Raw genomic sequence first — 144,179 nt, 5'->3', positions numbered from 1 at the left:
TCTCAACCCCGATAAATGTGTCTTTGGCGTCTCATCAGGAGTTCTTCTAGGCCACATTTTGTCTACACAAGGGATAGCAACAGATCCTGCAAAGATTAAGAAGATTGCTGCCTTGACAGCCCTAACCAACCTTAAACAATTGAGGAGATTCCTTGCCCATGTGGGCTATTATAGAAGATTCATTGCACACTTTGTGACAAAGGCAGCCCCTTTGCATAAAAGCCAATGAAAAGATCCAGAGTTCACATGGACCACTGATTGTGACGAGGCATTCAACACCCTGAAGCAGTGTTTGATTGAAGCACCCATCCTATAGCCTCCTGATTGGACGAAGGAATTCCATGTGTGATGACACCAAAAGAAGCATAAAAACAAGGCACAAAAATGTCCATGCATATATCATAATTTCATCTTTTGTAAAGGGGATAACATTTACATTGTTACAAAATCACCAAAAAGAGATAGAGATAAGAGGGGGCCACATCCACATCCACATACACCATAATAAATAAATGGTATACACAAAAGTGTTACGTGCATGCATTTGTAAAGGGTAGAAATACTCAAAATTAAAGGCCAAAGACCTTATAATATAAAATGTATCAAAGTTTCAAAGAAATAATAAAAATACGAAGGGGTGTGCTTTGTGGGGAAGAGGTGGGGTAGAGTGCACGAGTGGTTATGTGCCTCTTTCCCTTCCCTCTCTTGTCCAATTGCATATTTCCTTTTTGGTGGTGCAAAAAGTTGTACTCTCTCCTCTCTCCTTTGTCTTTTGTGCAAAAATTATTCTTTTCCCTTTTGTTCTTGTATAATGGTTGAAGCTATGGATGAAGATGATGAAGATAACGATTTGGTTCATTATTAAGTGGAAGATTTATGGTTTCTTTTCAGTTTTTGAAATTAATGGCTCAGCCATGTGCATAGATTTTGCACGCTTCTACCTTGGTTTCATGTTTATTTCCTACCGTGGGAGGGTTGCTGTCAATGTGCATATTGATACATCAGTTGAAGGCCTAGGTGCAGTTTTATGCCAAAAGGGCCCCTCTAAGTTAAATCAACATATCTATTATGCAAGTCGAAAAGTAACCGATAGGGAGACAAACTACACAGTGATGGAGCTTGAGTGTTTAGTAATGGTGTTTGCCTTGGAGAAATTTTGACACTATCTATTGTCGATGCATTTCAAATTCTACATGGACCATGAAGCTCTATCCTTCCTAATGAACAAGGCTAATGTGAAGGGAAGAATGATGAGATGGCTCCTTTTGTTTCAAGAGTTCAACTTCGAAGTGGTTATCAAACCCGATCACTCTCATGTCCTGGCTAATTATTTGTTGCAAATCCCTAAAAGCAATGATAAAGAAGAGAAAGATGATCTAGACCTTCTTGATGCTTCCCTTTTTCTAGTCAAAATAGGTGCCCCATGGTACAGAGACATAGCCAACCTCCTAGCAACCCAATAGTATCCCCCTGGCATCTTGAGCTGTGAGAAGAAGAAGCTTGTTAGGTGGTGCTCTATACAAGAAAGGAAAAGACGAGATCTTGTGACGATGTGTTTTAGGAGATGAGATTGGAATCGTGCTGAAAGCATGTCATGATGAGGCCTGTGGTGGCAGGCACTTCGCAGGAGAAGCAACAACCAGAAAGGCCTTAGTTGCAGGATATTGGTGGTCGACCCTCCACAAGGATGCCTATGATTACTACAAATGGTGTGATTCTTCTTAGTGAATGGGAAAGCCTACCAAATCTAGTGCCATGCCCCTATAAACTATTCTTCCCCTAAAGCCATTCAAGAAGTGGAAAATTGAATTCGTGGGCCCCATTGATCCGCCAGTCAAAAGGAAGCAGAATAGATACAACTTGGTCTGTACAAACTACGTAACCAAGTGGTGTCAAGCTAAAGCTCTGAAGCGAGACGATAGTAATAGCATGGCCTTGTTCCTATATGAGAACATTATCACCCATTTTGGTAGTCCCCTAGAGCTTGTAAGTGATCGAGGTACTCACTTCCTTAACAAGATCATAGAAGAGTTGACAGAACTGTACAAGATTCGTCATCGTAAGTCCATACCCTATTGACCTAGAGCCAATGGCCAAGTCAAAGTTACCAATCACATCATTTGCTCAATTCTGACAAGAACGATAGCCGCACATCATCGTGATTGGGATGATTGACTTAAAAAGGCCCTCTGGGCATACAGAACCTCCCATAAGAATGCTACAAGACAAACCTCTTTCCAATTGGTATATGGAACAGAAGCCGTCCTTCTTGTTGAACTCGAGCTACCCTCTCTACATGTGGCAATCAAAGAGCACTTAGGAGATGACAAGTCCCTGCAACACCGTCTCTTGCACTTGGAGCGTCTCGATGAGACTCGCAGGATGGCCCTATAGTGCATGGAAGCCACGCAAGCTCGCAGAAAGGCCTATCATGACAGCTTCATTAAGTAGAAGGAGTTCAAGGAAGGCAACTTAGTCCTTGCTTATGATCCCCGATTTGACAACTTAGTCCTCGCTTATGATCCCCGATTTGACAAGTTTTCAAGCAAGCTTTAACAATGCTAGATGAGCCCTTATAAGGTACTTGCCATCAATTCTAATGGCTTGTTCCAAGTCCAGAAAGTCGATGCTTTAGATGATCCCTTCCTTATTAATGGCTATCGCCTCAAGAAGTATTACCCTCCCTGGGGATCCTAACAATCATCATTAATAGCTTCCTCATTCCTTGTACGACGGTCGATATGTCTTTACCTAATGCTCGTGATAACCTCTTGCTAATCCTGATGATGTGGCTTCGTTCTGTTAGCCCCTTACAGCCACCCTCCCCCCTTCCTTGGCTTCTTTTCCATCTGATGTAGCAGAGGTGGCAAGGTTGGTTCTGATACATGGCGTTCCTGCCATTCTACTCCTCAAAAATATTTTTAAAAAACAAGAGAAAAAAAATAATATATCGGCCATGGGAGAAAAGGACTTTGGTCCCTATCATGCCGACCTATTCTTCGAGAAAAGGTGGAAACACCCTCGGGAGTAGGGAAAAAGAAAATAAAAGAAAAAAACATAAAAATAAAACTATTATGGGAGAAAAGGAAGCAATTCCTTGTCATAACACCCTTGGACAGGAAGCTGGCTATGGAAAAGGTGGTAACACCGTGCAGTTCAGGATCACCGAATCTCTAACCGAACAGAACAATTTTTCGAGCCGCCTCCCTTGGTGCGCTAAATCCTGTAACCTCATTAGTGCTTCTGATTCCTATAACAGACTAAGTTTCCAACATGCAATCCAAGCACCAAACTTGTTGGCTATCTCCCTAGGTATTCCTTTTCATCAACCAATATACATTGACACCATTAAGCCAACGAAGCTGATCTTCATCCACAAACCTAGAGCGATGTGAGTTTTCATTCTAACTGGATGGGGATGTGAGTATGGGTTGCCCTTTGTATTCATCAACAGTGCGAGACAGAGGGTGGGGTGAGTGACTAATCCTTGCTATCCAATTGAGAGGTGAGATGTATGAATGTAACATTATACACACGGGATGGGCCTCTCAACGCACAAAGCACAAAATGATGTCTCCTTAAACACTTATTGAGAGGTGTAGATTGAGGGACGTTACAACACTTGGCATCATGTACGTTCTTGTTTCCCTACACACACACAAGATGGGTCTTTGCCATTACCACATTACACGCCCCCCCTGTTTTGAACACTGCACTACATGGCTCCTTGGCCTTCCTGCTTGCACCTATGCTAGATGGGGTTGGACGCATTAATGCACCATCAACTGTGCACATTGACATACTCTCTCTAAACCATCTCCCTTGCCAATTTCTAAGTCAGGTGTGAGATTGGGTTTCCATCATTATTCAATCGTGTGATGTCCGTGGATGAGCAACTGTTCTTTCCTTCTTCTTTGAGTGATTGTGAGTTGAGTGCAATATTCTTCACCATCGATGATTTCCCACAATTTCCTTAGCACAGCTACCTCCCTGGGTGCTGCTATGTGGTCCCTCCCCCCATGCTGAATGTGTGCTGTGAAGACACTTTGGTACCTCTTGGGGAGTTGAGGTGACACAATACATAACATTGACAATCAACTTCAACCCTCGGCAATATATGGGCCAAGTTTTTCTAACCCTACATCTTCTTTTTCTCAATGACAGCCATATTTTAAGTGTGGGGATGTCTGTGGTTGTGGTTTGATGTGTGGTCTTAGGTCCTTGTTGCTCAGTTCCCCCCCCCTTCCTGGTAAGGTTTTAAGTGTGGGGACGCATCCTTGCGTGTCTAAGTTGCATACCCTTATGTATCTACCATGATTTGCTCATGCACGTATGCCATGTCCTGATTGTACTTTGATGGGGTCCCCTCCCCACCCCCCATTCTCTTTTACCCCGCTCCTGGGATTGTTCTTTTTTCGTTTCCCTTTATCCCTTGTTCTGATGTTTTTCTATGAGAACGCATCCTACATTTGTCAAAATCTACATCCAACCTTATAGCCCTGTTTTTCCCTTTGACCTGGCTACTTTTCCTTTTTACAGCCCCATATTCCGAGCCACGGATCTTGAGTTATTAATTTTTGAAGGATTTTATGTCCCTTTTACGTGTTTCTATGCGAGTGTGCCTTTTTCGCATTAGAACTGCAATTTGATGTGATAGCCCTAACTTACACCTTCCCTTGGAAATTTTTCATTTTTCACTTCCCATCATTCTGATGTACAGGTTGTCCGTTATTAATTTTTTTGTAAATTTGAGTATTTTTTTGTGTGTTTTTTACTATTTTTTCATGTGAACCTGCCTTAATTACCTTCGAATTGAATATTGATTGCATAGCCATGCCTTCGTGCATGATTTTCCCTTTTTTCCAATCTAGTTCTGGCCTACCAATTTTATTTTGTTAATTTTCCCATGTGTTTTTATGATCTTTCTTCTTCTTTTTTTCATGTGAATGTCCCCTAACAACCTCGAACTGCATTTTGACCGGATGAACTTGTTCCCCTCCCTTCCCTTGACATTTTTTCTTTTCATTGCCTCCGTTCTAATGCACTAATTTTTTTATATTAATTTTTGACTCCGTTTATATTTGCATTTTTTCTGTTTTTCCCATGCGAACGCGCCTTACCATCCCCAGAACTACATTCGACCTTGCCTATCCTATTTGACCTCTTCCTCCGGACATTTTTCATGTTCAGTTCGCAAGGTTTTGACCACCGGCTCTTTCCATATTAATTTTTCTTTTCAATTTTGGGTATGTTTTACGTTTTTTTTCACGTGAACAGACCCTACCTCTATCAGAACGGCGTTTTGATGTGATAGCCTTACCCCGCATGTCATTCTATCCACTTTTCCTTCTTTCCACACTTCGTTCTGAGGGACGAATTTTTTGGAATTAATTTTTGTATAATTTCATGCCCCGTTATCACGTGTGTTTGTGCATGCACACCTCCATTTTTATCTTTTAACTCACGTTGATGTGTTTGTCATGTTGTGATTTGCCCGCGCGTGTGCTCAAACACCCTCTCATTCACCGAAACACAAATTTTTTTACCCTTGCCCTGTGCATGTGCATGGGAGGGGGTGCTTTTCTTGGTTTTTCCTCCTTTTATTTTTCAACAAAAAAACAAACACAAAAAAAGAAGCAAAAAACCTTACATGTCCACCCCCCCAATACCCTACCCCATTTCCTACACCCCCCCTAGTTTGCCCTTACCCTACCCCCTAGTCCCTATCCCCCTCTAGCCTCCCCTTCGCCTTCATGACCCCCCTTCCCACCCTCGTGTCCCATCCCACCTCCCCCCCCTTCCCCTAATTGCCCCCTCCCACCTTCCCGCATACTTTCCTCCCCCCCGTGTATTGTCTCCCTCTCCCTCCTCCCCCCACCCGTAGCAATCGCCGCCACCTCCACCACCCTTGGGTCGCTCCACGCGGCCTACCTTCCAATGGCACCTTGTCACTGTTGCGACCTGCCGATGTCAGTTGCTCAACGCCGCCCATCACTGTGCCGATTATCACCATCGTTGGTCCCTCACCACCTCGCTGATTGTCCCCCCTCCACCCCCACCGCCCCACTGATTACACTCCCCGCCATCCCCACCATAACCCTCCAACCCCACCAATAACCCCCTTTCCTACCCCCCATCACCCCCCTTCCTACACCCCCCACTACACCTCCCCTTTAGGCCCCCATTTTCCTCTGCATTCCCACACCGGCCTCAAGCCTCCTTGCTGGCCCCTAATCACGCACTCAGTGTATCTGTTTTTTGTGCTACTTCGCATGCTGGAATTTTCTGCATGTTGGTTGTTGTTGATCACGCACCGTGCATGTGCGGTACGTACGTGTGACGTTCAAGCGATCGTTCACACTCGAGGACGCGTGTATGGTTTCGCCCATGACATGGAGTTGTCATTCACACGCAATTGTTGTTGGGTACCCCACTCTCCTTCCCGACGTTGATTATTTTAATTCGACATATTAACATACGATTAACAAACCTGAAAAATCATTAAAAAGTTGAAAAATTTTTAAAATTCAATGAAAATTCATTAAAATTACAAAAACATTAAAAATCCACAAAAAATCTTGAAATTTCAAAACACTTTCCTTTATGATTTTGAACCTCCTAATAATATTAAATTCTAAAAATCAATAGGCAGATAATTCTTTGGGTTATTTTTAAAAAACCCTAATTATCCCATGAGAAAAATGCTTTAATAATTTGTAAAAAATTAATGTGAAAATTTTTAAAAATTCATAATTTTTTAAATATTTTTGATCTTTGGGTTACCGTTTGGTTTTAAAAAATTGCCAAAAAATACCTAAAAGTAAATAAATAAATAAACAAAAAAAACAAAAACAACACAAATAAAAATATAATGAAAATGTCGTAGACTGAACCAAACCTTAAAAAAAATCGCAACCCATTTATAAAAAAAACACAACAAACTCAAAAACAAACAAACCAACAAATAAATGTCCAATAACTCCCAACATTAGACCAATCCAAATGTTTCCAATTCCAATTCCATTCCCCCCCAAATGTGATAGGGCATTTAAAATTGCATTTTTTCTAAACCCAACACCACCCACAATAATGAAAATAACAATTGATGAAAAACAAACAAACTCAAATTATTATTTTTTAAATAATAATAATATCCCAAACATAATATAGTCATTACATAAGAAAAAAAAATCATACACTCAACCAGCACATGGTACACCCATTTTCTAATTTTTTCATGTCCCTTATTTTTTTTATTTTTTTTCATGGTATTAGTATTTGGTTTTTTCGTACATTACAAGAGGTCGACTGTTATCTAATCGGCCTATTGTTTTCACTTGTGAATTTTTCTGTTCTATGGATTGCTTGGACGAGGACTTGTGCGCTTTAGACCACCTTGCGGGTGTCCACATGTTGCTAGGTTTTTCTCTTTCCCTCCTTCATGTACACATCAACACACAAGTAATTGTAAATAAAATTCACCCGATCATTGCACCCACAAAATCAACACAATGTACTTTCCTAAATTTGTAATTAAAATGAACCCGATCGTTAATTGCAAAAGGAATCCCCACCATTGCACACACACTTTGGCACAATAATCCACCTAATTTCTAAAACACAGTGCACGTGCACATGCACTATTCATGCACAATTAATCTTTGTAATTAAAAATGAACCCCCCCAAAGTCACGCATGCATATGCTTTGTGCCAAAGATCATGTAATTTCTAAACATGAATTGCATTAGTAGAGACCCCCAGTCCAGTCAAGTCAAAATGAGTGGGGATGGGCTACGCAAATGACTCACCTTGCATTAATGGATTAATTTAATAGTAAACCAAGCTTAATTAATCATCTAAAAAATGAATTTAATAGCAATCACCCACTCACTTCACCACACCTTAGGTATACGCCAACGTTTACGGGGATTAGGATTTCTTAATCAAAGATGTCAGTCATATTTGTCTATGTTTATTCTCATAGTTCAAATCAATGATTCTGTTTTGAGTCTAGTTAGTATCTGGGATATGGTGTGTTTGACTTTTTGTTCTTTTGGAGTGCTTGGTCACAGGGTTTCAGGATGCTTGACTATCTGCATTACATGAAGCTTTCGGTCACATGAGTGTATAGGTCATGTCAAATTTTTTTACGTGGGATGTGGATTGCTTGGGGCAGTTTGGTCCAATCCTGTTTGTTCTTCTATTTCTTTTTCCTAATATTTTTCTTAGTGGTGGTTTGTTTGGGTTTTGCATTAATTTTCCTATTTTTCTTGGTTGTGTGTGTGTGGATATCCTATGTAGTCTGAATGGCATCAACCTCTACTCCCCTGATTGTGATCTAGCATGTACAATTGCCGGTGTATGACTATTTCCTTCTCTTGGAAGTGGATTGCATTCGCCATGCTGGTCTTTGTTCACTTGTAGTGCTTAAGTTTATGCCACTGGACAACAAGCTCTGATACTCTTTCATGGTGTCATACAAAAAAACAATTTGGTTTGGTCTTCGCTTCTGCCTATTCACTGCCAATATCAGTGAAACGTTATGTCTGCCTCTTTTTGCTTCCTTTGTACCTAGTGGCAATCAGTTATTGACCACTAATGAGGAGATCCTTTCACCTTTGGTGTCCAAAAATTTTATTACTAGCTCTGGGGTTTCTGTTGCTCAAATCTCCTCTCTGGTGTGGAAGCAACGAATGCCTACGAATGATCTGTGTGTAGGATGACTTTACTCGCTATGCTAAATTGGTGTCACCTTCCCCCTCCTTATGGATTAAGTATAATCAACAAAGGTTTGCCTTGTACATTTCCTTAAGCAATGTGGATTTGGAACCTCCAGAGGATGGGTGGTCAAATCTATAGTCTATAGATTTTCTAAGACCTATCTTTGATAGATTTGTGGATGAGCTAGCTTCACATGGAACCCAATTATTGTCTTTTATGTATCTCATAGGACATCTACACATTCCTGATTAGGAGGATCTGAATGTTTATGTGGGGGATTTGATTTTGCAAGCAATCATGTATGTTCATTTGGTGGAGCTCTTCTTAGAAGAAATCTTGAAGACTTATCATCAACAGATGTCCTGGTGTAGAGGGCATGCTTGGCATTTGCCTTTGGAGGATGATGCTTTAGAACCTCGTTGTTTATGAAGTGTCTTTTATAAGTCTGATATCTAGCCATTGCAAACTCTATTGTTGAGCTATATTGCTGATCATCCATTGTTTACTGATATCTTTTTCTAGGCTCGTAATTTTCGTTGTTCTATTTACCCGTTGGATCCTACTAATCTTCTTTCCTATCTCTCATGTCCTATTGCTTTCCTTTATATGTTTCCCTTATTTCTTCTAGCCCTGATACTATTCCTCTTTTTTGGATCCCCTCATATTCTTGTTTTTACTCTCTATCATTTTATTACTGATCCTACATCGTCTCCTACCCCTTCTGAACTTTCTCCTATAGCTCCTCCTATTCCTTCTATTTTCTCAGTGGAATCCCTTCAAATGTTTTTTGTGAATTCTTTGTCTTGTCCATCTTTCTTATCTCTTCACTTACCTTCATTTATGATTTGCCTTATCCACCTTTGCAATGTTCCCCTCTTATTCCATTACTATCTCCATCTGATTCTATTAACCTTCCTCCCCAGCCAATGCTGGATACACCTGGATATGGCAGTGACATTCTTCGTCAAAGGCAATGGACGTTGCATGATTCTTTGGCATGATTGATGTTTAACTGGCCTCTTATTTTTGGATCCTGAGAGACATCTGCTACATGTTCGACTTCTTATCTTCATTTTTCTCAGGTGCATGTTCAATCATCTGAAGATACTTCCGTACACCTTGTTGCTCACTTTTCTTGGTATCTTGCTTTTATGCATCAGTAGTCTCATTTGAATACTCAAAAGAGTATCCCACAGTTGATCATAAATCCAAATGTGGACGTGGCTGTTGCTCAAATGGATGTCTTATATTACTTTTCATTGGCTTTCCCTACTGGGTTCCTTATTTTGCTAGAAAGGATGTGTTGTTTATAGTTTATCTAGAATGTACCTCAGTATTTTTATAGATGAGAGTAACTCTCTCAAGCATCTCAATCTTATCATGTAGTTTAAAAAGAAATATCTTTGTCCTACTTCGAAGTGAAGCCTTTTCTTGGTTGTATCATATTTTCTTAATGGAAAAACTTTTTCTTTGCTCTCCATTTTTTTGGGGCCATGTGCCATTTAGACTACCTGGCATTGTGTCTGTATGAGTTTTGTGTATGTTCTATGATGTTGAGATATCAAGCTCCACTCGTGATATGCCAGGGTGACCATTGTGCATTTATGTCACCGACTTGTTAGCTATAGATGCGGTTGGTACACCGCCCATGAATAATAGCTAGATGACAGCTATCCTTATCTACTCTAGTTCGTGGCTCAGTTAGAATGCCACCTTAGTTAGTTGAGTTTGCTTTGAGACCCATATATAGGGTTCTTCTATTTCTATGTACTTGAGTTATTTTTGGCTTACACAACTAAGAAAAGGAAAACTGTTTTCAGCCTCCACCTGTGTGTGTATTCCCCCATTGTGCAAGCAAGAAAGCTACAAGTGAGACTCCTTCCTTCTCTCCCACAATCTTGACATGGTATCAGAGCCTGGTTTGTGATAAGGAGCTCAAGAAAGCAAACCAAGTTCGTGGTGTTCTGGTAAGAGGACCAGTGTTTCTTTCATTTTTCGAGTTTGGGAGCAAGTCTCTGCAAGTAGCACAGCCGAAAAGTGCAAGAGTGCATTGTCTCAGATTGAGACGCCCTTCGCGGTGTAGCAAGATGGCAATATATGCTGCGGGCAAGGGCTTTAGCCCTTGGTTGCCCTGTTTTTTTTATTCGAGACCATTTCGGGGCCTGTTTTGGAGGCGGAAGTTTTCCGCACGCACTCAGGAAAAGGCCATGTTTTATGCTGTGCGACCACTGTTCTACATGTCGGTGAAAAGTTACTGTAGAAATTGCATCGTATGCCTATGTGCAGAGACATTGGGAGTTACAGAATCATCCTTGTTGCCTGTTGATGCAAAATCGTCACTAGAAAGTGACCGTGTGGTCAAATACCACTTTCGTCAGTTTTGCAGATTTGCCCTTGTGAGGCTGAAGCTGTGTTTTTTGCAGTGACAGAATTTTTTGCAGTGTTCTGTAATGGCGTCTGATTCTCTTTCACATATTGTCACTGAAAAGCTTGACAAGAACAACTTCCAAGCATGGAAGTTTAGAATGACGAATTTCCTTATGGGAAAAGGATATTGGGAATTTGTTGCAGGAAATGAAGAAGAACCAGTTCTTCCTGATGTTCCCAATCAACAGCAAATGCAGGCATTTAAAGGATGGCATGAGAGAGCCAGAAAAGTTATGTACTCGCTATCTATCAGTATTTTAGACTCTATGATTGTGCATATTCAGGATGCAAGTACGCCAAAGGAGGCATGGGATACTTTGTCAAAAATATACAGCACAAATACGCAAGCCAGAAAAATGCAGCTCAAGCAAGAGTTGCACAATGTGCAAAGAGAAAGTATGAGCATCAATGGCTACCACATGAAGGTGAAGAAGATTACAGATGCACTTGCTTCCATTGGGTCGCCAGTGGAAGATGATGATTTAGTTTCTGTGACCTTGAATGGTCTAGGAAAGGATTATGCACAGTTTCGAACATCCATTTCCATCCGTGAAAGATTTTCTGATTTTGAGAAGTTGATTGCTCTTCTAATTTCTGAGGAGCAAAGAAATGGTGGTGCATCTTCTTCAGGAGGAACTTCAAAAGAAACTGTCTTCTACTCAAATGCTGGAAGAGGTAGAGGCAGAGGTAGAGGAGGCCGATCTGGAGGCCGTGGTAGAAATCAGAATATGCAGCAAACTCAAGAAAATCAGTCCTATGGAGGAGGATGTAGTAACTCTAGAGGCAGGGGGAGCCAAAGAGGTCGTGGTGGATGGCAAAGAAGCCAAAATGCAAACAGCAATGTTGAATGCCACTACTGTGGTAAAATGGGTCATATGGCTAAAGACTGCTATAAAAAGCAGAATGACATCATGAATAGAAAATTACAACAAGGGAATTATGCATCTTCTAGTAGATAGGGTGATGACAGAAATGAGCATTTATTTATGGTGCAGCACATGACCAATTCTGTGACAAGTGCAGAAGAAAGCAAGGATATGTGGTATGTTGACTCATGTGCATCAAACCACATGACAGGTCATGCAGAATGGATGCAGGATGCAAGGAAAATGGAAAAACCAGGATTTGTGGAGACTGGTGATGATACTGCATATCCTATTGTGCAGATTGGAAAATTTCCTTTGTCTATGCAGGATGGGAAAAAGAAATACCTGTCGGATGTATTTCATGTCCCGAATATCACCAAGAACCTGGTTTCTGTTGGTCAAATGGTTGAGCAGGGCTTGCAGGTCAGATTTAATTCTCATGGATGCTTTGTTGAGGATATGAAAAATAAAGGTCGCTTGATAGCAAAAGGAAAGAAAAAGGGCAGAATGTTTACATTGGATGCTGACATGCCTGAATTGAGTGTAGCAATGTTTGCACATGGGACCGGTATAGTTGCAGATATTGATATCTGGCATAAACGCATTGGTCATGTTAATGTACAGCGACTTAAATCAATGCAGGCCCAAAATATTGTTGCAGGATTGCCTAAATTCAAGGTTGCAGAAATGCATAAGGTATGTGAAGCCTATCAGTTTGGAAAATAGGCAAGGAAACCATTTCCTAGACATGTTCAAGAGAATAAGAAGCCATTGGAATTAATCCACTCTGATGTGTGGACTACTAAAGCTGCATCTCTTGGAGGCTGTCATTATTTTGTCACTTTTATTGATGACTATAGCAGAAAAGTTTGGGTGTATTTTATGAAAAAGAAAAGTGAAGTTTTTGGGCATTTCAAAACTCTTAAAGCTATGGTTGAAAAAGAAACAGGCCTGCAAATAAAATGCCTAAGGTCAGATGGAGGGGGAGAGTACCTCTCAAATGAGTTTGCAAGGTTCCTGCAGGAGCATGGCATAAAGCAGCAATATTCATGCAGTCATACCCCACAACAAAATGGAATTGCAGAAAGGAAAAACAGGCATATTGGAGAGGTATCTCGTGCCATGCTCAACGAAAAAGACTTGCCAGATTTTTACTGGGCTGAAGCAGTTGCTACAGCAGTCTACATAATGAACAGGACTCCCATTGCAGCAATACATGGGATGACTCGAGAGGAGAGGTATACTGGTAGGAAACCAGATATTTCTCATTTGAAGATTTTTTATTGCATTGCCTATGTTCATGTGCCAGATGAGTTGAGATCCAAGTTGGATCCAAAAGCTGAGAAGTGCATCTTTATTGGTTACTCTCTGTAGAGCAGAAAGGGTATAGATGCTATAACCCTTCTACTCGTAAGTTTACAGTGAGCAGAGATGTTATTTTTGATGAGATAAGTAGCCGGTATAAACCAGTAAATGTGATTGATGATGTAAATGCACAAAATGGTAATGCTGCATAGAATTCACAGCAGTAGTCATAAAATATTAGTGGACCTGGAGTGTCCTCTAGCAGTGGTACCAAATATTACAAAAAACTTAGTTTCTATTGGTCAAATGTAGAATAGGGATTGCATGTTCGGTTCACATTGATGGTTGTTATGTACAATATCTAAAAAATGACTACAAGTTGATTGCAAAATGAAAAAATGCTAGCAGATTATTTACTCTTTATATAAGTCTACCTAAAATGGATGCTGTCATATTTGTAAAAGGTTTAGGTGTTGTGGCTGATATTGAAATTTAGCATAAGAGAATAGGTAATGTGAATGTGTAACAGCTGAAAGACATGCAGTCAAAGAAGGTTGTGGATGGCTTGTCTAAGTTTAGAGTTGATGGAATGCATAAAGTATGTGAAATATGCCAACTTGAAAAGCAAGCATGTATGCAAGATGCCACCTAAATTGATACATTCTAATGTTGGGGTCTTACAAGGACTACAACTTTGAGTGGTTGCAAGTATCATGTTTCCTTCATTGATGATCATACATGCAAAGTATGGGTTTACATTATGCTTGAGAAAAGTGAGGTGTTTACTCACTTTAAAAGCTTCAAGGCTTTGGTTGAGAAGGAGAGCAAGGTTGCATATTAAATGCCTAAGGTCAGGTGGAGAGGGAGAATATCTCTCCAATGAGTTTTGTTTTGCAGAAAATCATCCTGACATAGCATTTGCAATGGGAGTTGTGACACATTATATGGCTACACTTGGTAGGTGACATTGGGACACCATGAAGGATATCATGAAATACCTTAAAGGAAATGCACATATGTGTATTTACTATGGTAGCTAGGATATAGGTGTTATGGGTTACATTGACTTAGATTATGCCTCATGTAGATAATAGAAAGCCCACCTTTGGGTATGTCTTTATCTATGCTAGAGGTGTTATCTCTTGGATGTCCAAGGTGTAGAAATGCATGGCCTTGTCTATTGCTAAGGTTGAGTACATTGCAATCGAGGCCCTATGGTTAGGCCATCTAGTTGCAGTTCTTGGTATGACTATGACTATGACTATGACCCACCCTAGTGCCAAGTTTCTTACAAATTAATGCATTCTAGGAAGTTTTAAAAATTCATGTAGCTCTTTTAGTTGTGGTGTAAGGGGATATAACTCATAAGAGAGTCATGGATATAGGGGTAGGATTGAGTATTCTTAGCCATACAATGTTGTAGGATTGGGGTAGTCTCCCTATGGATGCTACTTGATTTAGTGTAACACTTGCTAAGGGCATGAAAATTAATCCATCATGAGTGCTAAAGGACTAGCTGATTAAGATAACCAAAGCATAGCTCTTTGTAAACTTCACTATCATGAAGGGCATAGACTCTGACATATTGCTAACAAGGATGACCTTGGATGGGGGAGGCCAGAGTAATAAAAGATTGGGGTAATGGATTAATATTCTCAAGAATAGAATGGAAGTAGTCCAAGTAATAGTGAACATATAGAAGACCTCACCCATCAACATGGATGCCCATCTCTACAATGCTCCAAGGAAAATCACATAGCAAATCCAAGTATAGCCCCCTAACCAAGTATATCCCATGTCCAGAGAAAGGACATGGCTATATATAGGTACTTGCAACAATCAACTTGTCATTCCACAATGATGAGGATGATTGCAAGAAGGCATTTGAGAAAGCGAGACAATAAGACAACAAAAGAAAGTACACCCACAAACATTGACCTATCCCCTGTGCTTCTTTGCATGATGGCTAGAAACTCAAGTAAAAACTCCCTCCTATAACCTACCATGTTCCATCAAAAAAATTAGAGTTGCACGGAATTCTTAAGTATCTAACAAGAATACTAGCCGACAACCCTGCTGCCAATCTAAAACCTCTCAAAGATCTCATGGAAACTTTGAAATGGAAATGGACTATATGCTTGATTTGGACCTCTTATACAATTGGGATCTGCTCAAAGACAATGAAAACCTAGCAATTGATGAGATCAAGCAGAGGATGAGTGGTGTGACTAAGAGAACTCTGATGATAAATATGTAGACTATGACTATGGGAACAAAACAATTGATGATGAAGTATAAACCATTCATTACGACACAAATGGGTGGAGAATTGAGAATATTATTATGGATTCCAAGTCCCAAGAGACCAATGTATTGCAAATTGAGAAAGGATTCATTACAGCAGACTATGATCTACAAAACCTAGAGGTAATGGATTATGAACTGACAAGATTGAATCAGGCTAGATCCCAAACTTCATTCAAAATAGGCATTGAATCTAAACTACGATCATTGGAAAAACTCCATCATCTAGTGAAGGGTGTGAATTTAACTTTGAATTGGAGGTCAACTCTAATAACGACTTGAAATTTCCATGACCTACTAAAACTTGACACACCAAAGGGGAAATTCTAGTCCATCTAAGGTGCAAAAGGTTGAAGGAGGAGAAGAAGTAGTAGTCTAAGGACTTAGAGGCCAAGAGACAAAAGAAACCCCATGATCTACCAAAGCGGTTTAACAAAGTTCAAGAAAGCTGATCAAATAGTGATGTTAGTAGGAGCCAAGAGACAAGGATAGGCCAACAAACTCATTGAGGGACCTTTCAAGGTCAAGGAGGTCAACTTGGCTGGGGAAGGGGACAAGCCCCTGACTTGTGTCCATAACACCCTAATTTTATTTAATAGGCTTTTACCTCCCTCACTAGAGTTGGCACATGATGTGGACATCGATGGGCCACAAGCTTTGCAAAAGCTAGGGTGTCCTTATTGAAAGCTTTTATGATCTTCACATTTGTTAGGGCAAGGTGGATGCGTTAATTATTGCCATACCCTATGTTACATAATTTTTACACGCATTTCATTTATTTATTTTTCTTTCATTTTTATTCATTGTATAATAAGCACTCTAGAGCCATGGTTAGACACAGAACCTCAACTAATAGCCTCCTTGCAAGCTAGGTAGCATTGCAAACCTTCATATAAGGGGAGGGGGTAAGAAGACGGGAAGGGCAATAAGCGAGCTTTTTGAGCGAGCATTTAAGCGAGCTTTTTTGTGCAACCTCCATTTCTTGTTCCGCATATTCCACTTATTCCTCCTATTCTCTTGTACATATATCAAGCACCACTACCATCCCTACTCTCACCACCATCTCCACCATCACCACCTCTACTGCCACCTCCACCACCACCACCACCACCACCGCCACCACCACCACCACCACCACCACCACCGTTGTCACTCCACCATTGTCGGAGGGGTTTTTGTCGAAAGGTCGTATCCACCGGGGATCAGAGATGGAAGAAAGTAGAGACAGGAGATGAAAGAGAAGAAAAAGAATAGACAAGAGGTAATCATGACAAAGACAAAGCACAATGAATCAATATGTATTGGCAGAACCTGAAATCCTTTGTCTGGCACTACTCAGAAGCACTCCCCAGGCATTAGATCTCCTGGAGCTCCTTCGTAGACCAAAAATGTGCATCTAAATAACAGCTCCTTCTCTACTACTCGGAACCCAAATTTGATAGCTCCGTTGGCTTCGGAAGGGGGGTAAAACCCCAAGACACTTGATCAAGCATCTCCCAGATCACTTCTTCTTCTTGTGGTTCAAAGTGTAGTTTTCAACCTCTCAACAGTGATTCCGACGCACGCGATTTTGCCCATCTGTCTTTTTTATGAAAAATCCAATAATTGGATGAAAAATCAACTTGCTTTTTGCATGCCATCCTAATCTAGAAGCTTTTCTAAAATTTTCATTTTTTTACAATAAATAATATAAAAAATTGGCTAAAAGTATCCAAAAATCTAGTATTTTTGGACCATTCATGCCACTCACACTAGTACTAATGACTCAGATTACATTGACTCTCTTGATCAATAAGAAAGTCGAATGATGATGCATTCCATGCTTTTTCACAATGTGTCCACATAACATCATGACACCGCTTCCACCACTACCGTCCCCTCCCATGTTTCTCCCCCCATGTTAATTACCTCAATTACAGGTCTCTCTCTCTATCTATCTATCTATCTATCTATTGATCTCTCTCTATCTTCCATCTTCCACCAATTATTCACTCTCTATTTTCTCTCCTCCCCATCTCTCTCTCTCTCTCTCTCTCTCTCTCTCTCTCTCTCTCTCTCTCTCTCTCTCTCTCTCTCTCTCTCTCGATAACTTCTCGCTTCTCCCTCTCTTATACACCTTCTCTCTCGCTTGCTCTCTCTCTCCTTGTGTCACTCACAAATACGTGTACACCCACACACACACACACACTCTCTCTCTCTCTCCCCTTTTCTCCTTTCTCTCTCTCTCTCTCTCTCTCTCTCTCTCTCTCTCTCTCTCTCTCTCTCTCTCTCTCCCCCCTCTTTCCTTTCCCCCTGTCTCTTTCTTAAATAGAGCAAGTAAATAAAGCAACTAATTAATATTAGATCAAAGAGAACTAGACCAAATAAGCAACTCCTCTTTTTCTCCCCCTCTTACACACACACACACACACACTCTCTCTCTCTCTCTCACACACACACACACACACACACACACACACACACACTCTCTCTCTCTCTCTCTCTCTCTCTCTCTCTCTCTCTCTCTCTCTCTCTCTCTCTCTCTCTCTCTCTCTCTCTCTCTCTCTCTCTCTCTCTCTCTCTCTCTCTCTCCCCCCTCTTAATTTTGCAAGGGTCATCCATCCATTTTTCACAACCCTCTTATTTTTACAAGGGTCAAGGGTTTGCATGAGGTAAATTGTCTTAGACACTTTTAGATATTAATATTAGGATGAAAAGAATATCCACATGCATATATACATTCACGTACCTCTCACTTTTATGTGCATGATTTGATATTAGATCCTGATATATCACTTCCATTATTGTGCACACATATGCGAAACTACATTGCACATGTTTTTGCTACTCTCAATTGAGCATTATTGTGTGGAATTATTACAAGAGGACAGGGTATCAAATAATTTGTTACACTCATTGCAATAATGTACAATATCTATTATTTTTCACTTTGTTCGAATAGTTAATATTGAGACAACAATATTACCTCATTGTTACTCAATCCACTGTGCATATATACATTCACATGCATGCATGTTTCTACACTCCACCCTTCCGTAGATATTTTGCATGTGCTTTGTTTACACATCTTGTAGTATTGCAATTGAGTGAATGCCTATATACAATCTCCCTCACTTGCACATTCCTCTCTCTTTCTCCTCTTCCCTCTCATCCTCATTTCATTGCGTTTGTAAATAAACACAATCTAATAATTCTAAAAGTACATATTCATCATGCACATCAAATATCAATCGAGTTCCATTATGCGGGGGGTAGAATTGGTGATCCCTAACAAAGTCTAGGATTGAACCATAGAAGCACGCCAGCTCGGTCAAGTAGGGAAGCATGTGCTCCAGAAGGATAGTGTCCACGGGGTTTCCCTCAAATAGGGGTGGGCATATAAAGGCATTGGGTGGGTTCATTTGCATCTTCTCCATGCTATCATCCACAAATAGTGTTGTTGTTGGGCGGCCAATCAATGTCGTCAAAACATTTCATGAAAAGGGGCTTTGTGTAACTCCTTCTTCCAGTAGAAGTTGTTGTGGGAGTTGCTCTATACTTTCCTTGTCCATATTAGAATACAAAGGTTGGTGCTTTCTTTGGCAACTTCACACATTCACTTCTAACCAATTAGAGTAGCTCACTTAAGTTTTCTTCCTTCATGTAGATATTTCCTTCGGAAACCTTGCAAGACCTGGCCACAAAATCACCCAATACTTGCCCACTTCTAGGGGCTTCACTGGTAATGATCCCTTTTGCTTTGGCCAAGTAGAAGCACCCCATTTATATCAAACACAATTAATTTTCGAGTTGTGGGAGGTAGCTGTACATGCGCACGTGGAAGGATGAGCACCCATGTATTGGTATGATGAAAAAGAACACTACATTACAATCAAATATCATACAACTTTATGTAAACATGTTACCTTTGCTCTAAGATATCTTCTATATTCAACGAAGTGATATAGACATGCAATCTATCTATTAGAATTTAGCGCTACTGATGCAAAGTCGCCACATTTTGCATTGGAATCTAAAATGGTGTCCCCTTCTTTTGTGTATGTTTGCAAGAATGAGCTCCAAAAAGCCCTGCCACGTTGCATGCCACCTACAGTATTTGGTAGTCATATAACATATTAGAAATCTACTAAATGTTTACAAAACATCTATAGAGTAGTTTAACACTATTGGATCTCATATTGACCTCTCATTGGGGATCCTGATGTATCTCGTACCCACTCATTCACAGTAATGTCATCTTTTGTGAACTCCGAAGGGATGATTCCATTGTAAGAAATATTTGAATGCATGTATGCTAGAATATATAGCACATGTACCTGCATTTAAAGCTTGAAATACTAATTTTAGTAATTGCATTCACTAAACAAAGCCAACAAATGTGATACATAAATAGTATCCACCATGACCATATTATGACTTTAAAACTCTCACCTCTCTACCTCTAATGACACAGTCATGCATCTTGCAGTGAACAACCAGTGCCATGTGTAAGGCCCAACACTTCTTCCTTGACTCCATCCCCGCTGGTGTCCATCCTCCACAACCTGCTCGACAAGCTCTACCATGGAGTGTGTTGTGGCAAGGAAAAGTAATATCCATGTGTCCTTGAGAACACGATCAGCTAGATACATGGCATCAACTGCCTCAGTATGGGAGTTCCATGACAGAATTCCATCCCCCAATCCATGCACGGCACTACCTTCAAGGAGACAAACCACCATGATATCACATGCTGTGTTTGTGGTTTCTTCGTCAACCTTGACTATCTTGTATTGGTTGACCTCCTCCAATGCCTCTACCAATCGAGAGAATGCCTCACTTGGTTGATCATTTCGCAATGCATCTCCAATCTCGAATGGGTAACACAGAACAGTACACCACTCCACCTTCACCATCATAGTGGCATGGGAGACAACAACTTGCAAGGGGTCTTTCATGGGGCTTTCAATGTTGTGGACCTCTGCACATTGGCTCCTCGATTAGTAACATATTCTTCTTACTGAATGTTAATGATAGATAATATTCTTCTTACATGTTTGTTTACCTACATGTGTGGTTGGAACATCTTGCACCATTGTAGCTTCGTGGGAGATGATGTCTTGCAAGGGGACTTCCACGTGACTTTCAAACACCCTCTTGCATGATAAATTTATAATCAGCAACATATTTTTTGTTCAAAATGTTATTGTAGATAGTATTATTGAGACACATTAGCTCACTAGTGTCTGTGTGTGGTGGTGGTTGGCACATCCTCCAGCATTATAGGTTGAAATAAAAAATTGTATCTCCTTCTGCAAAAATACAAACCATTCTTATTAGCATTGTATTGTGGGAAAAAAAAACCACGAGTCACGCTTATTTACCAATAGTAGTAGCTGCCACCTCCCCTAGTATAGCTAGTCTGTGTTCTTGCATTCTTTCCTTCCCTACATACAGGGACACACATCACTATTAACATCATATAATGATAAAATATGTGATAATAACTCCCACTCATCTAGGGGAGCAAGCTCGGTGAGGGAAATGTTTGTCGGATCAAACCTTTTGCAATTCTTTTATCACTCTAAAAAAGGGTGACATGATCTTGTCTTTTGAAATTAGATTTGGCCATGATAGAGGGGCTTACGGTTACTCCTTATAGATATATTTCTTTGTCAATTTCTTGCCAATGAAATACCAATTGAGAGAGAGAGAGAGAGGGGGGGAGAGAGGGGGAGAGGAAGAGATGACATTGGGATAAGAGAGTAAGAGATAAAGAGAGAGAGAGGGAGAGAGAGAGACAGGGAGAGAGAGCGAGAGCGAGAGGGAGAGAGGAGGGAGGAAGGAGGAGATAGGGAGAGGGAGAAAGGTGGGGATAGATTAAGAGAGAAAGTGTATGAGAGAGAGAGAGAGAGAGAGAGAGAGAGAGAGAGAGAGGGGAGGGAGGGGGGAGAGGAAGAGATGACATTGGGATAAGAGAGTAAGAGATAAAGAGAGAGGGAGGGAGAGGGAGAGACATGGAGAGAGAGCGAGAGGGAGAGGGAGAGAGGGGGGAGGAAGGAGGAGATAGGAAGAGGGAGAAAGGTGGGGATAGATTAAGAGAGAAAGTGTATGTGAGAGAGAGAGAGAGAGAGAGAGAGAGAGAGAGAGAGAGAGAGAGAGGAAAAGCATAGAATAGAAAGGTGAGATAGAGTATGTGTGACTGTGTTACAGAGAGGTGTGGAGAGAGAGAGGGAGGAGAGAGATAGAATTGTGCCGAGGGAAGGGGACAGAAAACACAAACTTGAATTGCAAGGGGAGGGGAGTCCTTTTAAAGACAAAGGAGAGAGAGTGAGGGAGGGATATAAAGAGAGAGTCACATATCGAGAGTCCTGGGGGAACGATTCGCAATGTGAAAAGTGGGGGATGGGTCCTTTTATAGGTGAAAAATAGAGAAAATAGGGGAAAGAGATAGAGAATGCGATATGTGTAATTGTTTCTTACTAGAAACCAGCAGCCCCTTATCGAACATTTTTTTTTCAATGACCCATTCTTGGAGAGAGTAAATTTTGGCCCAACTAGATTTGTGGTTTTTTTTTTGCCCAATTAGGGGCTGCTGGCAACCCCTTTTTGGTGAAAAAACAAACCATAGTTTCGAGAATAAACAGCATGGGGAGAAGAGAGAGCATCAGAGTGTTTTTTTTTTCCCAAGAAGGGGCTGTCGTCAGCCCCTTCTTGGGCGAAAAAAAAGATCAACGTATCTACCACAAAACATGACATGGAACATGACATGATCACTTGTTTGTAGAATGGCCCATCTTGAGGACAAAAAGTCATATTCATATCAAGAAAGTATGTACAATGGTAGTGGGAGACATAGCAAGGGACCTTGTCACACAGGTGGAGGGTGGAGCTATCAATGCGCATCAACACGACTCGACACCATGGGGTGAGGGAGCTACAAGATGTACTCCCTCATACACACTCTGCTTTTGTTTCACCCAAGAAGGGGCTACCGACAGCCCCTTCTTGGGCAAAAAAAAAACACTCTATTGCTCTCTCTTCTCCCCATGCTGTTTATTCTAGGAATTGTGGTTTGTTTTTTTGCCAAAAAGGAGTCACCACAATAGCCCCTTATTAGGCGAAGAAAACCCACAAATCCAGTTCGGCGAAAAGTTACTCTTAGCAGGAACGAGTCACCATAAAAAAATTTCGTCCGATAAGGGGCTGCTGGCAACCCCTTTCTGGCAAGAAAAAATCACACATATTACATGTCCTCTCTCTCATCACCCTTTCTCTCTCTCTCTCTCTCCCTATTTTCTCAACTAATTAATTAATATTTACTTAATTAACTTTATGAGAGAAAGAGAGAGATATAATTTTCTAAATAGTAGATCTTTACACTCCTAGAAGCATAATATGAAATAGTCATACAAAGTAGAGGTTTATACACACTTGTTCAAACATTGCTTTATTACTAAAAAAACACACTCATTCAAACATTGCTTTATTCATGTTGTCTTTCTCTCTCATCCCTCTCCCATCTCTCTATTACTCTCTTCCCCCCATGCATTCTTGGATGTGTGGGATTTTTTTCTGTCGAGAAGGGGTCGCTGACAACCCCTTCTTGGGCGGAAAAAAAACCACACTCTGTTGCTCTCTCTTCTTCCCATGCTGTCTATTCTCGAAACTGTGGTTTGTTTTTTTTGCTAAAAAGGGGTCGTCGATAGCCCCTTATTGGGCGAAGAAAAGCCACAAATTCAGTTGGGTGAAAAGTTACCTTTGCTAGGAATGGGTCGCTAGAAAAATTTTTCGACTGATAAGGGGCTACCGATGACCGCTTTCTGGCAAGAAAAAATTACACATCACATGTCCTCTCTCTCATCACCCTTTCTCTCTCTCCCCCCATCTTGGGTATCCTTCAAAGGGAAAAATGTAATAGCTTTTTAGGATTAGAGTAACCCAGTTTTTTATTTATGCTAGAAGGTTTGGACAATCTATTTGGCTACCATTTTTTCTAATAGTTTGAGTAGGTTTGGTAATCCTAGGCCACCCTTTTGTTTATTCTATTCAGTCCTCCAAAGCTACCTTGGGAAGAAGTTTCAATGTTTCATTGTTCCATGATTAGAGAAAATTCCTAGCCAGTTGTTATAGTTATTTAAGTTTCGTAGAAAAACTCATTCACTAAGTTTAGTGTATGATCTTTGAGAGGGTAATCAACATGATACACCAATGGATTGTAATTTTAATTCCAAATTCAATTGAGTGATCTCACACACCTCCCCAAGAACCTTTGGCCCTTTCTTAAAACTCTGATGGTCCCTTTCAGGAAGATATTAGGGAAGAGACCAACAAACATGGTTAATCCTTGATAGTTGCCCCAAGTATTTGATTAATAAGCTCCATGACTTTCTTCTCATATCTAATTTCAAGGGGAATCTGATCACAAAACAACCCCTATCTTACAAGAATTTACTTAATGCATGCTTCAAATGCATGAAGGTGAGATATTTTGCTAGGGATTGTTTGGATTAAAATCAAAGAAGTCTATAGAAACTAAAGAAAAAATGAAACATACTAATGATGGTTTTTATTAAGTAAATAGGAGAGGGAAGAAAGAAAACAATCAAGCTAATCTTATTCAAAATTCCAATAAAAAGAAAACTAATAACAATCAAGCTAACCTTAATAAAAAAAGGCATTATGTTTAAGGGAGGGGAGGGGAGGGGGGGAGGGGACAAAAAGTGTTTTGGGGGAGGGCTAGGAAATTGAGACATCTACTCAAGTCTCAGTTTGCAAACTAACCTAGTGAAAGTATATATTTTGTACACTTATTCAATAAATTGAAATGTCTTTTAGACTAATGTTCTCCTAGCATATGTTGTATGATTTACAATTGGGGTGTATCTATTCATTTTCTAGTAATGATTCCCTAAAAGACTCTTAAATTTAACAAACCTCAAATGTCAATTATCACATGAAGCAAGAAAGTGGCATTGATGTTAGAGATTTCCATAAGGTAATGCTAAACCTAAAGAGCAGTTAAAGTTGACCAATGGCATCCTTGATATGTAGTTTATATCAATTTGTACTACTATTTGGAATGGATGCAAATATAGATATGTTTATATACCAATCCATGCTTATCGAAGAGAACTTACATCTCATATTTGAAAAGAGAAAAACATTGGTTAAAAAATAAAAACATATTATTAAAGCTTGTACAATTGTGATTATTTGTTGTGGTGACAAGAAGGGATATTGATTGGTGAAGGTAAGTATAATTTGATGCTCAATCAATATACTTAATGAGTGAGAGAGAGAGAGAGAGAGAGAGAGAGAGAGAGAGAGAGAGAGAGAGAGAGAGAGAGAGAGAGAGAGAGAGAGAGACCATCTCCTTGATCTCTCATTGTGCATGTCTTTGCTAACTTAACATCATGTTATTGTAATATTAATATTCACATACTATAAAACATAGTTATACTTCTTTGAACTAATCATATGTGTGTACATGTGTGTGTGCACATATTAGGACTTCCAATATACACGCATAAATACATGCACATATATATATGTATATAGATTAATGAGAGAGGGAGAGAGAGAGAGAGATTTTTTGTGACAATAGTTTTTGAATAAGAGAGATATATAGAAACAAGTTCTTAATAAGACACACACAGCTGTGTATGCATGCATATGCACATACACATAGAGAGACAAATCAAGGTATTTGAATAAGAGAGAGATATAGAAACAATTTCTTAATGAGACACACACGTGCATGCATATATGCACACACATGTACATATAGAGAGACAAATCAAGGTGGTAGGTTTATCTAGTATATATTACAAACTAAAGACCTATATTTAAAGATTATTACTCATACACACTCTAATCCACCTTGATTAAGTAATTCATCATTGTTTTGCCTAGTCTTTAAAAGCAAAAATACATTCTAGATACTTTGAAGGTAAAAGGCCTTTGGGCCTGCACACTGTGACCACCCACTCTTTATTCATATATAATATGATAGTATAATAAGGTTGTCAGTTCAGTTGGACAGCACCTACATTGTCTGTGCTCTTCTCTCCCGCATCTTCCTCTTCTCCTTCTCCACTGCCATTGCATCCCCTTCAATTGGTATCAGAGCTTTGGATCAGAGCTTGATTGTGGAGCTTGGCCCGGTATTACTTCAGCCCGGATTGAAGACTTAGAGCTTGGAGCTTCAATGCCATCCATGGCTTCTTCTCCCCGAGGTAAGATTTCATCTCCCGCCTCTCCCCGTCCCTCATAGGCTCTTTGCAGGCGTTCCTTGGCTTCATTGGGCACCTTGTATGCCCCCATTTGCCCCCTTATCCTCAGCATAACTAGCATACCCCACAGTAGCAGCTTACGTTTTTTGCGCTTGTTTCAAAATCTGGCACAAAAATCCTATTTTTTCTCATATCTCGGGCATCCGGAACCCGATTTAGGCAAGGTAAGAGTCTAACTTGGGGTTTTGGCATGCTTCGGATGCAATGGTGATGTCAAATCTACCAAATTTGATCACAATTTTTTTGTAATAGATCTGAGTTGATTTACAACAAGAAAATGTCATGCTCTTAGCTTATGTGATGCTCCCGAGACTTGGTATTTGATGCCCAAATACTTTGGGGATGTTTGCTCAATGTTTTGAGATGCTTTGGGACTTGGTTTGAGCTTCCATAGCTCAATTTATGAAGGGATTTACTGATGTACATTATTTGGGCAGCAAGGTTTTATCAAGGGACAGCTTATGCATAATGCTCTTTATTGACATTTGGGTGTCCTGTTAGATGCATTGATGCTTGGTCATCTTGGTTTATGCCCGGATATGCTATTTGAGAGCTATTGAGCCTTGATTTGGATGTGGACACTTCGTTCTTGGTTGGGATTTATGCTACCTTGGTTGACAGGTTATTTTTCCTCCAGTTTGGTTATGCCTATGGTCTACGAGTGCTCCCAACTACTTAGGATGATATGCCTATGGTCTACGAGTGCTCCCAACTACTCAGGATGATATATTGATGTATTTGGATGATGCCACTTTGATGTTTATGCTCGCGAATGCTTCTTGAGCAAAGAGTAGAGCTCAATTCTTGGTTCACTGTCATTTTCTTTGCAATTGGCATTTCACTTGACAAGGTTTATGCCTCGTGCTACCCATTATGGGATTGATGTCTAATGTGGATGCTTTTGGGTTCGGCTGTAGTATAGCACATGTTTGGGATTGAATAGACTTGCATTTGGGAATTTTGTGGAGGAGTTTGCATTTGGTTGGCTTATCACTTATGTAGCTTGGATGTTATTTGGCCCTTAATGCCTCGATTATAGATCTTGGATTTACTTGGATGCAGATACATGTTTGAGCAGTGCTTGCTCCATTGTCTTGGCAGTTGGTTATTGAGATTTCATCGCTCATTGATGCTTGGTTCTTTGCAAGTTACTCCTTGATCACTAGACTTCTTGACAGTGCTTGGGTTTAGTAGTTATGGCTTTGTTGCTTCTGTATTGCCTCGCTTCTATGTTAGTTGGGTTGCTTTTGCCCATACAGGTCAGAGAGCAGTTGCTCTTGATGCTTACCCGACTATGCACTTTGTCTACTATCATGTACTTTACATAGACACTTATTTGGATGTTGTTGTACAGATACTTGGGCTTCTCCTAGAGCTTGACCATTGCAAGATCTTATGTCACTTACCGGTCTTGCATTGACTTGGATGCTACTATGTGGTCTGATGTACTGCAGAGTCATGTTTGCCATTATGGTTATGGGCTGATTTCATGACTGAATACCATATGCTCTTATGATAGATGTCTTATGCTTTACCATACTGTGGTTGGTTATGTTATGAAGTTGGCTATGACTCTTCTTCATGTGGGAGCTTTTGCATCCTTGGTTGATGCCTTTATGTCCTCCCGTCTATTGAGTTTTCATCAGCCTTTGCAGCATGCTTCTACCACTGTTGTACTTGTGCAGATGATTGTCTTTATGAGCAAGTTCTCTCCATTGGGATAGCCCTCGACTACTTGAGCTCCATGGATGCTATGGATAGCCCTATTCATGATGACTTGGATTTCTTGTCGTCTTCTATAGATTCTTCTTCTACAGATGTATGCTTCCATTGTGGGAAGCTTGGGCATGTTAGAAGAACATGTTTTAGATGGATTAGAGAGTAGCAGAGACAGAGAACGGACTCGACATGAGCAGAGAGTCAGAGATACAGGAGATGCAGCGGGTGTTACCACTGTTACTAGTGGTGAGGTATATGTTGTTACCCATGATGATGCAGTTGAGCATGTACTCGTGTCATCTAGTTTCCCTACAACTTTCTTGCTCAATGATACGGCATACACCTCGGATTGGCTATAGGATTCTATGGCATCTTGTCATGTTACTCCACATAGAGCATGCTTCTCTACTTATAGGGAGTTTGATGGATGCATTTCTTTGGGCCTTGAGCAGACTAATGCTATTTTTGGTATATGGGACATACACCTAGCTTTGCCTAATGGGACTTCTCTTATGCTTAGGGATGTTTTACACGTTCCCATGCTCAGTAAGAGCTTGATTTCTGTCAATCAGTTGCATGATGCATGTTACTCTATTTCTCTTCAGGATAGGTCATGGAAGATCTGTCATGGTTGCTTGGTTTTGGCCAGAGGTTCTAGAGTTGGTTCTCATTAACCATTGCATGTCTCTCATGTGGGAGATTCTATGGTTGCAGTTATCCAGATACATTGGATTCTAGGAAAGAAGAAGGGCAGAATGTTTACGTTGGATGCAGACATGTCTGAATTGAGTGCAGCAATGTTTGCACATGGGACCGGTGTAGTTGCAGATATTGATATCTGGCATAAACGCATTGGTCATGTTAATATACAGCAACTTAAATCAATGCAGGCCCAAAATATTGTTGCAGGATTGCCTAAATTCAAGGTTGTAGAAATGCATAAGGTATGTGAAGCCTGTCAGTTTGGAAAACAGGCAAGGAAACCATTTCCTAGACATGTTCAAGAGAGTAAGAAGCCATTGGAATTAATCCACTCTGATGTGTGGACTACTAAAGTTGCATCTCTTGGAGGCTGTCATTATTTTGTCACTTTTATTGATGACTATAGCAGAAAAGTTTGGGTGTATTTTATGAAAAAGAAAAGTGAAGTTTTTGGGCATTTCAAAACTCTTAAAGCTATGGTTGAAAAAGAAACAGGCCTGCAAATAAAATGCCTAAGGTCAGATGGAGGGGGAGAGTACCTCTCAAATGAGTTTGCAAGGTTCCTGCAGGAGCATGGCATAAAGCAGCAATATTCATGCAGTCATACCCCACAACAAAATGGAATTGCAGAAAGGAAAAACAGGCATATTGGAGAGGTATCTCGTGCCATGCTCAACGAAAAAGACTTGCCAAATTTTTATTGGGCTGAGGCAGTTGCTACAGCAGTCTACATAATGAACATGACTCCCACTGCAGCAATACATGGCATGACTCCAGAGGAGAGGTATACTGGTAGGAAACCAGATATTTCTCATTTGAAAATTTTTGGTTGCATTGCCTATGTACATGTGCCAGATGAGTTGAGATCCAAGTTGGATCCAAAAGCTGAGAAGTGCATCTTTATTGGTTACTCTCTGCAGCAAAAAGGGTATAAATGCTATACCCTTCTACTCGTAAGTTTACAGTGAGCAGAGATGTTGTTTTTGATGAGATGAGTAGCTGGTATAAACCAGTACATGTGATTGATGATGTAGATGCATAAAATGGTAATGTTGCACAGAATTCACATCAGCAGTCACAAAATATTAGTGGACCTGGAGTGTCCTCTAGCAGTGGTTCATATTCTTCACCATGGACAGGCAGATTGAGATCAGGAGAATCTTCTCAAGGCAGTGCAAATAGTGGTATGCAGGTATCACGAAAAGGAAAAGAGAAGGTAGATCAGCCCATGTTTGATGTGAATGCAGGTCACTCTTATGTGGATGGTGAATCCAGTGGCTCAGAACAGAGCATTGATGATGAGTTGGGTATTCCTTCTATTGTTATACCTAGAGTAAGGAAGACCAGGGATGTTTTGAGAGCACCTGGAAGTGAACCTATTTTGCACAGGTCAACCAGAGTTAGGTATCCTGTGGATAGGCTGAAATATGATGGATTTACAGCCATTCACTATGCATATATGGTCAAAGTGATACAGGAACCAGAACCCACTTCTTTTGAGCAAGCCATGGGAAAAGAAAAATGGGAGAAAGCCATGGATGAAGAAATGGATGCCTTGGAAGCAAATGCTACATGGGAATTGGTACCTTTGCCTAAAGGTAAGAATGCAATTGGCTGTAAGTGGGTTTATAAGGTGAAGCACAATGCAGATGGTTCTGTGAACAGATACAAGGCAAGATTAGTAGTCAAGGGGTATGCACAAACATATGGCATTGACTATGAAGAAACATTCAGTCCGGTTGCAAGAATGGCAACCGTAAGAGCAGTCATTGCTATGGCTGCATCAAAAGGATGGTCTTTACATCAGATGGATGTAAAGAATGCCTACTTGCATGGTGATTTGCAAGAAGAGATCTATATGGAGCAGCCACCAGGTTATGTGCATGTTGTTCATCCTAAGTTTGTTTGCAGGTTGAAGAAAGCCTTGTATGGCTTGAAGCAAGCACCTAGAGCATGGTCTGACAAGATAGGACAGTATCTTGTCACTATTGGCTTTCAGATTTCCAAGGCAGATTTCTCACTTTATGTGAGAAAAACAGAGAAAGATATTATGCTACTTGTCATTTATGTTGATGATTTGATTATGACAGGTGACAGTGATGAAGATATCCTTCATGTGAAAATGCTATTGAAGCAGAAGTTTGAGATGAAGGATTTGGGAGAGCTGCATTATTTCTTGGGCATTGAGGTGATTAGATCACCAAGTGGGATACAGCTCTTGCAGAGGCAGTATGGATTGGACATGCTGTCCAAATATGGGATGACAGGCTGTAAACCTATTTCAGTTCCTTTGGAGCAGAATGTGAAGCTGAGCGCAGATGCAGGTGAGCTTCTGGAAGACCCTACTATGTACAGACGCATAGTAGGAAGCTTGATTTATATGACTATTACCAGGCCAGATTTGAGTTATGCTGTTGGATTGGTAAGTCAGTTTATGCAGGCTCCAAGGAAACCGCATTTGGATGCAGCTAGACGCATACTCAGGTACGTAAAGTCCACATTGCAGTATGGACTATTTTATGAGACTGGGGTTCAGATATAGTTGCATGGATACACTGATGCTGATTGGGTGAGACTGGGGTTCAGATACAGTTGCATGGATACACTGATGCTGATTGGGCTGGTAGCATTTCTGATAGACGATCTACCAGTGGATATGTGTTCTCTTTTGGGAGTGCTGCAGTCACTTGGAGCAGTAAGAAACAGCCTACAGTTGCCTTGTTGAGCACAGAGGCTGAGTACAGGGGTGCAGCAATGGCTGCATGTGAGGTAGCTTGGTTGCATAAGCTACTTTATGATATGCATCAGCCTACAGATGGGCCAGTTGTCATTTATTGTGACAACATGAGTAGTATACACTTGGCAAATAACCCAGTCTATCATGCTAGAACAAAGCACATTGAGGTGCATTATCACTATGTGCGGGAGAGGGTTTTACTAGGTCTTATTGATCTAGTTTATGTCAGCACAGAGGATCAGGTAGCTGATATATTCATGAAGGCATTGGGCGCAGAGAAGCTGCGCAAGTTCAAAGACCTGCTTGGTGTGCAGGAATTGGGATTGAGCTCAAGGGGGAGTGTTGAGATATCGAGCTCCACTCGTGATATGCCAGGGTGACCATTGTGCATTTATGTCACCAACGTGTCAGTTGTGCAGATGCGGTTGGTACACCGCTCATGAATAATAGCTAGATGACAGCTATCCTTATCTATTCTAGTTCGTGGCTCAGTTAGTATGCCACCTTAGTTAGTTGAGTTTGGTTTGAGACCCATATATAGGGTTCTTCTATTTCTATGTACTAGAGTTCTTTTGGCTTACACAACTAAGAAGAGGAAAATTGTTTTCAGCCTCCACCTCTGTGTGTATTCCCCCATTGTGCAAGCAAGAAAGCTACAAGTGAGACTCCTTCCTTCTCTCCCACAATCTTGACATTACACCCCATGAGGCATGGAGTGGCATGCAGCCCTCCTATGATTACTTGAGGATGTTTGGCTACCAGGCATCTGTACATATGCCACATGAGCTTATGTCAGGTATATGTATCCTCCTTGGTTATGGAGATGGTGACTCTAAGGCCTATAGATTATGGGATTTGTATGCCCAGTAGGTCATACGCAGTTGTCATGCTATCTTCTATGAGACGCATACACCTCTCAGGTCTCTTGATGAGCGTTCAATATGCCTTATGGCTGATTTTACAGCAGTTATAGTGCCATTCTAGTTTATGCTGAAAATGAGGCACTTATTGGCCCATATGACATAGCTATGCATAACAGTCAGGGTCAGTATCTTGGTAGTCATTTGCTAGACCCTTGCAAGCTCATGAGAGCCATTTTCTTGTATTTTTGTAGGTTGGACAGGCAGCCATATGTTAGTCTTCCGCTTTACTGAGGCCACATGTAGTCTTGAGACACCATTGGACGAGTGTTCAGGATGTTGGCTCTCTTTCAGTGATTGACTCTGGAGAGTTCGACTACTCTCCCCTGTCTTGTATGTGCTACAGTGATACTATGCACGACTCTGATGCTTTATAGTCATGTATTGATGAGTTGTGCTTGCTTCATGAGAAGCATTCTTGGATTGCTCCATTATATGGAGCTGCGGGATCGCTTATCTCCTAGATGTCATGGACTCTAGGATGCTTGACTCTTCTTCTACAGAGGTTCCTAACACTTCTTGCACAGCTCGCTTTCCAATTGGGTGTTGGGTGAGATGTCATGATTCCTCACCTTGTCTTTTTTTTATTTTCTTTGTTTTTATTGCCCAGCCACATTGGCCTTTTAGTGGGAAGTTGTTGGGGAAAAGGCCTATGGGCCTACCCGTGTACACTGTGACATCCCATTCTTTATTCATATATAATATGATAGTGCAATAAGGCTGTCGGTTCAGTTGGACAGCACCTACATTGTGTGTGCTCTTCTCTCCCGCATCTTCCTCTTCTCCTTCTCCACTGTCATTGCATCCCCTTCATCTCCAATGATTTTTAAAAAGATAACTCTTTCTTGTCTCTAATTAATAAAATTTTTAATCTCACCCCCTTCTTTGGCTTCAAAAATTTCTAGCACTCTCTCTTATAATACTACCTTAGACCCTCTCCTACATTAATATCCTTGGATCTTTACACACACACACACACACTCTCTCTCTCTCTCTCTCTCTCTCTCTCTCTCTCTCTCTCTCTCTCTCAATACTACAATATTATCTTTGGGCCTTTCTTACACATTAATAGCTTTGATTTTTTATCAAAACACACACACACACATACAAACACACACACACACACACACTCTCTCTCTCTCTTATGGCTTTAAAAAATTCTAGCAACTCTCTCCTATAATACCACAATACTACCTTTGGACTTATCCTATATCAATAGCTTTGGACCTTTATCAACACATACACACATATTCTCTCTCTCTATGTGTGTGTGTGTGTTTGTATGTGGCTTTAAAAAATTCTTTTAACTTTCTTTTATAATACTACATTTGGGCCTTTCTTACACATTAATAGCTTTGGATCTTTATCAACACACACACTCAGACACTCTCTTTCTCTATGGCTTAAAATAATTATAGCAACTCTGTCATATAATACTACAATACTACCTTTGGGCTTCTCTTATATTAATAACTTTGGGCTTTTATCAAAATACACACACACATTCTCTCTCTCTCTCTCTCCAACTTGAGATCAACTTCCTCTATTTAAAAGTTTTTTGCCCAAGTATAGTTAGATGAAAAAGTCACATTTTGATTATAATTTCAATAGTATAAAACTTTTTAAAATCTTTGATAAGGTCTTTATTTTTCCAAATACACAATGCAAAAGACAAAGTCATTATATATTATGTTAATTATTAGTTTTCTATATTATGAGAAAAAAATGTCCCAAAAGAGAGAATAGTTTTTTGTTCATAAGGTTCAAACATTTCAATATAGTTCATTCAAAAAGTTTCAATCTACTATGTCTCATATTAAAATATATCATAGATATATATAAGTTAAACTTCCTAGCTAGTAATTATTTTTTCTCTTCTCTCTCATAAAAAATTATTTTAAAACTTCCCTCTTCTCTTCTCTTACATAAAAAACTTATATATATATATATATATATATATATATATATATATATATATATATATATATATATATATATATATATATATATATATATATATATATATATATATGTACTCTCTTTCTCTATTGAGTCCTAATGATATGTGAGAGAGAGAGAGAGAGAGAGAGAGAGAATTCTCAATAATCATTCATAATAATCCTTCTTTGGTTGTGGATGCCTCTCCCAAAAGGTGTGTTTGATATGAAAGGTCACTAGAGCCACTACAGTGACTCCTTACAGCTCACTACTGTCACTTCACTCCAGTCTTCTCTTAAGTCTTCAACAACTACTTCTTCCACTTCCTTGAGCTCTTTTGAACTTACATTCACTCCTTTCCAAAGGTAAAGAGAACCAATCAGAACATCATAGATCCTTATGTCTCTATTGAAAATCATCATGAGCTTCCAAAACATAACCAATCTCATCCAAAACACTCTCAAACACTTCCAAAAAATTCAATCATCACTCAACATCCATCAAAAATCAACCATTCAGCCCTAAAAAACAACAAAAATCATCCAAAAAATCAAGTCATTTTAGCATTCAACATATTCCCACACTTAATAAGGGAGCGTTCTCGACCTAAGAAAAAGGGAATACAAGTTCATCAAAGAGCTCAACTTGATCTTCCTTAGCATCTTCAATAAACCACCCAACTACGACCCCAACTTATAACATGTATCTAATAAAGAATACAACGAAAGGAAAACCCTTTATCCATTAACATATCTTATAAACAATAAAAAATCATGACAAATTTGTAAAGAATATAAGAGGTTCTTCCATCCATCAATCAAATAGAATCATGAACCACCATCCATCAACTTCTCGATCGCATCCATCTTCATCTTCAACTCCACATAAGAGGATAATACACCACACTACATACATCATATGTCAAGATTGTGGAAGAGAAGGAAGGAGTCTCACTTGTAGCTTTCTTGCTTGCACAATGGGGGAATACACATACAGGTGGAGGCTGAAAACAGTTTTCCTCTTCTTAGTTGTGTAAGCCAAAAAGAACTCAAGTACATAGAAATAGAAGAACCCTATATATAGGTCTCAAACCAAACTCAACTAACTAATGTGGCATACTAACTGAGCCACAAACTAGAGTAGATAAGGATAGCTGTCATCTAGCTATTATTCACAGGCGGTGTACCAACTGCATCTACAGCTAACAAGTCGGTGACATAAATGCACAACGGTCACCCTGGCATATCACGAGTGGAGCTCGATATCTCAACACTCCCCCTCGAGCTCAATCCCAATTCCTGCACACGAAGCAGGTCTCTGAACTTGCGCAGCTTCTCTGTGCCGCCCAATGCCTTCGTGAATATGTCAGCTACCTGATCCTCTGTGCTGACATAAACTAGATCAATAAGACCTAGTAAAACCCTCTCCCGTACATAGTGATAATGCACCTCATTGTGCTTTGTTCTAGCATGATAGACTGGGTTATTTGCCAAGTGTATACTACTCATGTTGTCACAATAAATGACAACTGGCCCATCTGTAGGGCTGATGCATATCATAAAGTAGCTTATGCAACCAAGCTACCTCATATACAGCCATTGCTACACCCCTGTACTCAGCCTCTGTGCTCGACAAGGCAACTGTAGGCTGTTTCTTGCTACTCCAAGTGACTGCAGCACTCCCAAAGGAGAACACATATCCACTGGTAGATCGTCTATCAGAAATACTACCAACCCAATCAGCATCAATGTATCCATGCAACTGTATCTGAACCCCAGTCTCATAAAATAGTCCATACTGCAATGTGGACTTCACATACCTGAGTATGCATCTAGCCGCATCCAAATGCGGTTTCCTTGGAGCCTACATAAACTGACTTACCAATCCAACAGCATAGCTCAAATCTGGCCTGGTAATAGTCATATAAATCAAACTTCCTACTATGCGTCTGTATATAGTAGGGTCTTCCAGAAGCTCACCTGCATCTGCGCTCAGCTTCACATTCTGCTCCAAAGGAACTGAAATAGGCTTACAGCCTGCCATCCCATATTTGGACAGCATGTCCAATCCATACTGCCTCTGCAAGAGCCGTATCCCACTTGGTGATCTAATCACCTCAATGCCCAAGAAATAACGCAGCTCTCCCAAATCCTTCATCTCAAACTTCTGCTTCAATAGCATTTTCACATGAAAGATATCTTCATCACTATCACCTGTCATAATCAAATCATCAACATAAATGACAAGTAGCATAATACCTTTCTATGTTTTTCTCACATAAAGTGAGAAATCTGCCTTGAAAATCTAGAAGCCAATAGTGACAAGATACTGTCCTATCTTGTCAGACCATGCTCTAGGTGCTTGCTTTAAGCCATACAAGGATTTCTTCAACCTGCAAATAAACTCAGGATAAACAGCATGCACATAACCTGGTGGCTGCTCCATATATACCTCTTCTTGCAAATCACCATGCAAGAAGGCATTCTTTACATCCATCTGATGTAAAGACCATTCCTTTGATGCAGCCATAGCAATGACTGCTCTTACGGTTGCCATCCTTGCAACCGGACTGAATGTTTCTTCATAATCAATGCCATATGTTTGTGCATACCCCTTGACTACTAATCTTACCTTGTATCTGTTCACAGAACCATCTGCATTGTGCTTCACCTTATAAACCCACTTACAACCAATTGCATTCTTATCTTTAGGCAAAGGTACCAATTCCCATGTAGCATTTGCTTCCAAGGCATCCATGGCTTTCTCCCATTTTTCTTTTCCCATGGCTTGCTCAAAAGAAGTGGGTTCTGGTTCTTGTATCACTTTGACCATATAGGCATAGTGAATGGCTGTAAATCCATCATATTTTAGCCTATCCACAGGATACCTAGCTCTGGTAGACCTGCGCAAAGTAGGTTCACTCCCAGATGCTCTGTTCTGAGCCACTGGATTCACCATCCACATAAGAGTGACCTGCATTCACATCAAACATGGGCTGATCTACCTTCTCTTTTTCTTTTCGTGAAACCTGCATACCGCTATCTGCATTATTTTGAGGAGATTCTCCTGATCTCAATCTGCCTGTCCATGGCGAAGAATGTGAACACCTCAACCAAGTACTTACTTTTTCCATTTTGCATACTCAAAGGAACATTTTTAACATGAGTAATGGAATGAGATATATCATCCCTTATCTCCACATAGCCCTAAGACTTTGGACTATGCATCTCTCTAAACCACTCTCCATGAGAAGTCATGTGGTTAGAGGCACTTGCATCTACATACCATACATCATTCTTTGATAAATCATCAACAATCATAGTATTCATAAATTGCTATGTAACAAACAACTATTCACTTCTATCATCATTGTTTCTAGTACTGATGCATAATTACCTTGCTACTTTTTTTATTTCTAATGTCGATCTTCTTTTTTAAGTAATTTTAGAAATGTGGCCTTTCTTATCACAATGCTAGCATTCTCTATTATCACCAAAAAAAAATTCCTATTAGAATCTGCAACTTGTCCTCTTTGGCTCCCTTTCCTCGGGACCATCCTCCTCTATTTTGTTATGCATTATAACCTTAACCATGACCACCACCTTGGACTTTGCCATGACCTCTACCTCTACTAGTAGAGTATAACACCTGTTCAAACTTGTTCTTGTTTTGAGAATAAGAGGAATCCAAGCCAAGGTTCTTCTCCTCAAGTATCAAGATAGAAATCAAGTCAATAAAATCAGGAATATCATTCCTCATATTCATGAATGACTTAGTCCATCTAAACATGCATACATAATATCATCATCATCATCAACTACCATACTATTAGATCCAAGAGCTTTCACAGTACTCTTGATCTTTAAGGCATAATCATTAATGGACATCTTTTCTCTTTTCACTTGATTCAGCTTTGACTTAAGCTGCAACTTTCTAGTCTTTATATTTACTTTGAGAACAACCTTGCCAAATTCTTCAATGCAATAGAGGGGGTTTCAAATTATTGCAAATAGCCCATCGTGCTATCTATGACACTAACAAATAGCCAATATATGACTTTAGTTTATGTCTACTCCCAATATTTCTTAGCCTTTAACTATTCTGCAGTAGTATTTTATGCAGGAACTTTAGGTGCTACTACCATGTCTCATTCAATGTAATTCAAAACACCTTTGCCCTTAAAGAAATTTGCCATCCTAAACATCCATGCAGGATAATTGTTCTTATTAAGCTTTTCATTGACAATCTAGTTGAAGTTGTCAAACATTTTGATAAAACTAAAAACCTTGCAAAACCTCCAATCTGCAAGCAAGTTGATACCAGGTGCACCACAACTAAACATGCAACCTTTTTATTAATTGTACAACAATAACTACAATTTGTGATCTATATGCAAACTCCTTTTGTGTTTGCAACAACCAAGCAAACACCTAAAATCTTATAGATTCAAAATCTATAACTTGCATAGTTGTAAATGACAAACATAGAGAAAAACTATAGTTATCCAAACAGTGCTATCAGGATCACTTGCAAGTCTAAAATGGGGGCTGAAACAACATCATATGCAAAAAATCACAGTGGGAAAGCCCTTAAGGATGAAGTTGTAGTACAATTGGAGACTACAATCTTGTGCGCCTCAAGAGCCTTCAATGTCAAGAATCACATGGTGGGGAAACTTGCTTGAACTATTGCCCCAAACACACATCATACACATAAGAGAAAGCTCACTCAAGAACATAAGAAGAGAGATGGAAGCAAAAATATTTTCTTACTAGTTTTTTCTTCTTCTTCCATATACAATACAATATACACAACGTATATATAAGATACAACATAAAGAAAAGTGGCCTATTAAGTCAAACAATGTATAATTTACTATACTAATCAACTATCGCTATATCTATGCCAGTTATAGGTAGGTGTAACAAGTTAAATATAATAAGCGATAAGTCAGTGGCCATGTGAGGATCATAATGATCACCCACATGCTAAGTGTAGATGTGAGGACCCATCTAGCTAGATGGTCAAATATCAATGTGGGCATGCATTAAGCTTGCCACCTCAACACTCCCCACTCCCCCTTAAGCTCAATTGTATCTTTGCAACTCCAAGTAAGCTTCGAAACTTTCGAAGCTTCTTTGCACCCAATGTTTTTGTGAAAATGTTAGATATTTGATTCTGTGTGGTGACATATACCAAGTCGATCTCTCCTCCAAGTACCTTCTCTCTCACAAAGTAGTAGTGCACCTCAATGTGTTTTGTCCTAGCATGGAACACTAGGTTTCTAACTAGCTATATGCTCCTTATGTTGTCATAGTGAATGACAATTGGACCATCTTCCTACACCTCCAAATCACCTAATAACTTTTGTAGCCATACCACCTCACATGCTACTATAGCAATATCTCTATACTCAACCGTTGTACTCAATAAAGCAACCGTAGATTGCTTTCTCTGTCTGACATGCTACGAGCCCAATCTACATTTGTGTATCCAAACACCTATACATCCTTACTTGCCTCATAAAAAAGTCCATAACATAAAGTGAACTTTACATACCTCAATATGTGTCGAATTGCATCCAAATGAAGCTTTCTAGGCATTTTCATAAGCAGATTGACAAGGCCAATAGCATAGCTTAAGTCTGGTCATGTGATAGTCATGTAGATCAAACTTCCTACCATCCTCCTGACATAGTAGGGTCCTCTATCTCATCCCCAATGTCAACACTTAACTTCAAATTTTTCTCCAATGGTACTAAAAGAGACTTATATGTTTTCATACCATACTTGGATAACATATCCAAGCCATACTGCCTTTGGGATAGCCATATACCATCATCATATCTGATCACCTCAATACCAAGAAAGTATCTCAGTTCACCCAAATCTTTCATCTCAAACTTCTTCTTCAAAAAGTCCATAACTTTTGTAATCCCATTGTCATAATCACATGTAATCATCAAGGCATCCACATAGATGACTATGATAACCAAGCCTTTACATTACATGTGCTCTCTGCACACCTAGTGTCCTAACTGAAGGAATACCAAGCTCATCATACAAACTCTTTGAACCACTAAAATATCCATCAAATCCCAAATGACTAGTAGATGCATTGTTGCCATCCAACACTTTCTTCTTTCCTTTGTCTTTACCTGTAACACTTGTAGATCCACCTGAACATGTAGGGCTACTACTCAGTCTCCCAGACCAATGACTAATTATAGATGTAGTACCAGATGATGTTTCTCGTCTACTAAGGCTCTGTGATTCTTGCTTTTCTTTCTTCACATAGCTCTTATGATCTTTATCATCATCTAATACATCACTAGTAGTCTGTATGCACAACATCAAGTATATTTTTGCTCACATCTTTGTCATGCGAAAAGGGTTGTCTTGCATGCTTACCAAATTAGCATACTTCACATACTTTATGAAATTATGCAACTCTAAAAGTAGACAACGCTATAACCAACCCTTTGGACTACATTAATTTTAGCCTTTGTACATTTGCATGTCCAATACATTTATGCCATATTTCAATGCAACCATAGTTTTTCCTTTAGCATACATAATAGCATTCATTGCAATAATTTTAGCATCTAAAGTGAATATGCAACCGACTCTACTTCCTTTTGCGACCAACATGTACATATAATTAAAGTCTTCTACCAAAAAACATTTGGCATTAAATTGAACCTGCAACCCTTGCTTTACCATTTGGCCAATAGACACTAAATTCTTTGTGATTGATAGCACATGTAATACATCTAATAGAAACTTATTGTTTGGCCATCATGCAAGGATAAGGGAACTATTCCAATGTGTGAAATTAGGTGGTATGAATCATCACTCGTTTGCACATAACCTGGATTTTGTAAGTCTTGCATCTATCAAAGCATTCAACATGACTTTTCATTTGACTAGATGCACGTGAATCAACATACCATACATCATCTTGTGTCCCTTTTCTTGTAACAGTATTCATCATATGTTATATAACAAACAGTCACTCATTTTTATCTTCATTCTGTTGTGAAGATGATTCATAGTTTCCTTACTGCAATTTACCACTACGGATATCATCCTTCTTAGCATAACAATGGGCTAGAATATGATCTATTTTTCCACAATGATAGCAAACAATAGTAGAATTTTCAGAACCTCTTTTCTGCCATCCACCTCTTCCTCTAGAGCTTCTCCTATCTCTAAAGTTTTCATGGCCTCCTGAAATCTACATTTCACCAAATTGTTGATTTAACATGTTTTGTTGGTTATCACCAGCATGTCCCTTACCATGGCCTCTCGAGAACATCTACCACCGTCCCCTTCTTGAACTTAAGTAAGATACTTGGACTTGTTCACATTCTCTTTTTTATGAGTCACCCTACACATTGATATCTTCAGTAATCATGAGAGAGACTAACTCATCAAAATTTGGAAAAGGATTTTGTATATATACAAAAGTGACAAATGATTTTCAAGCCTTCTCATTATTAAAGCCACCCAAAGTAGATGAAACCAAATCATCATCATCATGCATTGCATCAATCACTGTTAAAGCATTTGCAATGCTCCTCACCTTCAAACATACTCATTGATAGACATTTTCCCTTTCTTCAAGGTATTCAACTCTTGCTTGAGTTGAATCTTTTGTGCATTTGTATTTATTGAAAACATATTCTAAAAAATTGTCCAAGTTGTATGTGAAGTTCCATGAAGGGTAGTTGTTCTTGTCCAGCTTCTCAATGATGGGATTTTCACTATTCTCTACCATTATCACAAAAATGATGCAAAACAACAAGCAAGTCTTTTGCAACCTTTTACAATAAGTACACAACAATACAATCAAGCACCCTTTTTTACTAATTATTCAACAATACATGCAATTTGCAACTTGTTTGCTGATAAAACTTATGTTTGCTTCCTAGCAAAACCCTCAAAAATTACAGATTTGAAATTTACAACTTGTGCATCCACTTTTGATCAATACAATTGAAATCACAGTAATACCCTAAAACTATTGTCCACAACCTTGCAGCTCCAAAATGGGACCCAAAACTGCCTCAAATGCCGAAAAAAGAAACTTTTATCTTAAATTGCTGTGAGATTTTATGTGTGAGCAGAGCACAATATAGAAATTTTATTGGTGGATCAAATTTAAGCAACTATAATTTCTACATTGCAAATCCGTCTATCACTCATGCTTTTATCTTGAGACCTGTCGAACGATTTCTCACTTGATTGATTAGTCAAAATCATTTTGCCTTTTATTTATGAGAGAGTTATTGAACGATTCCTCACTTAATTAATTATTCAAAAATTAGGTCACACACTAGGTGACAAGACACGTATTGTGGGACCCATGATCCATACATCACGTAAGATAAAGAGTTTGAAATACATTGGGATAGCGTAGAACATTTTGGTGCTTGTAGAGCTACCCTTGAATAGGCACCTTTGCTAATGTATATCATAACATAGCTAGCAAATCAAACGGAGTCTCCTAGTGATGCTACTGATCTCATACGGTCTTGGAGTTTGGACATCTTGTTAAAGTTGTGGCAATTGCTCTATGAGAACTTGGCATGAGTGTAGGTGGCAAAGCAAACGTAGTAGGAGGATTGTGAGTAGAGTAAGGTGAAAAAAAGCAAGTGGAGTAGGAGTGGAAAAAGCTAGACAATTTGGATCTCATTGAGTGGATTTTAAATACATAACCAAGCATGCATCCAAAGCTGAAAAACCCATCTTATAGGAGGAAATCAAATATAGATCAGCCCACAATGTCCAAAGTCTACAAGGACTATATATGGATAAACCAACTGAGCATATATACATAAGCAAGAGACTCCCCCTATCACTAATAAGCTAAGATCCACCATGAAAATGTTGAAATACTCCCACTAGAACAAAATCTAGAATAGCAAATAGCAATGCAAGCTCAAGTTATAAGTATCATAACATCCATGAACCCAAGAAGCATCAAATGTATATTTGGGAGCATATGCATAACTTAAGTGACCACGCCCATAACTAACAAACCTCCAAAGAAAATAGCCACTTCAATTATGTAAATATACAAGCTCAATATCAAAGCTCTAGGCTCAACATAAGCATATACGTGCATACATAGTAGTGGCAAGCATCAATACAACCATGTGGCATACCCTGAAAGCATGTAGGCATTAAATACAAAAGCATTCACTGTGTATGATTGCTTCCCATAGGATATAACAACAATAAACCTTCAATGTGTTGAGCTACACAAGCTCTAATCAATCCAAGAAGCTTTCTTGAGCATCAATACATCATTTGAGCATCACAAACTTGCCCCATAAGCATCAGTGAAGCATTAAGCAATCGAATTTATGCTACCCCAAACAGTGAACAATTGCCTTCCCTAAATTGTGAATCAATGGCTAACTCGTACCTCTTCAATGAGGGCTTCAAACCAAGCAAAGAGAGCTAGGAGCACGTGCTAGAAGTTTTCCCCCTGCTAAGAGCCAATCAATGGTTGGAGATAAAGTGTGGGCTAGAAATGACTAAAGAATATTAGCTTGACAACATGCGCTATCAACGTGAGTTGTCCAAGAGGGGCTACAAGGTACTTTCAAGCTCAATGAAAACTTGGGGAAGCTGCAACAATCTTAAGAAATGTCCAAATCAAGGCTGAAAGGTATGGAAGTGATCCGAGGAGGGATAGGACTCATGCATATCTCAATGAGTGAGCTTGCATGAAAACTATGAATGAAGCTCTCTTCTAGGTTGACGTAAAGGTTGATGAAGCTCTTCAATGCGAAAAGTGATAGTGATAGGTAGCCGCCACTTGCAATGTACATGTCTGTAGGTAGTAAGTACAAGATAAATATAGGCAACTAGGCATAGGTGTCCTTTAACCCCCAACAATATATAAAGTTTAGAACAAGCATGATATAAGTCGCTTTAGGATCCTATCTCTAATAAGATCACACATAATGGTTACTATGACTACTCCTTTAGATTATTCAAGCATCAATAGGACATGTGACACATACTTGAGCATTCTCTATACCCAAGAAAGTCATTCATGGTCCACATTAAAATCCCTTGGACAAACATACTTCTTTGTCCATCAACATGCTTTCTTATTTCATTTACTAGAGTACTTGACCATAACACTTAAAGCTCCTTAGCTAGATATTGGAGGTAGAGATCCATGTAACTCACCATATACTACTCAGAAATTAACAAATTGAGAATGAGATGTGTCCCTTCTTGGTTGTGACCCATGGAGGAATATTACAATTCACTAAAACCACATGCTAAATGGCGTATGTGTTCATTTGTTGGCCAAAAAGGTTGACCATCCATTGCAAGGCCCTTATCTCAAGTGTTAGGGTTCCTTTCCAAAGTCAAAAGCCACTCTCAATATGTTTCCACACCTTGTAATCCATGAGAAAGCAAAAGAAACCATGAAAGGATCGATTTTAGGCATATAGTCAACATTGTATATTCAACTTTTAGTAGAATGCAATCATTAGGACATGTAGATGCTATCGTAGTCAACATGCAACCATGATAAGACCCTTTTTGCCCCATCACAAGAGTCCATATTGCATTTTTTGCTAAGAGTAAATGATTTTTCAATAACCTAGAACATTCAAAACCTAAACCATGAAACATTATGGCACATACTAACAACTTTGAGCTATGTACCTAAATAAGGTTATCACAGCTGTATCACTCCATCCATAAAGAGTTTACACATTTAGCAATAATATAGATACCTTTGGCCTAGATATTCTTGATCCCTCATAAAGTTGTGTGTTTTTCTTCTTCTTCAAGGCATCAGCACAAGGGTCATTCTCATTGAGTAGATTTTTAATCATTTGATCCATCTCTAGCTCAATTGTATTTATCTCTCACTTGATAGGTTCATGCTCAGCCCCCCTACAAGATACCTCCTCTTATAGCTATCATCTTCAAGCATTTGTGAATGGCTCATCACCTCCACTTACTGCACCTTGCTACCTTCAAACATACCTCACTAGTTGAAATACCCTCACTATTTGAGAAAACTCTTCATCCTATTATTCATGAGCACTTTTGTTTCCATCATTGTTTGATTATCCATAAAGGCTTATACAATGGATAGAATCTTGATTTCACTATCGATGGGTTAGCTTATTGTACGAGTCAATGTAACTAGGAATGTCAAACATTCCATAATGTCATACATACTCTAAGATGATACGATGCTATCATCTAAAAGCCATCTTGCACTTCTTACATGGACAATGTATTCTCCAATTATTAAATCTCTTGTTAGAACATTGGCTTGTAAGCCTTGTTCAAAGTGGACATAGACATACATGTGTCAAATTAGGAAATGCTTATCCTAAGCTTAACTTGTTAACCAAAGACTTTGAGTTTGTAAAGCTATTAAATCTAAGTTTTCTTTGACCTATGCATGTTAAATATAGGGCCATCAAGCTTAGATTATGCATTTCTTTCCTTTTAAGTTCATGTGAGATAATATTTTTTAATGTCTCAGCATAGCATGGAGAAGCCCTTATGTTTATTTAACATATGTCTAGTGCAAACATACTTTAAGCATAGGCAAGGATTTTACTTGCACATGTATTAATGCAACCTAACTTGGATTCTAGCTTGTACTGATTGTATGTATAAACATAGCCTAGTATAGCTCTAAATATGTTGAGGTTCTACCTACTCTAGGTATAAGTCTACTTTTTCTTACAACTATCATAAGCATTAAAAGTATTAATTTCTAATCCTTAAAAGTAAGAACTTTTTCAAGCGATATCCGAATCTTAATTTAAAACTTTTAGATATGAAAACAAACATATTTTTTTAATGCATTGTGCATGGGGGTTGTCTCCCTATCTCTTTTATACCATGGGTTGGGAAGATATATGTACTACACAATCAATGTGCACTAGCATGGCATAAGGCCTACTACCACTATTCAAGTCCTAGATGCACGAGAGAGAGAGAGAGAGAGAGAGAGAGAGAGAGAGAGAATTCAATGGGCACACATGCAAATTTGCATGCATAACAAGGTCTCTCTATCTTGGGGTGAGAGGAAAAGATGGGAGGTGAGTGAAGGGCCATCAAAGATTGAAACAACTACAAGAATGAGTATTCTATGCGCAATGATCATATTTAAGAGTGGTAGTGAGAAAGAGATGAGTGAAGATTTTTTCCAAAATGAGAGGTGGCAAAACAGTAAAAGACATGAAAAGTAAACAAAAAAGTCTTATTTTAATGCATATATACATGACACACTATAATAACTTCATGTTCTTTATGTACAACACAGAGTCTTTTGGAATTGTATACATGACTTTCTTAATTGCATCATCTTAAAAACATGAATGATCTAGCATGCTATTCATTCTAAGAGAAAGCATACATTTCAAGCTTTCACATATGATGTGCTTTAAAAAATGAGTTAGCACAAGGGAATATGCAGGTTAATGAAGACATGAAAGGGGCCTAGGATGTGTTTGTTCCCTTCTTCAAAGATCTAATGGAGTCTAGGCTCATGTGGAGGTTCACATGTACATGATTGGTGTCATTATTTTTCTAGTGCAATGATCGTCTAACCACCACAATTAGTGGAACCATAATCATGCTCTCCTATTGGCATGATCCACCTTGGCAATGATCATATAACCACCACAAGTGGTGGAATCGTAATCATGCTCTCCTATTAGAATAATCCACCTTGGCAAAACAAGGCTACAAAAACCTCGGTTCCTTTCACATGTACCAAAATATCTATTCAAAAGGGAGAAATTATCAAGTATCTCATGTGTATCACTCTTAGCACATTATTGTACTTAGATGGCCACATTGAAATTTATTATATGGTCTTTTATTTTGCAATGAATACCTTTGAACCATGGCATAAGAATGGGCTTCTAAGGGGCTTGCATTTTCCTTTATCTCCTTTTGAAGAAAACTCTAAAAAGAAAACAAGAAGAAAGAAAAAGAAAAACATCAAAGTACCAAGGTAGTTGGTTGCATAGGAAGGAGTTAGAAATGGAAGAGAGAGAAGAGAGAGGTGGCAAGTTGGGAGGAAAGAAAGGGGATGGTCATGTGATGTGCATGGAGGGATGATAAAGAAGGAGACCTAGGAGGATAACTAGAGGAGAGGGCCATAGAGAGAGTTGGGGGGTAGTGAGGATAGACAACAATATGAGGAAGGAGAAGGAAATTAGGAAGAAAAGAAAGAAATGGAAGGGTGGAGATAGAAAGGAACAATTGTTATACAATCGACCCAACATATTGAGCACATAGCCTGTGTGGAGCACTAGTAGTAGGCCATGAGAGAGAACAATAAAATGAAAATGAGAGGAAGATGAAGAAATAAAAGAAGCAATAAAAGGAAGAGAAGAGTGGAAGGACACAAGGTATGATAAGAGAGAGAAGATATTGAAGGCAAGAAGGGCAAGGCACAATGTTTGACTTGGAAAAGGCATTTGAGAAGAGAGGGTGGGCTTGTGGCACTAAAAACAAAGGTAGGTAGGCTTAGAGTTGCATGGATTCGTAGTATTATAATTCTAATTTTAATCCTAATCCTTATCAAGAACTTCTAAAGATATTTACCTGGAAAGAACAATAGTTATATCAAGAACTTTTAACAATAGTAATCCTAAAATGTGTATTTTAATTAACCTTCAAACAATTATTTTGTACCACTTAATATTGAAGATCTATTAAAGACAAAAAGTCATGTGGCATACCTGGCGTAGGCTTGATGAAGACACCAATGTCAAAGGTGTGTTGATTCCCTCCCTTCGCACCCCAAGTTTCCCTCCACTATTATATGCCCTAAAAGAAAGTTTATGGTTAAGCCTAAGTCACACACACACACACACATACTCTCTCTCTCTCTCTCTCTCTCTCTCTCTCTCTCTCTCTCTCTCTCTCATCAAATGACTACCCTAATGATAAGCCAACCGATTGACCTAGATTTAACTCCCTCGCCCTCTCTCACATCTATATCTTTCCGCACAAGAAATGGTAACAAAATAAAATACTTAATTTTAAAAAGTAAAAAAAAGACAGAACTAGGTTGACATGTGAAGCTCACTAAAGGAGTTTAAAATTCTATATGCAGTTCTTGCATGTTTGTTATGTTACAGTTTTACTAATGGTGTTTAGACATGCGTCGTGTTTTGAGGCGAAATACGTTTGTAGATAAGTTTTTGCGTTGTTTAAATACATGGAGGATATCAAAAGGAAAATATGTATGCATTTATAGTTCGAGTCACTGCTCGTGATTTTGAACATTCACATTTCTTTTGGTCGTAGGTGTCATGGCCAAGTGGAAATAAAAACGAAAACACTGCATCTCTCCATGTGATATCTAAGTAAGGTGATGTTTTTGCAAGTAAATCGCCGCTCTAAACGTTTTTTCAACAAAATGGTTATTATTTCGTAATATGATGTATATGAACTTGTGCTAATCGACTCTTTGGAATGCATATCATCGGCTTGGCTCGACTATATTTTCTAGCAAACCATAACATTTTTCATTCTCATGATCTGCTTGGAGTATTGGGTTGAATGGAGAGCTTTCACGATAGAGCTCTATAATCCTTTCAATGGATTGTCTGTTGAGGATGTAAAGCCCTATCCTTGGATGTGGATGTTCTACTATAGCCATGTTCTTCTAGATCAATGGATTATGTAACATGTTGAAAAAAAATGCATCCACAATATCGAACGTAGTCAAGTCAATCATAGTAGATGGCTGTAAAAGCGATCCATCATTCCAAGAGACGAGGGTTATCAAGAAAATGCATCCACAATATCAAACGTAGTCAAGTCAATCCCAGTAGATGGTTGTGAAAGCGATCCATCATTCCAAGAGACGAGGGTTATCAAGAATAGATCGACGATCCAAGGTTCCGTTCGCAATTGCTTGTCATTTTGCAAATTGAGATTAATGTATCAATGATGCTCAATAGTTGAAGTTGTAACAGCTTTGCATTGAGAATTCATTTTTTGTAGTCTAGTAAGACTAACACCATGTATTTGTCTCTCTTTCTTCACAAGACATGATCGACATTCAATTATCATCATGTTAACTTCGTATTGTTAACATACAAATATGAGAATAATACTTAACAAAGCCATTGTAAATTGTATTTCTTTTATAAATGGATCATTCTCTTGCGAGTTCACAACATGATATTGTATATTGACTATATCACAGGATCCGCATATTGTTAGTCTTCCAATAATACTTTCACATTCTGTCACCCAAGATAATTCGAATTTTTTTGTCGTGCCAAGTTACAACAAACAGTTTTAGTTAAGGTTTTCTAAAAGCCATAGTTTTCATTTTTCTAAAAGTCCTAAAGGATGCCTTGTGACTTTGTTTCTTCGTAGCATCCATTGATGTTGATGAGAACAATATGTTTTTACTATAAAACTGCAGTATACTTGTTCACGAAAAAACATGTTATATTTCATAATTTTATTTTTTAATTAAAATTTTATCTTTTCGACGTACAAAAATGATTTTTTTCTTTTTAATAATAAGTTTAATAAAATAAATAAATAATATCAATAAATAATAACAATACTTCAAAAACTTAAAAAAGCTAAATGAAATAAAAAAACATATTATATAACATATTGAAAAGTTGACACAAATCTCTTCATAATTATTAAATAATTGTAAAAGTAGGTGACATTTTCCTCTCCATTCAAAATATTCGATTTTATGTTTTCGATTTTTTCAATACATTCAAAAGTCCGTTACACTTCCGTTTTCGTCATACATTCAAAATATCGTTTTCTTTCATTTTTATTTCATTACTATTTACTAATCCTAAAAAGAATGAATGATGAGATTTGAATCTAACCTTAATAAGCTAAAAACATGAAATACAAAATTGTTTAAACTAATCCTAAAAAGAACATATGACAAAGATTTGAATCTAACATTTTAACTTGCAGACGCGATGATTGAGGAGTAACGTACACGTCTCCACACACTTGCGTATGACCTCTCCTCAAATAAGAGACAAATTTAATAATGAAGAGAATGGCCCATACTACTTAACTCTCCCCCCCTTTTATATAGACTTAAAGCTTCCCAATGTTCAAAGCTTTCCTTCAAGCTTATTAAAGCTTTCATAGTTTACAAATTTAAAAAGCCTAAAAGCTTTCAAATGTTTAAGCTTTTCTTCAATTTTTGGTGTACGCTTATTTTTTTTTCTTTAACCCAAAAAAATAACCAAAAAATTTACAAAACATCACATAGTTGCACCTGTTGTAATCACCACAGACTAGGGAAGGACCAATCTTCCTAGGAAGAGGAGCCTCTTTACCCATCGATATAAAAGTGAAGTTGATTAAGTTGCAATCCTTGTAGTATCTTTCATGTGCATAAATGGTATTGCCGAACGCTAATATTGAATGGCTTTTTGTTACAATTCACACTCCAGTGCAATATGCAAGATACATAGGCAATGGCTTGATGGTGGGCATTACCTTGGATATACCGACATGTTGATGTCTGGTGACAGAGTGTCTCGCAAGCAAACTTCATTGGGCAAAGACATCTGACCTCCTTCCAAGGTTAGAGAAGGTGCATTGGCACATCGTGGGTCGTCCGGACCCTCCCACCATATCAATCTACAAGTGGTGGGTTTCTCTTATCTTGCTTGAGCAAAATGAAGCTCCAAGCATTTTGCATATATTTTATTCAGTAAATTATAGCACATGTAGATATGTAGAAATACAAAGTATCATCAAACATGTTTTCCTTGATAATCATTCACACTTCATTTGTTATGTTTCTTTAATAGGCAATCCCATTGGATTATGGAGTTGGACTGATTGACCAACCAACAAGAGTGTCTAGATTACCATTTTTTTTTACCAGTGGGAATCCCCCAGCACCACAACTTTTGGACAGTTCTCTCCTAACCTGTATGTGGGTTGATTTTCACCATCGTTGCAGCAAATACCACTTGGGACCTTCCCCAAATGATGGTTCTAAACTCCCCATTCTTCGAAACTCCCCTCTCAAAGGCCCATGCAAATTTGAGTTACGTTGCTGTTGAGTTTATATCTCTTTCTCTCATGGTTATTGTGAACACTTCTTGTCCACGAAACACCACACTCCGTTGATGAATGACCATATGAGCTCTGGCTTGGGCTCTACAAAGAGAGATGATTGCCGAGGTTTTCCTTTACAGTGTAGTTGCATGGTCCTCCAAATGTCCAAGTGGTAGATTGTTAAGGATAGCCTCTAGTACTGCAACAGAGAGTTCAACCGTTTGATGGGTTGATATGGAAGCAAGCCTTTATCCAATTCTTTGAGTCAGATGATACTTTCAGTAAACAGGTGAAGGTACCAATTTGCTTAACCCAATTGCTTGCAGAAAAGAGGCAAAAACAATGTCAAAGCTTAAACCCCTAGCCACCATTTTCACTTGTTGGAAATGCCAGCTCACAAGCTATAGCAAGATGATCACTTCCCCATACCTGATCCAAAAATACAGAAGATCAAAGTGTTAAAGTTGAAGTTACATTGCAAAAAGAAAAACCTTCACAGAACCTAGTCTGAAATGCAGGAGTATTGAACGAATCAGGCACCGACCTTGAGTGGATGTCCCCTGCATTTATGCAATGTTTTAACTGGTACTGTATCCAGGACTTTCACTGTTTCTAGTCCGTTAGATCGCCTGAGACAACAGATGAATGTGTCAAGTGACTGCAAAATCTTTGTAATAACAATTCTGATGAATTATTGCACTAGCAAAAGAAAAGCTGTGGCTTCTCAACCCTATGGAAAATGTTTATCAAACAAAAGGTCTGTCTGAGTTATACACACTAACAGGAAAAACATAGAGAACCAATTTCTTAATTCCAATCAAACACATAATTTCATGCAAGATATGCATTTCAGTCATCCCTACATCCTCCTAGTCATTGCTAGCAACCACCCTTTGTCTTGGTGATTGATGTGAATATTTTTGTGTTTCTTACTGGTCATAGAGGCATCTGAGCTTCTTTTTCCAGCAATTCTGTTGTCCATCAAGGTACACAGAAGACTTTCCTCATCTCGTTGCCGCTACCATTGAAAAATCTGCAGAGTGGTGGAAAATCCTGTTGCAATCCACTAGATGGAAGGACTGTGATTTCTGATGCCCCATCTAGATGGAGCATTTTTGTAGTGAAATGGCAACCATCATCAAATTGGATGGTGGCATAGATAGCTCTATACTGCTATTAAGGACATGCTATAAAAAAGGAGTGTTTCTTAGCATTAGCCATGGACTAGAAAACAAACAAATTATCAACCTGCATCTTGTTTTCTCATCATACGGCAAATATATTCAGGGTATGAGTGAGAATCATCTTACCATAGGTAGTCTACAGTACCCTTAAACTTCTCATGAAATGATGTTACAAGAGGTTCTCCCTTTGAATCCCGTGTACCCACTTGACCCTGCAAACGACATGCCCATAGATATTTAAGGACAAGATACTAATTCAACTCATCCAAAACATGAAGCTCGGCAAAGAATAGATACCTGGATCTCAGAGTACACGCTCCATAAATTCAATTTATGCTTGATGACTGTACAGTCTGACTGCCCAGTAGCCATCCTCAGCTCTTCAAAATCCCAGATATGATCCACAATGTCATTGTTGCACCCATCTTTTTCCTCTTCCCGACTTTTATCGGGCATCTCAATGGCTCTGCAATTATCAGTAGTGGATCGGAATGGCCTTCTCGCTTCCAGAAATTGAGAAGAAAGGACATCATTTGCTTCTAGAGGAGAATCTGCAACAACATACGACTAATTACATTCAATAATTATTGAATTTTCTGACTGTACTGGTGGTTGAATATGTACCTTTTGAGCACCTTTTTTATCCCTAGAAGACACAGAAATGGAAAAATTGGTGTTTCAAGGAGTTTCAATTAGGTATAAAATAAAGAAGATTGGTTAACAATAACCTGAACCAAAAGGAAAAATACCAGAGAACAAGCCCAAAATACATTGTATTTCAAGATAAAATTTAAAATGTTCAATGGTAAATCATCTAACCATTTTTTAATCCATAAAACCAAAAGGATTCTGACCTTCATGTCCATTCTTGTCTGAAGTACCAGGCGGTTGGTTGGTCATGCAGCTTTGTTGAACCTCAACTGCTTTGGCCAATAACATACCCTCATTCATGCTTTCTTCCTCTGTTCCAAGATACATCCCAGAAGGATATGCCTCACGTCTTTCTGCTTGTATGGTTGAGCATTCAGCTAAACAGTGTCCTGTCCATGTGTTTCCGTTGTGCTTCTCCTCATCAGGTCTGCTGCTATGGCCTGTTCTACAATCACTTGCAGTGTACAACACACATCTTTCTCCTTGTGAGATAGGATGGCTGGTTGAACAGTCCAGTGGAACATCTCCCAAGCTCTTATCTTTGTGCTGCCTATTAGCCTCACTACTACTTCCTGGCCCATTTGATGAATCAACGTTTCTTCCATTCAATCTATAAACAACAAATATTAATTATTGACACACACATCGCTGAAAAAATTAAGCAAGACTACCTGTCAAGACTTCAATCTCTGACCTTGCGTGTGCTTTTGCTTTGTCGATCTGCCCTGAAAGATACCTACGATCCAGATTCACTAAATCCAGCTGTAAGAAGATGAAAACATCATAGTTACTGCTTAGATTGAGAGAAATCTGTGCAAACCAGAAACAGTAAACAGATTGACATGAAGAGAGGATGAACCATTTTTTGCATACCTCTGACATTGCAAGATACTCATATACAGCACTCTGCACCAAAGATAAAAAAGGTACCAGAGAATCTTTAAAGGTTTCCCTCCTTAGAGGAGATATGTAAAAATGTGAGGCATTAAGGTTGCCAAAACGAAAGCTTAAAATCTGAGGGAGATTCACTGGGAAAAATCAATTTTCTAGGTACCTACCGAAGGTGTGCAATTAAAGTCACCTCCAATTATCACAGGAGCTCCATGCCATAAGGTTGACAGATTATGGGCTCGCTCTAGGAAAGTTCGGCACTGAAAGTACACAGTAAATGTCAGAAGTACAAGGATGATACTAGGAAAGCTCAAGACTAGTACCTCATCAAGTCTCCTACTAAGTATCCAACGAAGATATTAGACAAAGTTCTGTGTCCAAAATATGCAAGGTAACAAACCAGATTTTTGTAGTTTTGAAGACCTTGATCAGTGTTGTTAGGCATTGAACATCACCCAAAACTTCCTGAGCAAACCTAATATTCCACACAATTCTTTGAACAAACTTTTCTGAATGTGCTTAAAATTTTCACTTGATTGAAGGAAGCATCTAAAATAGAAGGAAGACCAAGAGAGAGGAGGAAGAGGAGAAAAATGATGCTCGAATCTATAGCAAAGCCATGTACCAAAAAGTAGAGAGGAGCAAAATAAACTAGAGAGCTTGTCCAAATTACCCAAGAATCCACAAGATTGGAGGAAACTCTCTCCTTCTCCTTCCTTGAATCCATAGCTCTAAGTTCTCATTGTCTCTGAGAGGAGAAATATGATACTCGAATCTATAGGAAAGCCATGTACCAAAAAGTGGAGAGGGGCAAAATAGACTAGAGAGCTTGTCCAAATTACCCAAGGATCCACAAGATTGGTGGAAACTCTCTCCTTCTCCTTCCTCGAACCCATAGCTCTAAGTTCTCATTGTCTCCATACAAGAAAGGCTTTCTCAAAGACATGGAGTGCTCGTTATCTTTGAAGCATTCTAAAAACCTGATCGGGACCGGGGCTGTTTAAGTCAAGCTTTGGCTCCCTACCGACACGCCACTGCCCTCGCCCCCGCCATCGCAACCCCATTGAACTCCTCCCTGCTGACTAGCATCGTGCCCCTCCGTCCCTCTCGCCTGCCACTCGCCATTACGCTGCCCCCCCCAGTCTCAGCATCAAGCTGCACCACCCCTCCCCACCACCATATTGTGCTCCTGCGCCCCTCCTCACCATTACGCTGCGCCCCCCCCCCCCCCCCCCCCCCCAGCCTTGTGGCCCCCGCCGCCTGCCTCCATTGCGCCGCCTCCTACGCCCCCCCCTGCCTGCTCCCCATTCGCAGGGTGACTCCGCCCGCTTGCAACCATTCACGCTGCCCCCCTTTCCTCCCCGCCCTAGTATCTCTCTCGTGCTGCCCCCAAGCGGACGATCCAGGCCCACCACACTCTACGACGCCACTCTGACCCCCCAAGCACTCGCTGGCCTTCACCCTGTGGATCCAAGTCCCCCACCCGTGCGGCTCCAGCCTAACGCAATCACCCGTGGCGCCTGGTGCCTCCACCGCCGCCAGAAAATAGACCCCGTTCTCGCTATCACACCTTCCCCCACCGTTGCTCCCTCCACTTGCAGCAGCAACACCCCCTCCTCCGACAGTACAGCAGTGTGATTGGTAGGTTCTCAAAAGGGACGTGCAATGGAAACCTCTGGTCAGATGCTGGTGCATTCTGCGAGTGCCCCCCCAGTCAAACACCTTGCACATAGTCCTCTCTGAGGAACAGCTCTTAGCAATTCGTGCCACAGAGCTAGAGCTAAAAGAAACAACGATCATCGGCCAGGTCGTAGGACACTCACCGTCTAGGGCTCAGCTTTGGGATTGGCTTCGCTCCACGAAGCGCATCGACACAACACAGATCATGGAGGCGATCCTCATGGGGCAAGGGATCTTCATGGTACGACTCACCTCGGCAGATGCAGCCCATGAGTTAGTGGCCAGTTTACCCTATGCCTCCACGAAGGGGATCATCTACATGGTCCCTTGGTACAGTGGTTTCACAATGGAGGCATTCGCACTCCACAACAGTTTTCTTAAACACTCGGCCACCCTACTCTTCCCCGGATTGGCGATAGAGTATCACCAACTTGTGGAAGACTTTGGATGGCTCTTCGGCACTATTCTTCCCACCTCTTTTGCGGATGCAGAGATAGCCACAAGGCGCGATGTCAGGAGGTTTTTGGCAGGGAGAGACTTTCAGTACAAGCGACTTTAGCAAAGCTCTGGACCTCCATCATCCACTCTCTCCGCGGCCAATGGGACCAGGTGCAGGGCGAGTCTCAAGCTCGACAGGAGCTCTGTTTTCATTTCATGTGTACTTGGGGCAGCTAGAACCTTAGGCAAGCAGCCCCAAATGGCGATACACCCCCCCTCCATGGCTTCTTGCCCCCATCCCCCCTAGACCGCCCTGAGAGGCTTGTATACTTGATATATTTGTGACTCTGTATCAGCTCCAACTAGTCTGTTGAGCATGAGCACTTCCTTGTATTCAGGTTCTTACTGAAGTAATATAATTAGCCACACTTTATTTGCAAAAAAAAAAAAGGCTTTCTCTCTTCCATTTTCGCCATTTGGATGGGTAAGCATTGAGCCAAGGGGCCCACTCTTATTAATCAACATTTGTTACACCACTTTTTTTCTTGCAATAAAAAATGTGGCCAATGAGATTAGTCAACAGAATTTTACAATGAGGTACATGTCCTCAATGGTCTAACTAGAGCCGTCTCAAAATCACAAAACAATCCTAAATACAAGCCTCTCAAGGTGGCCTCAGGGGCATGGGGGAAAGAAGCCATGGAGGGGGAATGTGTCGCCACCTAAGGCCTCTTGCCTACTTCATGAAAGACAAGTCGTGCCCACCTTATGTGGGCATGAAATATTGTTGGAGCTCTTGGCGAGCCCATAACTCACCCTATTGCTCATCCCAACAGCCACAAAGTGAGTCGATGATGGATATCGAGAGCTCTCCCAAGGTTGCATATAGTAAGAGGCTCTTGCCACCAAAAATCATACGGAAGCGTGCCTTCTAGATGTGCCACCTTGCGAGGTTTCGAATGATTTCCCAAAACCTTTGAGCATGACACCATAGACTATAGTACCTAGCTCTCTCAAAAAATGGACTCTTACTTTGTTTGCCCTACTTGTTCTATTTGTAGCCACAAAAGGTATAGTCACAAGTGATGGTCATTTTTGGACTTGACGATTGTGGGGACTATAGCTTCTTTCCATCCCACGTCCCATTCCATGTAACTATACAGTCCCAACTTTCACGGGTGACAACAATTCCTCATCATTCTCCGTTCTGTTTTGTGTTACTTGTGATTATGACAAAAGATGCATTTCCCATGTCGTGATTCCCCTCCCAACGTTCACTTTTCAACCTCAACTTTACTCCACCGCAACCCATCATCAAATCATCTATCCTTGCCTCTAGTACAAGGGGTAGGAGCTCAAGAAGATCTTGCTAAGAGTGGTACATCCTTGGACATTGGATGGGTGCTAGTAGCATTGGCCATAGTGGTCATGAAGTGACTTAGTACAAATGCACTAAGAGCACTTGGCCTGTTGACCGACACATCCATACACCGGGATGGTGTGGATTGGTAGTATAAGATGCCAATCCTTGGGATGTGGTCGTGACTCAAAGTGTTCTTAGTTCCCAAGCTCAGGGGTGAACTCGTTTTACTCTATGGCTAGGAGATGACTCTAATGTCCAATCCTCTTTATTTGTGGATATAGCTTGTGTCATGTCTCATGTGCAAGTTGGATCTTAGGGAGACATTTCAAGGGGACTTGGGAAGATGATGCCATAGCCAACTCAGACCTTGTCCACATAGAGAGAGAGAGAGAGAGAGAGAGAGTTGATAGCTTGTGGGTGATCTGGAACAGTGAAACCAACCTTCATTCTCGGATAGGGTGATAAATAACTTGATTTAACACTAACTGCAAAAAGTATAAAATTCATATAAACTAAAAACGCAAATGTTACCACTTAATCTTGGACAATGAACAACCTGTTGGACCCAAAACTTGACGCCCCTTTCGGTATTTCTTTAACTTATATTGCAAATGGATGGAGTACAACTAAGAATCTTCAACCTCCAACAGTAATCCAACTGCCTCTTGTTGTCATAAATGACTAGCAAGCTTTCAAATCAATTTGCCCTTGATTTGCTAGCAAATTGACATTCACTCCCGCTCCTTGAGAAATAAATTAATCCCAAATTCAATGTGGTCTGACTAGCCTCTTGAATCCTCCTGAAATACACTGATTTCATATCTGAAAATTCAAGTTTGAAGCCTTCAAATTTGAGCACACTTCCCGAGGTGGTTGTCAAACCCTAACTTTTGTTGTAAATTAACATTTACAATAGAGATTCACCAAAATCTCTACCTCCAATGGTTGGATTGCTATAGAACTTGAAGCAAAGCTAGGAAATAATTGGAGAAAAAGAGAGAATGTTGTAGAAAGAGAAAATTCATAGATTTGTTGCGACACTTTGGTAAAATTAAGCTACTAATCCAGTTGTCCAACCCAAAATAGATTCACCAACAACAAAGGCAGCATCAAAGGTTATAATCTTCAAGAGAAAGTGCATCAGGCACGATCATTAGCTTTCCTTGCTCAAGAATATATAACCACCTTTACCAAAATGGTCTCCAATGGCTGAGAAATGGCCCCAAAATTAGACAATAGCATTCCAACTTCTCTTTCCAACAATTCCAAAATGCAAAAACGAGATTTTCTTCTCCCTTCAAATCCAATTCAGCTTTCCCAAACTTACATGAGCAAGTTTTGCCAACTAGCAACCTTTTGAATTGAATTTCCGGCATTATCCAACTCATTAAATTAATTTTCAGAATATAAATTCTGAAAATTAGTTTAATAATTATTTGTTTGCCTAGAAAAATAATCTAACCAACCAAAAATTAAATTGGCTAGACCAATTTATCACCCAAGTGAAGTTGAGTATTCATTAGCTTGAAACTCGCATTAATTAATTAATTAATTAATGTCAATTCCCTAATGTCACTACTGACACTAATGGCTAATTAAATGTTTTAGCCCGAATTCTGACACCTAGTATCGCCTAATACCTATCAGGCATAACTTATTACAACTTTTGCCTTTGACACCAACTCATATCTCGGGGTCCTAGATCCCACATTGTGAAATAATTGATGTACATCTCACATGTGCAAGTCACATGTGCACATTTGATTAACTTTTAATCAAATGATCAATAAAACAATAAAATTTTACATCCTCCTTAACAAACCACCCCCTTGAATTCCTTCCAATCGTCCTCAATTGCACTTCAATGTACCAAAGCAAAATATACTACACTAAAATTTCCCAAAAGGCATCATAGTGAAAATAACATTAGCCACTGGTAATTAACCATACTACTGCCAACACTTGCTAAAAAATTCCAGCCAACATACACAAAACATAAGACTCATAAAGAATCCAATACTGCTGCCAAAAACCCATAGAATGCATTTCCCGTCAGCATATCTTAAATGTATTGGCCAAACAACCATAGCAAAGAATAAACTGGGCACAAACCATGGCCGAACTACCAACGACATTCATAAAACATATCGTTGTCCACAAAACAAATTCAATACCATTGTAAACCGATGATCATCACTGAAAACCAGCAACCAATAATCAATCTCTGATGATCATAGACTGATGCATATTGATACAAATGTATAGTTTTAGAGCTACAGTGAAAACCATGCCCATCTACATATCAACTACAGTGACTAGTACACTAAATAGTGACCTCATGGCAGACAAATTGTCAGCACAGTACCCTAGATGCACGCTGAATACATCCCAGATCCACTATTTATAAGAGCTCTCCATCACTAAAGGAGTGGAAATGCTATCTTCCCCATGAGCATCAGACAATGCTCTAGAGCCTTACTCTATTGAACCTAATTGAGTCGGCTCTAACTAAAAATCTTCAAGGTAAAGTTACAACAACCAAGGATGGTCTACTAAGTCATCCTCTTCCATCCACTTAGCATCCATTGGTAAATGATTCTGAAACTTCAACAAATACCTTCTAAAAACTTAACCTCCAGCTTTTCTCTCTTTATGTGCCAAAATTTGCTGGAGTATCAAAACCTCATCTAGCTTCTCAACCTCTCGCTGAATTTCAGCAAATACATCCTTAGGCACATCACCATGAAAAGGCTTCAACAAGCTTACATGAAAGGCATTGTGTTTTTGCGAGTATGGAGGCAATTTCAATCTATATGCAACATTGTTGATCCTCTCCAACACCTAAAAGGGTCCATATTATCTCATACTCAGTTTTGGATACAACCCCTCTTTACTTTTTATCATTTTCACCCTTGCCTTTTTAAAATGCAACAACACATAATCATCCTCTGCAAACTAGAAAGCACTCTATGGCGATCAACTGCCTTCTTTTGCTTCTCTTGCAACATGAAGAGTATACTTAACTTTGCATAGGTTGCATCCATATTTTCTACATACTGATCAACCTACGCATCTTGTCCTTTGTGCGTGAAATAGAGGGCACTTTCTTAACACCTTCCATGGCCTCAAATGGAGCTTCACTAGAGGAACTATGCACTATATTATTGTGTGTAAACTCTACCAAAGGAAAATACTGCTCCCACTATGACTTATACTCAAATACAAAGTATCTCAAGAGCTCAAGTGTTGTAGAATTAGCCTCTTCTGACTCACCATTTGTTCACAGATGGAAGGACCAAGAAAATTTCAGCATGGTACCCATATTTTTAAACAGTCCCTTCTAAAATAACTAGTCATCCGAGGGTCTCAATCACTGTTGATTGACTTTGACATGCCATGATACTTAAACACATGCTGCAAAAATAACCATGCCATATGATCAGCCTTTATCTTCTTCCTGACTGAAATGAAATGGGCTTGCTTATTGAAACTACAAATAATTATCCATCTCCCATCAATCGCTATAAGTCTTTTAGAAAGCTTAAAGATAAAGTCCATAGCAATGCTCTACCAAGGCCTATTTGGATTAGGCAAGGGCAGCAATACACCTGACATCTTTTGCCTATCATAGTTCGCTTTCTAATATATAATGCATGTCCTAACAAACTGCTCAATATTGTGTCTCGAAGAAGGCTAATAAAAGAAATACTCCACTACTCTAATCGTAGCATCAATCCCTCTATGTCTTGCATAAGGAGAAGCATGATTCTCCGTGATCACTTTAGGCATCAACTACTTTGTGACACGCAATTATCCATGCATCATCAAAAAACCATCACTAAGCACAAAGTGCTCATGCCTCCGAATTAGCACCATAGTAATCTCTCATGACATCCAACTCAATGTGGTATACCATCGTGACAACTGAAATATGAGACTTATGTAACGATGAATTAGCTACCATATTCTTTTTCTCATCTATATGCATAATCTGAAACTGAAACATAGATAAGAAGTTGCCCCATCTCATGTACTTCTCAAACAACTTAATCTAAGTCAAGAAATAGCGCATTGTTTGATGGTCAGTTCTGCACTATAAAATCAGCCCCTAAAAGATAGTGTTTCCATGTCAAAAGTACATGAATTACAGCAAGCAATTCTTTCTCATAAACATATAAATTCTTTTCTACAACATGGAGAACACGACTCTCACATGCCACAACTTGGCCATCTTGTATTAAAACAGTCCCTACGTTGTTTCCACATTCATCACAATGAATAAAAAATGTATTCCTTAGTTAGGCAATACAAGCACAAGATCTGAAGATCTTTTCTTCTTCTTTTTTTTGCAGGTAAAATGTGGCTGATTATATTACTCCAAAAAACTGATTACAACGGGGTGCTCATGCTCAATAGACTAGCTAGAGCTGATACAAAGTCACCAATACATCATGTATACAAGCCTCTCAAGGAGGGGGGGGGGGGGGAGGGGGGGAATTATATCGCTAACTGGGGTTGCCTGCCTGCAATATGAAAAATAGACCTTGGCCGCCCCAGGTGCACATGAAGTGACCTCGGAGCTCTTGACGAGCCCTGGACTCACCTTGCACCTGATCCCATCGGCCGCGGAGGGAGTGGATCATGGATGTCCAGAGCTCTGCTAAGGTCACATGTGCTAAAAGTCTCTCTCCACCAAAAGCCTCCTGACATCGCGCCTTCCAAACATGCCATCCAGTAAGACTCCCTATGATCTCCCATACCTCCAAGCTGTCTGTGGTGGGCTCCAATACCTGGCAGATGGGAAGAGCCTCCAAACCAACCATTGCGCACAACCCTGCCTCGATAATGAATATCGTGTCCTACATCCCGGCCTCATAAGAAGGTGACGGCCCTGGCTGACTGCCTGCCAACAGAAAGCTCCCCATGAGAGACATCCAAGGTTGGGTGCTATACGCCGAAGGATGCGACATGCTCCTCTCCACACGAGCTGCGCCTCCTCACATGACCAAAGGCAGTGCTTTGGGGTTTCCATAGACTGCTATGTGCAGCGCTTACAACCTCCCTCCTGCATCTGGGCAACCAACTTCCCACCACTAAGCCTCCATGTGCCGCTAGCCATAGGAAATACGACACCCTCCTCGGCCTCCAGCTATCCCATAGGTGGCGCCAGAAAGTCCATCGGAAGGGCTCCGTGATGCTATACTCCGCCCAGTGCCTGACAGGGCCCAATCCATATCCTCCTGCATCAGTACATGTTTGCCAATCTTGGCAGTGTACTCTAGGAGCCTGGGTGGCTTCTTGGCAACCGCAAAGGCCGGCGATAGCCACTCTCCTGGATCCCACTCCAACTCATCAAGTGGTCTACCCTCGCACATCCAAAGGCGCCACTTCCTGAGCTCCTTCCAAAAAACATAGGGGTCTAGTCGCCAAGTCTTCCCCTGAAATCCCCTCATCCTACTGCCCTCTATCAAGGGTTAGACATCCCCCCTCCTGAACGGCGAAGATCCCCTGCGGGGTGCCGCCCACTCTACTTGCCACCTGAAGGGGGATGCCTGCTAGTGAAAACCTAGCTACCCATACCACCCTAGGCTCTATCGGCTCTCGTATCAGGGGAGCGAGCCACTCCAGAGGTATTGCTGCGTCTATCTCCCTTCTCCTCAACTCCACTCCTCTCTGGCAGCCTAATACTGGCTGCAACACCTCCTCGTCCGCCATCCTATACACCTCCCGCCATGTCATGATGATACGAGCCGGGCCGGCCTCCCACCCAACCCACTCGATGTGGAAATGCTCACCTATCTGTGCCCCTTCCCGATCTTTGACCTGGGGGTTCTAGATCACCAACTGATGGTCTATCTTCTCCTGGTAGTCTAAGGGGCTCTGGATTAGGGCCTTGTAGAGACCCTGCCACACACAGAGTAAGCTACGAAGGAAAGGTGATCTGGGGGGGAGGGGGAGGATCTGGGCTGACGTAAAGATCCATCTCAAGGATGGCCTCCACTCGTAGCCAAGCCTTAGTCTACAGTCCTGAAGGCCCTCCTGCATTAAGACCTTCTAGGTCTACCCTCCTGGTGTGAGACCACGGACAACTAGCTTGCCCAAGAGGGCCATACTCTGATACTTTGGGTATATGATCCCAAGCCCTCCCTCTGACCTATATCATATGATGGTCGCCCACGCCACCTTGGCCCTGGAATCCCTGGAACCATCAGACCCTGACCTAAGGAAATTCCGCACTAGGGGGCGAAGTTGCACTATGCACGATGAGGAGAAGCACCAACATGAGGCGATGTACTAGGCCATCGCTAGGAGGACTTGGTTGACCACCAGGGCTCATCCGGCTAGTGAGAGGTGAGCCATGCTCCAGTAGGTTAGTTTCCTCCGAATAGAATCAAGGACAGGAAGAAACTGTTGGGCAAGAGTGATGTCGAGTCCCACCTGGAACCCTAGGTACTGAATGGTCTGCCCTCTGCTCACCCATCTAAATCCCAGGTGGACACCCCACTGTGCTAGAGTCCGGGTCTGTGAGGAAACCAACCGACTTTCGCCAGTTGATTTTCGCTCCCGCTGTAGAACCGAATACGACAAGAGCCAGCCTCGCTCTCTCCAGTATCAACTCCACGTCATCTATGTAGAGGGTCGTATCATCTGTGTACTCTGAGTCTAACAACTCAGTCTCCTCTCTCACTGGAAGTCGAAGGCCGCGTAACCCACTCACACATGACCTGAGGAAGTGAGACATCACCTCTACGAAGAGGAGAAATAGGTAAGGGGCCAGGGGGCAGCCCTGTCGAACCGATCTCTCCAGACGAAACTCCTCTCCTCTCCTTCTGCCTATGAGAATCCTGCCGGTGGCCAATCTGTAAAGGGCAGAGACCCCACGAATCTACACCTGGGGGAATCCCAACCTCACCATGGTACCCTCTAGGAAATCCCAATCCACCCTGTCATAGGCTTTCTTGAAATCCAAGAGTAGTACGGCCAATCTCTGCCCACTGTGCTGAGCCCACTCTGTTGCCTCGAGGAAGGTAAATACATTGTCTAGGATGCTCCTATCCTGGACAAAGCCTATCTGTGTATCATGGATAATATCTGGAAGCACGGGGCATAGTCGCCTACCAATCATCTTTGCGCCTTATAGGCCACTGACAATAAGGTGATCGGTCTCCACTAGGAAAGCTTCAACCGGTCTCCCCCTTTGGAGAGAAGACTAATAAGGCTTGCCGAGAGACTCCCTGGCATCTGTCCTGAAGTGAAAATCTCCTGAAATACCATCAATAGGGGGTCCTTCACCACTTCCCAGTAGGTAGTAAAGAAGGCCCTAAAAAGGCCATCCTCCCCCGGGCATTTCTACCCATCCTGTGTGTGGAAAGCCTCCTCTAGTTCCTTCTCTGTGAAGGGGGGTAGGAGGGAGCATCCCATCTTCTCTGTGATGAGGGACGGGATGTCATCCCATACCTGCTCTCTACATCTCTGTCCTCTAGCTGAAACTGTCTCCTGCTGGAAGAGGCGCGTGTAATAGTCGATGGAAATCTCCATCACCTCGTCTGAGCTAGAACAAGTTCTCCCATACTAATCCCAAAGGCTGCGTATCTACTCTCCTACGGTGTGAGGCTGGTGCACTTGGAAGAACTCCCTGCACATCATATCCCCCTTCCATGCCCAAAAGGCTACTTAGGTTTGGAAAGAAGACTCCAAGTGCCTGTCCTCTAGGTAGCAATGGCTACGCGCGCACGCACCTCTTGTGTGTGGAGGGTGGGGTCCCCTGGTGCCTCTTGTAATAATCTCTGTGTGGCTGCAAGATCCCGCCAGAGTGCTCTCTCCTCCTCCCAACTCTGCCGCCTAGCTTGTATGGCTGTCTCTTGGCAGATTCTGCTCGACTCTGCTAGGACCTCTGCAACCTCCACTGCAATCTAGTCCCTCCTGCCCCACTCTAGTCCAAATCTGCTCAATCTGTCTCGTCACTTCCTCCCTCCTATAGATCGAGTTAGAGATCCGACAAGATCGTGTGTCTAGGGTGGATGTTGGGGGGTCAAGTGTCAGGAGAACTGGGAAATGATCGGACAACGTGGTGCCTACCAACTGCTCAATCTGGCCTCCACGAGAGCCTCCCCACTCTCCCACATAAAACCTGTCCAACCTCTCCAGCAGGGCTCCACCTAGCCGCCTGTATCCCCACGTGAAGTTCAACGACCTCTCCCTCCTGTGGACAGTAGGGTCTCTCCAGGCGTCGTGTGCTCCAACTGCCAGCAAGAAGGCCTCCCATGCCTCCTACTCCTCCACAGCCATGCCCTGGTAGTTTCTGCCACTACCCTGTTGGTCCTCCAGAGCCTCCAGATTGTTGAAGTCTCCTCCAACGATCCAGGAGTTCACCTCTGGGAGTCCATCGGCGATCTCCACCCAAAACCTGTTGCGTGCCCTAACCTCCGTAGGGGCATAGACATTGAGAACTCCAAGGCACGAGTCCCCAATATCTAGTCTGACCCATAGAACCCTCCCTGCCACTATCATCCCATGGTCTCGTACACAAGTGGTGAGACTCGAGCCAATAGAGGTGCAAACCTCCGCTCCTGCTGTGGGCACCTATGGCGTGCTCCCAGTAAGTGTGCGAGCTGTCTGGAAGCACCTTCCCTACCCGCTAGGCCTGGGTGGGGGTGAGCTTGAGCTCCTGTAGAAGTAAGATGCTACAAATCCTGCCAAACAATCTTCCTGGAACCACGTGCCCCACTGTAGTGGAGGCTATTCACATTCCAGGATGCTAGGTGTAAGCTCATGGAGAAACCTGTGACACACCGAACAGGCATCTGTTCGGTGTGGAGACTGCAGACGAGGAGGAGAAACTGTGAGGCATGCAAGTACGCTTTGTCGCCGGTTTGGACAGCGAACTCCAGTCCCCCATGGTGGCCCTCGGCCGGCGGACCATAGGGGTGATAGATGCTCTAGGTGGTACTATCAATGCATCTAACAAACATGCTGAGAGTCGTGACTCGGTGCACTGGTAGAAACAGGCCGCCTGTGCCAAGGGCCACTCGATCACGTCCCTCGGAGCTCTCCACTGTGGAGGGGCTCGAAAGATAATGCTCAAGTGTGGGACCTCGACACCAGCCCACCAATTAATGTCCATCATACACCTAGGCCACTGTTGTGCAAACAATGCTAATCCTTCATCTCCCATCCATTGGGAGATGTGATCCACCACCTGACTCTTCAACTCCTCTATCTGTGTAGTCGTCCACTCCCCTGAGTAAGAGGACTGAAGAAAAAAGGCATAGTTTGGTCCATCCCGTGGTGCTAGTAGATGGGCCTTGCCCCTCCTTGACTTACGAACCACGAAAATTAACAATCCCAAACCTAAGCATTAAAAATACACATCCTCATGACATCTTCCCACTCTCTGGTTCATTGTAACTAAGCTCTTCTCTAAGGGTTGGGGTTGAACAAAAATAAATTTCTTCAAGGTGGGGTTACCTATCTTCAGCTAGCAATCGTCTCTATTAAATTTATGTTTCCGTGATTGTATTTTTTTGAATAATTGTCATATTCAGCTTTTAGTACTATTTTTCTCAATTAATTTCTTGAAATGCTAAGTCTTGAAAACGAAAAAGTATTATAATTGTTAAGCATACTAAATAGGGCGAGAGTGCAGCCAAGCAAGGCACAATGAGATAAGGTGAGATGAGGGCACGACAAGTAGACTGGAGAAGCAAGCTAGGCAAGGCAAAGACGGAACAAGCCAAGCAAAGTAGTAGCGGGGGCTGCTTGCACAAATGATGGGAAAACAACCTAGGCTAAGCGGTTTATGGACTAGGAGTAGGGGGTGCAAGTCACGCAACAAAACAGGCTGAGAGTTAAGACACTCCTCAAGCTTGTAAAGCTTGCACAAATTTGTATTTCCACTTTGAGATTATGATGCATTCTAGTTGGGGTTTCTTTGCTTCCAACATAAAAGGCACACCCAAACAACTACACGGCGAGCACACCATAAAGAAACAATAGGGTTTGTGCAAGGAACACCGTGCGTATGCAAACACACAAACAGTGAGCTTGAAAAATTAAATAATGAATCATGCACAATGATGATATAGCGGAGGAGTCTCAAGGTTCCATGTCTTTGGGACTGGCACTGAGGTATGCACAGTTAAGTAAATGGGCATATCAGAACTTGGAGATAATTGCACTATCTTGATATTACGCAATAGCACCTCTAGATGAGAATGCTTTATGGAAGGAGCAAAAAATCGGTCCTCTGAGAAGGAAGAATCAAGATGTCGGAGAAGAGATCAAATGACGATGGATAGCAGCAAAGGGAGCGAAACATAGTCATCAAGAGCTCTAGATGATGATGAAGATGAGAAGCTCCTCCAGATGAAGATGATTGCAGTCTGATAACATGGACGGTTGCAAGTGATGGATGGCAACTCTAGGAGACATGTGATGATGAAGATGACATCTAGCATGCAAGCAATGATTGTTGAATGAAGAAGCCTACTGCAGAAGGTCTAAGAGCTGCCAAACACAAGGGATCACCCTCATTAAGGACTCCAAAAACAAACAGGTCCTAGCCAATTTATGAGTAAACATAGCCACTCTGATGACACCAAGAAGTGTAGCTTCTTTCTGTCCAGCAAAACACAAGATTTGAATGCAACGAAATGAAGATGGTATGTTGCATGGCTTTCTGAGATCTGCAATAGCAAGAAACGTTATTATGGCAGCTCCAATCTACTATGCCTGACATTTATGGTAGCTATCCCTTGGGCGATACCTCTTCACCTTAGCATTTTCTTACACTAATTCTATTTATGGAGGATGCTGAATTTCCCTTCTTATTGCCATTAATAGCTATCAAGAAAAAAAAAGCAAGACCAATTAAATTGAGCTGCTTGAAAGAATATAAGCATTGGCTCTGACATGAATCTAGGTCCCATTGACCAATGCCCTAGCAACTTTGGGGTGGGACCTTTTGTCTATGAAAACAAGACGGAATGGTGACTTATGCACCATCTCAAGCACAATCCTTTTGGGCTTGAGAAAAAGTGTTGAGCCACTAATATTTAGGCATGGCAGTCAGATATGATGTGCAAGATATATACAATATGTGGACTTAGGACCATACCAAATGTACACAATGATTTATCAAATGAATCCGATGTTACATATGGTCATTCAAAATTACATAAGAAATAAGTAGTTAACCGATTAAATACGATATACATCTTAGGAGTCATGTGTCTTGCAAAGTCATCTCCTACCTGTGAGCCTAAGTCTAAGTCAGACAAGGACATAAGGAGCTCTAACACTCAGTCTATCATGTATTTTGATGGAGGAGGCAGCTTTGTTTAGATGATGCATTTATTTTTCAACCAATTTTAGGTGTGTTCACATTGGCTGGTTATTTTCCAGCATGGATTTGGACTGTGTTCACACTGGCCAAGATGAGAGCGACCAGTTGTACATTGGCGATCAGCATTTCTTTATTATTATTGCTGATTATCAGGTCAACCAGCATTTCTTTATTATTATTGCTGATTATCAGGTCAGCCAGCATTTTGGCCCCAAACTTATGCAGTTGGCTTTTGGACAGATTTAGTTATTTATAGCCGCCCCCTAAGTTGGCTGATCATCATCTTTTGCAGGTTTCCAGCACACTCCGATATTTGGGACATTCCTCCGTCTTATGGTACTGCCATTTGTCATCAGCCTGATCTAGTGCCCTCAGTAACGCCTTGAGCTGCATGCAAGGACTGATCAATCCACCTTTAGCATCCAACTTTTATTCAGATCCAATGCAGAATTCTTCTTCCCTTCTCTTCTTTCATCAGTCATTCTCTTTCCTTCTCTCTCCATGTTCATATTCTTCTTTTGTTCCACACTCTCAAACTATAAACTTCATCCTTTCAACATGATGACACAAGATACAAAACTAACTAGAGTGGCAAGGCAAGGTAATGAACTAGAGTGACAAGGCAAGTAATGACAGAGACAAGTGCAAGTTCCAAATAGAGGAAGGAAGAAGAGAGCTAGAAGTAGGGGATGAGAAAAAGAGGAGGTGGTAAGGGTAGAGCGTGAGGTAGACAAGGGAGGAGAGAAAGGAGTTAAGAGTAAGAGGTGATAAGAGAGAGATAAATGAAGAGGCAATGGTAAGTGAGGTATAGGTAGAGGTAGTGAAAGCAAAAGAGGAAAAGGAAGACGAAGGAAACAGAAAAAGCTTGAAGCATGCAGTGATAGGTAGAGATCAAAGCTTGAGGAATGAGAGACAAGTGTGAGCAACAAATAGATAGAAAATGGTAATAAAATGGCCAAAAAGAGGGTCAGAATACCCTTTTAGAAACTCCAAAATCTTCCTCTCCCACAACACACATGCACACACATCCAATATCTGATAAAATTGGAATGATACAGAGAAGATTAGCATGGCCCCTGCACAAGGATGACACGCACAAATCGAGATTTCATAATCATGTGGCTACCCTTGTGGTAAGCCACTTGTTTTATTAACCTGCTAACCCAGCATCTCTCTTTTTTTTTTCGTAAAAGGTAATTGTATTAATTACGAAAAAAAGTACAAGATAACTTGATTACAAGATACATGACGCCAATCCAGGCCATCATGTGAAAAGGGGCTAAGTGCTACAAGTTACAAAGTTATGGCAAGGGGGCAGATGAAATTGCCATAAGCCAGGGACGGAAGTCCTCCTTAGAGAGCAAATCAGAATGCCGAAGAAGATCCAACTGCCAATACAAAAGGCCCTTAAGCCTCGCAATATGTCGCTGAACATTATAGGCGGAGTCAAAAAGAAAAGCATTCCTAATGGTCCAGTTATGCCAACAGCCCCAATATCGAAGAAAATGATACATGAGTTTCATATGTGGCTGTGCAGGAGTGGGGTATTTGGGCTGGCCGAAAACCCAATCAAAGGGGCGCAGGGTGAATCCAACCGCTCCTTGCCAAATAGCCGACAAAAAGAACCAGACTTTTTTTGCGACGGGGCAAGAAATAAATCTGTGGCGGGCTGATTCCGCAGCAGTGGTGCAAAAGAAACAGCTGCCATTGGAGATTCGTCGCTTGGAAAGAGCCGACGCAAGCGGAAGACCACCAATCATCACTCTCCAAAGAAAGACTTTACATTTGAAGGGGGTCTTGTTCAACCAGCCCTCCATCACAGTTGCCCTCCACCAGGACCGGGATTTTCGTAAGCCCCATAAAGCATTGGCTTTGGTAACTAACCATTGTTGATCTTTGATCAGAATATGATAAACTTGATTAGCAGAAGCTTTGCTTAAAGGCAGCCGGCCTTGTAGGTCCCAATCCTGCCAGGGATGATCTGAAGCAAGGGCAGGAAAGGGTTGTCTGCTCTGGAGCATCCGCAAAAGCTGTTCCCATAAAGGCCTATATCCCCGCGGGATCCTGTAAAGCCTCCTGGCTGTACGAAAAGATATAAGCACATTGCGACTAGCAAGGGTGGCATCCGCGACCGAAGACAAGCCCAAACGAGCCATCCGGTTGAATTGTGGTCTAAGCTCATTTTTGCCTTCCCATGCAAGTAAACGCGAGACTGCCAATAATTCCAATTGAAAAGAATTCGTAGCCAAGCGATCCTCCGCTGGATGCCACTGAGCCTTTAGAAGGACCCGTTTCCAGGAACATACCAAATGATTAAGCAGCGACGAAGAAGAACTGGAGAACGTCGAATCAGCATTAAGAACATGCCACCAAGAAGTCCGGATTTGGGTATTGCCATGTAGAAGCCCATGGCTCTCAAGGAAATAACGGGCTATATCGACCCATGGATGATGATCCGAGCACATGGCGCGGAAGAGAGACCAACGGAGTGCCTGCATGTGAGTTTGGGCATCTAAAATAGCTCCGCCACCCATGCGTTTGGGGGTGCAGGCATGCGACCAAGAAATCCAGGAAATACGTGCATGCAATGAGTCCTTCTTCCATAGCATGAAGCAAAGAGACTGAGTAAGAGCATTGAGAGTCGTGGTAGTCCAGGGCAACAATGGCAAAAAATATGTCAGCATTGGCAACATAATTGTCTGGGCCACTTTGAGACGAATATGGAAGGGCCAGGCTTGAGATTTCCAATACATAAACTTAGCCACCATTTTCTGAGAAATCCACTGCAGAAGCTGCTTTGGTGGAACGTCGACACCCAAAGGGTACCCAAGGTGCCTGACAATGGAGCCACGAGGAACAACCAGACCCTGCCAGTCCAAGGACTGCAAATCCGACTCCGTGCAGCTGAGAATGGCTGATTTGAGCGCATTGATGCGAAGGCCGGAGGCTTGACCAAAGATGCCCCAAACATCCAATGCGCGCTTGAGGTTGTCCTTGTCCGCACGCAAAATCATAAAAGTATCATCCGCCAGGGATTGGCTAATGAAGTGCTGTCCTGAAGGAAGCGACAGACCGGCCAACTGAGAAGAGGCTACCATATGGGATAACATGGAAAGAACTGGATGTGTCGCGAGGGCAAAGAATAGCGGGCTCAAAGGGCGTCCTTGTCTGACAGAGCGGGCAAGTACAAATGGCTCAGTAACACCTCCATTCAGCATGACTCGCGAAGACGCCGCAGCGCTAATGGTGTAGATTAGACGAGACATCCGGGGACCAAAGCCCATAGCCGACATAAGTTCAGCGACGAAAGACCAATCCAGATAGTCAAAAGCCTTTTCCAGGTCCAGTTGAATCAGTACTACCTCCTGGTTAGAATGCCTTGCATAATCAATAGCTAGTTGAGCATTCAATACATTGTGCAGAATATTTCGGCCCTTAATGAAACCATACTGTAGAGAATGCACAATGGCCGAGAGATGCTTATGAAGCCGATTCGCCATTATTTTGGAAAAGATTTTGTACATTGAACCCATCAAGGAAATGGGGCGCCACTGTGTCAACCTAGATGGCGAAGGAACTTTTGGAAGCAGTTTAATAAGGCCTTCTTTCCATGAGGAAGGCATAATCCCGGTTTGCCACACCTGCTGAAACAAAGCCTGCAATGGTTTCGCCAGTTGGGAAGCAAAAGCTTCAAAGAACTCATTGGTGAGACCATCCCAACCCGGGCTTTTATCCTTGGGCAAATGTAACAAGACGTCCATAACCTCTGCCTCACAAATATCGGACTCCATAATAGCTTGCATGTCCTGCGGTAGCTGATTGCGGACCAGGTCATAAAAACCCGAACGGGCCTGAGTGATTTGATCTGAAGGTGGAGAAGTGGTGCCGAGAAGGTCACGGAAATAATTCCTGCACATATGCACAATAGTCTGCGGATCCATGATAAGGTGACCTTCTGCATCCTGGAGTCTGGTCATATTCTCCCTAGTAGGAGAGGCGTGGAGAGCTCGAAAGAACTTATGGGTTTGACATGCATTATCTTGCAACGTCTCTGTCAGATGTTGCAGTTTGGCCTGCTGATATGATTTCAATTGGAATTCTTTAATAAGATCCGCCACTCGCATGGCCAGTGCAAGCAGAAATGCATCATCCGGAGTGTCCACCAGCAGAGAGCGAACCAAAGCCAGCATGTTCTCGGCTGCCTTGCGACGCTGCCGACAAAGAGAGGCATGGTGGATCCCATACTGCCGAGCAACCCGCTGCACATTAGAGCGCAATCGTTCAAATGACGCAGTGCCTTGAGAAGAGAAGTCGAAGAGAAATCTGTCAATCAATTGCTGCATATAGCCCTGAAAGATTGCATGCTTCAGGTAAGACGAATTGAAACGCAAAGGGAGTCTCTCCAGAAATTGCTTGAACGGGGCAATGGGTTGTGCAAGCAGCTCAAGCTGCAGAGGGAAATGGTCCGACAAGGCATATTGCTGCAACACTTTTATTTCGAGCAGCTCAGGAAGAAAATCATCATTCTGCATGATATATATACGATCCAATCTCGACCATGTTGTTGCATACTGGGCAGAATGGAAAGTAAACCCTGTAGAAGACGGGTGTAGCCAGGACCAGAGATCTTGCTTAAGGACGTCAAGAGCCAACGCCTGCCACATACGACTTTCCGGCGTATCCATCACCGAATGCTCCGATGTGGACTGGGAGGAATCCACACACATATTGAAATCCCCCATGAAGAAGCCCCGTCTGCCAAGTGACAAGGAGGTCTGCAAAGTCTGCCAAAGCGCCCGACGAGATAAGGAATCATTCGGAGCATAGAGGCCAAGTAGCCATAAGATTTCCCCTTCGAATATAATTTCAATCACCAAAAAACGGCCATGAACATCATTTTTAATTAGAACAGGCTGATATTTGTCATGGACAATCATGAGCACACCCGAATAATGCATGGCCTGTGACCCAGCATAAAACAATCTAAAGCCATGGCAATCTACCACTTTTCCGGCTTCATCGTGACTCTTGTGCTCAACAGCGCACAGGACATCCCACTGATTTTCATGCAATACAGTACACATAGCATGTTGCTTGTGTCGAGAACAAATTCCACGCACATTCCACGTGGCGATTTTCATGTATACTCAAAACAAAATCAGGTACGAGGCACTGCTTGCCTCGATTTGACTTTGTCAGCGAGAATGTCCAGGACTCCCTCGTCCAAGAAATCTGCCAACACTGCAAAAGAGTTCTGCGGACCAGATTTGGAAGTAGACGGCATATCTGCTGGCTTTGGGATGGAACGGGGATAACGACGGTCCCACGGGGTAATGACATTACCTCTGGTATCAAATGCCAGCTTAGCAGAGGGACCCTTTGAACGATCCGAAGACATTTTCCTGGCGGGCTGATGAAGGGGGGCAGAGGAAACCATAGCAGGAGCCGAGCGCTCAGAAGACTGCATTTCCTTCCTGCGCATGTATGTACGCATGGAATCTTGTGATGTAGTAGGCACATTGTTCTCCATGGCCGCAACAACCCTGTTGCCTTTTTTTGCACGTACTTCCACCCAATTAGTGGCGCTGGAATCCAGACCCGCAACCTGTTGTTTACCTTTGGCCAAAGCGTGGGGCTGATGGGTAGCATCCAGCAATGGGGCATCACACACCATATCCTCCATGGGCAGCACAGCATGGCCATCATGGGAAGTGTGTTGCTGTTCCGGGCATTCGGCCATAAAGTGCCCCAACTGTCCACAGGAGAAGCAATGCCCTACAAAATTGCCCCATTTCAAACGAAAGTGTAATGGGTGCATGCCAGGGCAATTGAGGCGTAACCATGCAGGCCTTTTTCTTGCAGTGTCCCATAGCATACACAAGTGGTTGCGATTCACAGCCCGGAGACTGGGAGAGACCAGAACAGTGCCCACAGCGGCCATAGCATCCTTCAATAGTGGCCAATAAACAGCCGGACAGTTTTCCACCTCGACCCAGACCGGGCATTCACGTTGCAGCAGACGCTGAAAATCTGCCATTGGACGCCATGGAACCACATGAACCAACCGGCGTTCAAAAAACAAAGGCAGTTTAGACAGGAGAGCAGCACGGTGCGTCTCTGATTTCAACAGGACCTCAAAAAAACCCCGGGAGCCAACAAAAATCTCTTCAACACATTCCCCTTGTAGCAGATGTTGCAACCACTGGCGAATACGGGAAAGCAACGGGATTCGACCAGTGAAGAAAAGTATCACAGCGCGATCATAAAATACCGAAAAGGAGCGTAGGACAGTTTTTGGGTCCACGGTGGCGTCCAGCACATCGTCAGGTGCAGAGTCAGAAAAGACTTCCTGATTATGTTGAACATAATCGCCAAGCAACGTGTTTGCAAATTCCAGCAAGTGTTCCCAGTCCACTTCCTGAGAGTCCACCGAATCCGAAGCAACCTGAGCATAGGACCGATCCGGAGAAACGCCTATCTCTTCCGAAGCATGCTTGGTACGTTTACCCGCAGGCTGGATGTCGGGACCAGGGGGCATCTCTTCGTTGCACGGAACCATATCCTCAGGTTCCTCCGCATCAGAATCCGGGCCCAGTGCTGCCACTGTTTGATCTATGAAATCCAGATCCAAACCAGCCATCGTATATGATGTTTTGATCTCGAAGGAGGACTGACCCTCTCTTTTGCCGGCTCTCTTGCTTTCCCTTTTTTCTGTACAGAGGCGCTGTCCAGGGGTGTACTCGGCAAGGAGAGCTAATGAAAACTGAGGTTTACCTGTCACCGTGCAGGGGCAGACAGGCGAAACACAGGCCGGGCGGTCTCCACAGCAGGACGGGACAGGCTGGGGTGCCGGGCAGGGGTCCGTCAGCAGTGTCCGGGAACAGGGCGTCAGGAGGATGCTACCATGGATAGGGCGTCAGTGTCAGGGCGTCTGGGCGTGGACAGGGCGGCCGGAACAGAACACGCTGGCGGCTCCAGGACAGGACACGCTGGCGGCTCCAGAACAGAACACGCTGGCGGCTCTAGGGTTTCCGCTGGCGGCGCAGGACAGGACACGAACAACGAGCGAAGGCGGGCGGAACTGCAGGCGTCGACAGTGCAGACAGGACGCAAACGCCAGACGGGCTGAGGCAGAACGGCAGGCGACGAGGATGCTGACGCGAGCGATAGGTGACGACAGGTGGGTCGTCAGTCTTCGACGGCGCAGGGCGACGCGACGGCAGGGCGTGCAGAACCAGGCGACCCCAGGGCGGCAAGAACCCGCCCTGCTTCTCTCTCTCTCTCTCTCTCTCTCTCTCTCTCTCTCTCTCTCTCTCTCTCTATATATATATATATATATATATATATATATATATATATATATATATATATATATATATATATATATATGCGCACCCCTTCTTACAATAGATTCTCTCCCTCTCTTCCTCTCTCTCATTTCAATTTCAATGTCAAGCTCAACTTTCAAGCTCTCTACTCTCAAACACTCTCTCCTCAAGCTCTCTACCCCCTAGTCATTCAAGCTCTCCACCCTCTCTATCCTCTCTATATTTAAGCTCTATATCTCCACCTTCTCCCGCAAGCTCTCCATCCTCCCTATCCTCAAGCTCTCCATATGTAAACTCCTAGTGCAAAGACTCTAAACATTTGAAATGTATTGTTTTAAGTGCCAACATTTTAAGTATAGGCCTGAAGTTTATATGTACAATTTTTTTGCATCAGACATACGCCCAAGATTTATTAGTCCAACCAGTACTATACTAGTATCAGGTGGTACTAGTCAAACGCCATCAGATGTGACAACCATGGTCGCAACCCCAAATTTCGCACTCAATCATGCATTAACGACTGATTTAGTCTCCTCAAAACAGGCCCAAAAAGTAATTAATGCTAATCTACCAAAAATAAATGACTTATTCTTTACAACAAGACATGCACAACTAGTCCTCTACAAATAAGAGACTTGTATTAGTGCATCCTAAATCCCTCATTATACGCCAGCCAGCTTTAAGCTCTCTCTCTCTCTCTCTTTGCCACCCATGCCCCTTCCATAGGACATCAACAATTCATGGAGGCTTCACTAAGTGTTGACCTGCTGTCTACAGCATCTTCTCATGACCTGATATAGGGGCTCTTTACCACTGCATTTACGCTGTCTACAAGCTGCCCAGCTGCCCATGAGCCATCTTCACTAAGTTCACTTAGGCGACCTGCTTCAAACCTGTTCCAGCATCAGCCAAATCTGCAATTTTCTGTTTTTACTGGCACCAGCACTCAGATACTGCTAGGGAGCTGTCATATTTACCCTCAGCCACTGTATTTTCTGCCAGCAGCTACATCTGCAATTTCCTGTTCAGCTGGCTGCTCTGCTGTTCGCCAGTCATCATGAGCACTCACAGACTGCTGGACATCATTCTCCTCTCAGCCAGGTCTGCATTTTTCTGATTGGGAGCTTTCTACACTGCTACTACCTCATTCAAACATAACCTGACATTATTGGGATACATATTGAGTACAACACACTCTTAACACCTTCAAAAACACCTCTGTCTCCGTCCTAGAGACACAGCCTTGAGGCCCACTACTTGTATCATCTTCATTCTCATTCATACATTAGCATTCAGCATTCTAAAGATTGTATTCTCCGTGTTGTCATACACTTTGTGTTTTCTATGTTTGCCATACCATTTCTTTACATCAACATGGACCAAAGAGGGAGCTTTATGATGGATGGGAGAAAATGGAGTGATTGCTCATCATGATTGTTACATCCTTGGACATCCAAATAGGCACTAGCAACATCCATCATAGTGGTCATGAAGTGATCTAAGACTAGGGGCACCTGAAGGTTAAGCAATTGAGTCCAATATATTACTTCAGACTCAGACCACTTAGTAAAGCGTGTACTCTGTAGGAAGTACTAAAGCCCATTGGGAGGAGCCAATAAAAGTGCCTTGCCATTCTGAGATTTACAAATCACAAAGACTCCCATCTCCAATAGAAGCAGGGAGCTACCTGTGGCCCACAGCTCATGTATATGACCATGGCCCACAATGATAAAGCTCCTTTAGAAGGAGCTAAGCATGACAAGGGAAAGTTTACGCTTCCAATGAAGAGACAAAAAACCTCCTGCCAAACAAAAGGGGCCGCTTTGTTGAAGTTGAAAGGAGGTCATCAAAGTATGGAACTTATACACCTCCTTGGGGTGTGTTCTTTTTTTCTTCTGTATTTTTGTCATTTGACTTTTTTTCTCAACACATGTGGGGCGTGTGTGGGAGTGGTGGATGGATGGGGGTGTGGGTGGTGGTGTGGTGTGTGTGGTGTGTGTGAAGAAATGGTAGGGTTTGCAATCCTTGGAGCAAAGGAGTGTCAATGGTGGATGGGTGTGTGGGGTGCGTGAAGAAATGGTAGGGTTTGCAAGGGAACAAAGAATGCTTATTGCAAACTACAGAGACAATGAATGAACTAAGTAACTCAAGAAATGAACAGAATGTATAAGGTAATGAATACAAGGGAACTCAAGGTTCCATGTCTCGTAGACCAGTACTCAAGTGAGTTGAGCTGAGTCAATGAAACTGATCAAAGCTTGGAGATGACTATGCTTTTTGAAGTGTCCATGTGGCAGCACCTGTGAAAGAATCTACGGAGCCAAATGCAATCCTTGGAGCAAAGGAGTGTCAATGATGAAGAGGAACTGTTCCAAATGAAGGCGACTGCAATATGACAATGGCAACATTGCAAATGAAGGTTTTCTCCCAACTCTAGAAGGCAGGACAATAATGAAAAATTGATGATGGAGAGCTTTAGTATGCAAACGATAAGTGTAAATGATGATGCCTACTGCATGATTATCAAAATACAAAGAATGTTGATGGTGGAGAGCTTCACTATGCAAGCCATGGGTGCAAATGATGATGTGTGCTACCAAATGATCAAAATGCAAGGAGAAGAATGGTCCAAGTGAAAGCAATTGCTACTAGCTATAGTGACAACACATGAAAGATGATGATGCCATCTCCAAAGGGTGTGAAACCATCCTTCCTTCTCAGCAAGGCTGGTAATGACCTGATTTAACTCTAATTACAGCAAGCATAAAATTCACATAAACTGAAATACAAATGTTACCAATCAATCTTGGACAATGGAAAACCAATTAGCCCCAAAAATTGGCATCCCTTGCAATATTCCTTTAACTTCTATTACAATGGAATGAAGTACATTGAGATTTGGCTCCAATCTCCTTCACTTTCCAATACCTTTTGCTGTCAAAAATGATCAGCAAGCCTTCTTATCAGTTTTCCCCTTGATTCACTCATGGATTGGCCTTCAATTGAACCTTGGCTGGTCAAATCTTATCCTAAATCCAATTGGGATGGCTGGCTTCTCTGAAATCTCTAGCAATTCCTCCAATTCCAGCTGCTAATTTCAAGTATAAAGGCTTCAATTTTCTGGAATAGGACCCAAGGTGACTGCTAAACCCTAGTTTCTTTTGTAAATTAGGGTTTACAGCAGCAAATGCTCTACTGTCCACCTTCTATGGCTGAGATCTGCAGTAAATGGCTGAGAAAAGCTAAGGGAATGTCTGTAGATGAGAGAGAAAACTGTGGACAGAGGAATCTCTGATCTCCATCAGAAGAAAGTGCCCAAATTTGCTGCTGCCCTGCTGGATATGACTGAATGACTGCAGCCCACCATTAACCAGCCTCCAACTCCATGGCACAGACCATTTGGAGCTGTTCCTTGAAAAGAACCACACACGTGGAGTATGACTAGGGTGCACCTAGGGTTGCACTGGTGTCAAACCAAAGACTGCCATTATGTACGAATCTCCTAGGACCTCCCAAGCATGCTGCTGGCCAATTAAACAAAGGGAGAAAAGCTGCTACAATAGGAGGCATCAATATGCGAGTTAGAATGGAGCCAACCTTGGAGTTGTGCGCAAGGAGAGGAACCCAAGCTATGTTCAGAGACTGGCAGCCTCCAATTCCATGGCATGGACCATTTGGAGCTGTTCCTTGACGAGAACCACACACAAGGAGTATGACTGGGGTGCACCTATGGGTTGTGTCAAACCAAAGGCTGCCATTGCATACAAATCTCCTAGGACCTCCCAAGGATACTATTGGCCGATTAGACAAAGGGAGAAAAGCTGCTACAATAGGAGGGAGCAGCACTAGTACATCTGGGTAAGGTGGTGGGATGAGTGGAAAGCAAGAAGCCAAGCGGTGGTAGTGACCTAGGTGGCGGGAGTGAAACGAGGACAGGCAGCAATGAGGAGGGAAGGGTTGACAGGGAGCAGCTGTAGCAGCACACTAAGGTGGCAAGGAGAAAGGGCGATGGCACCTGGGTAGGGACAGGCAGGTAATGGGGCGACAAGTTCATTATGATTGAGGAGTTTGTTATATACTTTTCCCTCCTTGGAAGATAGAAGCTTTGGAAGCATTGGAATTGCAACAAATAAAGCAAAGAAATTAAAAGCAGTACAGGAGTTTTGAAATTTATGGTCATTGTAACAAAACTTTAACATGATCTGGACAGATGGAAGGGAAAAGGATGAAGCAGTAAGTTAGGCACAACCTGACCGAGCTTAATATCTCCTCGCTTTGGATTGTAAAGGACATGAATATTTCCAACCACCACATAACGCTTTACCCCCCCTCCCAATCTGGATATACATAATATAACAAATGCAAACATGCATTAATTAATTCTTTCTCATTTGAATGCTGAATAACATTAATAACTTAGACAAGACCAGCAACCCAGTCCCTTTTTCCAAAAATGCAGTGCTTGAACAACTCATTAGTCACCTAGATAGAGAGGCAACTCCGCATTCTCCTGAAACTGGCATCATGGACTGAAAGAATAATGTAATTAGAAAGTTCAATGAAATGCTAAGGAAATAAAGTCTTTCAGAATGACAATTGCTTGACAATACCTGCAGAACACACAACTGTGCAACATTGTCCCTCATTCCATACATATTAAACTCAAGGCTTTCCTCCTGTACCAAATCAAACCTGTTCATCTTTCCAAACATCAGAATCATTTCAAGCTTTCAGGAAAACTGATCTGAGCAGGACTTCACTGCAATCCAAGTTAGAACTGAAGCTTGCTTACTGAATGTGAGGCCATGTTCATTCCATCACATAACACACAGGTGTCACTATTGAACACAATTAGTATTAAAACAGAAGAAAAACACCCAATCACCTAATCAGTTGTCAATTTCACTTTGTATCTGCAGGGTGGAAGTATAACACAGGCAGCCAACAGAAAACAGCTGGTTCAAAATATGAAAGGGATAAGCTTGTGCAATGTGCAATGGCAAACCGTCAGTAACTTTGGCAAAGGGAGAAGGAACCTCTTAACTAACAAGGGATGCCCTTGCTGGCAGCTATTACCCCCCCATACCAGTTGCTCACCTAAGTGGGGATGCCTCTTTGAGGGAAGCCCTGCTCTCTAGAAAGATCCTCAATCCCTTGTGTAGACTCTACCCTTATAATGGCCTCCACTTACACAATCCTCATCCCCCTCTTGTACATGTTTTGTGCCATCCTCCTATGCTCCATCTACTCGTATCATCCATCTATGGATCAAGCTAATGAATGGAGTATAAGTGAGATTCTTTGATCTCCTCTCCTAATCTAAGTTCCTCTTACTATCAAAACTGACAAGTGAACCTCTAAACCAATTTGTCCCTTGGATTGCTTGGGGATTGGCCTTCACCTTGCCCCTTGAAAGACAACTTAAAACCCCAAATCTCATACTGATAGTTACTTGAATTCAAGTCCCAGGCCCTTAATTCTAAGCACGCGTCTCAAAGCGACTATCAAAACCCTAATTTCTATTGGAAATTAGAGTTTACGGGAGAAATTGACTGAAATCTCTTCCTCTAACGGCTCAAACTACTAGAAAATCCTAAGAGAACTTGAGAAATGGCTGGAGGATATGAAAGAATGCTTTAGAGAAAGACTTTAAACTTTCAACCTGAGAAATGCTAAAAAATGTTGCTTCCCTACTCAAACAGCCATGGAAGCTATCACCTACAACTTAGGACTATCAAAAAGACTACTGCCCCCCCATGTATATTGTCATCTGCACCAAAAGAACCTTGGGGTGCTACCACCTACTCTTGGAGGGCTCCAATTTGCTGTCACTTATAGAATTGATCTATGGTGATTGCAAATCATGTCAGTAGCATCTCCCTTACTCTCTAACAGTATCCTCCTCTCTCATAGTGGCTAGAATAGACTTCCACAAGCCCCTTAAAACGTTATTTCCACCTGCATGAGCAAGTTTTTCCAAGTGACAACCTTCTAACCCCATTTTCTATCATTATCCAATTTATTAAATTAATTTTCAGAATATTCACGAGGACTTGAAGTCTTAAGATGCTTTAATCTTACTGAAGTTATTAATCAAATGTGGAAGGTTGTTTAGCACATGTAATGCACATTGTAGTTATTTCTTGGTAACAGACTAAGGACCCCGAGGATGCAATGGGTATCAAAGACAAAAGTTGTGATAAATTATGCCAGTTGGGCTTTGGAGGTCAATTGGTGTCAATTTTGACCCTAGGACAGTTATTTGGCTAATAATTGTTAGTGGTGGCACTAGGGACTAGCAGTATTTAATTAGTTAATGCCAATCCAAGGATCAACAGAGGTTGGGGACCACTCTAGGTTGCAAATGACCTAAGCCAATTTACTTATGGTGGATAGGCACATTTAATTAGGATCAAGAGAGCTGAAATTAATTTTCAAGATTATTTAATTTTGAAAATTAATTAAATGGCTGGACAATGCTGAAAAATGGGTTTAGAAGGCTGCTACTTAGCAAAAATGCCCATGCAAATTGAGAATACGTTTTTGGGGACTAGGTCTCAACCATTCAGTGAGTTTACAGTTTGGGAGAGGGAGAGAGAGAGAGTTGCTGGTCCAGTTTCTGATTAGAGAACAACAATTTGTTGCAGCAGACATCATCTGGGGGTCTCAACAAGTAAGGGATAGTAGGGTTGGTAACAGCATTATTGATCAAGTGACAGCATTTTGGAGGTTCCTAACAATAGGTCATTGCATAAAATGCAAGCTGGAGCAAGCGATAAGTAAAATTTAGAGTTTTCTCACAAGAGAAAATCAGATTTCTCTCTTATATTGGCTTTCTCTCACCTTCTCCAACCCATTCTCAAGAGATCTTAGCATTTCTCAGCCATTTTGAGTAGATCTCACCAAATTTGGTGGACAACAGAGAGATCTCTGCTTTAAACCCTAAATTTCTACAAAGATTAGGGTGTACCAGCCACTGTGGGACTTATGCCAACAAGAGAAGGCATCGTACACTAAAATCAACACCTAAAATTCGTGGAATTGACAAGGATTTTAGATGTTAGGCCATCCATTGTGAATTGGGGCAACATTTGGCCAATTGATAGTTCCATTTGTGCAATTCCTAGGTGAAAATCAAAGGGCAATTGGCCCAAATCGCTTGTTGATTGTATGTACAGCAAGGGGATTTTGGATTATCAAAGGAGATTGTGTAATCTTTAGAGCCAACCGGGTGTCTATTATCCCAAGACTATTAAGGTTATTTTGCATTTTATGTTTATTTGTTGATTGTTGTAATTAAGTGCTTAATCAAGGAATTACCACCCTTTCCAAGAAGGAAGGCTAGTTTCACCTAGCCCAAGGTAAATTGTGCATTTTATGTTTATTTGCTGATTGTTGTAATTAAGTGCTTAATCAAGGAATTACCACCCTTTCCAAGAAGGAAGGTTAGTTTCACCTAGCCCTTGGTACAATGTCAAACGCTTGGCAAGAGTCCACAAAGCAACAATGCACTCACTTAACACATTGTTTGAGCAATTCTTGTTTTCTACAATGATCTTTTCTACTCTGCCCAAACAATATAAGTGTCTTCAAGGTGTCCTATCTACTAGAGGAGTCTGATTTTGTCTTTGCTGTCGACATTGAGCAAGAGGGAAGTCCTTGATCAAGGAGAATTCTAAAGCAAATTCACTTGCTTTTCTTACTAAGTTTGGTTGAAGAAATGTGCAAAGAAAGGGTAGGTTGTTTAATGGTACACTAAGAGAGAGAGAGAGAGAGAGAGAGAGAGAGAGAGAGAGAGAGAGATAAAATTTCTACTCTGCCCAAACAACATAAGTATCTTCAAGGTGTCCTATCTACTAGAGGAGTCTGATTTTGTCTTTGCTCTCGACATTGAGCAAGAGGGAAGTCCTTGATCAAGGAGAATTCTAAAGCAAATTCACTTGCTTTTCTTACTAAGTTTGGTTGAAGAAATGTGCAAAGAAAGGGTAGGTTGTTTAATGGTACACTAAGAGAGAGAGAGAGAGAGAGAGAGAGAGAGAGAGAGAGAATCTATTATGAAAAAAAGGAGATAGAGAATAACACACTGCAAGTTTGGTGGCCGGTGATTTCCAAGACTAATAGATGTTTAGCAGTTAGCAAGCTCTCTCGACATCTAGTAATGGTATATGGACCCATGGGGCCCCAAATACATTTAATGTATTGGCCTATTGATTGTCTTTGGCCCAATTAAACGTTCGGACATGCCATCTAACATTGATTCAAAATATTAAATTAAATTAACAAGTTGTTGACCTAGCAAGAATGATGCCCAGTGTCACTAAATGAAGACATGTCGAGACAAGTAAATAAGTAGTGTGACAATGCGACCTATTGGCAATGCAAGTCCTGTTGTAACATCAATATATCTATGATGGTGAGACTTGCTAGTGACGATGAGAGAGACCTATTGGTGTGGCGACATCTGCTAGCGATGACAAGAGAGACATGTTGGCATGATGAGACATGATAGCCATGCAAACAAAGACAAAGACCGAGACACAAAGAAAAAGACACAGACACAGACAGGGTTGCAAGACCCATGGTAGACATCAATCAATTGCCATAGAAAAAATTAGCTAACATGATCAAAAGCCTTTTCAATATCTAAGTAGATCATAACAACCTGCTGGCCAAAGGCTTTGGCATAATCAATCCCCATTTAAACATTCAAAATATTCTACATGATGTTCTGTCCCTTAATGAAATTGTACTAACAAAGACTTGCAACAATATAAATTTAATCATAGATTCGTATTTTCATCTCCTACCCTATTGCAAGACAGATTTGGAGCTTTATTTCTAGTGTGTGGACATCAGTGACACAACAACAAATGGTTATTTGTTCTTGGGTCATGGGCAAGATACCTTCTTTGACCATTCTGTAGCCAAATCGTCCTTGACTCTTCCATTTTCTATAATGAACTACTTTCTCATACATTTGGCATACCCATAATGTCTTTATTTTTTATTCAGCCTCGAATATCTTTGGCCACATGGCCTGTATTCGAGGATTACTATTATGGAAAATTTCTTCCATGGTTCCGAGTGAGCTGGTCCTCGCTAAAGTGGTTACTCCATGACTGCATATTGTTTGCTCCACTCTTGTTGTGCCCCCCACATGATATTTGTGTGTTGTGTTTTGTTAGCATTTTGGCTTCACTCATGATACTGTGATTTTCTTTGGCTGGCCAAAATGCCTGATGTAAATATACTCATTTAATTTATGCTTCTTCATTTGTTTAGGGGTGGAGAGAGAAATGATATATTAACGTCTACAAAAGGCCAAAATGACCTATGAGACCTTGAGTTACAATCATGTGTATGATGGTACAAACTATCTGGGCAAAATATGTAGCACAAAGCAAAATAAGAATGGAAAGTAACTATGGCTATGTGTAAAACATAGAGCTCTATCTAGTAACAATGAGCTCCAAATGGTACAATCTCATGTGGGTATGGAGGGCCTAGCTCTAGCCGAGCAATAATCCCCTGTATCTGCCTATGAAGGTGTCGTCGGTGTCTGTATCGAGGCCTACGATGTTTGGATCGACTAAGCTGAACAGCTTGATCAATCAGTACTCCTTGTCTGTGCGTGGACAGTGGCGGTGAGAGAGGCTCTCGTGTGGACTGTGGCTGTAACTGTATTGAAGTCTTCTGACTCTCCTTTGCAAAGAAGTCTATGAGCTGCCTCTATGAAGGGCCTCGGTATCCTAGAGCAACTATACTCCTAAGGCGCATGTCACAAAGCCGTTGTATCTCAAGAAGAAAGAGGCCAAGGCATCGCTGATCGGTAAAATCCATGGCTCTGGATAGTGGTCCAAATCCGTCTCTAAAAAGACAGTGGAAACGGTCTGTGGGATGGATCTATATCTGCCAGTCTCAATCTCTAGCTGATGTGAGGAGGTGTGCAACTGGCCAATAGTACATCTGATCCCATGGAAAAGGTGGATGTCCATGTATCTCGAGTGAACAATAAATCCATCATCTGTAGTATGAAGGAAATGCTCACGGTAGAAAGCCATCTTTGTCCCTAGCTCCTGCCCTGGCATCAACCATGTCCACTTGATATCGAACTGGGTAAGATCCATCCTGATGATCTTGCGAATCTCTAACTTGCTCAGATCAAGAGATGGTGCATCAAGGGAGTAAGAGTTGCAAGTACAAGATCGTAACGCACACACACAAGTTATGATGCTGCAAAAAAATATTGTCTCACCTCTCAATGAATGTGTCAACAATTGCTAGTGTGTTTGCAACATAATAAATTAGATTGGTACACATCATAGTTTGGAAAGAAAATAGAAAATCTTATTTCCACATTCTTACTTGGCCTCACTGAAATCAATACATCAATTCTCAATCTCAAAGCTATTGTATCTTTCCAAGATGAGAAGCTTTCCTTATATGACTCATACAGTTGTGACTGTGAGATTGCACCTTTACTTCATCCTTGATTTTTGGACTTAGCTTATATCAACATTTTCGCTTGATTGTGCCACATCCACTTGTGTGCCAATTACAAGGAAACATTATTAGGAGATGTGATTGTCCTGTTCTACGGAATATATGCATGGGGTTCAAGAGGGGAACACTTGTTGAGCATTAGTGCAAACATAGAGACGAAAATTAAAAGGTTCGGGCCATTCAATGCATGTCAACAAGGGTCAAAGCCAAGGTAGTCGATGATGTGGCAAGCATGCATTAAACTTACTAAGGTTATCATATGGATCTTCAATTTGTCATGCCAAGGCTGGGAGGTAGAATTGACAACTCAAATCCACATTTCCTCTTTTATTCTCTATTAAACCCGAATACCAGATCAGAACAGCAAGCTGTGCAAATTGATTGATGTTAAGCACCACAATCATCCATGTGTATAGAGAAAGTAATGGATTATGGCACATACCGTTCTTTTCTCCAAAAGATAGCACAGCCATCAGTCGCAGTCCCTGTGCGTGCCTGTGCCAGCAAAAGAAGGGTATTTAAGTGAAGGTTGTATGTGGAATATTCAAAGTCTGCAAGTTACATCTCAAATTAACATAACTTGTTTGTTTGTGGCAAGAAATACAGCTCGGACTTCTCATAGAAGACTTCCTTGACCTTAAGCAAGTGCAAAAGATCTCTTCTACTTTGCTATGATGGATGGTCAATGGGAAGGAGTGATGGATGGGTGGAACAAGAAATGGAAGGAGTGAAATGTGGTGCACCACCTCTTCCACACAGTGACACAAATATATCAAATCTACATAATCTGAAGACCCACTAAAGTTCTCTTAACGCTTCTATGTTCAAACTGAAAATTCCTTCGCGTGCATGGACTTCAGATGGACAGACTCCTTCCAACACTGCAGGTGCATCCCTCCTGCCTCACATGCTTTGACACACCAAAAGACTAGTTGCCTCACTTATACAATCTAGACTCTAGTCTGTTAAATACCTACGGGTTTTGCTAAACCATGCAGGATAATCACCAAATTCTTTCCTTGCACACGTGAACTTCTGCACTCAGACCAGAAAATCACATTAAGAAATGTAGGAACTTAACAATGTGCCCTGTGATGCACATGGCAAAACAGAAGAAGGGGGGCCATTGAACAACATCTCCAGATTCATGGTATGCATTCGACATATCAGCTTCCTTTCTAAACGCAGCACTATCTGTATCACTAATTGCATGCTCAACCAATGGCAAGAGCTCCTCTTATGCCGCCTAATGCTCCTAATTATATCACCAAAGGATAGTAGGTATGGTCTTGTTTGAGTTCTGTCTGCCCATCCATCTGTCGATGAAAAAGCTATAGAGAAGGGCAGCTTTGCACGAAGCCTGTAACACACTGTCTTCCACAAAGCAATGGTGAACTCAAATATGGTCCTCTTCAAGCACCTTAGGCTCTTTGAAGAACTCTTTTCTAAAATCTTGCAAGGGATGATCTGATATACTAGATAGCTAGATAAATTTGGCTAACCCATGCAGAGTCAGAAAATCCTAATCTTGTGAGGGTGATCAACCTTCTGTACTCAGATCAGAAAATCGCATGTAGAAACATAGGATCCTGCACAGCAAACGTGAACACTATGTGATGCACACACTGCGCATAGCCATACAGCAAATGGGTGCCTTTGAGCAGCATTTATAAATCCATGATATCTCCTAGATAAATCAGCTCATGCTGCCTAAAGATCCTGCTGATATCACCAACGCGTAGTGATTATGGTCTTGATTGGATTTTTTGTCTGCGCATCCATCTATGGGTGAAAAGATTAAACAAGGGTAGCCTTGTACCCACCCTGTAAAGCACTGCCTTCCACAAAACAATGGTGAACGTTGATTTTTGTCAAGTAAGGTCCTCTTCAAGCGGCCCATGTTATTTGAAGATGTTTTTGATAAACACTAGCAAGAGATAAGCTGTGCACACTTTAAGGTTTGTGCACCACAGTTATTACAACATCATTTTAAAATCACCTGCTATTCTAAAGGCTAGTTACAAACTCCATCAAAATATCCTCTCAAGACAACTCGAAGGTACACAATAGCTGCATCCTCTTGGAGCCTGTTCTACACCAAAACGTCATCTAGAAACACAATCACAAATTTCCAAGCAAAGGCTCATGCCATCAATCTCAAGAAAAAAGAGCACTGAATTGAATTCAATCAATCTAAATGATGTTTTTGACAATAAGTCCGTTAAAGACTGTAATCAAAACTCACACAAAAGTGCTATCCCTTCAGTGATGAGAAGGGCAATCTAGTTTACATCTTACTACCGCCAATGAACAGAGATTGTGTTGAGCCTAGCCTAGCTTTTATTCACACTGTGATTTGCTCCTATTTTCAGCACTTACCTGGCATTTTGCATCGCAGTTTTCTCCATCCTCAGGATGCATGGGTGTGTATCCAAGCTATGTGGGCCATTACTTCGTATTTTGTATGATCAGACTTCAGTGTTCTCAGCCCTTCTCTGCTATGTATCTTGGGATAGAGAGTGCCTCTTGAGCAGTTCCACATTGTATCTGGCTTAGACATCATATTGTACTTATCAGCCATGTATTGTTTATTGTTTATTTTCCACTTAGCAATAGCATTAGATGACAACTATCTTGGGACTTTGGAAAATTCCCCAACTTTTCAAATGTAACATTTTGGTCCCATAGGCCAATTTGGCCTTTTGTAGATGTTAATATAACTTCCTTTCTTTCTGTCTCTATCAATTGTGTTCTTTGCTACTTTCTGCTAGTTTAAGTGGATACGTTTTACAGCTCACTAAAGCTCAGAATCCCTTATCATCTTAAGACTTCCCCAACCACCTCCAACCTTCCCAGCCACAACACCTAAGGGTTGAGCTTACCGCACATCAAAAACCCCCTTGTCGAGCTCTCCAGCACATGTTCAAAAGATGACTTTCAAGGACTAGTCCCCATGCACTTGTGTGTGGATTATGCTCCACTTACAACCAAGATTTGCTTGCAGTAATGCATGCACTCAAAAGCCTGTAGACTTTCTCTGATGCACAAGGTTTTGACTTAGGACCCAACAACAAGCACTTCAGTGCCTCCTCACTTGATTACACGAGAATCAATCCTCTCCAACCAATCATATTTCTAGTCAGAAGTTTTCATTGAGTTCCTCCATGTGCTAGGCAAGGAGAACTAGGTGATTGATGCTAAATCATTGGCACCAGGTTTTAGGCTTCTTTCTTTTTTGTCTTTGTCTCAACTCACATCAAAATCTATCCTCAAAAATAAAGCAAGCAAGATTAGCATGAGATAAGTTAAGTGAACTAACCTTATGTATTCCAACATAGCCTGTTGACTTCAAATCCTCAGCAAGTTCTTTAAACATATCAACTTCCTGAAAACCCCCCCAAAAAAACACCAAAAATGATCATATTTCCAATAAGTTTGCACTATATTAACCTGATCATATGTGAATCAAGGATGATTTTGAGTAATCCATTCACAACATTACTTGGAGGCAAATAACATCAGGAGAGCAGCATCCAAGTTCAAATAAAATTCTTTTCTTGCGAGTGCTCCAATCAAGTTGCTCATTTCGCACATTTAGATACAAATCCTTATGCTCCCAGGCAAGGGCTGCTCCCAAAATGTTATAGGATGCAACCACAAATGTCTCTGCAGTAAGAGGTGTCAGTTAGAATACAAGTCAAGACTATATGTTGAATTTTCCTAGCGTGTAGAAACTTTGAGCATACAAGGAATCATAACAGGGAAAAAAAGAAACAAGGAAATCCGAGTTCCTGCAGTGATTGGATGGCATGTAAGACTGACAATATTTCAGATTTTATGTTGGATATGACCTCTAAGAAAGGTAGAATATCAGCAAGCCACGACATGTAAAGTATATGAGAAAAAGGTAGATGGCTAAAACGCTCAATTCAACCAAAACAGTGAGCACTATCACAATACTTTTTCAGTATTTTTCCACTACTTTTGCAGTGCTTTAATATTGTTTTAACAATGCTTAAGCAGTGCTTGGGCAGTACTTGAACAGTGCTTTTATAATGGTGAGTGCTTGGATAGTGCTTTAAAGAACTCCAACAGTGGTAAAAAGTACTCTGGACCGAATTGATTGTTTAGTAAAGACTCGTAGGAAAACGTATTGAGATGAGAGTAAGGCACTAGTACAAGTCTTAATCAACTACCCCATGTCTAAAACAGCTTTTTCCACATGGGAAATTTGCACACCCACGTGTGGGAATCCAACTATGGAAGAGGCCTTGTTGGCCTTCAAACTCCACATTGAAGCCTTTTTCAATATTAGTTCCAATTGAGAGTAGGTTTTTGGTCAATGAGGGTACTAAGAGAACATCTCCAAGTGTTCTTTTCAGCCCTCTATTGAGCTAGACGGGTATGTCACATCAACTCGCTTCTTCCTGCAATCTTTCTCAAAATGTCCATATTTAAACAATAACAACATTGAATTGAGTTATGATAACCTCTATTCCACCTCTTCCTCAACCTCTAGAGGAATGGCCTCCTCTTACATAAGAAGATTGATTACTGTTTTGATGTAGTTGGTTATTGTTGTGGCTGGGTTGGTTTGATTAGTGTCTTCCTCTTCCTCTTTCTGAAAAGAAGACTTTATCAGTTGTACTTACTGAAGTACCTGTAGACATACCATTATGAACATTTTTCATAGCTACTTGCCTTTGATCTTCATATCTAAGAATCTATTCCATCTCATCAAGTGAGAGTTTTTTACCTCAAAATGATAAGCCCTTAGACCAGTCCTTTATATCCTTCCTTCAAACCATGAAGGATGATTGTAGATAGCTCATTATCTGTCATTTTTTTCCCACAACAATCAATTGCTAAAGCAAATCCTTAACTCTTTTGATGAACTTTGTGGCAATCTCTCCTTCATTTCTCTTTGAATTAGTCATCTCAGCTCTCAAGGCTATTTTTCTTGATGTACACTTTGATTTATACATGTTCTTCAAGGTCTCTCAAGCTTTCTTAGGAGTTATTATATCCATTAGATGGCTGAGAATGTCATCCTTGACAGTCAGCTTCATCATATGGACAATATGTTAGACAGATCATAGCCTGCACAGTCAGTCGGACTGTGCAGTCGGACTGCCACGTGGCAGTCCGACTGTCAGCAGCCCAGTCGGCTGCATTTAATGCAGCCGACTTATTCAGGCTGCGCCCTATTTTTCTGGCGCCCCATTTCAGGCAGTTTTTCGACTATTTATAGTCGATGTTTCCAGCAGTCTGGTCATTATTCTCTGTCGCAGATTACAGACCGGTGCCGTGCAGATTTCTGTCTCTGTTCGCAGATTTCTGACAGCAGACAGTGCAGACTGCAGCAGACTTCGAGGTGGACAGCAGGTCGCATCGTCGAGGTGGAGACACGCAGTCCAGCGCACTGCGCCCGTGTATATCTTTGTATTCAGCATTCTTTATACAGCAGATCTTCAGTGTACACTGTCTCTTTCTCTCCCTTCTCTCTCTGCGTTCTCTCTCTCTCAGTCCTACGCTTCCGCACCGCTGCACTCTGACATGGTATCAGAGCAGTGTTTGAGGGCTGACTGAGCGCAGAATCAACCTGAAGAGGAGTTTCCATCGCGACACAAATTTGCGTTTTTTGCGTTTAAGGGCAGACAGGAGGGCTGCGCCTTGGAACAAGGCTGAAACGAGTGTGGGCGCACAGGAAAGGAGTACAGGTGGTGGATTTGCTGCTGTTTACTGCTGTTTGTCGCGGAGAAAGTTTGAGTTTTCAACCTAAAAGTGCAGGTTTTGCTTTTTCATCGCCTCCGGCGGGTGAAGGAGCTTCGGGACGCTGAAGAGCCTTAGCAGGCTGAGTCTACTCAGTCAGAGGGGGCTGCTTTTGCGTTTGAGAAGGCATTGCAGGTAAAGATGTCTACAGAGATGGACTTGGAGTTCCAGGCGATTATGGACCGGAAGGTGCCTGTCCTACCGGCTCTTCCTACAGATCAGAAGCTCGACGGCGACAACTACCGCATTTGGCGCGTTATGATGTTGGCCATTCTGGAGTCCTATGATTTGGCGGAGTTGGTACAGGAAGATATTGACCGGCCCTCGGTAAGAGATGAGTCCAAACTCTCTTCCGATGCTCGTACGGAGTTGGCCAGGGCCCAGTCTCATTGGGACAAACTGAATGCCAGGATTCGATCCTTTCTCTTTCTATCATGCACTACAGCCGTGATCGCTCACATCGAGCACTTGACGGTGGCTCGTGAGATATGGCTGGAGCTTGATCAAATGTACAATCGGATGACCCTGATGAAGAGGGTTTCTTTGGAGGTTCAGATGAGGACCTTGTCCGTCAATAAGTCTTCTTCGCTAAGGGAACACATTAACAAGCTAAGGCAGCTACAGATGCAGGTTCAGAATGCGGGGAAGCCGATCTCCTCCGAAGACATGGCGATTACACTCTTGTCCCAGTTGCCGCCACGATTCGGTACATTTTACTCTGCCCTTATTGCTTCAGGGCGCGAGTCTACTCTTCGATGGGAGGAGTTGGTTCCTATGGTCTTGGACCAAGAGGAACAGTTAAAGGGACAGAATGCTTCCAAGACGGAGGCGTTGACAGGTCAAGCCTCTCAGAAGAAGGGGAAGGACCAAAAGAAGAAGAAGGGGGATAACAAGTCCAAGAAGGACAAGGAGAAGGACAAGGACAAAGACTCCACATGCCATATTTGTGGAAAGACTGGCCATTGGAAGAAGGATTGCCCTGACAAAGACTCGAAGGACACCAAGAAGAAGGACACCAAGGATTCTGGAGCGGTGGCTGCACCCTCATCAGCTGCATTTCTACATTTAGTTGTCATTGAGGACGCTTCTCCGAATGCTTCTGATGCTGCGATGGCGGCTTCCCAATCTCGAGAGTGGATTATTGATAGTGGTGCCTCACGGCACATGACTCCTTCATCAGATGGTGTCGCCCAGCTGCGACCTTCGCGTGGGCAGGTTCTCATTGGAGACAGCTCTTCTGTTTCTATTGCAGGTCGGGGTAAGATGCAGCTTATTCCGGATGGACGAGGTGGCACCCATACTTCAGAGGTTTTGCATGTACCAGGATTGGGGTACCATCTCCTTTCAGTCCATAAGATTTGTTCCCTTGGTCTTCTGGTGGAGTTTGACAGTTCTACAGTGCGAGTCCTTGATCGTGAGTCGAGGAAGGTTCTATCATGTGGATATGAGGAGAACGGCATTTACAAACTGAAGTCTTCCACTGCCCTCTCTACTCTTCTTCTTACCTCGCAGTCACAGTCTGAATTATGGCATGCTAGGTTTGGTCACCTGAACTATGACTATCTTCGGAAGGCGTCACGGGGACAGCTTGTTCGAGGGTTGCCGGATATAGTGGTGAGCCAGCAGCCATGTGTCTCCTGCATAAGGGGGAAGCAGCATAGAGATGTCATTCCCCACACCGCTTCGCGGCGGTCTACTTCACCGATGGAGTTAGTATCTACGGATCTCTGTGGCCCTATGAGGACTGAGTCCCTGCGTGGGAGCTCGTACTTCATGCTGATCGTGGATGACTATAGCAGGATGACATGGGCCTATTTTTTGGCACTCAAATCAGAAGCTTTCTCGCACTTCAAGGATTGGCTTCTCTTTGAGGAGAACCGATCAGGCCGGAAGTTGAAGACCTTGCGATCCGACAAGGGAGGTGAATTTGTCTCTAATGAATTTGCTCGGTTTTGTGCAGATAGAGGAGTTCACCAGGAGTTTGCCAATACGAATACTCCACAAGAAAATGGTATTCTCGAACGGAAGAACCGCAGTGTGATCGAGATGGCGCGCACCATGATGGAGCACCGACAGACCCCCAAGTTCTGTGGGCTGAGGCTGTGGCTACTGCAGTCCACATCCTTAATCGATCTCCTACTTCGGCCGTGGAAGGGATGACTCCATTTGAGGCGTATTTTGGGTCGAAGCCAGATGTTTCTTACTTTCGGGTCTTTGGGTGTGATGCCTATGTTCACATTCCCAAAGCTCACCGTGACAAATTCGAAGCGGCTTCCCGCAAACAGGTATTTGTTGGCTACAGCTCCCAGTCCCAAGGCTACCGACTCTTTGATCCCGTCAAGCGGGATGTATATACTAGCCGTGATGTGCGGTTTGTGGAGGTTCCGGCTTCTTCAACGGGGGAGGAGCATCCCGTTCTTGGAGATCCAGGGGAGAGTTTGGCTCCTTCTACAGTTCCACTAGAGCCTGTGCCGTTTGATTATGATTCTGTTTCTGACACAGAGTCTACTATTCCACCGGATCCTTCTGAGGAGTTACCACCGGTGGACATTCCAGAGTCTTCTACTGCTGGAGAACGACGAGGGGAGGTTCGGCCTCCTCCTCGCTGGGCCCGTGACACACTCCGTGATTCAGGGATCGAGGGGGTTCCTGAGGAGTGGGGACCGCAGGATGGTCCGCGGCGGTCACGGAGGCACCAGGCGCATTCTTCGGAGCTTGTGTGCTCCAATTATTGTTTGATGTCCCGAGTTATGCAGGATCGAGAGCCCACCTCCGTGAAGGAGGCTTTACAGTCCGCCCCATGGAAGAAAGCTATGGAAGCTGAGTTGGAGGCTATTGAGAGGAATGGCACTTGGTCACTTGTGCCACGCCCCCCGAAGAAGAAGGTGATTGGAGTCAAGTGGGTCTTCAAGACCAAATATCTCAGTGATGGTACTTTGGATAAGCACAAGGCTCGCCTTGTTGCTAAGGGTTTTGCCCAGCGCCCAGGGATTGACTGTCATGACACCTTTGCCCCTACAGCTCGTATGGCAACCATTAGAGCTGTTCTTGCTTTGGCTGGCCATAGGAGATGGCCTGTTTATCAGCTGGATGTGAAGTCGGCCTTCCTGAATGGTGATTTGAAGGAGGAGATCTACGTTGAGCAGCCTCCTGGCTTTGGTTCTTCCGATGGGAAAGTCTACAGGTTGAAGAAGGCCCTGTATGGTCTCAAGCAGGCCCCGCGAGCTTGGAACGAGACGATTGATTCGTCCCTCCAGACTCAGTTGGGATATCGGCGGTCCAAGGCCGATCCGCAGCTGTATGTTCACACTTCCGAGGATGGTTGTGTGCTGTTTGTATTATATGTTGATGATTTGATTGTCACAGGTGATGATGCACAGCAGGTCCAGGAGACAAAGTCAGCTTTACATCAGACGTTCGAGATGACGGATTTGGGGCTACTCCATTTCTTTTTAGGACATGAGATTTTTCAGTCTCAGAGGGGGATCTTTCTCTCCCAACAGAGATATGTACAAGAGCTCTTGGTGTCTTTTGAGATGGATGATTGTCGGGCCCTCTCTACTCCTATGGATCCGAACTGGAAGGCCACTTCCCACTCAGCTTCTCCTTTGGCGGATGCTTCCCGCTATCGACAGTTGATAGGGTCTTTGATTTGGCTTCTCAACACCAGGGTTGATCTATGTTTTGCTGTTGGGCTCTTGGCAGGGTTCATGAGTGAACCTAAGACGGTGCATTGGCAGGCTGCTCAGAGGATACTTCGGTATCTGAGGGGGACGTCTGATTTGGGGATTCATTACCCCGCAGGGACAGATGGGTCAGATCTTGTACTTGCAGGTTGGAGCGACTCGGATTGGGCCGGTGACGTGGACCACAGGCGGTCTACAACAGGTTACTGCTTTACTTTGGGTGCAGGTGTTATTTCTTGGAGTAGCAAGAAGCAGCCCACGGTAGCCCTTTCGTCTACTGAGGCGGAGTATCGGGCCGCGTCTTCCACCACATGCGAGGTTGTGTGGCTTCGGAGACTGTTGGAGAAGCTTGGGTGCCCCCAGACTCGTCCTACATTGCTGCGATGTGACAATGAGAGTTGCATTGCCTTGGCGAGGAATCCTGTTTTTCATGCCCGGACGAAGCACATTGAGATCCAGTACCACTTCATCCGAGAAAAGCTTTTGGATGAGACCATCACTGTGGAGTATTGCAAGACGGAGGACAATCTTGCGGATTTGTTTACGAAGGCGCTTCCTCAGGCTCTACTTCGGCAACATTCCAGATCCCTCAGGCTTCTGCCCTGTCCAGGCTCTGAGAGGGGGTGTTAGACAGATCATAGCCTGCACAGTCAGTCGGACTGTGCAGTCGGACTGCCACGTGGCAGTCCGACTGTCAGCAGCCCAGTCGGCTGCATTTAATGCAGCCGACTTATTCAGGCTGCGCCCTATTTTTCTGGCGCCCCATTTCAGGCAGTTTTTCGACTATTTATAGTCGATGTTTCCAGCAGTCTGGTCATTATTCTCTGTCGCAGATTACAGACCGGTGCCGTGCAGATTTCTGTCTCTGTTCGCAGATTTCTGACAGCAGACAGTGCAGACTGCAGCAGACTTCGAGGTGGACAGCAGGTCGCATCGTCGAGGTGGAGACACGCAGTCCAGCGCACTGCGCCCGTGTATATCTTTGTATTCAGCATTCTTTATACAGCAGATCTTCAGTGTACACTGTCTCTTTCTCTCCCTTCTCTCTCTGCGTTCTCTCTCTCTCAGTCCTACGCTTCCGCACCGCTGCACTCTGACACAATAAGCATGGCCTTCTTATCCCCTTTGGCAATTCTTCTCAAGTAACCATTATTTCTTTTGATCTATCCATTGAGACCACCTCCATCTTGGAAACATAGGAGTGACTCCATCTTCATTTTCCAAGTGCCATAGTTAGTGCCATTGAGCTTTTCAACTCCATCTAAATGCAAACTATGTAGACTAGGTGTCATTTCCACCTTTAAATAAACAAGGCAATGAATGGGAATTTTCACACAAGCAAGTCTCACATTAGGTAAGATTCTAAAGGAACCTACCCCAATATCATGAGAAAAATATGGATGATTAAAAGGCTCGATTCAAAAGAATATGGAAGCTACTATCTTATGTAATTATCTTATATGGCAAAATAATAATCTAGTAATGAATAACCTGGTTTGGCAGTATGACGACATTAGGAACTTCGTCTTTACTCGCGCTCGCATTAGCCACACCCGATGTTCCAATGGTAGTGGCAACTCCCGCAACCTCGGGCACTCCCATATCATTGGCAATACCCGTTGCTTGACCGGTTGTGTAGGCTTAAGAGAAGCTTGTATGGTTTGAAACAAGCTCCTAGACAATTATATAAAAAGTTTGATGCCTTCATGCTTTCACATGGGTTTAAAAGAAGCAATGCAAATCACTACTTATATATAAAGAAGACTGATGATAGATACCTTATAATACTTGTACTTTATGTGGATGATATGCTTATTGCTAGTAAGCATAAAAGCCAAGCTAATGCATTGAAAAGACAGCTGAATTCAGTCTTTTCAATAAAGGACTTGGGTACAACTGAACACATTTTGGGCATGCATGTGACGAGAAATAGAGAGCAGCAGCTCTTGTTTCTCTCACAAGAAAAGTACATCAGCAAAGTGCCTGATCATTTTTCTATGGCAGATGCTAAGCCACTTGGTGTTCCTTTACCACATACCTTAAGCTTAGCAAAGCAAATTGCCCAAAAGATGATAAGCCAACCAGCTCTATGAAGGGTGTTTCTTATGCTTCAGCTTGTGGTTCACTCATGTATGCTATGGTTGCCACTAGACCTGACATTGCTCATGCAGTGGGGGTTGTGAGCAGGTTTATGTCAAATCCTCGCAAAGCACATTGGGAAGCAGTGAAATGCATCTTATGATACCTTTATGGCACACAAAGAAAATGTATTTGCTATGGAAAGGGCACGTTAGATCTACAAGGATATTGTGATGCAAACATGGCAAGTGACTTGGATACTCGCAAGTCTAATAGCGGGTACATATTTACCTTGACTAGTAGGGCAGTTTCTTAGTGCTCTAGATTGCAAAAAATAGTAGCACTTTCTACCATTGAGGTTGAATATATTTCAGCCACTAAAGCTTCGAAAGAAGTTGTTTGGCCTGGTCGTTTAGTCAAGGATTTTGGGCTGCCCACCAAAACACGTGTACTTGGATGTGATAGCCAGAGTGTTATATGCCTAGCTAAAAATGCCATGTTTCATGCACGTACCAAACATATTGATGTGCAGTATCACTTTATCATATAGGTTTTGGATGATGGTCTAGTCACACTGACTAAGATATAATCATAGGATAACCCTGCAAAAGTTTTCACTAAAAGTCTTGCAAAAGCTCCACATGAGCATTGCATTTGACTAGTGGGAGTTGGTTAAAGGTTCACTTCGGACCTTTAAGTGAGAGGTTGTTGGGTGTAAAGGCCATTATACTACTCCGGAGTGTATGTTACTTTACACATGTGAACACACCCTTGCGGATGTAAGTATACCATACCCTAAGTATAAATACATTCTTTTATTCTTTATGTGTACCACACTGGTACACACCTATCCCTCGACTCTTCACTCTCACTATTGCTCACTCAATAAATGCACACACCTTGATTCATGTGCATATCCTAAGTGCTTCCTCTCGCACTCTTCATCAAGAGTATCCTTAGATAAGTGGACAGTGGAATCAAGAAGCATAGCCATAGGCCGTGTCTGATCTGTGCAATCCTGTTTCATCAACTAAAAAGCATGCTTCTACTATGACACAAAAATACTATCCTTCAAACGAACTAGCTCCATCCCCAAAAATAAGACAACTAACCAAGGTCAATCATCCCAAATGTAGCACTAAGTTGAGCCTTAATTTCCACTATGACAGTAGAATCTGAGCTAGTGATAAGTAAATCATCTACATATAGAAGAATATAGTTGACCCCCTCTAAAGTGATACGAACATATAAGTTTAGGTCATAAGGGGTAGAATGATATCCGTGAGAATTAAAAAACTCATCCATCCTCTAGAACCAAGACTAGAGTGCTTGTTTCAACCCATAAAGAGCTTTTCACAAACAAAAAACATTATCTTTCCAATCAACAAAAGAAATCCAGATGACTACTCCACATAGACTTTCTCCTCTCGATAACCATTCGGAAAGGCACTTTTGACATCCATCTAGTAGATTGGCCAACCATAGTGAACAACTAGCACAACCAACAAACAAAAATATATCAACTACACATAGGAGCAAAGCTCTCTTCATAGTCAATAGCTTGCTTATGTTGAAACCCTTGCACTACAAGGTGACCTTGTACTTGTCTAAAGTCCCATCAGCTTTTAGCTTAGTCCTAAAAATGCACTTCTGTCCCAATGACTTTCTTGTGACTTGAACGATCTACCAAGGTCCAAATCCTCTCATCATTGGGGTACCGAAGTGCCTCCTGCCAACTTTCAGGCTCAGAATACACGATATACTCTACTATAAACAACGACACAAATGAAGCATGAGAAGCGAGCCATCTGATCGAAGGATCCCTAAATCCCACATTGTCTACTAGTAGCAATGAGATAGCATGTCTCACGAAGGGGACCTAGGGGCTGAAGAATCGATAAAACGGTCAAGATCAAGCAGCAATCCTTACTCAAAAGACACCATCTCCAATGGTATATCTTGAGAAACTCGCTCAAAGTCCGGTGCAAAAGATTGCATAATGCCCCTCTCTTCAAAAACGGTATCTCTTTATACGATCACCTTGTTTATCCAAGGATCAAACAAACAATAGGAGTTCAATTTATGGGTTTAGAGTGAATTTTTTCTTTTGCCTCCAAGGAATATCCTTAAAAAATAAGATCAGCTTAGGCAATGAGCTTTCCTAACTTATTGTTAGAAGTGTATGTGTATGCACTACACTCCTAACAATAAGATCAATTTATGGGTGTAGAGTGAATTTTTTCTTTTGCCTCCAAGGAATATCCTTAAAAAATAAGATCAGCTTAGGCAATGAGCTTTCCTAGCTTATTGTTAGGAGTGTATGTGTATGCACTACACTCAAAGACTCTAAAGTGGAAAACTACAAGCCAAGATCCAAAGAATGCTTGATACGGAATCATTTGAGAGACCGCCGTAGTAGGGCACTAATTGAGGTTGTGCACCGAAGTGCTAACAACTTCGACCCCCAAAGGAAATTAGGGAGCTCTACTACGAATAGCATAGAGCATGCCATGTTCATGCTTGTCGGATTCCTACCCTCTATGACTCCATTCTGAGGAGGAAAGTGGATAGAGGTGAGTTGGCAAGAAATGCCATGCTCCTGTAGAAACTCCGTGAACCCATGGGAGATAAACTCACCACCACTATCACTCCTCATGCAACCAACACAACAACCAATTTGGTTATGTACCAACAACACCCATCTAGAATAGTAGATGAATGCGTCATATTTATACTTTAAGAAGTACACCCACATGTATCCAAAGAAATTGTCCACTATCAAAAAGAAGTACAACATGCTATTCAAGGCAGCAGTGGATGTCGGCCTGCAAAGATCAACATGGATCAATCTTAGGGACACCTCAATGCGACATGTGGACTGTTGAGGAAATGGAGTATGGTGTAACGTATTGTTTCCCTAACTAATAGGCTTTATAAACATCTCTAGATAGTTTTAAACCTGGAAGGCCCTCAACCATCTATAGGTGAGACGACTCATAAAAAGAGCCGTATCCGAGATGCTCCAAGCAGAAATGCCAAAGACGTTCATTGCTCGTAGACTCTCGTGTGGTAGCAAATGCCTAGAGCTTTGAGCCCTTAGCTACCGGCTCGAAAAGAAATTGGGTAATGTGGTAAAGATCACTAAGCCGTGCCTCTCCACAAGAAATCACCAAACCAATCTAAGAGTCAAGGACCTTAGCTAGACTCGCTATAAAGAAAATTGCTCGCCCTAAGCGACAAAGCTACTGAACAGATAACAAGTTCATCCCAAGTTGAGGGGGATATGGTAGACATTTGGACCTTGGTCAATGGCAAAACTGATGCAACCATGATTCTGAATCTTGACCAAGGAGTTATTCCCCACACCCGTAGCCGCAGGGACTCTAATGAGAAAAATGTCCTGGATAGGGGTCATGTGATGTGTAGCTCCATTATTAACAATCCAAACACAAGAAGAAGTGCTCAGTTGCAAAGAGAGAGCCTTTGCAATCACCTCATTGAGAGGTAACTCACAGAATGTGAGCCTTTGCAAACCAATCAAACAAGCATTAAAGCATTGAGAACAAGTAGCTAACACTCAAATTCATAGAAAGTCAACATGGTAGACTGTGAAATCACATATTGCACAAAATGAAAGTATTTCCTCGGCAATTTGTTTAGAAACAAAATGAGTTGGTCATCAAAGAACTTGGGAGCCCCCTTGGTAGAAAACTCAGTGAGAAGTCGTTGAACCTCAACCAACTTGACCTTAAGATAATCCCATTCAATGATTTTGAAATTGTGAAATTCATGGTCAAGTGTGATACAATGGATCCTATCCCAAGCCCCATAGCGGTCGATCAAGTGTGCCCATCGCTCAAATGCCAGGTCAAAGTGTTGTAACTGTGATATTTGATTCTTTCTTGTTAGAGGTCGTGCACAAGTTTCTAAAATGTAGGCATTTCTAAAACATAGGCGTTTTTGAAACAAAGAAAACATCTGAACTGAAAATTTATTCTTGAAATTTACAATCAACACAATTTTGCATGTTAGGTCAAATCATTCTTTTTGGCCTATTAAAAGATGGCCTATAGGCACATGGATTTGAAGTTTAGTAACAGCTTTCATAATTCCTATGACATGTCACATGGTCTATAGATTTGTTTCATGTCCTTTAGAGAGATGGATTAATATTGCTATTTTTTATGATTATAGCCCATATGTTTGAGCAATTTTTAAACTATAGTAATATTGTTTCTTTTATATTCCTGAATTGGGACAATGACCCATGGAATATGTGTACGATGTATGTAAATTGTTGGTTTATTGATTGTTTACTTAGATTTTCTATACGATGCTAATATAATGCTCAATATGTGTTTTGTTGTGGTCCACGGGACTTGAAGTATATTTATATGTAAATTAAATTTCAATAATTTCATCTTGAATGAAACCCATGTCTTACATTTTACGAAACTTGTATGAAACCTTTGAAACTCATTTCATACCTCCTATTTTTTTGAAACCCTTGGGAACTATGTTGTCAACATAGCTCTTTGGTCTTCCTAGCTCTATGAGCCAAGATCAGCTCCAACTCCTCATCTATGATGGAATAGTGATGCATATCTCCAACATAGTAAAAAGGATCTCAAATCATGTCAGAACCTTATGGAGTTGGTAGTGGATGCTACTCCTTCTTAGGTCTCATCATAGGCTCATTCGAGGACCAAGAGGTGTAGAAGCATTAGAATTCATCGGTCCTAATGTATTTCCTAGCTTTTGCAAAGAGCTTTTAGGTCAAGGTCTAGGTTTCTTCGAAGAGTACATAGCTCTAATATCATATAAAGAAATACCCTAATACAAACTCAAATACAATCGTAAGACAAAGCACAAACTAATAATAGAACAAAGGGTTAGGGTAACTTAGAGACAATGAACACAGAGACTAATGAAATGAATGAATTTGAACAGTATACAATACTCAATGCAACAGACACACTATGCAATGAATGACTACTGACCCCCAAATTCCCGTGTCTCAAGGACTAGGGTAGAGAGTATGAGATGGAGAGTGTGCTGTACTCCTAATGAATCCCAAAACACACAAGGCAACCTCCAAAGAAGTTTGGTAGCAATAAATGCAGCAGTGGATACTAGATCAGTGTCAAGACAAGCAGAGGCAGAGCAAAAAATTGCAAACGCAGCCAGCAATGATGATGTGACAGGCAGCAATGGACCCATAACAACAAAAAGCAATTGACTGATAATGTGGCAAACTGGGACAGCAGTAGAAACAATAACATACAGGCTGGGTGGGCTGGTTGGCAGCTGCAAACTGCAAATGCAGCAGTTTCTGCATACACACCAGCTGGCAACAACAGAAGACAGGCTTGATAGTAGTCACCTGATCAGAAATCAAACTAGGGCTGGAAACAGCAGCATACTGCAGTAGAATGCTGGACAGCAAGCACCAGTTGATAGGCAGCAATGGTGGACAACTCTAGCTGAGATCTCCTCCACCAATGGGGTGTGGACACCAAAGCTCTAGCACTTGCAAATTGTTAGCCTGTCACTTTTAGTGTTGTCAGTTTGTCATCTCCTAGTAGTGAACTCTTTTCAAAGTTTGACAAAGACATTGGAGCTCTGGCATTTTAGTGTGCATTTCTTGAGTTTTGTGAGTATTTTCAGCATTTCCCAACATGTGCCACCCTATCAGACATTGTTCTATCCCTCCCTGATTTTATTGCCATGTTAGCTATTTTTTCCAGCATTTTATATCCTGCGACAGTCAGCCAACTAGCAACTGGACGGTCAGCATCAAGTCGGCCAATTTGGCCCATTTGCTGCTATACATAGCAGACTGGCTGGCCAAGGCAAATAATCTTCCTATGCAAGCTGCTCCTCCAACTCTGGGCACACTCCTCTGTCTCCAATGCTATGACTGTTGTCATCATTTCAAGCTAGATCTAGTGCCCTCACTAATGCCTCGGGCTGCATGCAAGGACTGATCAATCCATCTATTTGTATTCAGCATTTGTTTTAGTCAATGCAAATATATCTTCCTTCATCTTCCTGTTGTCTTCTTTTCTCTACATTCGAGTTCCTTCTTCAATTGTGCACTCTCACATGGTATCATCGCCTAAAGATAAATCACAAAGGAGACTTTCATCGTAAAGGTGACCCTGAACTGCCAACAGCCCTTCTAGCCAGGCGACTTTAGGTTTTTAGAAAGATGTGTGTAAGTACAAGTGCTAAGGGTGTGTTCACAGCCGAGCACATTTAAAGGCACGAGGGCCTTAATTCCCAACATTTCTCATAAGGCTCGATCTATAGGCCTAAAGATGCCTTACATGGCTCCCGCTATACAAGTGCTCGTGCTTCCTTCTCTGCCCAAAGAAGACAAGTTAGATGGTTCCAACTATTCTCTATGGTCGTGTAAGGTGGAGTGCATTCTCAACACCTTTGACCTTTGGGAGTTTCTTTCTCCTTGTTCCCTAGCCATGGAAGACCCCACACGTGGGTCATTGATGGATCATGCAACCCTTTGGGATTGGCTCAACTCTCGAGGCTGATCCTTCCTCTTTATGAGTGTATAGGATTCTGTCTTGATGCATGTTCACAAATTGAAGACTATAACAAAGGTGTGGAAGAAGCTTGCGTCTCTTACCATCAAAAGACCTTTGCCCATAGGATCTCCTTGGAGAAGAAGCTTCGGATGCTCGATGTTGATGACTCTCCTTCTATGAAGAATCACATCAACAAACTAGAGGATGTGCAAGACGAGCTTGCGTCTCTTGGGAGGATGACATCTTCAGAGGATATGGCCAAGGTTCTATTGACTCAGCTACCATCTTCTAAGTATGATGTCTTCTACGCCAACCTTCTGACTTCAAGGACCCGAGACACTCTTCTTTGGAAGGAGCTTTCACCACTTGACTTGAAGCATAACGAGTGTCTCAGAGAGATAGCGACTAGTGGATCCAGCTCCACAAAGGCTTCTACTGCATGTTCTAGGGGCAGGAAGAATAAGGAAAAGCCACAAGCTAAGAAACAGGAGAATAAGAAGGATGATTCCAAGGATAACAAGAAGAAGCCCAAGTGCCCACACTATGGGAAGGGCACTCATCCTGAGGAGAAGTGCTAGCAGAAGTAACCCCCATTTGAAGCCTAAGGAAGGAAGGGTCTAAGGATTTGAAGGCTACACCCACTACCCTTGAGTCGGTCTTCGTACACTAGTTTGAGGTGAAGGATGCAGCTCTTGCTTATTCTTCTGAGTAGAAGCCTTGGCTCGTGGATAGTCGGGCCTCTTTCCACATGACTTACCGCCAAGATTGGCTTCAGGATATATGATCCAGGTGGGGATCCCCTGGGCCCAATCGACATTCTTATTCGGCCAAAGTCCTCTATGCACAAAATTTAGGCTTTAACCTTATTCTTGTTTATGGTCTTATATAGCTAGGTACCCGAGTCTTCTTTACCCAAGATGCAATTACAGTAGAGGATGCATCTTCAGGAGTTGCTCTTTGGACAGGTCACAAGAGAGTGGACTCTACACACACACAAACCTTGCTACACAATCTTCACACGAGACTACTTTGGCATGCTCGTTATGGGAATTTGAATCTTACTGCTCTTCAGCGGGCTTCGAGGCGGAAGATGGTTGAAGGACTTCCGAATTTTCCTCTCATTCACAGAGTATGCCCTGCTGCTTGAGGGGCAACCAACATAGGCAACCTCACCCACAAGTTGCTACTCAGAGGACTTCTACACCTCTTGAGTTGGTTCACACCGGACCTTTGTGGATCTATGGGCACGGCCTCCCTTGGGAAGGCCAGTTACCTATTGTTGATTGTTGACGACTTAGTCATTATGTGTGACCCTATTTCTTGGAGTACAAAAGCGAGGCGTATTCCCATTTTTGTGAGTGGAAGGTATTTGCAAAGAAGCAAACATCCTTCAAAGTTCACACTATTCGAGCTGATCATGGTAGCAAGTTTTGTTCTAAGCTATTTTCTGAGTTTTGTTGGGATCATGGTATTTGGGTGGAGTATTTCCATCCAAACATACCTTCTGAAAATGGTGTGGTGAAGCATGCCAATCGGAACATGTCTATGATTGAATCTCATTATGGATAGCACATAGAATCAATTCAAAATTGCTTGAGATCGTGCTTGAAATCTTCCCTACCCATGAAACGCTTGTTTCATTGTTGTCATTTGATTCCTAAAACTCACCATCTTGATTTGATTGATTCATTGATGTGTCATAAGAAAAAGTATCCAAGTTGGTAAGTTGGAAGAACTTGTAATGCAATGAGTCACTGCAAAAGGGTAAAATCCCTATCCTTGTTTCATGCTCGCACGAAGCACATCGAGGTTCAATATCACTATGTTCGAGAGCAAACCATGGATTTCAAGTTAGCAATGGCCTATTGTTCTACTGAGAACAATGCATCGGATCTCTTCGTGAAGCCTTTGCCCAAGGCTTCTATGCTTCATCACATGAGATTGTTGGGTCTACAAACACTCCCAAGATCTAACATGGGGTGTTAGCCTGTCACTTTTAGTGCTATTAGTCTATCATTTCCCGATTGTGAGCTCCTATCATAGTCTAATGGAGACATGGAAGCTCCGGAGCGAAACACAGTCCTTTAGGCTAACGAGGAAAGGAGTTGATTTGTGAAGGGAGCAAAATGCAGTCCTTCGAGCAATGGACTGTCACAAATGACATTGGAAGATGAAGGATCACATTACATGGGACGAAGTGCCTTGAGAGCTACTGGAGATGAAGGATATGCTGAAATCTCTTTGGGATGATGGCTAATAGTCAAAGTGCTGGTGGGCAGTCCTTTAGGGGTGAAGAAAACACAAATGCCCATATATCTCATGTAGGGCTGATAAGGAGAATCTAACTTCTTGTTGTTGCAAACAGCCTGAAACTGTTGCAAATGAAGCCTCCATAAAGTGACTGATGGCTGAGAATTGTCGCTTGGGTGTTGGGGTTGCACCAAGAGCTGGAAACACACAATAATGATGAAGATGATTTGCTATGCCAGCCTATGGAGGAGTGAAACCAGCATATGCAGCAATGGAAAGGATAAAGAACAGAGCACTAGGCTGTGTGGACTCAAAGCGCAGCAATCTAGAGTATCCAGAGCTGATGGCGATGTGAAGAATGCCTCCAAAATGAGATCACATGCTGCTATGGCATCACGGTTAGCTAGACAATACCACAAACTAAGATGTTTGCTAGGGTAGGGGTGTGGACAACAGTGGTAGAGGGCCAAGGCTAAAGATGTGATCAGGAAAAGATGAAAAATGAATGAGAGAAAGTGTGTAGTGAAGATGGATGAATGCCCATGCCCTAGTTATAGGCACATGAGTCATTGAACTATTTAGGATGTCTCCCTAACCATCTTGGGTGGCACCCAGAAACTAATAAATGATACAAATAAAGCTTTTTTTGGGACTCTAAATGGAAACTAAAGTAGAAATTAATGGAATACAATGCACTTAGTGACTTTGATTGCTCAACAGTGCTCAATCACTTAGTATCTTGGTCATTGAATTCTAGCCCTCACCAATGAATCCACTCCTTCCACGTGGCTGTCCATCCTCTCCCACAGCTGCTGCCACCTTCTCCAACACTTGGCACCCTAATTCTAACCACCACCCAAACCTTTGGAGGAGTCATTCTACTATGTTTTGCTATCTCCTACTGACACCAACACTCTATTCGCACATTCTATGTTTTCTTAGTGCAAACCCTAGCATATCTTAACATTGATGATGAAGGATGAGATATCTTTAAAAATGTTTTGGTATGCTCTCGAAAGTTGAACCAAGCTTTCCAAATCAAGGCTCAAAGTGTATGACACACACAATAACACAATATAATGAATTCTCAAAGAGAGAGGGATGTATATGTTGAGAATTAGGCAATCACACCCAATGTAAACCCTTTGTATGGAGCAATTGGCCTAAGGATATGCAGGCTTGCTCAATCCCATAAGCATAGTGGTGGAAAGTGCTACCTATCCTAAAGCTATAAAGCATTGTACTTACCTATCATTTGAATGCAATGTCATTGTACTTTGTCCTTTCACTCAAGTGTCTTTGTCATTGTCTACATACACAAGATTGTCTTTATGAGTCCAAGCTTCAATCTTGAAACCTAATTCACTTGTGTAACAAGTCATTTGTAATGTCTATGTCTTCATAAGTCTTATCTACATACTACATCTGCCATAGCCATGCTCTAGATCCATGCATCTCAACATGGTGTCAGAGCCATGGTGAGCATGGCTAAGCTCATCAAACTCTTCCTTCAGCTCCTCTCAATCTCTGGTCAACTCATGAGTTCATTTCTCACTCCAACTCCACTCTTTCCTTCATGGCAGCCATAGCCAGCCTACATCTACCCTTCTTGGAGCTCTCATATCTCTTCATACAAGCCAAATCTCTTCAAGCTTCCTTCTGGAGATTTGTTCCCTTGCTTCCAAAGCTTCTCTGTGGCACTTCGATTGCTGACATTGGTGGTCTACAACTCCAGCACTGCGTGAATTTGAAGTCACTATGTGTTTTGCGCTTGTTTCCATCTGTACACTCATTCTCTCTTTGTGCAATGCAATCTTCCCCAAGTTCATAGGGCTTTTAAAGCCTATTATCCAAGCTATCTCCAGCTCAAATATTTTTTCAAATGGTCCACTCTATGGGCTACAATCAGCAAAAACCAATCAGTCAAAAACCCTAATCTCAGTCCACCATGGCCATTTCACTTTAAGCTCATCTTTCACTTCACTTTCACACTTTTTCCAACTCAAGAGACCTACTCCCACTTTGATTCACTGATTTACTCAGTTCACAGCAAAAATTTGGCCATCAAATCAACAAGGAGGGAAAGATTGAAGAAACAACAAGAAGATTCAAGCTCAACAAGCATAGTGTCTATTGACACTCATCCAATGACTCTTGCCACTTGTATCCTTTGACACAATCAGTCCATTTACTGATCTGATTTGAGAATTTTGGTGCTGATTCGCTGCTGTTCCAACCACTCCAACATGGGCAAAGACTCTCTAACATGTCGCTTCAAAGAAGTCGGGTCATATCTGGCAAACCTACATAAAGCTTATCCTGATGAAGAAGGGCCTATAGGACATCACTAATGGACAAGAGAAGCAGCCCTGGGATGCTACCCTTGCAACAATCTCACAAAAGAATGACGACAAGGCTCAAGGCATCATAAAACTTGAGTTAGATGATAGCTATATCCATCATGTGGATGCCTATGACACATCCCATGACAATTGGGATAGATTGGATACATTGTTTGGTGCCCAATCAAAGTCCTCAAAGTATTGTCTATTAATTGAATTTTTCAGACTAGACATGAAGCCTAATACATCCTTGGTATCTCATCTAAACTACATGGAAAGTCTTCTAACCCAGCTTGCAAGAATAAATGTGAAAATGAATGAAGATATTTGTATTGGTGTCTTCTTAAAAAGTTTGCCTCCAAATCATAATAATGTTTCAACCACTTTAATCAATATGCCAAACCCTAAGTTGGTTGACATTAAGGCCTCCTTGTTAGAAAAAGAAAAGAAAATTAAAGATAAAGAAGAAACTACAAAAGATGAACAACTATTGTATGTTAGTAACAAGAACAAAGGCAAAAAGGACCAGCTAATTTATGACTTCTGCAAAAGGATCAGACATACAAAGAAGTTCTTTCATGCCAGAAAGAGGTCTCAAAAGGCCTACCTTACAACTGTGAAGAAAGAAGAAGACCATGGAGCAAAAGACAAAGAAGAAGAAGAAGAAGAAAAAGAAAAAGACCATCAAGAGCAAAAGGACAAGCCTCACCAATCCTTCTATTCCCAGTTTTCTGATAGACTTTTTTTAAGCCTTGTATAACCTTGCCCTAATACTTTTGTCATAAGCTTTGTAAGCTCCTCATGTAACTTGGCACTACAACCTCTACACACTTTGTGAAGCCCCCATTACAACCTATGGATGTCCACCATGTTTTTGGTAACCACACTTAGCTTTTTCTACAATAGCCTCTAGATGATTACCATGTTTGTGGTGTGCACACATTTTACAAGTGGCTGCTCACTAAAACCTCTATACACTTTGTGCCTTTCTGGTTGTGATTGAGGAGCGGTGTTAAGAATTAGGCAATCACAACCAATGTAACCCCTTTGTATGGAGCAATTGGGGCTAAGGATATCCAAGCTTGCTCAATCCCATAGGTACAGTGGTGGAAAGTGTTAGAAGATAGGCGTAGGAACCCATTGTAAGCAAGGGTGTATAAGGGCAAATCTGTGTGAATAGCCTTAGGGGCAAGGGAAACCCTAAACCTAGCTTGACAGAGGCTATATAAACAATCTATGGGTCACTATGATGTGTGGAAGAGTGTACCCAAGTTCTACTTATAAGCAACTTAGTAGACAAGATATTGTTCTTGTACTTTGAGCTCTCTTCTCCCTCTTGTGCACACATTCCAATGTTGCAACTCTACTTCTCCACATAGTATCAAAGCCTCCTCTGATCCCTTCAGCTTCCTCAAACCTCAACTCCACTAAGTGTACAAAAAAAACTCCATCTTTCATCCTTCTTCTTCACCTCCATAGCCTGTTCTTTGAACCCCCTGACCTTGGTGGACTTGCTGCATGCAAAGGAGGACATTTCAGCCCTTGCCATCTTCTACAAACCTTCTCTCCACCTCAGGGCACAGCTGCCTGGCACTTCAAAACGCGACATTGGGCGGCAATGAGCACGGCATTGCGTTCTATGTCAGAACAGCGCAGTTTTGGACAGGCAGGCACTTCGTACAGTAGCGCAGCCTGTGGGAGGCGCAATGATGGCAGCCACCATAGGGCTTTTGTAGCCCCCCTAGTGGGCCATTTCCCCCTAAGAGGCCTCTGAGAAATTCGACCTCTATTGGCTGCTAGAAGCCAAACCCTAACTGACAATTTCCTTGCAACCATAGCCAGGAAGCTTCAAGCTTCTTCAACTTTCAAATTTCTCAATATTTGGTCTTAACAGTGATTTTAATCACTGAGTTAACTCCTTTTGAGTCAATTACTAATCTGGGAACCTAATCTCAGAGGTTAATGCACTTGAAAAGCCGTCATCAAGCTTATCAAGACCGACATTTACCATCTCTAGATGAGTGCTTGTAAGCACTAAGGCACATTGCTTAATCATCATTGCTGCTAACACTTACACAATCTGAATGTTTTCATCAAGAAATTAATACAATTAAGTACCTTGCTTCAAGTTGTAAGGCTATGTGTACAATTAGAAACACATAGACCATCATACACTAGAATTGTATTGCATATCTTAAAGTGATTTTTCCTTAAGTACATTGGTCAATGAAATTAGAGGGATGAGTGTCAATGTACTCTCCTTGGAATCATCAGCAACAAGCATTGAAATCATAGACCGTCCTTGTCCAACACAAGGGTCATCCACTCAGCCATACCACAAGGAGGAGCTCGAAGTCCAGTCTAGATTCAGATCATTGAAGCCTAAAAAGACCATTAAACCTCGGAAAAAGATTGCTCATAAGAAAGGACCACCAAAGTCATATTTTGAAATATTACATATGTATGATTTTCAGCCTTTCTCCTCATTACAACTTTGATATCAAGTATTTGATTTGCTTCCGCATTTAGTGGCAAGCTTGTAAGGGACTAGACACTGCCCTTGTTCTAGCAAGTGGTAAGACCTTCCCAATGGCCACAACATATGCTGATGTCCGTCCTCAAATTCGAAAATTTGATGGCAAAGATTTCCACCCATGGCAAGTACTTATCTAGTACAAGATGATGGAGAGAGGATATTCGCCTCTCATTCAAGGCACTAGAGCTGTAAACTCTGCAAATTTGGTTGATATAGAGGATGACCAATGTGCCCAGGCAATCATCATGTTACACTTAGATGAGTCATTGATTCATCATGTTGATCAACTAAATACTGCTAAAGAAAAATGGGATGAGCTTGAAAAGCTCTATGGAGCCACTGGTAAAAATACTAAAATCTTCCTTAAAATTGAATTATTTAGCTTGGAATATAGATCAAAGAAAACTTGGGAAAATTCATCTCTCACATGAAGGGACTTATGGCACAGCTTACCTCAGTACAAGCTCCAATACATGAAGAAGATGCTATTGCTATTCTCCTAAAAGCTTTTAAAAAGGTGTTTCCTACCCTTGTAACTACTCTTACCAACATTCCAGATCCTACATTGGCAAGTATCATCCAATCCTGTTTGGATGAAAAAAAGAGGAACCATAAAGAAGGCAACACCAGTCAGGCATCTTCAACTTCCCGTGATCAAGTATTGGTGCATACAGTTCTCACTAGATGCTCTTTCTGTAAGAAAAAAGGACATCTTGTAAACAACTGTTGGAAGAAGTATCCCGAGAAAATGAAATGTAACAAATGCAAGAAGACAGGCATATCACTAGTTAATGGGGGGACATCTTACATGCTTTGTAATCCAATGCCACCCTGGCATTGAGGGGGGGTGTTAGAAGATGGGCATAGGAACCCATTGTAAGCAAGGGTGTATGAGAGCAGATGGGTGTGAATAGCCTTAGGGGCAGGGAAAACCCTAACCCTAGCTTGGCAAAGGCTATATAAACAGCCTATGGGTCACTATCATGTGTGGGAGAGTGTACCCAAGTTGTACTTGTAAGCAGCTTAGTAAACAAGATATTGTACTTGTACTTTGAGCTCTCTTCTCCCTCTTATGCACACATTCCAATGCTGCAACTCTGCTTCTCCACAAAAAGTGCTACCTATCCTAAAGCTATAAAGCATTGTACTTGCCTATCATTTGAATGTAATATCATTGTACTTTGTCCTTTTACTCAAGTATCTTTGTCATTGTCTACATACACAAGATGGTCTTTATGAGTCCAAGCTTCAATCTTGGAACCTAAAACATATGTACAAGTCACTTGTAATGTCTATGTCTTCATGAGTCTTGTCTACGTATCTCATCCGCCATAGCCATGCTCTAGATCCATACATCTCAACAATATAGAATAATGAGAATGTATAAGAGAGTCTCTAGCCTTTGTGTCTCAAGGAACATGGCTAGGGGTGAGCTGATGAAAAAGTCAAGGACAGCCACCAGCAACACAGAAAAAGAAGAGCAGCAACAGGCCATAGGCATCAAAATGCAAGGTCGAGATGGCCTCAACAAGCAACAACACATTCCACAGAGCAGCATCTCTGATCAGTAGCAGCATGAACAGCAACAAGTTCTCTTTGGAAATGAAAAAGATGATGGCAATGGTGACAGGCTACAGCGAGAAGTTGTTCTGAGGGCAGTGCTGAAAATGCAGCAAAAGGATGGGGAATGACTTGTAGGGCACAATGATGGCAATGCAATGTCTAAATGATGGATGAAGTAGTGTCTGAGCACAATTGACCTTGTATAGGGCATTTTGAGCCATTTTCCCTACCAAACTTTTAAAAACACCTGTTTTCTTATGAAATAATTATTTCAGGGGCGTTTTTGGGGTTTAATTGAGCCAAATTTTACCCTACAGTTTTACAAAGCACAAGGGGGTTCATAGTATTCATCTAATTCAGACAACTCCTCTCTTTTTCCAAAGCCTATGGCTGTATTTTAAGACTTGTATCCAGTGTGAGATTTACTTGGTAAGAAGACTTGTGATACAAATCTTGTGAAGCTTTGAGTGTGACTGAACATTTGCTCAAACTTTGGGTACAAATCTAGTAATACTCTGGATTGAAAGCTTGTAGGACTAAGAGTACCAAGCTTGTAGGATCTGTGGTACAATGTCACAACCTTGTAACAGTATGCAATGCAAAAGACTTGGGCAATGTAAACCTTGATGAAATGTAAGAACTTATGAATCTTGTCATCTTTATGGTGGTTTAAAATGCTAATGGTGGTTAAAAATGTTCATTCTGCATTACAAGGCTCCAATGAAGTTAGTGACAATTGCTCCCTTTGATGAAGCTCTGCATTTACTAATCCGCAGCAATCCTATATCTTAGATGTTGTTTGCGACATTGTCGAATTGCTTCACATAAAGATCACACAAACACAAGCTTGTGGACGTTAATCTCAATGAATAGCAGCTTTCGTCACAAATGTACATGGATGAAAACAGCCTTCATGAAAGATCGAAAGCTAAACATTGAATTTCCAAATGGAAAGATCTTGAAAACTAGCCCATTCCACATGAGAACGAGTACCTGATGATGATTCACCCTACGATAGTCTGCCACCTCTTTCTTTGAAAGAATTAGCAGTGATTTTTTCTTTCCAATGAGAAAAATCTAGGAAAAGCTCGCAGGGCTTTTTTATGTTTAATTTGGAGAACCTGATTTCTGTGGACATTTATATCCATTATCACCAGATAATGCAGTACCTTGACTGGCAGATGTCTTGCGAGGAGCGTACTGCCATAGACGGCCTTGTGTCGAGATGGACTTCATGAGGGATGATTCGACGTGCTGCATTGCCAATGTCGGGTGAGGGGACGAGGAGGCGTCCTGATGATGCTGATGACGACGATGATTATGAGGATGGGGATGCCCATCCAGATGCGGAGGCGGCTGAGGCTGATGATCCTGCTTATGCTGATGCCGTTGCCGAGAAAGCCTAGCGCTGAGGAGGTCATGAAGGGACCAAGGCTTCGAGAAGTAGGTCTCATGGCTCGAAGCCTCTCTCGCGGCAGCCCCGCCATGCCACCTGGAGAACAAGACCATCTGCCAGTACACAAGAGAATCATAGCGACATGGAGAAGAAGAAGTGAAGAAGAGAGACACACGCAGACTGGCACAAGCGCACAGAGAGAGAGAGAGAGAGAAAGAGAGAGAGAATGTACGTGTCCTTGCTTGAGCAGAGCTGGCGGCTTCATTGTCACTGAGGTTCACTGGCACCTTCAAATGCACTACCTACATGAACACGAGTAAATCCTAGGGGGCTTATGCCGCTCTTGACGAAGTCTTTTGACGTGTTGACGTGTGTATGAGGCCTTACGTCCATACTCCTAATCTAGAGCTGCCAAACCCATGATGCATTGGGCATTCGAAGGCTTCCTATGGTATCTTGTGAGAATATTGGGCGAATATGCTAGTTAGACACGTGTCAATCTCGTCGAGCTCCAATGAACCAGAGGAAATTCCTTCATTTGAAGGTGAGAAATCAAAATTGCAAGCTTCATCTGGCTACTACTTGTCAACAACCTATTCGACCATAATTGTCCATGCATATTTCAATTGGTGTTTGTAGAAGTAGTTTTTCTGTAAGTCTATAACACATGTGCCCCTAGAGTAACATGTAATGGAGTTTTCTAAAAGTATAACAAGATGAGGAAAGATGTCGTCTCATCCAATGCCTATGAACTTCCTAAGGAATGCAAAACATTCCATTAAGAGACTTTTCGTGAGCAAATCTATTGGATTTTAGTCAGTTGAGATATTGACAAGGTTAACAAACATGTCCTCAATGACCTCTCTGATGAAGTGGTAACACAACTCAATGTGTTTCATCTTCCCATGGAAGACCGGATTCTTGGCTTCTAACTAGATAACATTCATAGAATCCGAATGCAGTCTACCACCAAATGGCCTAACTAGAGAGCCTCCTTACAAGCCTCAGTGGCCACAACATACTTAGCCTCGGTAGTAGAGAGGGCCGTGCATTTTTGTACCCTGGACATCCAGGAAATAACACCTTCAACAAAGGTAAAGACATAGCTAGAGGTGGACTTCCTACTGTCTGCATGTCTTGTATAATCAGAGCCGGTGTATCCCACGACTCCTGTATCCTAACCACCATAACATATGCACATAGATGTTGTGTCCTTTAGGTACCTCATGATACCTTTCACGGCATCCCAATATCGTTTGCTAGTTGTAGCCATATTGTGTGCCACAACTTCCACTGCAAATGTTGTGTACATCCTGACAAAGCATCACTCAACTATGAAGCATCCACCAAAGAAGATGCTGCCAAGATAAGATCATCACATACATTAGGCTACACCACATTAATCTCCTCAATCTTGACACTAGACTTGCTAGGCACAATGTTGCAATCATCATTCTTTTCATGCATTTTACTCTTTTCCTTTTCTGTGCACTTGTCTTTATGCATTCTATGGCACTGTGACTGAATATGACTTGCTTTCCTACAATAATGACAAGTAAGACCTGACTTACAACCATGGGACTTACTGCAAGATTGTCCATATGTCCTAAACTAAGACCTATTAAAGTCTCTGCCACGGCCATTTCCATCTTGCCAGGCTCTCATAGTCAATACATGTGATGTACAAGAAGCATCCATATTCTTTTTATTCACCTCTTCTATCAAGAGGGCACTCTCAACATCCTGCAATTTTAGTTCATCCTTAGCACCTAGAGTCAAATGAAAAGTGTCCCATGACTCAAGTAGAGTACCAAGTAGAAATAAGGATGCAAAGTATCCTTAAACTCAATCTTCTACAAAGCTAAATGGATGATGATAGAGTGAAACTCATTCAAGTGTGCAAACATAGAAGTCCCTTCCTTCATGCAAAGGTCCATCAACTATTTTGGCCAATACATTTGAGGGGCAAGACTATGCTTATCATAAAGATTCTTCATATGTGTCCAAAGCTTATAAGCCATTTGATTTTTAGTTACAACATTGTAGTGAACCTACTTAGAAAGTGATAAAAGGATTGTGAGGCTTACATAGCTCATCCAGTCCATCCCAATCCTTTCTACAATGTTATTGGGTTCGGCACCCTCATTTTTGAGTGGTCTAAACAATTTATGCACTAAAGCCTGCCATATATGGGTATTCCAATAGCTGTAATTGGTCCCATCTAGTTTCTTAAGATTGAAGATAGCACTGTCATGAGAATCATTAGCCATAATGAGACCAAGCAAGTACACATAAGGGCAAAATGTGCTACTATAATACCTTGCAAATCAGCCCTAGAACCACTACTAAATCAAGCAAGAGACAATAGATACTACCAAAGGAATGAGCTATCTATAAACTATAGGCAAGTAACTGTTAACTCCAAGTGACTGCCCTCAAATAGAATGCATAAAACCAAAATGACAAGTTGTTGTAATAAACTATAGCAATATGCCAACAACCAACTATGAACAACCAAGAAGGAAGAAGCCATGAACAACGGGCACTGAAGATTGTCACAACTGTAGTGTGTCAGTAACCATACATACAATAGGCATAGAGGTCATGCATAGGGTAGGCCTCAAGGGTAAATGAAGAGAATTGCCAAACAAATGCATAACCCAGTAAGCAAAGCTCAATACATAACCCAAAAGCATGTAAATACCATTGACAACACCCTAACATATATAGGTACTGAGTCAAGCCAAGAGATCAAATCAGCCCATGATAGGGTAATTGCATCCAATACATATCAAGAAAGCATGTACATGCCACAATGAGTTCCACTGCCTCATTGTAAATAAGCTCAAGCTCAACTACACAAATCAAATGCTCTGTCGTACATCCAAGTGTCAATGTGGCTCAATGCACAAAGCCGAATAGTTTCCATTGAAGCAAAAGTCAAATGCATGAAGCTCAAAATGTAATGCTAATGACATCCATACATCCAAAATCCATATAGCATACATTTGGAAGTATAAAACCTAATATGTGCTTCAAGCTCGAAACTGCATAGCCTATCGAAGCAACCAAGGCATGCAACCACGCTCAAGATGCACGTTGCCCAACTCAAAATCAAAGCTCAAGAGCATCCAAGAGCATATAGCATACATCCAAATTTATGAAACAGAATATGTGCTTCAAGCTTGGAACTACATAGCCCATTGGAGCAACCAGGCTCAACATGAATGTTGCCTAGCTCAAAATCAAAGCTCAAGAGCATCCAAGAGCATATTTTTGTATATAGACCTATGCTAAGTATCAGTACAGTTGTATGAAGCACTCAAATGACATCTAAGAGCAATAGGAATTTAGTGTTCCCCTTGTTGTCCATTGTATTACATCAATGAAATCTCTGCTAAAACTAAGCCAATGCAAGCTCAATCAAAGCCCAAAAGCATTCTAAGACATGTATCAAGCATTCCCAAGTATCAAGCTAACATTCGAGAATCAATACCAAGCCCTAGAAGCATCAAATGACAAGCGACATATACTTTTCCCAAATAAATGACATTAAGCCTTATTATTACATCAATGAAATCTCTAAGAAAATTGAGCCAAATGTATACTCAAATCAGTCCCACCAAAAAGCATCCAAGACAATGTCATGACATCCCTTGAGCATCGGGGTACCATATGAACACAAGTAGACATAAACGAGAGCTCCAAACTCTAAGAGTATGCAGAAATTCATGTTGATTTTTGGCGCCTGTTTTGTTGATATCTTTGCTAGTCATGCTGCTCCTCACTAAGCCCCGCACGGGCAATGACAAATAAAGTTTCTTTGACCCTTGGAGTAAGGTTCAATGGTTGGGAACAACTAGGGAAGAAGCGCGAGCAAGATTCATACCTCGGGAAGAAGAGGGATTAACTACCATGGAACCTTCAAGTTGAAGCTTTTTCTCATGCTGAAGCAAATTGAAGGAAAGAGCTTCTCAATACCGGTGCAATGGCTCTAATACTAGTTGAAGGGAGTGAAAGCTTGAGTAGTCACATTGATAAAGCTTCTCTAGCATGGATGTGCTAAAAGGGGTGAATACAATTGAGACCTCTCACCCTTATATATACCAAGAATTAGGGCTAGGGTGTGCATTTTGCATTTAGGGATTGCGCCCCTTTTGTGTTTAGGGTTTGCGCCCCTTTTGTGTTTAGGGTTTGCACCCCTTTTGTGTTTTGTGTTTAGGGTTTTCATAACTGTGAATTAGGGTTTGCACCCTCTGTTGGGTATCCTACCCACAGTGGACTCTAGGTTTGAAGCATGCTTCAACCTTAGCCTAAATGCAACCACAGGAGATAAATACAATGTGCACAAGAGTGAGCCGCCTGGCTCTCACAAAGTAATACAACCATGATAATGTGGTGATGTCCATAATCCAAAATAGTAGATGACACTTGCGCTTTTTGCAGCCTTCTCAAAATACCATTAACAAATGGAAAAGCTTCTCAATGCCGGTGCAATGGCTCTAATACTAGTTGAAGGGAATGAGCCTGGAGTGGAAGCACACGAGCGAAAGCAAGAGCTATGGTGCAAGGAGCAAGAGCAAGAGAGAGAGAGAGACATGAGATGTGGGAGCTCCAACAGTCACAATGTGTGACTGACCTTCCCTTTAATCAAATATCATTGAAAGAATAAAGAATGAAGTGACAATGATGGGCACTTGCCACTTGTAGTGTATATGAGCGTGGATATTATCAATGTAGTAATACATGGGCAGCTAGGCACATGTGTCTTTACCCCCGACAATTTGAATTAAAACATTAAAAACATGCCTAAGTAGAGAAATAGTAAATTATGCAATAGAGAGGTGAGTGCATGAAAACAAAATCAAGTGCTTATGTTGCTTGATTTGATAGGCATCTCAACCATAAGAAATGACATATGTTCAAAAATGTTTATATATATGAAGAGATAGAACCTACTTTCCTTGCCCAAAATTCTTAAGATAAATCAACCATTACCATTGTTTCAAAGTTGCATGAAGAAGTAAATGTTCTTCTGTTTATGTATATATAAAGCACACATACACACTTTATATATATATATATATATATATATATATATATATATATATATATATATATATATATATATATATATGTATGTATATATAATGTGTGTGTTTGTGTGTGTGTGTGGTTCGGATTATGTCTCACAAATGTTCTAAAACATTCATTTTTCTTATGTACCCCATGATTGGCAACATGGAGGTGCCATGTGCAAACAAGATAGTAAGTGTTAAGTTGTTCAATGGCTATTTGTCCCAAAAAAAGCTTTTCATTGTGGCCCCAAAACACATACTCACCATGCATGCTTGTTTATTATGGGAAGTAGGCTTCCCTTTTCACCAATAACGAGTCTCCTCAAGTTTGTTCCATGGATTATGCATTAGTGGATCCTAAATCATCTCCTAAGGTTTTTGGGGTCAGTACATCAATTGTAATCTAAAATATAACAAGGTAGAGTTGTTGTGACACTCTTTGATTGATTTCCTCTAATTGGGACAGGATTTGATGAGTATTTACAAGTTGACAAACACTATAAATAGGCAATAAAACCTAGCATCATTATATTTTTTTCATTCGGGTTTGTTTTGGCTTCCATTTGTAGTACTCCCAATACTACGTAGGCTATTTCATCCTTTTGTGCATAACTTTTAATAGTAATGAACTCTACAAGTAAGAATAGTTTCCTTTACATTGCACTACATATGTTGGTTTTGTGCATATTTTTCTTTGTATAGGTAATTGTTGCATCAAGTACAATCAATGGCCATGGCTGACAATAATAATGTATTCCGTGTGTTGGTTGTTGGGATGAAACCAACTATCCATTGTGGATTTATATGATAAGTCATGTATTGGTTGCAAAGGGGCTTTAAAACATCTTGCATGGAATGGGAAAATGTCATTGTAGTGTTTCTAAAGCTACATGTACAATAGAAATTATACCAACAAGTCTTTTTGTAAATGTTGCAAGTTCTAGTTCTACTTCAATTAATGTTAGAGCACCACCACCTACTCTCAAGTATATTAGTTGTTTAGAAATGAAAAGGCCAATGATTTGATTGCATTGTTTGTAAAACACATTGTGATTCCACGTGTTCACTCATGTAAGAGAGCTAAGGATGCTTGGAATATACTTGCATGTTTGTATCAAGGAAGAAGTGATGCCCATGTTGCTTACCTATATAAGCAATTAGATAGTAAACATATGCATGAATGTGACTCCATGGATAGTTTTTTGAAAAGGATAAAAGATCTTAAGGATCATTTGATTGCTATAGATGAGATTTTGCCAAGAATTCTACTTGCACCAACTATTCTCAACGAGTGTCTTTTTTTGGTGAGCTTGCTAAGCAAGCTTTTTCACCATGGAAGTAAGTAAGCGAGCTTTTAGGCAACTAACTCCAAGCCAATGCCAATTAAATGGTATTCATATTGGTGTAATGGTCTATCATGGTTTTCTTTGAAAGTTTAAATTATGTAGTTCATACGTTTATGAATCGCCTAAGGGTTTAAATACAAGCATGCATCATGTAAAATCAAACATATTTAATTTCTTTATATAAGCTTTATGATTATATTTGTAAGTTTCCACTTAAAGGTGTATTGATTTATGATCTCCTTACTCCAACATGCCAAGGGTAAGATTAGCCTTGGATGGCCATTGTAAGGACATAAGCCATTGTAAGGTCAAATCACATCCATTATAAAAAACTAAATTTTCAAAAATGTAGGATTATTAGATAGCCAACATCGTATACTATATAGGAGTGTGTGTGTGTGGTAAACTAATGTATTTATGCTACACCATATTCATGTATATAGATTCAAACATTACAATATTTGTGCATAATAATTATATAAGAGAGGTTAGAAAATGGTGCAAATTCATGTATAGATATGCAAAATATAACATGTTTGCACACACACACACACACACACACACACACACACGCATGCACACACACATGCACGCACGCATGCACACACACGCACACGCACACGCACATACACACGCACACGCACACGCATACACACGCGTGCACGCGCGCACGCACACGCACACGCGTGCGTGCGCGCACACACACACACACACACACACACACACACACACACACACACACACACACACAGAGCAATACATTTATAAATAGGTAGAAATAGTTAGCCATCCCTATATACATATGTATATAAAGATGCATATATACAAAGTTACATCGATGTTGTGGTACAACCCTATACCTCTTACATGTGCCTTGGTTTGGCTTCAAGAATAAGGTCTCACTCTACAATGATGTGTTGTCTAGACATGGCCAATGTCATGTTTTAGACTAAAAGACTAGTAAACATATGTTATTAGCAAAAAACATCTTAGTGATGGTCAAGAATGGAAGCACCTTTATAGTGGCATCTAACAATGAATTTTCCAAGCCCATGACAAGTTGCATGTATGGTGTATGATGTAGTGGCAAAAACTCTCACACTTGAGGAACCATCAAACTTGCAAGGGAATAGAAAAATAGATAGGGGGTGGGTCAAAGGTATATATGATATTACACACCAACTATTCTTTGTTGACCTTGAATGCATCCATCCTAGTTCTACATTGTATGACTCTTTTTCCTTGGCTTAGAATTATTTTGCAGCTTATCTAGCTCCCATGTTGGACTTTTAGCATGCCCCACAATGAATTAGTATGCTCACACTGCATCACTCATTATAATAATTTGAGGATGCCTACCAAACCATGCTTTGATTGATGTAAACAATGGAGTGAAAGCTCACTTGAAATAACAATATGCCAAAGAAGCTTGCATGAGCAAGCTCACACAAAAAAAAAAATCCCATGTTCTCAATGGTATTCCCAGAGTTTTACATCTACTCTTTGTTTGATGATGAAAGATAATCCAAATGTTTTGTTTTTTGATGACGTAGTTTGCATTTTGTTACAAGAAGAATAATCTTAACAAAATAGTGAAAGGTAGAGCCCAAGTGGAAGCAAACAAGTAGAAGCAAGAGTTATGGCAGATAGATAGATAGATAGATAGATAGATAGATAGATAGATAGAGAGAGAGAGAGAGAGAGAGAGAGAGAGAGAGAGAGAGAGAGAGAGAGAGAGAGAGAGAGAGAGAGTATGGAAACTCCAACAATCACAATATGTAATTGGTCTTCTTTTATTCAATAATCACAGAAAGAATAAAGAATAAAGTGGTAGTAATGGGTGCTTGCCACTTGTTATAGTGTCTAGATGTGCAGCCACAATGTGCAAAGTAAATAATACAAGGCAATGTAGGCACACGTGCCTTTATCTCCAACAACCTCCCACTTAAAGGTGAATGTACCTCTACTGAGGAGAGAATAAGAAAAAATTGACAAAGTAAAAATGTACATAAAGTACAATGTGGAGTAGACCTCATCTCATCCTGTGTCCATCATCTTTCTAAGGAAGGTAAAATGTTTTGCTCAAAGACTTTTAGTGAGTACCTCGTTAGTCGAGATCTTAACAAGCTCAACATACTTGTCCTCTACCACCTTCCTAATGAAGTGATAGCACACCTCAATGTGCTTTCTCTTTGCAAATGGAAGACCAGATTCTTGGCCAATTGAATAGCATTCATATAATTAAAATGCAGTGTAGGAGTGATAGTAATATCAAGGTCTACACAACCAGATGGCCTAACCATGGGACCTTCTTGTAAGCCTTAGTATTTGCAATGTACTTTGCATCAATAAAAGGACATCCAAGAAACAATACCTCCAACAAAGATAAAGATATATCGAGAGGTGGACTTTCTATTATCTATTAAGATGTTGAGCTCTACATGAACTGGTATCCACTATGCATCTACTACATGCCTTGGTGATGTGGCATGATATATCATTCACTAGCATGTTAGGTGACTGGCATGAGGATATGCTAGTAATTCTGTATTTAGACTACACCCACATAGTCCATCCTTGGTCATGGCACATTTATTATGTCACCTCTTCTTTCCTATTGGATTTACACTTAGTTGTGTATACACACATTGTGGTACTTTCATAATAGTCTTTTATTATGTTGTACACTTAGTTCTTTTGTGTGAAGAAGAAGAAAGAAAAAGGAGGAGATTTCAGCCCTATCTCTTTGTGTTCTCAAGTCTCCATTGCTTGTGTGTGTGTAATACTCTTGGGTGCTTCACCTCTCTCCCCTCTTGTCTGTTTTCATAGTATCAAAGTTTGTCCCACGGCTACGTGGAGCTAGATTGAAGGCTGAGATGAAGGCATTGGAGCACGAAAGTAAGCAAGCAAGCAATGGGTAAGAAGCCCTTCCACCTTGCTCAATTTGCCTTAGGATATAGCCACAAGAGGCTCTTGAGGGCTGGCAGGGTTGCAGTCTCCAATTGTACAATAGATTAGTCCTTAAGGGATTTCCCACTGCGATTTTTAGCATATGAGGTCGTTTCAGCCTCTATTTTGGACTTGCAAATGATCATGACAGTAGTCTTTTGGGTATATTGTAGTTTCAACTGTTTGTCATTTATAGGTGTACATGTTACAAATTTTGAATCTATAGGATTTTAGGTGTTTGCTAGTCATGTATTGGCTGTTCGTCTCAGTGTCAAGTAAATACAAAGGCTAGAAAAAACTATAACACAAGTCAAAGCTGAATCCAGTAAAAAAAGGGAACTTGTCCATTAATGATTATGCCTTAAAGATCAGGAGTGTTGTGAAACCTCTTCGATCTATTAGTGTGGTAGTTGATGATGATGGTATTGTGTGTGGATACTTAGATGGACTTGGAGATGAATACAAGAGCTTCAAGTGATTTATGAATATGAGGGATGATATCCTTGATTTTGCCAACTTAATTTTTATGTTTATACTCGAAAAGAAGAACCTTGGGTTGGATTCCTCTTCTTCTCAAAATAAGAACAAGTGTGAATAGGTGTTTTACTCTATTAGCAGAGGTAGAGGTCATCGTAGAGGCCAAGGTGGTGGTCATGGTCAAGGTTATGATGCACAACAAAGTAGAGGAGGACAGTCCCGAGGAAACGGAGCCAAAGAGGACAAGTTGTAGATTCTAAAAGGCAACAAAATTTTGGTGATAATAGAGAATGCTGACATTGTGGTCCTAAAGGCTACATTTCTAAAAATTACTTCAAAAAGAAGACTGAAATTAGAAATGGAAAAGGTAGCAAGATAACTATGCATCTAGTAATAGAAACAATGATGACAGAAGTGAATAGTTGTTTATCAAATAATGATGTATGGTATATAGATTCAAGTTCCTCTAACCACATAACTTCTCATGAAGAGTGGCTCAAAGAGATGTGTAGTCCAAAGTCTTCGGGCTATGTGAAGACAAGGAATGATACAATCATCCCATTTCTCATGTTGAAAATGTTCTTTTGAGTATGTAGAATAGCAAAACTAAGTACTTGGTTGATTTATTGCATGTACTAGATATTATAAAAAACTTAGTTTCTATTGGTTAGATGGTAGAATAGGGATTGCAAGTTTAGTTTACATGTGATAGTTGTTGTGTAGAATATCTTAAAAATGATTGTAGGTCGATTGCAAAAGGAAAACGTGGTAGTAGATTGTTTACTCTTGATATAAGTCTACCTAAAATGGATGCTGTCATATTTGTACAAGGTTTAGGTGGTGTGGCTAATATTAAAATTTAGCATAAGATAATTGGTCACGTGAATGTGCAACAACTGAAAGACGTGCAGGCAAAGAAGGTTGCAGATGACACCTAAGTTTAGAGTTGATGGGATTCACAAATTATGTGAAGTATATCAACTTGGAAAGCAAGCAAGGCACATGTTTCCACATGAAAAGCATGTATGCAAGAAGCCACCTGAATTGATACATTCTAATGTGTGGGGTCCTACAAGGATTGCAACTTTTAGTGGTTGTAGGTATTATGTTTTCTTCATTGATGATCATATGTGCAAAGTATGGGTTTACTTTATGTGTGAGAAAAGTGAGATGTTCACTCACTTTAAGAGCTTCAAGGCTTTGGTTGAGAAGGAGATAGGGTTGCATATTAAATGCCTAAGGTTCGATGGAGAGGGAGAATATCTCCCCAATGAGTTTTGTGATTTTTTGTAGAAAAATTGTATGTAGAGGCAATATACATATAGATATACTCTGCAACAAAATGGCGTTGCTGAGCGAAAAAAAAAAGCATATTGCAAAGGTGGCTCGTGTAGCACTGATGTTAAAAAGAAATGTAGTTCATTACTATTGGGTTGAAGTAGTTGCTACTACTGTATACATTATGAATAGTACACCCATTGTTGTTGTACATGGTATGACATTTGAAGAGAAGTTTATGGGTAAAAAGCTAAATTTATCCCATTTGAAAGTATTTGGATATATTGCTTATGTGCATATTCCTGATGAGTTGCATAGTAAATTGAATCCCAAAGAAGAAAATTGTATACTTATTAGATATCCTCTTGAGCATAAGGGATATAGATATTATAACCTTGTTATACGTGAGCTGAGAATTAGATGGGATGTTGTTTTTTATGAAATGAGTAGTTGGTACAGTAATGTACCGAATGCAAATTGGGATTGATGAGCATAAGAGTGTGGGTGTATGGACAACAGGTCAATAGTCAATCATAGACATTGAGTGGACCACAAGAGTCTCCTAGTCATGGTTTTGTTAATAGACCTTGGAGTGGCAGATTGAGGTCACACGTTACACTACCAAGTATATCACAAATGTCAAGAAAAGGTAAAGAGACTCACCTATTGTGACAAATGTACCATTAGGTTTCTCTCATGTTGATGTTGATTCGGATTGCTCTAAGCAGAGCTTGGACGAGGGTTTTGGGATACCATCTATCAGAACACATGGTGTGTGGAAGGCACAAGAGGATGCTAAAGAACATGGTAGTAATCCAAGTCCATACAGGTCAAGTAGAGTGAGAAAGCCAATGCAGCTCTATTGACATATAATAGCTATGTAGCTCATCACTATACATACATGGATAAGGCTGTGCAGGATGTGGAACCTACTTGTTTTGAAGATGTAGTGGATAATGAGTATCAAGATCATGCTAGGATGAAGAAATGCCTTCACTTATGGATAATGACACCTGGGAGTTAGTGCCCTTACCTAAAGGCAAGAAAGCTATTGGTTGTAAATGGGTTTACAAGGTAAAGCATTAGATGGATCTATTGAGTGCTATAAGACATAGCTGGTTGCCAAAGGGTATACACAAACTCATGGTATTGATTATGAGGAGACCTTTGCTCCAATGACTAAAATGGCCACTATAAGGGTTGTCATAGTAGTGGCTACATCAAAAGGTTGAATCATACATCAAATGGATGTTAACAATGCTTTCTTGTAAGGGAGTTACAAAAGAGAGTTTATGCCACCTGGTTATGTGAATGAGAATCATTTGTTTATGTATGTATGCTTCGTAAGGCCTTATATTTGTTGAAACAAGCACTAAAGGCATGGCATGACATGATTGTTGAACACCTTGTTAGTATTGGATTTTGTAAAGCACAAGCTGATCACTCACTCTATGTATGTGAGAGTGATGCAGGTACTTTGGTCATTACTATATATGTGGATGATTTTATCATTGTGGGTGATAGTGAGACAGAGATTAACAATGTGAAGGAATCTTCTCAAGGTTGAATTTGAGATGAAGGACTTAGGAGAGCTGTGCTACTTTCTTGGCATAGAGATAATTAGGACTCGAGAGGGTACACTATTGTCACAAAGATAGTATACATTAGATATGTTGAAGAAGTATTGCATGGCTGATTGCAAGTCTATTTCTGTACCTTTGGATGTCAATGCTAAGCTTAGTGCACATGAGGATGACTTGATTGAGGATGTCACTATGTATTGGAGGATTGTGGGCACCCTTATCTATTTGACAATCACTATGCTAGACCTAAACTACACGGTTGGTTTGGAGAGTTAGTTTATGCAGCTTCCATGGAAGCCACATTTGGATACAGTGTGATGCACATTGCACTATATCAAGTCCACATTTGCCTTATTCTATGGTGCAGATATACCATTAGAGTTGCATGGTTGTACAAATGTAGATTGGGATGGTAGTATTTCAAATAAGAGATCTAGTCTAGTGGTTTTATGTTTCCTTTGGGAGTGCAGCTGTTACTTGGAGCAGCAAGAAACAACCAATAGTTGCCTTGTCTAGAACAGAGGTAGAGTATAGAGGTGCTACAATTGTAGCATGTGAGGTAGCTTGGTTACTCAACAAGCTACTTGGTGATATGGGAATGTATGTGAATAAGAAGATATCATTTACAGTGATAATCTTAGTAGCATTCATTTGGCTAGGAACCATGTATGGACCAAACACATAGAGATCCATTACCATTTTCTTCAAGAGTGGATTCTAGTAGGTGATAACGACTTGGTTTATGTCAGTACAGAGGATCAAGCTAATGATAGCTTCACCAAGGCCTTGGGAGTTGAGAATCTTCAATGCTTCAGGACTATGCTTGGAGTTTACAAGCTCATGATGAGCTCGAGGGGGGTGTTGAGATGTCAAGCTGCTCTACATGCGTTGGCATCCACTATGTGCCTTGCTAATGTGGAAAAATATTATTCATCGGGTGAATTAGGTAATTGACATGTGAATATGCTAGTGATTCTACAATAGGACTATATCTACACAGTTCTCCGAATTGTACATTTATTATGCTAGTAATTCTACAACAGGACTATACCTACATAGTTCATCCTTGTTATTGTGCATTTATTATGCCACCTCTTCTTTCCCAATGGGTTCACACTTCATGATCACATGTACATATATTATGTTACTTTCATATTAGTTTCTTATCATGTTGTAGACTTAGTTATTTTGTATGAAGAAGAAGAAAGAAAAAGAAGAAGATTTCAGTCCTATCTCTCTGTGTTCTCAAGTCTCCATTGCTTTTATGTGTGTGTGCTCTCGGATGCTTCACCTCTCTCCCCTCTTGTCTGTTTTCACTATTCACATGTCTTGCATAGTTAGAATATGTGTAACCTATAACTATAGTGTCTTAAGCACCATAGCAAATGCTCATATCTATAGTGCCTTTCAAGTACCTCATGATACCCTTCACATCATACCAATGTCATTGGCCACATATAGCCATATAGAGTACCATAACTTCTAGTGTAAATGCCATGTCAAGGCAAGTGACTATCATGGCATACATCAAATTGCCCACCACTGTGGATACATAAGTGATCTTGACTATCTTGGCCTTTTACTCATCTGATTGGGGACAATGTACTTGACCAACCTATATATTGGAAGGTAAAGAATATCTAGTAGGCTTAACATCTTCCATATGGAGGTGCTCAAGGACCTTCTATATATACTCCTATGACAAGTAAAGGAGTCATTGAGAGTGATCGTGCATGGTATGCATCCCAAGAATATGTGAGGCCTTCCCCATATAATTCATCTCAAAGCTCTTATTGAGCTAAGTTTTCAAAGCATCCGTCTCATCATGAGCTCTCCCGATATTCAATATATCATCCATATAAAGCACCAAAATAATAAGACTACCATCATGAGCCTTCTTCATGTAGAGACACAAATCCATCTCATTGCAAGAGTAAAATTGTGATTGCATAAATGTATCAAAATTATGATACCATTTCCTAGGCGCTTGCTTAAGACCATAAAGGCTCTTTCTCAACTTGCACATCGGGTGTTCCTTGCCCTTTTTCTAAAAGCCCTTAGGATATTGTATACAAATTTCATCATGCAAGTCCTCATGTAAGAAAGACACCTTAACCTCCATGTGATAGAGATCTAGATCTAATTGAGCAACCAAGGCCAACACCAAGCATAGGGTTATCATCTTGACTATAGGAGAAAATACCCCCATCAAAGCCAACACCATTCTCCTATTTAAAACCTTTAGCAACTAATCTAGGCATATGTGCTAGCTTGGGGCATCCATGGGTACTCTTCAACTTGTATACCCACTTACATAGTAATGAGTGTTTTCCATTAGCCAAAGGAACTGAATCCCATGTATCATTTTCTTGCAATGAGTCATACTCTAATTGCACGGCTCTCTCCCAAGAGTGATTATTACCTCTACACATGGTCTCCTCATAAGTTAGAGGCTCACTAGAATTTGTCACCGTAACATAGTCCATGGAGGGTGCAAATTGATTAGGCTAACATCTATCTCTAGTAGACAATCTCAAAACAGGTTGTGGGGCATGTACATAATGTCCAACATCACGATCATAAGCCACTAGAACACTATAGGTTGTCTAGTTGTCTATACGATAATAGGAGGCCCCTCCTAAAATATCACCCTATGTACCTCAACTACCTACTCACATTGCTTATGCATCTTCTTCTCATGGAAAACAACATCATGGCTACATATGACCTTCCTAGCCAGCTGATCCCATAGGTGATAGCCTATGTTACTTGCATCTCCATAACCAAGAAATATATATTTCATTGATTTAGAATCCATCTTATTGTCTTTATCCTTGGGAACATGGAAAAAAGCCTTACATACAAAGACACACAAATGAGCATATGATGAAGGTTTTCTAGACCATTCCTCCTTTGCAACCTGACAACTAATAGCAATGCATGGGGATTTATTTATTAAGTATATAACAATAGTAATTGTGTCAACCCAAAAATGCTATGGTAAGCCTTCCTAGCTAAGCATACTATGGACCCTCTCCTACATCATCCTATTCATAGGCTCTACAACACCATTCTGTGGTGGGGTGTAAGGGGTAGTCAATTGATCCTTAATACCCCACTCATTGCAAAACTGCTCAAATACTTTAGAGATATATTTACCCCCATTATCTGACCTTAGACATTTTAGCCTATACCAGAGTGGTTCTCAATAAGAGTAAGCCAACATTGAAAGGCAGCCAATTCATCCAATACTACCTGCTTAGACTACTTATGCATCTTCTCCTCATCATGAAAAGCAAGAACATGGCTATGGATGACCTTCCTAGCTTGTAGATCCTATACATAATAGCCCATCTCACCTGTTGAGGGTGTAAGCATGTAAACTCTCCTTATGGTGGAGGGGATAAAGGTAGCTGAGTGTGAATGGTCTTGAGGGGAAGGGGAAACCCTAACCCTAGCCATTTGGGGCTATATAAATAGCCCATGGGTCCACATCAACTGATGAGTGAGAGTGACCCAAGTTGTACTTTCATGAGTAACTAAATAAGCAAGACTTGTTCTTGTACTTGTGAAATATTCTCTCCCTCTTGTGCACACTTCAATCTTAGCTTCCACTCTGATTTTCCACATGGTATAGAGCCATATTTGATCCTTCAGCTTCCCTTGGTCTCTTTACACACTTAAGTGCACAAGAGTCTTCTCATTTACCTTCTTTTCCACCATAGCTAGCTTGACCCCCTAACCTTGGAGGAGCTGGCATGTGCAAAGGAGATAGTATTAGTTCTTGATTCCTTCTAGAGATCTCCTCCCCAACTCAGGGTGCTTCAAATGGTGCATTAAACGTGGAGATTAGGCGATGTTGAGGGTAGCATTACAATTTCTTCCAAATCTGGCGTAGATTTCATTGATGCCAGTTCAGCTGATTGGCGCGGCCTATAGTGGGCACAATCTTCGCAGCTATCTAGGGCTACTGTAGCTCCTATAGTAAGCCATCTCCCTCTAAGAGGGTTTAACCTAATTCCTCTCCTACTGTTTGCTGTGACCAAAACCCTAACTATGGGTTTTTTGGCAACCATAGCCAAGAAGCTTCAAGCTTTCTATTTTTCACTTTTTTTCAATTTGGGAATCATTAACAATGATTTTAATCACTGAAGCATACGTATAAAGTGTATTCCTAATTTTTGAATAGCTTCAACACTTGGAGGATATCATAAGCTCACCAAGTAGCTTGCTCTCAACACCGGTAATTAGTCAAGTATCTCACCAAGCTTGACAAGGTAAATACCTAAATATCTCAAGTGGTCTTAATCTTGAGATGAGTGTTTCTAAGCATTGAAAAGGCATTTAGTGACATTAGTGCTATTGTCTTATGACAAAACATGAACATTGATGTGATTGAAATCTCATTGGACTCTTCACCAAGTATCAAAGTTATTAATCAACCTTATTTAACCAAATATTCGTTCACTAAACCACAAGGTAGGGAGGAGCCAGAATTCCAATCAAAGTTTACCTCATTGAAACCTAGGAAAATAGTAAAACTTAAATCAAGGGTTGTCCGAAGGAAAGGATTGCCAAAATCTTACCTTGAGGTATTACATATGTATGATTTCCAACCTTTTTCATCCTTATAGTTTTAAAGTTGGTTATTATTTGTAAGGCTATCAATTTTGTTAGTTGGTTTGTACTTGGCCATTTGTAAAGGACTAGACACTGCCATTGCCTAGTGCAATTGGTAAGACCTTCCTATTATGGCCATGGTTTATGCAGATGTAAGGCCTCAAATCCACAAGTTTAATGGAAAAGATTTCCATCCCTAACAAGTCTTAGTGAAATATAAAATGATGGAACGGGGCTATTGGCCCTTCATAAAAGGGACCAAAGTTATTGATCCATCAAATCCATTTGATGTAGAAGATGATGAGCAAGCTCAAGCCATCATCATGCTTCATTTGGATGAGTCCCTAATTCATCATATTGACCAACTCTCCACTGCCAAGGAGAAATGGGATGAGCTTGAAGAGCTCTATGGTGCTACAAGGAAGAACTCTGAAATTTTTCTAAAGATTGAATTTTTTAGCTTGGAGTATAAATAAGGAGAAGACCTAAGTAAGTTTATTTACATATGAAGGGGCTCATGGCACAGCTCGCCTTCGTTCAAGCACCAATTCATGATGAAGATGCCATTGCCATACTTCTGAAGGCTGTAAAGAAGGTCTTTCCAACCCTTGTTACTACCCTTAACAATATGCCTAATCCAACTTTGGCAAGTACCATCCAGTCATGTTTTGATGAAGAGAAGGGGAACCATAACGAAGGCACTTTAGCATTTACTTCCCATGAGCAAGAGTTAGTCCATACAATTTCTACAAAGTGCTCTTTCTATCATAAAAAAGGGCATATTGTAAGTAATTGCTGGAAGAAATACCCAGAAAAAATGAAGTGCAATAAATGCAAAAAGATTGAGCACATCACCCCAGTAAGTGTCCCAATGTTCCCAAACCACCTAAGGAATTGGAGGCTAACTTTGCCTCCCAATCCACTGAAGATCGTCTCTTTTGAATCTTGTAAACTCTCTACCTATAACCATCCTTTGTAGCTTGATTTATAAAGGCATCCCATTGTGGATTAAGGGGGGCATCCTATCATGCTTTATCCAATGCCACTTGGCATTGAGGGGGGGTGTTGAGAGTGTAAGCATGTGATCTCTCCTTATGCTGGAGGGGATAAGGGTAGTTGAGTGTGAATGGTCATGAGGGGAAGGGGAAACCCTAACCCTAGCCAGCTAGGGCTATATAAAAAGCCCATGGGTCTACATCAATTGATGAGTGAGAGTGAGCCAAGTTGTACTTTCATGAGCAACTGAATAAGCAAGACTTGTTCTTGTACTTGTGAACTCTTCTCTCCCTCGTGTGCACACTTCAATCTTAGCTTCCACTCTAATTTTCCACATCACCTGCATCCCCATAACTAAGAAAGATGCATTTCATTGATTTAGGATATAGCTTATTGTGTTTGTCCTTGGGAACATGGCAAAAAAAGGCTCACATCCAAAGACACGCAAATGGACCATGCCTCCTATGTAACTTGACAACCAATAGTAGTGCATGGGGGTTTGTTTAACATTTACAAATGTGGAGGTATTGTTTATTAGCAATTGGTAATCCTTGTAGCAACCATTCAGAAAAGAAAGATACTCTAGTAACACATATTGATCCATGTCACATGATCTTGTGCCAATATGGGCGATCTGGGTTAGAACATTTGTTAGAAAGTCATTTGATCCTAATCTACTAGCCACACAAAGCTCTTCCTCACCTAGCATCCTATTCAAGAAGGATGGTGCATAATGTTACCTTCCAAATGTAAGAATCCTAAAGGATATAGGAGTAAAATGATTGGATCATGCTTGTTTATCTTGATTTCTCATTGTTTAGGCATTGATCGTGATCAAACAGCCAATCCTCTCCCATTGTGTTGCTTGGTAAATTCTTATATGAAAAGGGAAATTTGATTTTTCTAGATGATCCAAGTCATCTAGGTATTCTTAGTGACCATACAGACCTTTTTCTCTCGCTCCTTTGTTATGGTAGTGCACCCAATGGACATGAATTTTTACTCCTTCGAGGAACACAAAAAAGTTCTAAATGCATTAGCCATTTTGATGTCTAGAAGACCTAAATCCATGCAATCGTTAGATATTAGCAAACATAGTGAATATCCAATCATTTTATGCATGCGACAATCACTTGACTTGTGCCTATAGCCATGTTAGTGGCTAATTTTAGGATTTATGGTCTTAAATTGTGGGCACAAACCTAGAGTGGATTAGCTCTAGTGCTGCATATTTGATGGTTAAAATTACTTGATATCTTCAATATTGATGATGAAATCTTGATTGTTTATGCATTTTCATTGGTGGTTATGTTCTTCTTTGATTCACATTGTTGATTGTTGCCAATCATCATTGGTCTTAGTGGGACATCTCTTGATTATTGCTATTTTGATAAACTTTTATTTTCATTAGGAAGGATTGTTGAAGAATGAGAAGAGGTAGTCTTTGGTCTTTGTTGGTTTTCTCTTTGTTCTTAGGGTTACCAACTTGTGTGGTGGCAATAATCAATGGTTGTTGTGGTGCCAACACTTGTATAATTAGTATCTTATTAAGTAGCTTGAGATTGTTGTGATATCAATTTCTCATAATTAGATATCTTATTAAGAAAGCTACTTTATTGAGGTTGATGGCAATACAACTTCTTTCTTCCTATAAACAATCACAAGTTCAAGTTGTTTCTTTGTTGCTTTTGGTGTTTTCACCCAAGACTATGCAATTGGTTGGGATAGATAGTGATGATGTAGAGATGGTTGGGCCACTATGGAGGATTCCTTGGTAGTTTGAAAGGTGGCATTTGACAATTGAAAGCTACACCTAACCATTTCCAACATAGTAATCTTGAGCATGCTATGGTGGGCTTTTTATTAGGACTATAACACCCCAACAAGCCACATGTATGAAAAACTTATGCCAAGGATCAATTATGAAATTTTCACTAAAGCTAGCTCTCTTGGTAAGGTATCATGACAAGGAAAAGCTCACTCAAATATATAAGAATAAACATGAAGACCAAAATGTTTTCTTGCTTGTTTTTCTTTTTTCCTTTTGCTCACAATACAATCTCTACAAAGTATAGAGTGACAGCCTTTCCAAATGGTTTTTCAAACATTATCCATAATTATATATTGATTTTCAATCTTTAAATATTAATGTAATAATTATTTCGGTGCCCTAAAAAATAATCAGACTGGCCAATAATTAAATTGGCTAGGCAACTTCTATTCCCGAGTGTCTCTATGCCATCTTTGATTATTAGATTGGCATTAGGTACCATTAAATGCCACTTCTCTAGTGTCACCAATTGACACTTATGGCCAAATGAATGACCTAGACCAACAATTGGCACCAGATACCACCAAGTACTTGTGTGGCATAACTTACAACAACTTTTGCCTTTGACATCCCATGATTTCCTTAGGTCCCGGGCTCATAAATTTACTCTAACCCTAGTTACACCTCATATGTGCAACATTTACTTAATCATGTAATAAAAAATTAATCCACATGTCAAGTGAGGTTTCAAAAATACATGTCCTAATGACATTGGCTATCCACAAGTGGAACTTGGCTCGGATTACACATCACTTCCACTGCACTTCTTTTCTCCAATGCCAGGTACGAACCCTATTATTTTAGATTCTGTTAATTGATTTTGCACTTTTTGTTGGATCGGGAGATGATCATCAAGAAGAGACTCTTCAAACTAGCTTTGGTTTGTGAGTAATGAGTAAGATAGGTATTTCTTCATGAACTCAAAACTAGGTAAGAAGCTAAAAGAAGAATCTGTAAGTATTCCTATCCATTCCTTTTCTTTCAAATGATTTTATTTCTCATGGTCAATATGGAGTAGGTGAATCTTCATCTAGTGCATTTAATGGACAAAAGGAACAAATCATGTTTCCCACAACAACATCCATCACAAAACCATTTGGACTTCCACCCACCCACCCCTTCCTCATCTCTCATTGCACCTTTCTTTCTGCTTCCATTAAGCACCACATACCACACCGAGGGGTTTGCACATTTAGGCACAACCTTTAAGACCTCTACATACCTATTTTCGGGTGGTGTAACTGTGATGGAGGCTAGACCTCCCACACACACTTTCAGGCTATCCCTCTGGGAGTGCATCCAGACGTACTCAAGTGTGGATCGTTTGGTATTCCAATTTGCCTCTATGGCATTACCTAGTGGACCGTCCGATCATTCTATAGTGCCCCAGCCAACATTTGGACAAGGTTATCGTGCCCAAGTGCGTCTACCTACATCTATGGTATCATATGGACCTATGTCAATTTCGGTATCTTCGTAGCAATTAACACTCATTGGACATCAACAATCTATTTCTACCTATCCACCTTTGCCCCCTTATACTTATCCACCACCATCATCTTATTCTCTATCTTATCCTATTTATCCATCTTCACAAACACCTCATGGTTTTGGTTCCTCATCTGCCAATCATACGTTTAATGATAGGACTTGTTTTAATGAGTCAAACTACACCACTCAGTCAGTTGATGAGGCATGTCTTAAACTCTTAGAACCTATGGGATTTAGTGCAAGGGTTGGAACCCCAACCTGATCCCACACTTATTCCATATGAGGTTGTCCGCTCATGGAAGGCTCGTAATGCATCTGCTATTGTCAAGCTTATGCAAGGCTTGTTGCCCGATCTTCACTCTGAGCTTTAGTATTTTGATTTAGCATTTGAGTGTTGGGCATGCTTGTCTGACCACTATGCGGCTCGGGATAGGACCCGTCGCACCAATTTGGATCATGAGCTTCAAAATTTCAAAATCATAGACAAGGATGACTTGAAAGTCAAGTTGGCTAAGTATTGGTGTCTCCTCATTGAGTTCTCAACCATTGGGGCTCCTAAGTTCTATGACGATTAAGTTATCCTATTCCTTAACAAGCTGCCAAGAAAACATTTCCATTTTGTGTAGCAGGTGATTTCACTGCCTCAAATGCCCACATTTTATGAGTTTGAGCGTCAGTTGTTGTGTTACGTACCATTGTTCGAAAGGGCTCTTGTTGCATCTTCTCAAAGGGGGCAATAGGGCAAGGGCACACAAAATTCAATTCAAAATCAAAATCACAACAGGGCTAGTGAATCTCAAGGAACCAATTAATCTACACTTAAACTTGGATGATAGAATGTACCTTTAAAAAAAGGCATTGTCAACATTGTCAAAAGGTTGGCCATTATTTATGACGAGAAGTGTCGATCAGACACGAGGCATATAGTCAAAATCCAAGGATCAAACCCCCGCACCCCAGTCGGGTAACCCCCAACAAGGGAAGCAAGGTGGTGGCAATCGTCCGTAAGGGCAATGGCAAGGCTAGATTTACATTGCCACTGGTTTGTCATCACAGTCCACAAACTCCTCAACTCTAGAGAGTTTGTTTGATTGGTCTATAGAGGCCCACATTGCCTCCTTAAAGACATCGGATGTGAGTCTCGTTCATATCAATGAGTTGCCTCTTGATGAGGTGCTTGCAAAGGTCCACTTGTCACAGCCAAGTACACCATGGCTTGTGGACAGTGGAGCTACCCATCACATGACTCCTAGAGCGGGCATTTTTATTTCTTGAGTCCTTGCAATTGAGAGTGTCCGAGAAGAAAACAACTCCTCAGTCAAGGTTTAGTCCCAGGGTTGCGTTAGTTTTACCATTGACCTAGGTCCAGATCTCGCTTTGTTGGGTGATGTCTATAATGTCCCCTAGTTTAGGGTAAACTTCTTATATGTTCAGTAGCTTTGCCAGTTGGGGTGAGCAATTTTCTTCATAGTGACTATAGTCGAGGTCTTAGACTCTAAGACTAGTTTAGTGATTGCTCGCGGTGCGGCACAGCCTAATGGCCTTTAGTACACGATCCACTTTCTTACCGAGCCGACTACCGATGATTTAGAGTTTTATTACTTCTAGGCTTTGGCCACTACACGAGAGCCCATGGACTTTGAGCGTCTTTAGCATTTTCTCTTAGGGCATCTTGGCTATGAATCTCTTATGAGCTGTCACGTTAGAGGATGGTTGAGAGCTTTCACGCCTAAAATTATCTCGGGAGGTTTGTAAAGCATGTTTGCTAGGTAAGCAACATCGTACACCCTTTCCTTAGCAATCTATCACTTCTGCTACGGAACCCCTTAGGCTCATTCATGTAGATCTTTGTGGTGCCACATCCACTGCCGCTTTAAATGGCACACTATATTTCTTTTTGATAGTGAATTATTTCTCTAGATACATGTGGATGTATTTCCTCAAGCACAAGTCCGATGTCTTTATTTATTTTAGTGCTTGGGTATTGCTAGTTCATAACTAGACTCGACGTCATGTGGGTACTATGAGGAGTGATTCTGGTGGTGAATTTATCTCCCATGAGTTTTTGAGTTTCTACAGGAGCAGGATATTGCACACCAGCTCATATCTGCCAAACTTGTCTACACAGAATGGAGTCCTTCTCTCTCCTTTAACTGCTGCATTTTGGGTTTTTGGTTGCTTCTTTGACATTCTCTCACCATTGTCTATTGCTTTTGCACCTAACATCTGTTGTGCACATTTCCTCTCTCCTTAGGTACTTGTGTTCCTAGTCTTTCTCTCTCCTGCATTGCCATGTGCATTAGATCCAACCTTCCTTGGTTGCATTTGTTGGTGTTCGACACTCGGAGGCTGCCTTTGCTGTGATTCGGGATCCGTTTGGAGTACAACATACTCTGTAGCTCATAACCTCTACCTTGATCCTAGAGATACGAGAGTTCGGCGTTTAGTATTCACTATATAGTGTATTTGTTGCATGAGCATCATATATATTCATTATTCATTGTGTTGATTGTCTCTTTGTTATCCTAATCCTAACCCTAATTGTGTTTTAAGTTCATCAGTTTGTGCTTTGTCGTACGATTGGTTTCGTGCCTTTTGACATCTCGTGGGAACCGTACTCTACAAGCTCCCCTTGGAGTTTGATGAAGTGGCAAATGCGTTGAGGGCATAGACATCATCTACAGCTGTGAGCTTTACACATATATCCTTGATGTTGCTTGAGCATGAGGCATCTTTGCATCTACATGGGAGGTTTCGTCTCATTATGGAGGTTCCAGTGAGGCCTTTACAGCTTCAGAGAGGGGTGACAAGATAAAGAAGTTGAAGGCCCAATGTTGTCACTATGGTAAGAAGGGCCATTTGCAAAAGGAATGCAAGGAGTTAGTAGCCTCACAAAAGACGAAGGAGAAGAAGAAGCAGGATGCAGACTCCTTCGACGAGTCACCCTCTTCCTCAAACTCCGACTCTGATCCTCTAGCCAAGGAGAAGTCCAACGCGTGGAAGGGATCCACTTCTTTAGATCGAGGGAAGGGCTTGATTGCCCCTTTCTCTATTGCTTTCTAGTCCAAGTGTTTTGGTCATCCCTCATAACTCTTCAATGCTAGAGAGGTAGTGTGAGAGGGTGGTGATATATAGGTGTATAGGTTCAAGAGAGGGACGTCCTTGATGCAACAACCGAAGTTTGGCATGTTCAATTCTTGGAGTTGGGATTGACATCTAGGTTCATGATGAGTTGATTATTTGATAGAGAGTAGGATTGGCTCCTAGTTTGAGCTCACATGAGGGGACACTTTGGCAATTAGATGAGAGGTAGGGAATCCATGGTCACATATGTTTAGAGGCATTTTTGACATGATGGTCTTGTATGCTATTGCAAGACATTGATGATGGACACAAAGACATGCTGTGATTTTTCTCTATTGTTAGGAGCTGATACGATCGACATCGATATTAGGTTCTCTCCGCGACACCTTGGTGGTGGCTTGATCACCATTGCTTGGGTATCCATGGTTCTCCTCTGGTGGTTCTATGTTGTATGGAATGCCATGAGTCATTCTCATTGTATCAGATCACCCATGATTTGAGAGAGGGCGTTGGCAAAATTGTTACCTCATGCATGAGTATGGGGATGAGCACATTGCCTTTTATTTAGGCATTATTATAGTGATTTATGTGTGGCATTTGTGGCATTTTATGCCAGTTGGCTAGCATTTAATGCTGGTTGGCCAGTTGCCATTTTAGGCCTATTTCATGCCTATTTAGTCAAGGGCTCCTCCTCCTCCTTATCAGTCGTCATCATTCTTTAGGTGGACTTCTGTTGGAGAGAAGAGCCGGTGCCAGTGCCCATGCAGCCAGTGACTCACTATTGTACGCGATTGTCTGGTGTTTGTTATATGGATTCCATTTTTCGAGCACATCTTTGAGTGCTCTTCTTTTGCTACATCTATTTGTTTTCTCTATTCTGTCTTGCGTTCAATAGTTTATTTCAGCACTTGTCTATGCTTCCACTGCTGCACCACTTTTAACATGTCAGCCAAGGAGTGAAGGCGAGTTCCTTGAACAAACCAAGGGGAAAATTGGTTTGAAGGCTTTTGGTAATTTGTGACAGCAATAGGCAATTGGAGAGCGAAGGAGATTCAAGAAATCTGTGTATTCCATTCAGATTGCAATACAAGATAAAGAGATTTCGCAAGGGGTACTTTGGGGCCAACACGTTGTCGGTACGTTTATCTTTTCAATTTATGTGAATTTTATGCTTGCTATAATTAGTGCTTAATTGGGTCATGACCACCCTCTCAGAGAAGGAAGGCTGGTTGCAAATTCTCTTTTGGAATGGAAGTTCCCTTGGAGAGTTCTATTTTTGGTAAGAGTGAAATGCCCACCCAGATCCATCTCCAAAGGAGAGAGAACACAACCCATACTCATATAGAATGAAACAGAAGAGGGATGGATATTTGGCTCACCTCCCAACCATAGACCCTCCTAAACATAGACCCAAATGGCTCACCCTCTAGTAGCATTGCACGTCATGTTCATGTCACAAAGGTGGGCATCTCAGGCATCTAATCCACACCATCCATACTGTGCGGACATGACAGCCCACGGGCATAGAGTGTTAAGTGGGTTGATCCATGAGATATGGCATAATGAGCCCCTAAATCCTATTTATAGGACTGCTTAATCACCCCAGCCCAAGGGGCACATTCATACCTTGTCATTATGTGCGCAAGTATCTTCATATACCAGCAATCTTATTATGCTGCCCGTTTATTTTGTTGACATTAGATAAGTGTTATATAGTATTGTCGAGGCTTTTATTTTGTTCTAACTTATGCAATACTTCATTTGATGCACCTATGAAATCCCGTTGGAGTGGTCTCAATAAAATTTGGAATTGAATTTGTCTCTTGGTTAATATTCTAATGCTCAATTCCATTTTGCATATGATTGTCTTGTAATTAGCACAGTAGCTTAGTTGGATGCTACTAATGATATATAGTAATTTCTTTGAACCTACAGTCTCTATATCTTGCTATTGTTTCCCCCCCTACCTTGAAGCTCTAAGATCATACTGGCTTGTTTCCTAGTTACAATTGATCTCAGGTTTTCTTGTATTGAAAGTTGTCATCTGCACTTCGCACTTCAATAATTCTATTAGTATGTTTGCCACTTTGAGCCTAATTGTGCTAACAACATATTGTCTTCAGATTTTGCATTTGGTGCATGTGTGACAAGTTTCAACAAAGCTATAGATCATCCTTGGCTTCTTAGAAACTTGGTAGGTAAGCAAGCTGTCTTTATTAAAGTATTCTAATTTATCAAGTTGAGAGATTGAAAGTGAAAGCCTGTTACTCGAATTTCTCACTCTTTGCTTTTTAAATTTTAGTGGTAGGCAACATTGATTGACATAATTAGTAGTGGTCACACTTGAAACCAGCCACATCTATACCTCCAACATTTGTGTATTCCAAGTTGGCATCTCTATTTTCAAGAGAGGAACATTGGCAACATAGGTAAGCTGGCTTTAGCTGTCATGTTATCATTCCAGCATTGTAGCCCAGCTGTTGATAATTTCCATTTGATGATTAAGTTGACTTCCTGTTTTGTTTGTGAGCAGAGATTAAAGAGTTTGAAATAACATAGATGGACTGTGATTAAGATTAAATTTATCTATAGACATGAACTTTCTTGAGTGTTCCTCCTATATGCAGGTGTCTACCAATTCCTTCTGTACAAAGAAAAGGTTCCTGTCAACTAGCATGCAATAGTGGCCCTGTAGATCTATGGCATACACTGTTCTTTGTCTATGGTGCTTTTGATTCTAGAAGAGAGGCTGCTTCAGCAACTTACGAGGATCTACGAGCGACCTGCTGTGTCTCTGCACATCACAGGGGATTTAAAGCCTCCGTAGTATCATTGGCAAACACTATACAGAGGATCGTTATGCCCAGCTTCCTGGGGTTATCCCTCAGGCCTGGTTTATTTCTCTCTCTCGGGTTTCACAAATTTCCCAAAAGGTTCCTATCCAGAGGAACCAAAGTTTTGTGTCAGAAGACTGACTCAGCAGCTGTTTTATCTGAAGGAGCATGGAAATCTGCTTTTAATATTGGGCCTTCTGATTGGCTGCGCGCAAGGCGTTCAGCATGGCTACTTTTTGGACTTTGTGCTTGCTTCTCTGCAGCCGGTTCTGTGGTGCCCAATGTAATGTCTGGCTGTCCAGCATATGCAGAATCTTTGAATGACAGATCTGAACTTGATCACGCTGATGGAGCTAGGGTTTCACATGGCAAGCTGGTTCATACAAAGTATTCGGTTACAGGTGTGTAGAGAACTCAATCATTACGGAACATTTGTTTGTTAATGCGAATGCTTGATCTCGTTGGACTTTTTCTAGGTATACCTGGAGATGGAAGATGCCTGTTCAGAGCTATTGCTCATGGAGCAGAAGTCAGGAGTGGGAAGGCTGCACCAAGTGAGGGCTTACAGCGTGAATATGCTGACAACTTGAGGCAGAGGGTACTTCTGTAGAGCAACTGCTGATGCTGATGCCAAATTTGTTAAAGTGTCAAGATTGTTTTGATCTTCAGTGCGTTGATTTGACTTGTGCTTTTGGATCTCTAGGTTGTAGATGAGCTTGTCAAGCACCGTGAAGAAACAGAATGGTATTATAATCTCTGTTATTCTAGCATTTGACTCATTTATTGGAAAAACTTTTCATAGACCTGATCTTTGTACTTCCCTAGGTTTATTGAAGGTGATTTTGATACATACACAAAGAGAATGAGGCAGCCTCATGTGTGGGGTGGAGAGCCGGAACTACTTATGGCATCTCGTGTTTTGAAGTAAGTAGAGCTGGTCTAGTTGCTCATTTCAAACTTCACATACCAGCTTTTGCATATTGACATGTTATGTGATGGCACTGAGAATGATTTTGAACTGCAGGGCTCCTATCACAGTGTACATGTATGAGGAGAAGTCAAGAGGACTAATATCCATTGCTGAGTATGGTCAAGAATATGGGAAGGAGAATCCTACGCCTGTTCGGGTGTTGTACCATGGCTTTGGTCACTATGATGCTTTACACTTCCCCAGTAGCTGAGCCATTGCAAGCAAGGAATGTTGGAGCGCCATTCAAACCGGCTTAAGCTTTGATCCATGCCAATATGCATTGCGATGTCTGTTCTGAAGCCATATTTACTGAAGAAAGCTGAGGGTCCTGGAGATTATCGTTGGTAGTTATTGAACTGCCTTAGCAAAGAACGATTTGTTCTGGTTTTGATGGTGGGTTTGTAAAGGCTTTCTTGACTATATTCACAGAAGGCTACATATGTTAATGATAAAATTTCATTGTGCTTATGACATATTTAAACTTAATTGACCCATTAGCTATTTCTCCTGTTTGTTTGTACACTGAAAGTTATTTTTTGTGGTTGGAGGGCTGGGGCGACGAGGGGTTGCACAGGAGCAGAAAAACCTGCATACTAGAAAATTCTAATTTCTCTCTCTGAACTTAAAATTAAGCATGTGAAGATGCATTTTTCAAGGTTTGGGGTGTTCCAGAGCTTGTAATGCAGGATTCATTGAATTTCAGATGCAGAAATTTCTATGAAGGAACCTCTTTTGCAAAAGCATCACATAGGCAGAACAATGTGTTGTCTGCCTCTACTTTATGGGGTGCATCATGATAGAGCCTATGCTTTATGCATGGACGAAGGATGATATGGGTGTGCCAGAGGTACAGCACGGTGGGGTGGTGGTGGGCACCATGATATACGAAGTGTGGCTGCCTAGTCTGTTGTGACCCCTCTGACTCGTGGACGGTGTGGTGGCATTGCTATAGTGGTAGCATTTGTAATAGTAGCATGTAACGAGCTAGCTCTGGAGCTAGTACTTAAAACTCTGAAAGAACCCATTGGCTCGCTGGCTCTGCCTCTGTTTTTGTCTTGATCCTCAAAAGCTTCTCTCTGTATGCCTGGAT

General features: G+C 41.2%; 2 protein-coding genes and 1 non-coding gene across 5 annotated transcripts; 2 read left to right on the top strand and 1 right to left on the bottom strand.

The window, feature by feature from the left end:
• Nucleotides 1–50,228: 50,228 nt before the first annotated feature.
• Nucleotides 50,229–114,957, bottom strand: LOC148019883 (carbon catabolite repressor protein 4 homolog 5-like). Of its 3 annotated transcripts, XR_015694883.1 has the most exons (17): nt 114,785–114,957; nt 114,326–114,665; nt 89,886–90,049; nt 89,703–89,768; nt 86,826–86,878; nt 80,491–80,572; nt 80,363–80,409; nt 80,130–80,217; nt 53,895–53,987; nt 53,710–53,742; nt 53,531–53,598; nt 53,040–53,446; nt 52,483–52,736; nt 52,312–52,397; nt 51,935–52,034; nt 51,546–51,630; nt 51,386–51,430 (listed from the first exon to the last, which is right to left on the bottom strand). XR_015694883.1 is itself a non-coding variant. In XM_087700079.1 (16 exons), the coding sequence occupies exons 1-16, from the start codon at nt 114,815–114,817 to the stop codon at nt 51,362–51,364; spliced, it is 1,968 nt and encodes a 655-aa protein (XP_087556205.1). In that variant the 5' UTR covers nt 114,818–114,957; the 3' UTR covers nt 50,229–51,361. The 3 variants fall into 3 exon arrangements, 1 of the variants encoding a protein (XP_087556205.1); XM_087700079.1 differs by lacking the exon at nt 51,935–52,034 and having other exon boundaries at nt 50,229–51,430; XR_015694882.1 differs by having other exon boundaries at nt 51,935–52,397.
• LOC148019884 (U6 spliceosomal RNA) lies at nt 69,569–69,674 on the top strand. The gene has a single exon (XR_015695009.1). It is a non-coding gene; the product is annotated as a U6 spliceosomal RNA (small nuclear RNA).
• A 26,890-nt stretch (nt 114,958–141,847) lies between the features above and the next one.
• LOC148019882 (OVARIAN TUMOR DOMAIN-containing deubiquitinating enzyme 4-like) lies at nt 141,848–143,562 on the top strand. The gene is made up of 5 exons (XM_087700078.1): nt 141,848–142,520; nt 142,596–142,717; nt 142,823–142,863; nt 142,945–143,043; nt 143,144–143,562. The coding sequence occupies exons 1-5, from the start codon at nt 142,145–142,147 to the stop codon at nt 143,298–143,300; spliced, it is 795 nt and encodes a 264-aa protein (XP_087556204.1). The 5' UTR covers nt 141,848–142,144; the 3' UTR covers nt 143,301–143,562.
• Nucleotides 143,563–144,179: the final 617 nt, after the last annotated feature.

This window comes from Lygodium microphyllum, chromosome 19, assembly GCF_053477565.2.
Source record: "Lygodium microphyllum isolate KBCC chromosome 19, Lygodium_microphyllum_v1.1.10, whole genome shotgun sequence".
Taxonomy (NCBI): Eukaryota; Viridiplantae; Streptophyta; class Polypodiopsida; order Schizaeales; family Lygodiaceae; genus Lygodium; species Lygodium microphyllum.
This window is presented reverse-complemented; position numbering and strand designations above follow the sequence as displayed.

Bases quoted from the DNA above. Each gene is read 5' to 3' on its own strand.
- LOC148019883 (XM_087700079.1), bottom strand. From the start codon at position 114,817: ATGAAGCCGCCAGCTCTGCTCAAGCAAGGACAC. The intron at 89,769-89,885 runs GTAATGTTGTGA...GGGGGTTTTCAG, and splicing joins CTGATGTTATTTGCCTCCAA to GAAGTTGATATGTTTAAAGA. The intron at 51,431-51,545 runs GTCGGTGCCTGA...TTTTTGGATCAG, and splicing joins GCAGGGGACATCCACTCAAG to GTATGGGGAAGTGATCATCT.
- LOC148019882 (XM_087700078.1), top strand. From the start codon at position 142,145: ATGCCCAGCTTCCTGGGGTTATCCCTCAGGCCTGGTTTATTTCTCTCT. The intron at 142,521-142,595 runs GTGTGTAGAGAA...GACTTTTTCTAG, and splicing joins TACAAAGTATTCGGTTACAG to GTATACCTGGAGATGGAAGA. The intron at 142,718-142,822 runs GTACTTCTGTAG...TTGGATCTCTAG, and splicing joins CTGACAACTTGAGGCAGAGG to GTTGTAGATGAGCTTGTCAA.